This window comes from Gambusia affinis, linkage group LG14 (genome assembly GCF_019740435.1).
Source record: "Gambusia affinis linkage group LG14, SWU_Gaff_1.0, whole genome shotgun sequence".
NCBI classification, from domain to species: Eukaryota; Metazoa; Chordata; class Actinopteri; order Cyprinodontiformes; family Poeciliidae; genus Gambusia; species Gambusia affinis.
In genome coordinates, this window is record NC_057881.1 from 25,715,609 (window position 1) to 25,816,578 (window position 100,970).

Here is a 100,970-nt window from a genome sequence, read left to right on the forward strand (position 1 = left end):
CCAACAGAGCCGTGTTTGCTGTAGTCTATTGATATCGACAGAATCGTTATCTGCGATGAGACAGCGAAGCCGTTCAAACCCTTTATCTAGCAATCACACGACATTTAAATGTTTGAGCATATATTATTTAGCTCTGTATGCTGTTTGTCTGCTTGGTCAATGAAACGTTATCCACATCTTCCCAGTAGATCATTAACGCCACTCCTCAATGCAAATACTCATAGACGTCAAGTGAATTGGTTGATGCCGACTCAAAAAAAAGTCTCTGAACAGCAGATATAAAGTGCAAATCTTGTAATTTAATGTTACTGTGCCTCTAAAAACATGAATGCAGGAAGTAGCATGAAGCAAAATGTGACAATTTAAACAAATGTATAACCTCCACTTATCCATAAGACCTAAAGGTTTTCATACGGTGACAGAATTTAACATCATCTGCTACAGATTAAATATTCTTTGTCATTGTGTTGCTGAATTTAAAAATGATGCCTTTATCCACTTCCATGAAACATCCCCCTGTGGCAGCGTGTGATTGGTGGACAAAGCTCTAAGGTTTTGCACCCAGCAAGACATTTCAACCTGTTTGGATTTGTTAATGTCTCTGATTAAACTATCCACTGGTGATGTCCAGTAATCTCTCTGGCCTCATTGCACTTTAGCACAATCGGTCCAATATGTGTCAAAGGAACCGTTTGTCCCAACAAGGCAGTTCTGGTGAGCGTTCCCTCACACTGGCTATAAAGTGCTTTAACGATACAGCGGCTCCTCTCTTGACAAACGGGGTGTGGATCTATGCAGGCACAGGTCATAACACCATCAATGTCTGTTTTTTGTGAGAATGACAAATTCCCTGGCAGATTTAGATTTAAAACTAAATTTATCCAATCAAGAAGTTTGTTTCAGGTTTGGAAATTAAATGAGGATGTATAAATTCTGTTGTTGTTTTTTTTTTTAATATTCAAACACACCAAACCAGGAAGTCCAGGGGCATGGTAAACCTATCACAGGTTTGATTTAGGAACTCTTTGCTTTTAGACGCTTTTTAATGCAAGTCAGAAAAACTACATCATTCCCTATTGTAACTCTATATTTGGTCATAAATGAATGAGTCTTATTTGTAAAGTATCTTCAGATTAATTTTTTCTATATAGTACCTTTTAAAAATAATCTGACTTTTCCAACATTTTGTTTTAGAACAACCACAAACTTTATCTCACTTCACTGAAATCTTGTGACCAACACAAAATCACTTTCTAAAAATAAGTCTTTTTTTTCCTACTGACTTTACACATGTAGACACCGAAAAACACTTCAAGCTCAGTCAGATCGGATAAAGAACATTAAATTTAAATTTTTGGCACAGACGCCGAATAGACGCCCTTTGACTGACACTTTGAAGCCAACCTGTTTCTAAAATATTTTATTTAGCCTCATTGTCCTGTTTCCTTTGTTGCATTCCCTGCATTTAGTTCCATCCACTTCCATGTCTGACCAGCTTTCAGGTGTGGGGATGCTTAATAAAAAACATCCCCACAGCATGATTCTCTCACTGCCGTGTTTCGCCATGGGGTTGATGAAATCTGGGGGGGTGCCAATTCTTTTTCAAAACTTTCCAGTTTGGGTAATAGAAATAGCTTCACTTCACTTCAGTATGAAAGCTCCAACTTAAACCAACAGGAATAAAACCAAAAGTAAATGTGAGAATTTTTTTCGTCATGTGTATCTATATTTTAATATATAGAAGTAATTTTAATATAAATTAACCCCATCTGTTAATAAACGCCAGATGAATTCCCCTGAATCCAGTCAGAATCCAACTTCAGAGTGAAAAGCCAGGCGTTTGTGTCTGAACATGAAACGATCTTTGATGGACCTCCACTGGGTTTTTGCTCTCGGCAAAGATGAGAAAAGAAATCTTCTCTTTCAAGCAGAAAGCCAGAAGAGAAATGGGGAAAACTCATAAAAGTGTTTGTTGCAAACTGTACAATAGGCTGTGCTGTGAAGGGCTTCATTGTGTTTTTGCCGGTTTGTTTTATTTCTATGATTTTTAGGCCTGTATTTCCCATTTCCTGTATTGGACCGCATTGATTTGTTCTTCCTTTGTTTTTTCTGCCCTCTTCTTCTGTAATTTAGGTCTTTATTGGCCAAGTTTGTGCACACAATCAAGGAATTTGTTTCGGTTTTACTTTGCTCTCAATGTGAAGATATTTTAAATATAGATATATACATTTGGTCTGGGAGAAGGGGATGTTTTAAAATATAAATTTGGTACTTACAGTGTTATTAAGGAAGATAAGGTTTAATTAGTGCAAAATGCGTACTGTTGATACCCAGCAGAATAATCAGTGACTAATAGTAATTTTGACTGGTGAGTGTTCATCAGAGAGACAGTCTGGTAGAAGAAACTTCTCTGTGAAATCAGGCATTCTCATTTGCTCAGATACTCTTACCTGATGATGGCAAGCTACTGGACTGTAGCCACAGCTGTCCTGGGGCCGGCTGGCATATCACACGGGCCAGCAAGGCGGGTGAAGGACACAACAGTGGCAGGCAGACGGGAATCGAACCAGGTGAAGTACGTTGTCACAGGAAGTACAGTCTCTGCTGGGCCTCCTTCCAAACAGGAGGATATGTGTGAGGATAATCTCAGTTCTGAGAAAATGGTGGATCTCCACAGTGGGTTATGCTCCAGATGGTTCGGACCTCACCAATGGACAGGCCAATCAAACTTCTTGTCTTTGTACAGACTCATCACCGGACTGGATCAGACCAACGACAGTGCTGCCAATTTGCATACAGGGAGAAAATGAGTGTGGCGGGAACATGACCCTGGGGGATGCCGGCGGTGATTGGTGCTTGTGGGGACAAAGAAGGGTGTCATTGTGAGCTGGTTGCAGAACGTCTGTGACGATGGCGTTGAAGGCCGAGCTGAAGTCCAGTTTAAGATTTTTATTTGTCTGCATCAATTTTGAAGGCCTTGCCTAAATAAAATTTGCGGCTTATGAAATGAGTTACATTTACCAATTTGTTGACCAACAAAGGGAATGTGAATTTAACATTAATAAAGCCAGACGCCCTCAGGCTGGTCATTTCTAACACAATGAAAGGAAACCAGAACGAGGAGATGAGGAGACAAACTGAATGAATAAGTAATAAGACTTTTGTCTTGATAGTGGGACACCTGCTGATTCATGAATCTACCGAGGCTGGAGCATCAGCCTCGGTAGATTCATGAGTGAATGAAAAATAACACTAATATAAAATTAAACAATACAGAGATCTTAAAGGGCCAGTACTATAAAATGCACATGGTGCCATTTTATAGCACAACCAAGTCACTATATTACCTTCAGTTGTTATAAAAATGCTGTATTTATCAAATATGACTTAAAAAAAATTTCACTTGAAGTTGGGCCTCTATCTCTAAGAAACTCCAGCTCTTTCTGAAACTCTGCCTTTGGGAAGTCATCACAACATCGCTCCTCTATTAACCCTTTGACAAAGTTTTTACTAGAGTTGAACTGAGAAGAAGTTTGTATAATGAGCTCAGCAGAGATGTTTGCCAATTGCTAGAGATGTTTGCCAATTGCTGCTGGCTAGTCGAAAGGAGCTGAGTACCTATTAAGGGAGTTGTGAGGGAGGAAGCATTAGGTCAGTCCAGACACAGATGAATGGCTGCAAGAAGAGATTAAAGGATCATTCAAACATGCATGAACGGATCAAAGCAACAATCCAGGAATGTTTTATGAGGGAATAACATTATAACATGACGCCAAGCTAACACAAGTTGATTTTACATAATACTGTCCCTTTAAAAACATATCAAACATCACATCAATGCCTTTTTCTGAAAAAGTCTGTCCCAGTTTTCTCAGTCACATTGCGTGGGAAATCATCAATACTACTATACAAAACGTCCCCAGAACTACACCAGACCCTGCATTAAATAAAATCAATAATAATGTTCATATTTGAAGCATGGACAATCTGCCATACTTATCTCAGTACCTTCAGGAATTAAGAAATTCCCCAGAATAAATTGGGTAAGTGCAAAGACTATCCATGTGTTTCTCTGTAAATACTTTTTTTCTGGATGGAGCATATAATGTCATATCTAAAATTTACAATTTATTGTTCTATTCTATTTCATTCAGATTTTTTTCCAAATTTACCCAGTTGGATCTTTTCTTCCCCCCAGTAAACGGGGGAAAAAAAACTATTTCTAGACATCGGCAGACAGTATTTGTGCAGAGATTTCCAGGATCCGCAGTCAGTCCTGTTTTTGCTGGGAGGAAACACGGGATGGACGGATGGGTAATTTGTGCTGGTGAGCACAGTGCCCCGAACAGAACAGAGGTCAACGAGCTCCTCCATGGTTCCATCTTACATCTGTCACTTTGCATGCTTGTCAGTCCACTGTCTGCTGTAACAGTTGGCTCAGATTTGTATGTGTGTGTGTGTCTCCGAGACTTCTCTGATGACAGATTAGGCAGAGTTAGCGGACAGCCAAGACAAAACTTGAGGTTTAAGAGCCATATTGTTTCTATCATGGGTTGATATTTTTTTTTCTGTATCTTTTCCCCTCCTCACATGATTCACATTCAATCACAATCTTTCCCACGATGCTGTGCTACAGCGAGGTTGCCATGACTCCCTGACAGAACGGGACGGAGACAAAGATGTCATGATTCAATTTCTCTGTGGAAGAAATTAATCCAAGGACATCCTATGATACGATGGCCACATGCCCCATAGCTGCTGCGTTGACACAGTGTCATCCACGCTCATCTCGCCCAACTTTATTAGAAGTTTTCACCCTAAAAAAAAAAAAAAACTCATCAGTGTCGCCTCGGCGAACATGAGCCAAACGGTGACTAAACATGTCGGCTCAATCTGCCTCGCCTGAAAAGCAGACATCGTTCTCTAAGTTTAGCCTCCTTTTCAAAATTATTTTTGTTACTTCAGTAGTTCATGGTAAATTAAAGGGATAGATCAATATTTTTTAATTATATTTTTCAAAGGAAGTTCTGTTATAAGGTAATAAGCAACCTCTATTGGATAGATCTCAGCATTTTCATGTAGCATACATCAAGGTTAGCTTGGCCTGGATGCTAAAGCTACAACCAGCATAGGACCAAAATAAAAATTACAGTAACACAAGTGACAATTTCTGATCTCTATTTTAAGATGCTTTCAACAATAATCACAGTTGAATTGGGCTGTTGTTAGCTCAGAAAGTGATTAGCCTTTACACAGGAAACAGATAGAAGGCCGTGTCACATCAACAATCTTCCTGTGTGAAACCTGTCCTGGAAACAGAAAATGATAAACTGTTTGCAACCAGAGAAATACATAAAAATGAATAACATTAATAACATTTTTTTCATCTTTTGTATTTTTGGACTTCTTACCTTTTACATCATGTTGCACAGCAAGTGGCCAATGATCTCAGCGGATTGACTTGTGTGACATGAAAGGATGAGGGCGTGATGTGGGAACAAATTCAGTTTACATGTTTCTAATGACAATTTATTAAGCAAAAGAATCGTATGTTAAAACGAATTAAACTTGATACAGAAGTACAACTTCATATCATTTATATCAGTTGTGCTCTGGACAAGTTTTCTGATGTGTGCTGTCAGTAGGGAGTTAGCATTTTGGACATGTTAAACCTACTGGCGAACTTTTGAGATAGACGTGCTTTGTCTGGGACTAAACTTCTCCACAGATTCATATTAAAATGAATGCTGGTGTTCAGAGGTGGTTTTGCATGAACGGTGCCTCTGCAGGCCCCTCCTACTGCTTCCAAAAACCAATTCGAATGCAGGAAATAATCAAAGGTTCTGGGGCAAGATAGCCATTTGGTCAGTCATACTCAAACTGTGGTCTACGGACCACTTGGTGGTCCATGGGCGCCCTCTAGTGAGGCACTGCATGTAAACAACAGTTTGTGTGCCATGACAAGTGACATGCTACAGTTAGCTTATCAAAAGATTGTATTTAAAAATAATAAAGGATAAGTGGCTGAAGACCGTGTCACTAAAAGAAAAGCTAGAAGATACCAGTGGAAAGTTTCTCAGGGTGAGTTGCAGAGCTTTTTTTTTTTCCTAACGCTATTATGACCTAGATCTGCGCGCCAGATCTAGGTTGATCCACATTCCCGTAGATCTAATGTAGATCTAGATCTGTGGCTGTACTGAATCCAATATGAAGGTGAAGAAGCGCTGCGCCCCACGCTGGCTAACTGCATCTTAACACCTAAAGTAAAATTATTTATGTTGGGCTACCTACTGGCTGAATTTTTTTTTTTTGATTTATGCCAATGCAACTGAAGTCTATTTTTCTTTTATTATTAAATTACAAATAACCCAGCACTTGAAGTAAAGAACGTTTTTGATATCCATGTGTTTTCAATCATTGGAAATTTTCAGGCAAGGGCGTAGGAACGAGTCTGTCATTGCGGGGGACGCAAATCGGAAACCTGACAGATCAGTAAACAGCTTAAGCAGAAATGTCAAACAATTGTGCCATCAACACGTCAGAAATGCACGTGCCCCCCGGTTCCTACCTTATGCTTTCAGGATCTGTAAATAACTCAAAACATCCCAAATAGACTTGTTCATGGTGTTATTGTGGCCAGTCACATTTACAAAACTCCACCGCTCTTTTAGGAGAAACAAAGACAATGAGTTAAGAGACTAATCTCTTTGTTTCAGGTTGTACATATTAAGATGTTGTGTTATTGCGGGGGTAATTTCAAGTTATTTGGTCCGAGTGTTTGTTAAATGGGGTAAGTGGTCATCGACCTGAAAAAGTTTGAGAAACGCTGATTTAGACGTACGTTAATTGATCACGTCTTGGCCTCAAACTAGCTTGAGAGCTAAACAACCGTCATTGTGAGACATAAGGATGATTTTAACACCTTACTTTTAGATCCCGCTGAGATAAATCTGTCTGTATGTTTCAGTCTTCTGCTCTGTTTGTGGTGTGAAAACAGCCATGGCAAAGGCAACAGAAAATGAACAAAGGGCATTAACAGCATTTCTCTTCCAGCGGTGTAGCTGGGAGTGAAATCAGAATAAAAATTACGATCTAGACGTTAAATGTTTTTCTTCAAATCGAGTTTAAAAGTTGTGAGGATCTCGATACGTTCGTCTTTTGACAGCTTTGTTATCCCATAAGCAAAGGGGCTTTTTGGTTGAGGGAAAAGCATTCAAAAGAAAAGTCCAGGCTTTGTGTTGGAGACGGTTCGTTTTGGAAAAAACTGAAAAACAAGACAAAATCAATATCTGTCTCCATTTCTGAAGCAACCCCTCCCTTAACTCCTCTATCTCTCTCCTCACATGTAGTTGCCAAAACCTCTGAACATCTGCCCCAGTCGCTCTTTTCTCTCTCCCCCACCCTCCACAACCCCTTCTTGAGAAATGACCCATCGCCACCATCCGGGCTAAATTGGACATGAAAGGCATCTTCAAGAACGGCGGCTGCTATTGGAGCTCATTTTCATCCGCTGACGTCATGACAGCCATCGCGTCGACGTCAAGTCAGGCTGACGTCAGCTGCCAGCTCTGACCCGTGCAACCGGGGTTGCTGAAATCTACCCACGCATCAAAATCTGAGGTTAAAAGTCAGAGAAACATTTTTAGATGTTTTTCATCCGTGTGCAGCTGGGGAAATATTGAGTTCCCAAATGTAAACAGCAGTACACGCCATAAATAAAGATGAATCAGATCATAATCCCTAACTCTCTTGTACTTTTGTTTTTAAATTTAGGTAGTTGGAGTACATTTGAGTGAAAAACTACATAAACTTAGATAGTAAAAAAAAAAACACCAGAAAATTTCAATTAGGACTAGAAAGGGAGGAAATCTTTTTCCAATATATAAATAGACTATAATGAGCATGTAGTAACCAGCATCTTTATTTTTCAAGCTTCTTATTTTCAGTTTATAAAAGAAAAACTGACTTTAGACCCGAGTTAAATTAACCACAATTTACATATCCACATCTTGGGTTTTAAATGATAAATTTGAGGCTTTCTTAAGGGTTAAATGATTATACGGGAAAGAGTTATTATGTTTGAAAGTCCAGGCTTAGATGTAAAAAAGTTATCTTTAAGTTGCAGAGAAACCACAGAGTTTAGTTGTTTATTTTCATGTTAATATTCGACAAATCTGCTAATTTGAAATAGTCAGACTCAAATGAACTGGTTTGTTTTCTGTAATCTGTCAGGATCTGAGGCAAAATCAGTGAATTTTCAACATGATTGAGGTCAGGACTGTAAGGTACGCTTTTCAGGAAGAATAATGTAGCCTGTTCAGGAAGTTTTCAGTATGTGGTACACTGTCACCATCAAAACAAAGAAAACAGGTTAAAATGACAATTTCAACAGTGCATTCATTAAAGTATTCAATTCATGGGAATTATAAATTAACCTTAACCTGAACATTTTGTTATGCCTAAACTCGTGCTGTCATTGTAAGCTGCTCATAAGGTAGGTGGCGTCTCAAAATGGCTGGTTTTAAGATGCCACCTAAATGGGGGTTTCTTTGGACTTACCCACGGGAATCTTTCGACGCCATGTTGAATAACCTTTAAAAGCAAGCTTAATGTCCGACGTCCGCGCGCTTCGCTACACAACGCACCACCTCAAGCCGCCTGTTTTAAAAAGTTTAAGAAAGCTGCAAACACAAGTTAGCTGCCTACCTGAAAGATGACTTAAAGCCATAGTGTATAACTAAAAAAATGTTTTATTACTGTAAAACGAGTTTTAAATTATATGACTGACATTTGTATGTTTAGCTTTTGGAAACGTGATTTTCGCAGATAATCGAATACTAGCTTAAAATCACAGCGGTTTTAGCTTAGCAAATATCGCGACACTTCATGTTGTCGATATTTGAATGCGTTCATTTGTGTTACGTCTAATATACAGTAGTTTTTAGAGCTTTACAGTACAAAGAAGTGAAGTAAGCGTTTTTATTTTTAATAAAATAAAATAAACGGTGACTCAGGGTGAATGTTATGGTGCTCAGATGATTTTGGCAGAGGATAGTGAAACCGTCTGCATCTCCGCGGCTCCTTCTGAGCCGGCTACAGCTAATTAGTTCCTCTGAGATCCGCCTACAGTCGCTCACACACATACGGGATGAGGATATCTTTGCATAAACCTCCACACAAAGGACGTCCCATCCATCTGTCGGGGACTCGTACGTGCCGGCGTTCCTGCTCCCGCTGTCCCATCTCTAAACTCTAGAGGTTAAAGTTGGACCGACGTGCTGCTGTGTTTGGTCGGTGTCGCTGTGATTCTGAAAGCCCACAGTGTGAACATCCACTTCTTTAATTGCCTCCAACTCGCTGATAGTTCTATCTGTATGAAGATTGAAGGAGTGCTTTTTGTGATGTGATCTCCCTCACGTTTATAAATGCAGCACATTTCACAGCACGGGTCGTTCACTCGCGGCCTGATTAAAATCACTGCGCCACATTCATACTGTATTTTGTAGTAGAAAATCCATTACAAAAATAAAAAAAGGCAGCACAGACAGGAAGTTGCAGATGGAGTTCAAAGTGTAGCACTGCTGACATCAAGTTGCGGAGTGGCAAAATTACAACCAACTGAAGTAGGAGGTCTGGCAACTGACGTTCCTAACTACAATTGTTTTATTTGAAGTGATTTAAAATAGTCTGTTGGAAAATATGCCATGTGCATTGTTGGTTAATTGCAAATTTGAACCAGAATGCATTTTTGATGGGATTTCCACACCAGCAAAAGCAGGAGACTCCACAAAGCGGATGTTGCTCAATTCACAAGTAGCCTGAATTAAGCAAAAAGCAACTTGCAGGTTTTGTGCAGCAGAAGCAGTAATTACTAGAGTCAGCTGGCCAACCAAACAACAACCGATGCTGAAAACGTGACCATGTCAGAGGTCACGGCGAGGCAGGAAGAGCCTCCATTTATACCCACAGCACACATAACTGGATGCAGCAGGTGTGCTCAGTCATTGAGAGCAGGCTTCGTTCATCCTGCGACATGATTCGTGTAAATAGCACTTTGCCTCAAAATGTTGAAAGTACGCAAGAGAAAGAAAGGCAATGGGCATTTCGGTTACAGTGGTTAATGTTTTAGGGAAGACTCGATCACAACGGAAAATTGAAGCATTTATAAAGTATTTAAAGGACAGATGAGAGAATTTAATATATTTATCTGTCTTTATTAAATAAGGGTATTGAAGATACGGTGAGTAAAACTTGTGGTTACACCTCAGTCCATACACAAAGATTATAAACTGCCAATACATTCCATAGAAGAAGAAGAAGAAGAAGCAATTTGTCTGAATTTGATGGTTAAATAACTTTAAAAACAATCCTTGTTGTTGAATTCTTGTCTATTTATTTAATATTTCAGCAATGTAACAGGTTTATGAAATAAAAATATGGCTTAGTTTGTTGACATACTTAAGATATGATTAATTACAGACCATTAACTTAAGAATTTCAATCTAGTTGCCACTAATTTTGTAGTATCAAGTGTTTGTCTACAGCAGAATATATTTAAATAACTATTTCTTTAATAAAGGTGAAATGTAGCAATACAAATGTCTATTTCATGTCTGCTAAGGAAAAGTATTTTTCATATGATTGACGTGTATCAAAACAAAACAAGTACTGCTTTCTATTTGTGTACACTTTAATAAATAGCACACTTGTAGGATGAAATGATTGTATAGAATAGTTCAGAAAGATTGTCCTATTTGTTTTTAATTTCTTTAAAATCCTAACATCTGATTCAAAATGCTCCAATCGCAGCTCCAGGAAGTAGATAAACCTTAAGATTCCCTGACGGCAGAAAGAGGGAACCACCAAATGCTTTATTTTGCGTCGTCCACTAGGGGGAGACAGCAGCACGACACAAGATTCACTCGTGGAGTTTCACATGTGAATCCAAGGAAACTTGGATTAAACGATGTTTTCTCAAACACGTCAGTATTTACCGGGTCATTGTGATGATTGTCCTGCTGTTTTTTTTTTTTTTTTTTTTTTTTTCTAAAAGTAAATAGTTTAAGAATTGTTGAAAAAATGATACCTTGTTTTGTTCTACACAATACAGTGATTTAGAAAAGGTATCGATGCACCTTTAGCTCTTCCACATTTAGTCACATTACAGCCACAAACCTCAAACTGTTTGACATTTTATCTGGAAGACCAGCACAGGGCGAAAGGTGTGTTCAGGGTGAAGGCAAAAGCTAAATCTTTGTTTCCACAAAAAAAAAAATTGACAGATTTCCCACTTGAGCCGTGGATCTCTGCAGCTCCTCCAGATGTAACTTCGGCCTCTCGCCTATAAGCCACATGCATGCTCGGTATGAAACTAAAGAGACACAACTCAAGCAGTTGTCCACTGTTGATATAGGCTGAATGCTGGAAGTCAATGTCAATAATGTCTAATGGGTTTCCTTAGAAGTTTTTAATTTGGATAATTAAGTTTATATGTTATCTGATAGCTAACATCAAGTGGAATGTGTAAGCAGAAAGTGTGATTGAAGTATTTGTTAAGTGCCTCAGGATGATGTTATGAATTGGCACTATACAAATAAACTGAATTGATTTAAATTATACATCTGGTCTAATTACCAGTTAAGGGACATTTAAAGGTCTATTTAATGGTATCACCATCTTATACAGAGGCACAAGTTTGTATTTGTAGGTAGGATTTTTTTTTCTTACTTCACATGCCAAAACATAGTAAGTCATTAAGGATTGTGGTTGAAAAATAACATGAAGAAGTTGTAGTGTTGTGAATACTGTTGGGAGATACTGAATGTAGATTGTGATATTTCCGTATCGTCAACCATTACTTCAGCAAAGGTCAGGGCATTAGCCCATTTTAACTGCTCCACTAATCTTTGTGGTGTGTTTCGACTCTTCTGGAGGTCGGGGTAAAGCAAACAATTACCCAAAATTAGGATGGAGGTGTGCACCGTACCCTCCCTCCACCCCCTCACTGAAACCAGGGACTGTCCAAACCAGTTTGAACAAACGCAGGGAGTGTTTTTCCTGCCTCGAGCAGGTTTAGTCAGTCATTGGGATTTTGTTTTGTCCACTCAAGAAACGGGAGGAAAGGAGGAACGTAGGCGGACATAACTCGAGCCGCTTAGGAGAAAAGACAGAAACCGGATTTAAAGTCAAAGAAATGCAACTTTATTTAGGAGTAAACAAAAAAAACAAAACAAGAGAAAATAACCAAAAGAACTGCATAGGAAATGTTTAAAGTCCACAGAGTGAGCGGTAAGGTGGCCATTATAATATAGTCTCCTGTGCGTTACCTAGACTCAAGGCCTGGCTTTTGAGCTTCTGTCCCAATCTGTGTGTGTGAGTGTGTGTGTGGTGAGAGGTTAAACTGGAACACACACACACACACACAGAGCAGGCTTTGGATCAGCAAGAATCCGCCTTGGTCGTCTAAATTCAGCTGGCCACGCCGACTCGCCCTGCCTCTTGGACTGAGAGAGGATACATTCAGTGGATTTCTGCTTAGATATTGCAGATGCAGCGCACAAACACGGAGCTCACTACGCACCCAAGCAGGCTCTGGGAGAGCAGGACATGAAGGGGAAAAAATATATTATAAAAAGAAAAACAAACCGTCTGGGCAGCTCATTTTGGCTGATGTCTGAGCTTCGTTTAGAAACAAACACAACTATTTGTTTCGCAACAACCAGACGGCCCCTTCCACTGCGTCCTGTAGCTCTCCCAGGGGCCCCGGCGCAGGCAGAGAGCGTCAACAAGAACCCATTTATCCCTTTTCTTCACAAGATACATTCTAAAAGGGCCTACGAGTCGAGTGGTGTGAAGCATTTGTACTTTTTGTCAGAGAAAAGAAAGATGACAAGGAAAAAAAAACAATAATCAGAGGAAACTAATCAAACTAATAATTTTTTTTTAGCAGATTGAGAAATAATTTCTTTCATAATGTTTAAATGGACACACAAAAAGAAAAACAAATCAGACTAGTTCATAAGAGGGAAGAAGTCACTACATTATCACTACGGGACTTTTTTTTTTTTTTATGAGACACCTGCAGCACGAGGCTGCTGGGAACAACCTGAGTTTTGTTTTAAATTTTTTTTTCCTGTCTAAATTTTTCCTAAGCCATTTTTTCCCCCCATTCTTTTTTTTTTCTTTTTTTTTTTTAGATTATACAATCATTTAAAACAAAAAGGGAGGTCTTTGACCTTGCATGTTTCGTCTGGTGCGGCTTTGCGATTCTTCCTTCCCTGGAGAAGTTTTAAGAGGCCAGAGAGAAATAAAAAAAAAAAAATCAGAAATTTGCAGCCCTTACATTTAAAATTGAGCGCAGTTCATTACAGCTCCAGCAGGGGGTGCAATCAACTGACCACGTTTGTTTACGAAGGGGAGATGAATGCTGTTTTTTTTTGAGGGTGACAACTGGAATTAAAAAGGGGAGATATGTTATTCATTTTGTAAATATTTACTGCCTTTTTAAATTAATTATAGGCTGTTTGACCACAAATTAATGTAAATAATGTAAGGATCAAAACTCTCAAGCCTCTCGGGGACAGAAGGGCCGCTAGCTGAACAGGTTGCGCACTGCAGAGCCTCAAACCAACAGGAAATACAATCGCAAAGGTCAAAAGTTAATTCCAACCAACAAGCTTTTTAACACACATATACACATCTTTGGGTATACATTTTGTTTGGAAAAACAAAAAACAAAACAAACATCCCAACAATCAGCTACCCACCCTATCTGAGCCTTTCAACACCTATCTGGGTGACATCAGTATAATACAAGAACTTTTAAAGCATGCAATGAAACGAAATACAAATAAAGGATTAAAATACATTTTTCCTCTTTAAGAGTGAAGACCTAAGGATCTTAAAGATAGAATTCTGCAATCTTAACTTTAAAAAAAAGTGTAAAAGAAAAACAAAACAAAAAAACAACCTGATGCAACATTGAGTGAACATCTCAGAGTAATACTGAAAAGCAAAAAAAAAAGAAATAGAAAAAAAAATCTCATATGTTGAGGATAGGCGTTGTGTTCAAAGCAGCAATATTTTTGCAGACTCAAGCTGGCTCATCCTCCTGCCTGGTTTAAAGGGATATTTTGCTTCAGTGTCAACATGTCTGAAAATGTAGCGACCAGGCGTGGGCTTGTTGAGGTTAATACACAGAGGTTCATATTTTCTGTTATACCATGATCAGCAGTCCTGTCAAGCGGCAGACTGTGGGCTGGCTAACGGAGCAGATAGCCTGACCAGTTAAACTGCTCACTGCCATTTGTTGTGTTACCAAGACAATGCAACTATAAAAGTGATTTTTAAATATATAAATGTGTTTTTCTGCTTAAACAACAACAAAAAATTTACGCTACACACATGTTCTTTTTTTATTTTGGGTAAATATCTTAATACCATGGTATTTGTACTGAAGATGATCATAGTATGCCTAGTGATGACTAGTAAGTAGTCATCACAACTCCCTCAAAGCCCAGTTAGCTTCAAGGAGTCGGTCTATTAGCAATCTTTGGAATAAAACCAGAAATATCCCTTTAAATGATGAGCCAACCTGCCCTCACACATTAGGCGTAATCCGAGGAGATGATTTGGAGATTACAGACTCATTTCAACCAACATCAAGCATCCTAAAAATCCACACTGATAAGATTGGTAAATTGTGCTGAAATCTGAGGTAATTCATGTGCGTTTAATGGCCCGCACTTTTGAGCTGTTACTTCTTTACGAAAGACCAGTTTTTGCCTCTAACCCCGCGTCCCGCGGCAACACAGGGACATCTTCCACATGGAAACCTGTATGTTCAACGTCAGTGTGAGGTAAAAGTAAATGGGGCCCAGGGATAGGGTTGGGTTAGAGTTAACCCAGTGCATCCAAACCAGAGGAGGAGGATTTATCCTCCGTTGTTAAACCTTTTGATATAATGGTCCAGTGACACTTCCTCTACAACATCGCAGCCCAAATGCCAATCCTGTTTTGGCACAAAACTCTCACAGGTCGTTTTTGGCACAATGCTCGCATCGGAACGATTCGTTTTGTTGCTGATAAAAAATAAAAAAGAACAAAAAAGAAAAAAAGAAAAAAAAAGAAAGGCAATAGTTTAACCAGGCAGGTTACAGTAGATCAGGCAGACACGAAAGCTGTTTTTATACAAATTCTGTTTCAACGCTAAACAGTACAATGATCTTTGGTCCTTGTGCTGAACGGTCAAACAAGGAGGTATTGGTGAGGTAAAACAAAATCCTTCAAGAAAGAGTAAAAACTGAGGTATTCAGAAGGAATAATAAATTGAGGTATCCAAAACTTTTAAATGCACCGTAACCATGAGGAACGAAACTTGAGGTATTTGGAAAGTTGAGGTATACGAGAAACAAAGTGAGAACATTGAGGTAAAAGTTATCCGACACCAAATCTCCCAAGTTGTATCAACAAATCGTCAATTCAGTAGCGAGAGTCAGTCTGAGGAGTTTTTATTTTTGTTTGTTTCAACGAGAAACTAGCTTACAGAACCTGATATTGTCGAGTGCTTCCAGGGAAACAACAACCAAGAGGCGAAGGGATTGGTTGCACCTTAAAGAAACTGTATCAATCAGCAGGGACTGGGGTTAGTTAATAGAAAGAAGACTAATCTGAGATGGTACTCTGAGTCTAATCGTGATAAAACTATGGCATTGTTGAATGAGCTTAGGCAATAAATGTAAGGGTTTTTCTTTGGTGCGGGGTATTCTCCGTTTTGGGCACCTCTGCGAGACAGAAACTTTCTACATTTGCTCCCATAGCCAGAGCCTTCGGGAGAGGAAGTACTTGGCAACCAGGACCTAAGCACTCCGTTTCTCCAAAGCCTAATGTAAGACAGTGCGATGAACTAAACTCCACGAGTTGCAAGAACGTTAGACTTTTCAAACAAGAGTTATTTAAAGAAAAGTTTTAAGGGGGATTTCAAGATCCGTTAAACGCCACATTTATAGCTGGCCTTTGTGCAGAGATTCTAACTTTGGTTGACTCTAGTAGTTGGTCTGTAGACCTCCATCTTTAGAGGAATCCGTCTACTAACGCTCAATCTGAAGGCGTTCTTTTTGTTTGACTTAGATCTAAGGATAAATAAATAGGGTAGGGCTTTGTGATGATGCCCTCTCATTGGGCTGCTCTGGATCTTTGGCCCTCGGAGCCAAAGGCCGTGGCTTTAAACCACAATCTAAATCCATGTCATTGATATATTATATTAGGCCTGTAATCTGTTGTCATTAATGTCCTCAGGACGGCCATAACAGGCGTCTACTTCTGAAGGCTTTTTGTCAAACAGCATGCCTCATTTAAAAAGTAGCTTTCACTTCTATAATTACATTTCTACGATAATGCGAAGGAACACGTTGAGATCTCTACGGATTCAACTCTTAAATCTTTCTGTGGGTCTTTCCGTTCGGAGAAGACCATGCTTTCTTTGCATATTCGTTTTTCTTTCTTCGGCGGAAACGCGACATCGTCCCTGTCTTGCGATATATGTTTAGGGATCATGATCGAAAGATATCTCATTTCAGGGATCATTTTAGAGCTGATTTTCATTTAAAAAAAATTTCTACTTCTACTCTTTAAGAAATTTATTAAATCAGCATTAGTCAGTAAAGCTAGGAGAGCCTGAAAAAAGAACCAATCGTTCGGACCAGTTTTTACAATGACCTGAGCTAATTTTGATTCCATTGAGTTTGGCATTGCTTCTCACAGTCTTGCTCGGCATTTGTGAAATTACAAACTTCACTGAGCTAAATAGAGAAAAGGGTCAATCTACTTGTCTAAGACGGGAGGGGAAAAAAAAAACAACAACTAAATAGTCTAAAAACAGGGAAGGACACTACTTGACCCTCGTCTTCTTCTCTGAGCCGAGCCGACTGATGAGAATCAACCATGCACCCTCTACAGCGGTCTGAGTATTGTCTCAGCAACAACATTCAGGAGGTTCACGCTTACTCACTGAAAATGCACAGAGAGAATTCAATGAATCCTGTGCAAATATCAACCCAAGAATCTACTTTTATGTCTCTTAAATAAAGTATAGAGGTAGACGTTTCTTCTTTGTAAAACTTCACGGACTAAAACCTCTGCTCAGTGAGTATGAGTACATTCATAAAGAGCTAAATGAGGTAGGTATGGAGCAGAAGGTACGATATTTCAAGAAGTGAAAGAATTCCCTGAGATGGATCTTAAAGAAGGGCACACAGAGAGGACTGAGAGCAACTATGAGTCCATTTGGATAGGTCCCCATTGTATAAAGTAGACATATGTTTGGGTGAGTAGTAGTGAATGTGAAAAAAGTCCTTTTAGCCTAATCTCAGTCCTCTCTGAACAGCCCCGCCTTTTTGTTGATTGATTCTCTCCTCTCCATTTCCTTCATTGTGGAAAGTTACTGCAAAAAGAGCAAACAGAGGGAGAGAATGCAAAAAAAAAAAGAGAAGAAAAAAAATTGATTTTTTTCTTTTAGAACTTGAGAATGCGGTTGTTTCCAAAGTCAACGACCACGATGACTCCGTCGGGCATCACGGCCACCCCAGAGGGGCGGTCCATCTGTCCGTAGCCACTCCCCTGAGTGCCAAATTTGCATAAAAAGTTTCCGTTGGGCTCGAACACTTGGATCCTGTGGTTGCGGGAGTCGGCCACGATGATGCGGTTCTCTTGGTCCACGGCGACGCCCTGGGGGCGCAGAAACTGCCCGTTCCCCGTGCCCTCCGAGCCCAAGAAGCGAGCCGACTGGCAGTCCGGCCGGATGACCAGGAGCCGGTGGTTGTTGAAGTCGGTCACGACGAGGTGGTCTTCGTGGTTAAAGGCGACCCCTCTGGGGGAGTCGAAGTGTTTCCATAGAGCCCCTTCGAAGCCGTACTTGTTGAGGAAAGAACCGTCGGGGGCAAAGAGCTGCACGCGGTGGTTTCTGGTGTCCGAGACCAAGATTTTACCCTCCGAGTTGACGGCCACGTCCCAGGGATAGTTGAACTGCCCGTTCTTGGTGCCCTTTTCCCCAAACTTCAGCAGGAACTGGCCCTCAAATGTAAACACCTGCCAGGCAGAGATCATGAATTAAATCCATGTGGGTTTACATGTAGAGAGGAGGAAGCACTACAGTTCCCTGTACAGCCATAAACTTGATGGGTTGTGAAAGACCAACACAAAGTGAAAAGATGAGAACGTTGAGGGGATACAAAATAGCTGTCCAAACATTTATGGCCCTGCATGGAAATGGAAAATGTTACAGATGTTTTTCACGCCAATTTTGCGGAACCCGGCCAACATACCTGCACACGGTGATTGTCCTTATCAGCCACAATGATCCGTCTCTGACTGTCACAGGCAACCCCGGCTGGACGATCAAACTGACCAGGCCGAGAACCCAAGGAGCCAAATTTATGGTGGAAGGCACCGCAAGGCTTGAAGATCTGTTGACAGAAACTCTTTTTTACCGACTGGATTTCAACAGTCTGGCATTAGGATTTTCAAAAGACAACCAGTTACAAACAGTTGACCTGAAAGTTACTAGACTGCTAAGTTCAAGAGTTACGTCCCCGCTGAACCCTGGAGAGCCAAAGTAAATAGAAGCTTTCTCAAAAAAATGCATCTCATGTTTAACAACGGTGAACTAGAGTTTAGATCTGACCTAAAAATCCAACCTGACCCCAGAACCTAGGTATTGTGTCTGAGCCTGACCCAACTCAACTAATTAACTTTAATTATAGGCCAGAACCCAAAGTAAACCAGACATTACTGCTTTCGTTTTCTAAGTTAGCAGTGTAACTTCTTCCGTTTTTAGCTTTTGTTTAACGTCTTTCTTGTTGTAACCGCAGGGTGAGTGAAGGGCAAATCTTCTGGGATGTGTGATTGATGGGATGTGTGATTGATGGGATCTCAGCTGCTGTTTGACTGGAGATGACGAAGCCGCTGCGCTTGTTACGGTCTGAACAACTTCTGCACCTTACTTGTCTTTCCCCAGTAGATCTCCATTTAGACTAAGTAGATTAACACAACTTTACATCTTGGGTTCTCGTTTGGCTTTCTTTGTGCTGCAAGTATTGCAGGTTTACGAAACGCATGACAGAAACCCGAGCCGGCTCAGGTCATAAATCTAGACGCCACACCAAAGCTGCTAAGCATAAAAACATCAGTGTAGCCCTGACATGTTTAGTGTAACTGTAAAGAGAAAAATCCAGCAGACGGCTCTACCTGTATGCGGTTGTTGCTGCGATCCGCCACCACAACATATCCTTCCTTGTCCACGCTGACGCCCCAGGGGCGACACAGCTGGCCGTCTCCCTCCCCCTCACATCCGAAGGACGACACCTGGGAGCCGAGGGACCCGTAGCTCCGTCCGGACTTGACTATCACCTTGAAGGGGCTGCCCTGGATGTGCTGGTTGCACACCAACACAGACACCAGGTGCTCCCCCTCCGTTTTCGGCAGGTAGCTGACGGTGTAGGATCCGTTCTGGTGATCCGTCACCTCCACCGCGGACGGAGAGCCGTCTGCGACAGACATCACCATCGCCGACACCGGGTCACCGCCGGACAAGCGCGGCTCGCCGTCGTGATCGTATCCAATGACGGTGAAGGACACGGGCTTCCCGCGCAATACGTTTTTCAGACCTTCGCCGTGGGCTTTGGTGACGGGGGCAAAGGCGCTGCTGCTGATCAGGCCCATGGATTGGATGGCTATGTACAAAGCCTGTTTGAGCAAATTCACATATGAAAAGCAAGCAAACAGCACCATGTGTTCAACTAGACTAATAAAGCTTGTGATTACTGCAGAGTGAGAGATATAGAGTCAGTCCCAACCTGGTCTGGAGGCGTGAACATAAAGCGGTCGTCCTCTTGCGGCTGCAGCAGCCCCCTGAGAGTCTTGAGTTCATGGATCTGGGTCAGCATTCTCTCCCTGGCCAGCAGCACATCCAGGTGGTGGCCCTCATCCAGTATCTGGCTCACAGCAGCAATAGTACTATCCAGCTTGGTCAGACTCTGGTGGAGTTTCTCCACCTGCAGGTACAGAGACTTGGCCTTCACCTGACGGATCTTCTCCACCTGGGAACAGAGGGTAGGGTTAGAGATGAGAGAACAGGAGGAACATCTCGGCGTCTGCCGTCACTGAGTTCTGCGTAAAGGTATTTTGAGACTCAAAGTGGTAAACAAAGACATTCTTAGACCAGATTCCTACAAATCTTCCAATTCAAAAAGGAGCAAAGTTTCATTTTGCTCCACAGCGCCCCCCTAAGCAGCTAGTTTGAATTACAGCTTTGAAACACAAGAAACTAAAGAGACTTTTAGATGCTTCCTATGAATCAAACAGGATGCTTTGCCTTTTTAATTGTTTCTGCAAGTTGAAGACTTTTAAATTGAAATTTTAAATCAGCTTAATTTACGCAGCATATTTTAGCAACAAACCAGTTCAAAGTACTTTCTATGAAAAACATAAAGAAGTAAACAATTATAAAACAAAAATAAATATTACATTTTGTCAAATTCCACCAAAATCATCGAGCAAATTCTCAACAAATTCTGGGATTTTTGCACTGATTTAAAGGAACTCTGTTTCGGCTGTTGTGCAGTTTTCTGGAATTTTGTTTCAGATTAAAGGAGCATAAAAGAAAAGCTTCCCATACAAGCTTATACACAGAAGGAAATTACTTACAGAGGCCAAATGTGACATTGAAGTTTATTTATCACTCTTATTTTTATTCAACCAACTCCCTGGACAAAATAAAAATGCCCCAATGAAAATCCAAACATGCAGTTGTAACATTCAAAAACAGAATGAAGAGAAACAATAACAAAGGAAACGTAGTTTCATAGATTCTATCAAACAGCAACTATATTTAAAAGTTTATCTGTGCTGCACCAAAGGAAATCGCCAATAACTTGTTAAACATGCAAACAATACATTTTACTAAACATTTTTAAAAAGTAAAATTAACTGCAGAGTATCAAACATGGCTTTGTCATTACAAGCAGCTTCCAACAGCGCTGGCCTCTAGGGGGCAGCAATGAGCAAATCTTACTTCATTTGTAAAGAAGGAAACCCAAAGATTTTGCAAAAGCAAATATTAGTCCCCATAGTTATTGTGCAACTGTGTGGCAATATCAGACATTTTTAGATTTGTTTTTCTTACAGATGAACTTTAAGTGAAAAAAGGTTTTCTTTTTAAATATTGTCAATTAACAAGACAGAAATATCTACTTTTTATTAAAAAGCTCTTATAGGGATTTTGTTATGCATTATTTGTGTGAGAAAATAAAACAGGAAACAAACTTTTAAATGTCACAGAGCACCTCATTAAAAGGAAGGAAAAAGCTGCATTTTTGATTCTTTAGGAAGCCAGAGCATAAAGGCCTAAAAAGGGTGGAGGCTGGTAAAACCTGAGCCTCGCGGACCGGCCTCTCACTTAACATCAACTGACAAAAAAAAAGTTCAACACAATGGACTGACTGGCTCTTTGTTTCTTTCTGTCCCCTCCCTTTCCAAAGAGGCCAAAAGATCTAAAACATCAATTTGCATCTGTGAGACTAGAGTTACATTTTATAGATAGTGAGGACAAAGCCTGGAGTTGGGCTTTGTGACAGATACGCAGCTAGTTTTAGTTCCTGGGCTGAAGAGCAGATGGAGGAGACGAGTGAGCCGGTGTTGGTTTCAGAGAAACAAAGCACAGACGGAAAAAGCCAGACGCAGCTCTTGATATTCTGCCATGTTTTAAAGCACCACTTAAATGTTACAACTTCCCAGGTCAGTAAACGTCTCTTCTACACACTCCCAGATGAAGACACAGCCACATAAAGTATGTCAAGTTCTGTCGATAGGAAAGCTGCTGCTGCAGTTTCACAGTCATGAATTCATGTCAGGTTAAGTGTTGATGCCGATCCACAGAGAGGAATATCAGTCAACTTGACACCAAGCATGACAATCACAGAAACCGCTAAAATCAGCAACCATATTTGCAAGGTTCTGTACGACTCGGGTTGTTCAGTTGCTGAGGTGATTCCAAAAACGGAGCCGCACAGGGTCTGCAAATGAAGTCCAATGTGACCGGAAATGACGGGGAAAGAACTGGATAAAGTCACGCCTGTGGGGAGAACCAAAGGTCCGCTTTGGAAACCCCAGGAGGAAGAGTATACGGTCTCTTTACTGAGATGTTACCCAAAGCACAGGAGTTTTCTCAAGCTGCATGCTACTCAGAGGAAATGTATTGCCCCTCCCCAACCTGCTGCTACATACTTCCTACATTGAAACATTTTGCCTATTCTTACTAGAAAACAGAAGTTGGCCGTTTGGAAATATTTCCAGCATGAAAACACCCATCACTAATATGAGCTTGTTACTGCGCATAAACCATAGAGAGCAGAACAGTGAAAAAAAAAAAGAAAAAAAAAGAGAAATGTTACACCACATGTTTAAAAAACTGCTGCTAAATTAGTTAAGTGTTCGATCACAAAGTTACTCTCAGCAGTTACAAAATCAAAAATATGTCAACAACACGAGAACTGTTGAGATTTTCTCATTTTTAAAACAGTAGAAATAAACGCTAGCCTTCCAGATTAAATATGCTTTTGTTTTAACCACAATACTGCAAACTTGTTTTTACTTACGGTCATCGTTCTGTCAGAATCTCAGTGAACAAATAATGGTTAAAAGTCCATTCGGTTGTAGCTGAATTCTGCCACAAAGCCTGTTTAAACACCAAATCAATCCACTTTTGGTTCCACTAAACGCCTGACAGAAATCTATGGGAGATTGTTATATTGGTAGGAAAATGGATTGTAAGGACTTTAGCTGGTCGTGGATGAGTAGGTTGATCTTATAGTGTGGTCAAGTGGGATTAAAGAGGAAACATGGTCGTTTAAAATGATCCCTGAGAGACACGGCTCTCTCTGACAGAGGGGCGTGAAGGCAAGACGATGCAACGTCACAATTCACAACTAAATGACTCTGGTTTCTCCAATATTAACAAAAATCATTTTAAAAATTGCTGCTGGATAATCAGCCATGTTGGCAGACCGTTTTTATGAACTGATATTCCACGAGGTTGTAAAAGTACAATTTAAAAAAAAAAGTAAATATAATTTTTTTTTCTATCATAACTTAAACGTTACAGTGAGATTTCTTTAGTAATCATACCAACCCACCTGAAACAGTTGGATGGACAAAGTGGAGGAAACGTGAAATTCACAACATGAAGAGATTTACATGCATCCTAAAACAATCAATAACTGATCAAGTTGTTGGATCAACATTTCCCTTTATAACATTAAGGCTTGTAGTTCTAATCATAAACCAAATAAAGTCCCAGAATAACCAGACTTTTCCAGTTGTGTAAGGCAAGAATACTAAACCTCCCCTACAAGTTGCTGAGCACTGCCAGTCAGCTAGATGAAAGAGCGCCATTACACTTCGACTCAGAGAGAGAGAAACAATTAGTCACAAAATGCAGTCCATATGTGAAAAATAAGGTGAATTAACAGCTTGTAGGACTTGTGGTTGAAAGAGCAGAAAACAATCATTCTGAACAATGAACACTTGGACATGATCAACACCACTGGGCTGGTCAGGCCCATATTCTGCCTGCTCCCTTTAGGCCTTTTGTTTAACTCGAAACTGTTGCATCTTTGTTACAGCGGGTTGTTGTGAGGGGCAGAGCCTGAACGAGGACATGATCACGTCTTTCATCTGATGCAGCAGGAGCAGCAGCGGTCAGAGCCGAACAAGCGGCCGAGTGAAACCCAGAGGAAACATGGCCGCCGCCGCTGCAGCGTTGGACACTACGGCTTCTGTGTCATCACACAGCGCTGAAAGGAGAGGCTGACAACATGAGGGGGGAATCCCCTCTGTGTCTTCATGACGCAATCTGCCTTGTTAAGTCAAATTACATCCTAAGCAATAAGAATATGTTTCAAAGCTTCAGATGAATTTCTTTAGAAATGGGAAATGTGCCGATACTGGTTTGTAATGTCAAATAAAATGTGATCATTCCATTTTTATGTAGTTTGTTGAATAACGTCTTACATTTGTAAAAAAAAAAAAAAAAAAAAAATGGGCTACAATCACAATTTAGTAAATACATTTTTGTTACATTATCTGATGTTATTTTACTGTGGTTATCAAACATTACCAGTAAAATCCTGCATGTTAAAGGCAAAATGCATACAAGAAAATCCAGCCAATATAAAACAGTATAAGAAAAAAAATCTCACTGACTTTTTTTATTTTTATAGAAAAATTCTATATCACAAAGTTTCTCTAGTAAACTAAATCAAAATACACTGTTGGATTATCGTTCTTTCATGATAGCTACACAGAAAACAAGAGGCGATGTCTCACTGTGTGGGTTAGAGAAGTCATACATCATCTCAAAACTAAAAAAGTGATAACATAATTACTTGTATACAGTCTTAGCATCGTATATTAGCAGTTAGCATGCTATGCCTAGCATAGTGCATTTCCCATTGGGTTACCCCAAATGACATTTCCTAAAACCGGCCAACATTTCTTGCTTTTTTTATTTTTTCCTAATCCAGCCGACATGTTCCATAACAAATCTGGAGCTAAAAATTAGAAAAAGAAACTTCTCTATGTGTTCTGGCTCCGGTTATGTGCTTAAGAGTAACTTCTCCTGGTAACAGCCAATGAAAACTGTGTTCTTCCTAGAAGATCCTTACAAGTTTGAAAGCTGACTTGAGAGTTTGACACCTTCCTCCCACCACCAGTCGTCTTCATCAGGATCGACTCGCACACTGAAGCAGCGTTCGTTAAAACCTGGTAATGGCCGACATTGTGAATTTACCAACACAGTTTCCTCTACATGTAACTGATTGTGAGCTGCCACGCCTTCAGAATGAAGTTTTCTTTTCTTTATATATATATATACACGTTAAAACAACGTAAAGCAAATCAGAGCTTGAAATAACTTTACACTTTAATTTATTTTAAAAAGCTGGCCACTGTGCACTGCGCTGCTCTCAGGAGTGAAGAAAAACTAACGACAGTTTGAAGCAGAAGAGGGAGAGAAAAAGCAAAAGTTACATAAGGAAGGTGAAGTTGAATGCATTTTTAGTTCCAACCTGTGAAAACGACACTGATCTTATCGCATGTTACATCTGAACCATAGCGACGCATTTAATAAAAAATAAAAAAATGCACAAATAATTGAAAAAAAAAAAAAAATTAAGCAAATGTCACTCTGGACAAATCGAACCTGAACAATGGTATCATTCAACCCACAAAAAACATTTGTAATTTTCAGCAGAGCTGCTGACCGGCTGGTTGCTCCTCAGCTGAACGCCTCACGCATTGTTTCTTTTTAAACAACCATTAACATGCAAAATTGAGCTGGAGTCTCCCTCCTGGGTTTTTTTTTTTTTCACTCTTCGATTAAAAACTCGGAGCAATCTTGTGTATTTGTGAAAGCCTACAAGCCTTTAACTTGGAGCGCGAAGAAGAACGTTCACCTCTTTGTGCAAACTGGACAGATTGGGGGAATTTAAGGAGCCAGAAAGCCACTTCAAAAAAGGAAAAACAGAGAACATATGGCTTATTCCTGACATGAGGCAGAAGGCTATGAACTGTTTCAATAAGATTCCCTCCTGCCGTGTGGAAGAAGCCTCCCGACGCTGCAGCTCGGTCCAGACCTCCCCCCCCCGTCTCCATCACCGTCACATTCGATTAGCTGCAGCCCCTCCTGAAGCTCCCCATATGGTCATCCTTAACAATGAAATTTCACACACAAAGCTGACTCATTTAGCCAACCCCCCCCATCACCCCCAACCCACAGGAAGAAATTTATACATTTAACGAGATCATTTCCTGTTTCACCACCACGCATGCTCTCCGTCAGCCCATTTTGAGAAAAGGCCGAGAAATCCTGAAGATTTAAGGTGAGGAGGAGTCGATGCAACTTTCACTCAGGAGATGATGCAAAGGAAAAACATGGAGCCAATAAATAAATGTTAAACGTGTAATATTAAAGATTTATATCGGTTAATCTTTTTCCAGAGAGCGGATTGTTCCTCACAGCTTTTAGTGTCAACTAGGAGTTTTCCACACTTTAAGATTTAACGTTTCTGGGGTTTCCAGTCTTTTTTTTTTTTTCTTTAAAAAAGGTAAAAGATTTTTACTGTTAATGTAAAAGTAAATATTTTTCTACAGATATTATTAAACCAGACAGATAGCCGGTTTTCAGTTAATGCAAAAAACTGACAAAATCAGAAAAAAAATAACAACATTTGACTGAAATAAATAAAAACGTAACGAGGAAAATCTAAAGCTACTTGCAACTAAATTGTGTATTCATAAAAACTAACATATTGAAATTATAAATATAATATCTTCTGTTTTTGTGTTTATGAATCTACTTATTGTCCTTTTGAACTTTTGTGAAATTGATTTTATTCCCACACAAGCAGCTTACGCCTGTTTAGGAAAAATATGGAACTCCAAAATCCTCCTGCTAGGAGAGGATTATGAGAGAAACCTTAAATTATTGTTTAATAATAATAATTCAATAGCATCTTCTGTTGAGTATTAATCACCCAATATGTGGACATAATCACAACACAATATTTGGACCTTTTTGAATTCTGAACCTAACAATTAACCAAAGTGTAAAAAAAACTAAAACTATTAGAAACTAAAAACAATATTCAACTAATAAAAACCAGGAATCAGAATTTAAAATCTAATTAAAGCTAACTGAATTACACAAAAAGTCACAACAAAATAAAACTAAATTATAATAAAAAAAACTCTAAGCTATTCTAACCCTGAGGTGGGTGAATGATCAGCATGGTTAGCATTGTAGAATCCACCCTCTATTATCATTTAGATGTATAAAAAGTAACGAGTAATGAGTCTTTTTCTATCTTAAGCTGCTTGGAGTGCTCACTGGGCAAAAACAATGATTAAATCACTGGTTTTACCAAGTCAGAACTGGAACAGGATTATGGTGGGTGAGGCTTCATTCCCAGATCCAGAGTCAAACGGCGGCTCACCTTCCACAGGAGCTCACACTCCCTCTCCTCCAGGGCTTTCTTGTGTCTCAGAACGAGAGCCTTCACTTCGGTCTGCACCACCTTCGCCTTGATCTCCACCTGTTCCGCCATGGCTTGGACTTTTTCCATGCTTAGCTGAAATGTAGTAATTAAAAAAAAAAAAAAAAACAATTGAAAAATGCAATGAAACAAGCAAAAAAAAAATGCCATAACAGGGTAGAGACTTGAAGGTGCATGAAAATGAAAAGACAATCAATAAATTGAAACCGAGACACAGGAAATGCTTATTGGTTTATCTGTTATTTTACACAAAGTATAGATGATCCCCCAAACAGGAAACAAAGCATCAGGAAACATTAATAGAAAAAAAAAAACGTTTTCCTGGCAAGTGAATGGATGAACACCTGCTCATTGTTTTTGCTTCATTCCTTTATAACAATCGCTGGTTGGAGGCAGAGAAAAAGGAAACATGGGTTAGGAATGGGGAGTTCCTTCACTCACGCATAAAATGATTAACATCCTGCTGTTTGGGAAAATTTCAACTCTTTCTAGAGAAGGAATTTTATTTTAGAAACGCAAGAAAACGTAATTAGTAGAGGCAGTGTTGTTTAACGTGAGCTGTGCCGCATGATGTAAAAACCTTAATGAACATATCCAAAAGAGAAGCATAAATGTTCCAAAATGAAAGATTAAAAAGAGCAAAAACAACAACAGAAAAATATGAATTAATCATAAAAATAATAAAAGACATTTCCTGCTTTAAAAATCCAAATGAGTTTTAAGCTAGCTGTTAGCTTTAGCTTTAGCCTCTGCGACAAACTAATCTGGATTAGACTAAATGAAAATCCCAGAGAATTTATCCTCCATGTAAGAAATGAACTGTTCAAAGCAAAAATCCTGAACATGAGTGCAAATATCAAAAATTATAAAGATAAAACAAATCTTTATTTAAAACCTTGTCAAAGTGTTCAGAAGGGAAAAAAACATTTCTTGCTTCTCTTAGAAAAACTGAAGATAATTTTTCATTTTTTAACCAAAGTGAATTTTTCATCTTTCTATAAATGGACATTTTTTTCCTGTGCTTGTCATTTGCAAGTCTATTTCAATGACATGCTGGCGAAGAGTCGAAATAAAGAAGCAACTGGAAAAAATAAGATGAAAGGTCCACAAAGCTGCCTAAAAATGCCAGAAGGCAACATCCTGAGTGCGGAATATTTTCCACCAGTTTCAGGAACGTCTGAAGAGGATGAGACGTTAGAAAGCCTGAGAAGAACAAATAAAGAAGTAGCTAAAAATGCGATTTTCTCTACTGTGATTAAATACTGTTTCACAAGAATTTTAAAGATGGAATTTGTGTGAAATTAGGATTAAAAACCTATCATTGTTTTGTTTTTGTTTTTTGTTTTTTTTTGTTCCTATTGCAAAAGTGAACAAATAATTTAAAACTTTACAGAATATTTTAATGAGGCAGGAATTTAAAAAGGAAATGATTTTGTTGTACCAACCTGGATACTGTTCGGTCTTATTTTACAGGCCGATATTAAATAATCAAACTTTAAAAGACAGGCGCCCCTTTTATTACTACCTGATGCAATAAAAAAAAAAGCCGGGCCGTAGCATTTACAACGCACAATTTGGCCTAAATGAGGAATATTCTCTTTGTCTCCTTCTGCCCACTGAGTTTTATCAGGGCCCTTTTCCTCTGGCATCTCCTGGGAGGTCACGAGGTGAGCTGGACCTCACAGGCTCCAAGGGGAGGTGGGATAAGGCTTCCTTTGTCATATCTGCCACTGAGATCAAAGGTCACCTAAACCTCTACAGGTCGTGATCCGCAATCCCTGTCTTAAGACGCACACGGCCCACCCCCATCGCACCCCGGCAGGAACAAAGGCGGCCCGGCGGGCGCTTTCTTTTCTCTGGCCGTGTCGCGCGATGCGGCCGGCAAAAGGAACAACTAAATCAGGCAGGAAGGGAAGGAATTAACGGGGAAGCTAATATCGCTCGAGACAGGAGTCTTTAGGAACTTTTTTTTTTTTTTTTAACTCTCTGCAATCCGCCGTTTGTTTCTCTAGGTCATTCTAGAACCTTTACAAAATAATTACTTTTCACATTTTATAACGCTACAAATATACGTCTTGGCGTATTTAATGTAGATGTTCAACGAAAGCTTCCAAAATTGTTTACGAGTGAACTTTGAAAAGTGTGACACGCATCGTTTCCTGCAGCATTTTCGTCCTTTTCTCTCTTCCATTTATCCGATACTCCTTCCAGTCTTTGTGTCGCCATCAACGCTCCCAAAGGAGCACAGCTTGGCGTACAAAGACAGCCGAACTAACAGATAATAAAAGTTAAAAAAAAAACACAGCAGAAGCAGAGAGTTTTGACCAACTAGGAGGTCACAAGTCCCGGGTCAAAGGTCAGGGGAGATAATGGGTGTAGAGTGGACGGAAATTTCCTACCTCAGGGGACAGAAGCGTATGCCTGTGTTTACATATTATCTGGCGTCAGCGTTTAGTCCCGCAGTGACCTGGATAGAAGTGGACAAACACGCCGAGCGGCTCCAGGTGCTGCTGGATGGTGGGCGGTGCGTCTCCTGGCTCACATCCTGCATCTTTATAAAACACAACCTCACTGAAGTGGTCACCATTTATTTTTCTTTACAAATGGAGCCTCGATGTTAAGCGAGTTTTCCTACACGTGGCCTGAAACAGCCGTATCTGGAATCACAGAAGAATCCAACAAACACCCGCAGTGACATAAGCACTAAGATACGAAGTTTGACCCGACCAGACGAGGGGTCAGGCTGAGAAAATGGATAGGTGGGGCACATGCTCCGTGTGCTGGAGATAATGCATGTCCGAATGTCATATGACCTCGGTGGAAAAGCTCGTGTTTCATGTTTTGGGGCGAGTATTTACCAAGGTCACAACTCTGCCCCACCTTCCAGGCAAATTAGATAACGGCCGCGTTTCTGACCTGCCCTGATAACTGCAGGTTTCAAAGCTGCTTTTCTGACTCGTTCCTTTGCCTCAGAAATTGTTGATTTAGACTTTACATTATGCTATAAATAACACTATCTGCAAGGAGTAGACTATCAAAAATTATTTAGAGTTGAAGTCGTGTCTGAATGTTAAGTTATGCAGAAAATTTCTATCAAGAATTTTTTTTTAAACCAGAGAAACTGGTGACCGGCACCAGACAATTTTCTGCTTAGGCATGGATTCTGCCCATTGGAAACCTTGCAAATCCTTTCTGTCCATGTCAGCCAGCTTATTCGGTTGGTTAATGTTTTAGGAAACAAAACAAACATTACATTTTATTCTTTTAACAAACATTTGTTTATGGGGGAATGGAAACTCTTCCGATTTTTCTGCCAAAAACTCTAATTTGGTTGTGTTGGTCAATCTGGCTCCAGCAGCCCATTCAAGCTGAGGCTAAAGCCAACTCTCCATTGTCAAGTCTCACTCTAGCCGGTTCATGTTTGGTTCGGTTCTAGCCAAGTTGGCAGTGCGTTGCTGACCATGTGGGCGGGAACATGAGGGTCCAGCAGCTGTAATTGACGCTCCAAAGTCAATTAGCTCAAGCTAACTTTGGCGTCAAGTCTCTAAGAAATCTCTCGGTATATTTGGTCAACTGGTGCATACAGCGTTCAGTTGACGCTGTATGCACCAGTTGAACAAGTACTGCCTTCGCTTATCTTGTTCATGGACCAATCAACAAATCCAGTCTGCTCCCAATTAAATTGCTAAGACCAGTTTGTACTGTCCCAGAGGTGGCTCCAAAGAACAGAGAAGAACAAGACAGAAACCACAAATGGAGACAAATTTGTCTTAGTTAGGGTTTGAAAGGGTGATGTAGGAAGACCGTTCCTCTCCACTCGCAAATTCTGGGACAAATTCTCTGATAAAACTCAAAAACCGGTCGGTCAAGGTCGTCAAAGTCTTATCTTAACATCTGTCTGCATTAAGATGGCCTCCAATAATACTCGTTTTTCCAGTGAAGGAGATGCTACACCTCATCATCACAGCCATGCAGGACATTGAAGGGTTTACCAGGCATGTTCAAAAGCGAAAACAGAATCTGACTACCCTACCATTGTACTTTCATTTTAAATTCTCAGTTTTTTCCTATTCCCGTGTTGGGATTACTTAAAAATTCAATGTTTCATTTTATTCCTCTAGGTAAAGACATTATCATGTACTGAAAATATGAACATTTCTAAATTTGGGATATATATATAAAAAAAGTTTTTTATTACTATGAAGCAATTTTGCACAAAGCTTTGATAAGAATCAGTGTCAGATCTGAGCACCATCAGCCCTGGATAATACTCCTCCCTGAAAATACTATTATTATTTTCACACATTGGTACATAAAAAAATCTGTTATATACAAAGACTGGAATTAAAAAAAGTTCCATTTTTGGAATTTGTAAAGATTTTTATACAAATGATAAAATTAAGTTCATATACATTATTTGTATTGCAATATTTTAAAAATGCTGTTGTGTACGTTGGCCCTGAGGTGCAAACCACCACAACATTAACGAAAACAGTTGGAGACCTGAGAAATCGTTGAATGGACAACAAGCTTTTGAAATAGAAATTATCGCTTGAACTGGTAGCCCCGTTGTTGCGATACGTTAGAGCGTCCGCCATTTTGAAAGTGGCTTATCTACCGGCAAGCTAACACAAGTAAATGGACTGAACTTTGTAAAGTGTCTTTCTGCAAAGTATTTCAAGTTAATAAATGCCACTGACACAATCTCTCACACATTATTATATATAGGAATGAAAAAAAAGTGATGTGATTATTTAATTGTTTTGGGGCACAATAATTACATTAAAAGCTTGTCGTCAAATCAGCGATCTCTCAAGTCTCCAACTGGGACGTACCCTTTCTGTTTTGTTAACGTTGTAAGGGTTTCGTTAACGATGTAAGGGTTTCGTTAACGTTGTAAGGGTTTCGTTAACGATGTAAGGGTTTCGTTAAGGGTTTCGTTAACGTTGTAAGGGTTTCGTTAACGTTGTAGTGGTTTCGTTAACGTTGTAGTGGTTTCGTTAACGTTGTAGTGGTTTCGTTAACGTTGTAGTGGTTTCGTTAACGTTGTAGTGGTTTCGTTAACGTTGTAAGGGTTTCGTTCACGTTGTAAGGGTTTCGTTAACGTTGTAAGGGTTTCGTTAACGTTGTAAGGGTTTCGTTAACGTTGTAAGGGTTTCGTTAACGTTGTAAGGGTTTCGTTAACGTTGTAAGGGTTTCGTTAACGTTGTAAGGGTTTCGTTAACGTTGTAGTGGTTTCGTTAACGTTGTAGTGGTTTCGTTAACGTTGTAGTGGCTTGCACCTCAAGGCCACCGTAGTTAAGTCAAAGGGAGCACAAAATGAATGGACCTTTCCAAAGGTTGTGCTCTAACGGGGAAAGTTTCAGATATTATTTGATTTCAGCCAGTAGTTGACAACAATCCAAATTTCTTTGGTGACAGATCCTGGTCTAATTGTGCATCTCAAAAACGTCAGACTGATTCCTAGTTTAAACAATCAGGCATCCTGTTAAAATATGTGGAAGGAAGAACAACGGTAATGCAATTACTATAGCTGCATGTTTTAAATGTGAAGCACGATTACTAATCCGATTTTATGTACCTGTTCACAAACAGGCATTTCATTATTATTTAAAAAAACATTTGCATTAAGAAATCTAAAAAAAAAAAAACTTGCCACCGAACTTTTTCTGCTCACTTTGAATAATTGATTGTAGTTTCAATGCTTTTCCCTTCCCAAGTATTTTCAGACTCTTGCTTCCTAATCGCCTTTAAAAAATGTTAGACCTCAACAGTTTTTTGATTTTCTAGTTGAAGTCATGACGTAAATGTCACCAGACGCAGATAAAAAAAAAAAAAAGAAGAAAAGCATGTTATCACGTTAAAGTCAAACCCTTGGAGATAAACGGCTGGTGCCTTCAAACTACAGCAGCTGTCAGCAGTGTGAAGAGCAGTGAGAAAATATAAAGTCCTTCTAAAACTGGAAACTTTTCCAAAAACATTCAGAAAAAACAAAAGAAAATGCCGCTCCCCTTCTAAATAGAGCTGCTTCACATATACACATTTCATACTTCTGTTTCAACTAATGACAAAATGCCAAACGTTTAGCCTGCTGGTACCAGACTCGACCCATTTCCAGCTTTTCAGTGAAAAGGAAAAACATGACCGCCCTCCACCCCCTTCTCACACGTTCAGATAAAACCGGAACGTAAAGAAAGTTCAAGAAGGTGCAACCTAAACTATAATCATGTAAATGAAGAGGCCTAATTAGTATGCGCGTATGTGTGAGAGCGTTGGGTGGAGTGAGATGTGGGTGGGTGAAGGAGTGAAAAGGGGAAGGGCAAGTGTTCCACTTCTTTAAAAGAAGTGGGTATTTTTCCTTTCTCTGAAATCTTTTAAATACCTCACCTACCCTCCCCCAGTGCCCCCTGTGAGACTCCTCCCCATCCTCCCCCTCTGACCCCGAGCCCTGCCCCCGCCGGAATCCAACTCATGCGACCCCACCCCCGTTTTAAGGGCCAGCTGGACACCTCTAACCCCGGGGCTCCCGGTACTGGTCACTCTCTCAGATATCCAAGCCGAGCGGCTCTGATGTCCGGGCGCGCTAGCTGCTAGCTGCTGCTGTGATTTTTAAAGGCGCAGCTGCTCCCCTCAGGTCCTACTTAGTGCTTGGAGGAGATGGATGAGGGCAGCTCTGGGAGCTTTACTCTTGTATGGGAGACCTCTCCTTTGTTCGCAATCTGTTTGGCCTATTTTATTACAGTGGAGTGATTTTAGTGACACCATTACTGCTATTAATTTGACTATGTTCTAAATAAATGCGCGCACGCTGCCGCTCCTGTCTGGTGTCGCACCCTGTCCACGTCATTTTAAACTACCCATGTAAATCTACATTTTCACAGAAAATATTTCACTTTTTCTGACAGCTCTGGGCAATATGGACTAAAAGTTTTATCACAATATTCTGTTGTAAAATTGTGATAATACTAAAAGTGATAAGCACTATTTATTTCTTCTTTCGTAGGTAACATGACTTACTGGCACAGCAGTCATAGCCCCACAAACACAAATATTGCTCTTGAAAAAAACGTGTTCCAAGTATCTTTAGGACACCAATCACACGTCATAAAAATATGTCATAAAGAAGTGGGACCTGGACACAGCAACTGCATTTAATCACAGTTTAAAATCTATTGGTATTTTTTTTATTATACACTTTCAATGGGGAAAAAAAATAGTGAGGAAAATAGAAAATGTAACCGTTTGGTTTCTTTTTTAAACATCATGAATCAAAATTTCTATCCTGAGGAATTTCTCATGATAAATAATAACCGATACGCCGTCCTGGAGTTTCCTCTGGGGTGGCTAAACAAGCAAGACACAGCGGTGAGGAAATGCCGTTTGTTTTCAGTCTGACACGAATAAATAGAAACTACTCTAGCAATAAGCGTTAAACACCGTAACGTGTTGGGAGAAGACCCAACACGCCCTCACCTGGACAGCCTGTCGACCCTGCTGAGCGTCCGCCAGCAGCTGGATGGTGATGGCCCTGCAGTCCTGCACGGCGTCCTGCAGGTAGACGAAGGTGTGGCCCATGTGACGGCCCACGCTGCACTCCCTGCAGATGGGCACCGAGCAGGTTTCGCAGAAGAACAGGAACACCTGCACAGAAACGATCGCAGGGCGGATTAGCTTCCACATTTGGGAAAGCGTGAGCTGAACGAGAGTCTGTGGGGAAACGTTTGAGCCCCAATCGGAAATGTTTATGCAGCGGAAGAACCTGCTGATTTTATTTTAAAGATTACATGCTACTGTCGCATGGGTTTTTATCTACATCTGGATGCACTCATTACATTCAAGTTGCCTTGATGATTAATAGATTAAACTAACAAAAGGTACTGGGAAACTACATTTAAAGAATTAGTTTTGATACAAAAATTAAGAACACAAGGGGAAAAAAAAAAGACATCAGAAAAATAAAAGGTTGTAATCTGAGAAAGTGATATGAGAATGAAGTCCATACAAGAAGTCGTAAATATTTGAGGCATCTTAATACTCAACAAAATGTCGCAGTACATCAAAAAACGTAATACGGGACAAAAAGTCAGAACAGAATAAAGTAAAAATACAAGAACAATGTATGATAAAGTCAAAATAATAGGATGAAGTCATAATAAAGTCATTATGAGAATAAAGTCGTATGACAAACCAATACCAGAAAGGCTATGATTCAGGAATAAGGTATTTATTAACAGAATAAAGATAAAAAAATATTATTAGGGCATCTACTCAATAAAAGTAGCTGCTGTACTTTATGACATCAATCACGTATTACCTTCTGTAATAATATGAGAAGTCGTAAAACAATACAGTTGAGATAAAACCAGAATAAAGTTGCAATACTAGAATGCAGAAGTAATTTTATGAGACCTCCTCAGTGAAAATGTTTAAATTGACACAGTTTTTTGGCTTGTTTTCCACACAGACGCTCTTCTGTTTAAAACTCAGGTGTTTAAACGATACAAAACAAACCCGGAACCACGACAAACTAAACACCCTGGTGGCGCGTCGTCCTCTCCCCTCCCGCCTCCCCCACTAACATAAAAGCTAATTAAAAAGAGAAGGGCCATGAATGCTAACACAAGACATCCATATGCATGCGTTGCCAGGGAGCCTGGCGTGCTCAGCAGCCCCGGAGATCGTTTCTCATTCAAAACACAGTCGGAGGAGGAAAACGGGAGCCAAAGGCAGATCAATATCCAACATATGAGGGCGTAAAAAAAGACTCCATTTGAGTTATACAGGTATTTCCAAATAATAATAAAAAATATATAAATGTACATGTTTGATGTTGAAACCATTTCCATGTGCAATTACAAATGTTGAATGTATTCCAATTCACTTTTTAATGGTGACTGAGGTTTATCATTCATTATGTCTTGAGCCAACAACAAACTGTCTTACAACCGATTCCCTGTGTGTGTGTGTGTGTGCGTGTGTGTGTGTGTGTGTGTGAGAACTACACACATCAACCATGTCTGCCTCTAATCACTTGTTGACATTGTCAGAGCTACCGTTTCAAAGCAAACATGGTGGAGGAACTCTGAAATTAGACACATTGTCTGCTTCATTTTCAGCTAAATAGGTATTTGTGGAAACATTTGGACGGATGAGTGATTGATTATCTCTGTGGCTGTGTGTGTTAATGGGCAGAGTTTATGCAGCCGACCGGATCAATTCTACGTCAGCTGGTTGTAATCATCCAAACGCAGCAGATTTCAATCAGACAAACATTTCTGGCTTTCCTCTCTCAAGCGAAGTGTTTCGCGGGAGCAGATTGTTTCCACTTGGGGAAACACTCAGGGTTGAATTTTTATTTCTCATTAGGTTTTTTTAATTTATAAATTCATGCGCAACACTTTTGTTTTGTTCGTTCTTGGCTGGAGTGGGCGCTTTTTACGTACGTTTCACTTTGAAGCAGAAATCCGGTATTGTATTGTCGTAATGTTTATTTTATTTTAAACAAATGTCATTTAAAAAAAGCTTTTCAGAGAAAACATTTAACTTGATTGTTCAATTTATCTAAAAATTGCCCAACTTCATGATGTCAAGTCAGACATACTTTGATCAAGCTTTTTTTTTTTGCGACAATTTCATTGAGTCGTTATCTTTCGATAATAAAAACAATCAGCAGATTTTTATACGTCATTTATATTATTTTAGTACGTCACTAAACGCATTTTGTCACAATAAGTTCCACTTTTTGGAATTTAGATGAAAATCAAACCAAAATGAACGAATATGATTTGTATTTAGAAATTATTTCAATAAATTCCGGAAAAAACAAATTTTTTATTTATTTTTTTTACTCGTTTTAATTTTCTACAAGGAAAAAAGCCGATTCGATTCATTTTAAGAGCCTTGTTGTAAAGAGATTTTACTTCAGAGTCGGAAAAGCTTTTATAATTAATTGGTCCCGGCTTAAAAACAGAACAAAAAGTCAGAATCCATGCAGGCTTTTTACAGAATAAACTAAATAAAAAAGCTCTTTCAAAAGGCTGACCAAAATTTCCCAGAGGAAACAAACATGTGATTTAACCTTTGCTGTTAAAACTAAGCCTTGCTGTAAACCCCCCACTGCCTGAACGCCGATTGGTTGCAATAGGAAGTTAATTAAATATGCACCGTGCGTCACGTCCCAAAGAGACTCGGCATCAATGGCCTCCAATAGCAGCAGAGCGGAGAGGACGGAGAGGGGCCTGCAATCAATCCATCAATATTGGCGGTTCCCTTGGGGAGCGGTCTAATCTAATGAGTCACACACACAGAGACACACCTCCCCCTTCATTTCACTTCCTCCTCCTCCTCCTCTCTGCCTTCAGCTTAACCTCCTCTTTGGATCCTTCCTTGCCGCCTCCCCGGCCTCCGCGCCGCCCCGTCACTCGGCCTTCCTGCTTTCCCGACCAGGACCGGCCCGGTTCAGTTCGGTTCGTCCCGTCCCTCCCCCGCTGACATCTCCTGAATTCCAGAGGAGAGGGAGACGGCGCGCGCACACACACACACACACACACACAAAAGGCTGGAATGCTGCTGGGTCGGGGTGGAGGAAGACGGTGACGGGTGGAGGAAGAGGAGGCTCAGGGGGACAAACGCTGATCGAATCGGTTATTAAACGATCAACCAGCAACGATGATGATAAATCGTCCCAGAAATTATTGCGATAAACAATAATATTGTTGTTTTGAGACAATATTGAACCAATAGCGATGGTTTATCGACGCCCAATCAAACATTAACAAAAAAACATTCTCTACAGAATGTTTCACCCTGAAACAGGAAACATTTCACATGGCCAAAATAAAACAATATTAATATGGTTTCTAAAATCTTGCATTGGTGTAGACGGGAGAAACGGGCAGAAGTGCAAATTGTTTTCTACTGCGTGTCAAACGTGTGCAGCGTTTCTCAAAACGCCGGATTAAAAAGGCCAATATTATAATGGGATCATCTCCTTTACAGCTGTTGCCCAAATGAAAATTATTGAGCTTTATAATGCTTATTGATTTATTGCTTATTGTGACAAGATTAACTATTTACTCTATTCATTATCTGATTAGTATTTATTTTTGTTTTTCCAGTTTTACATCTAGAAAACTAGACAAATCTGAAAATTTCAACCCTGTTTTGACTTTTTATTTATTCTGCTCATTTCCTGGGTATGTGATAATAATTCAGTATTTTTCTACTCCTGCATCTAGGAAACGGACAAATCTGAAATTTTTCGACCCCGTTTTATAGCTCCAAATATTGTTGCCATGCTTAATGACAGTAACTTTCCAACAAAAGCCCAGGAGGACCACGGAGAGAAGTGGAGTTCTGCTTTTACAAACAGCTGCAGGCCCTCGTCAACGCAGCGTCCAGCCTGGCTGTCATCAGCAGCCTCCTCCAGGTGAAGCAGCGCTCCCCTCTCTCCGCCGGAGATTACATAATACACGGGCATCTTGGAAAACAGCTCAATATTATCGATCCACACAGAATACAGGCTCTTCTCGCAGGGCTTCATGGAAAGGTTCTTTTTTTTTTTTTTCTCCTATTCCTCTTCTCTTTGCATCTAAAAAAAAGAAGATGGTTAAAAAAAATTTCTCTCTCTTTTTTTTTTTTTTTTTTGCTATTGAATGCTGAGATGGAAGTGTCACGGAAAATCACAGTGCGCACGTGACTCAGAAATGGAAAAACACCCCCCGCCCCCGTCAAAAACAACAAAAACCCAGAGTGGAGGTGGGCGTGGTGCCGAGCCGTAAATTCCTCAGGAACCACCCTGCGAACGAGGCTTTGAGGCAGAAACGGCTCCTCCAGTCATTTAGAGCAATTGCAGCAGGGAAGCAATCAACAATTTGGAGTGTAATGTGGGGCTGAAGTCACAAATCCTGCGCAGACGTTTTTAGTGCTGGGAGAGGGGAAGCAGGTTGTGGCGTTCGGTCAGCGTGCCGGAGGCTTCTTTCTTCTGCTCTCCATTCACTTGGGTGGCATCTTTTAAAGTCGATTTCGTTCGGCTCTCGCAACATGAAATGTTTTAGTTGGAAGGGTGGGGAAAAAGTGTAAAAGCTTTCTCTAAGTGGCAGTGTGCAGCAACAGCTGGGGAGGGGCAGAACTGCAGCGAGTTAAACGCCGCCGTTTCCTCAGTAACGCATTACTGGAAACAAATAGTGTGTTTAAAAATAATTTCCTCATCAAGTCACGATGCGAGACTTATTTCTGCAAAACATACCTCATAACGGGTGTTTTAATCCTTCATCTTATAAATGATTAAAATACGGTTTCAATGTATTAATTAATCCAAGACTTCTTCAGTGTCTGTTCTTAATTATATTTTATATGAGGTGTTGGCGATATGGACTCTGTTTTATCACAATGTCTTGTGATAATCACGACAAAAGTTCCAATAGGAACCATTTACTTAAGGTTTTTTACGTAATTGTATGGCTGGCTATTATAACCCTACAAACTAATACTGCTTTTAAAATACATTCCCATCTGCAATGCGCTCATTTAGGACAAAATGAAGTCTGATTTGTATCACGAAACAGCACACGATAACTTACATTGATTGGTATTCATTGATGTGAACTAACAGTGTAAAAAAAATAACAAATCTAACAACGCAGACAGTTTTGGGAGGGTTAAAAGATCCATAACTGGAATTTATCATGGCAACAATAAATCAGGATTCTTGTGAGAAATTTATTACAATAAATGATGCGATAAACGTCCACCCTCATTTTAGAAATGTTTCGAGTAAAAAACTGTCACAGTGCAAATATTCAAGAAGGAAAAAAAAAAATTTAAAAATCACAAACAATCTTGTGTGTATATGAATTAGGTTTTAAATATGTTTTTATAGTTAAATGTTTACATTTTTAAAAACTTAACGTTGGGCTGAATCTGCATGGTTTTCGGAGAAATCATGGACAGAACCGTTTTACCTTTTCATTTCTCGTTTGATTTAAGCTTGAAGTTATGCCCCAAATTAAACGATTTACACTAATCATTAAACTACAGCTATAATTGTCATTTGTTTTATCCTTATTTATTTATTTTTTAAACCAAACGTGGTTCCTTCACCACCTGCTGCAGCACTGAAACGTGGAATTTGGAGAGTAAAGTCTTGATGCTTGCGAGCGGCCGGCCTTTGTGTCCGCACAGCAGTTGCATCAGCTCCGTTTCTAATTCCCATCCTCCCCTTCAGCTGCACTGAGAACTGGGGGAGAGGGCACCGGCTCCACTAGCCATTAGCACGGCCCCGTGCTGCATGCGCTGGCTGCGTGAACAGCCGACACAGGCGGCGGCGGCGGCGGGGGAGGGGCTCCGAGGCCTGGGGGGCTGTGTAATGTCACACTGCAGCGCCAGAAAAACCAGAATGGCTCTGCAAAAAGTCTGAATTTTCCCTCCAATAAAGAGAAAAAACAAGTCTGACGAGGTCTGATGGAGTCATCTGAACATTTACTGCACCTCCTGCCTTATTTTAGGTCGTCTGCAACGAGTTTTAATGTGCATTTGCAGTGCTTCAAAAAAAAAATATATATATACAAAATGCAAAAAAATTCAATGAAAATGACTAAGTCGCAACATCTTTTTAAATCTAAGCTATAAAAACCCCAAATCTATCCCCCAGCAGCTTGTACCCTCATCTCCAGCTGGATGCCGGCGTCTCGGCTCTGTGCAAGTGACGGGGATGTGACCGAGAAACACGTCAGCCTTTCCTTTGGCTAGCAACCGCTGCGTCCACTTATCAGCGGACGCAGCGCTGAGAGACCGAAGCCATTATTCCTAGCAGACTGTAAACATGTTTATGGCCGCCGTAAAACTGGCCCCTTTAACATAGGGGGGTGTGCAGGGTTTAACCTGCTGTTCACGAGCGACTTCAAATGCTGCAGCGACTGCAGCAGGTTTCAAACATTTTAAACGTCTTGTCTGTGACAATGCTCTGGAGTATCTATCTTGTACAATTCTTCAAGAATTGCAACGCGCTCAATTTGTTTTTCTTAATGCATGCTTAATTTCCTTGAAGGAATTGTACTTTTATCGTATCGCTAATTGTGATAATTTTCTTATAGGAATTTTGACTCGTTGTCCTCACAATAAATTCCAATTAGTAACGTTTAAGAACTCCTTAAAACTGTCCTTTTTGTCGGGACCATCAGTTTTACTGTTGTCGCCAGCGTTTGTTCAATAAAAGCCTCAATAAATAATACATTTGAAAATACAGTTACCGTTTACACACTTAGTTTGAATTAAACAATTAAATACCACGAGAATAATAGTACAACCTAAAAAATAAGCACACACATCTAAAATGCAAGACCAAGTTAAGTAGAAATAAAACCAAAATCTTGAAATCAGCTTCTTTTGTCTCAGAAACAGCTGAAACAAGAAACATCTGAAAAGTTAAATAAACCTAAAGAGGACATTCCTGGGGGCCGGTGTCAGCTGTGAGCATGTCAGGCAGCTGCACTCAAACAAGTTGACGAAAACAGAAACTTTGCTTGAAGCGAGCAGAAATGCAGAAATGCAGGAAAAACCTCGAGAACTAAAGTCAGTCATCAGCTGGAACCGTTTTCCAGATATTATGCAGCCTTGGGATAAAACTAAATGTCATTTCTTTTTCGATCATCTTACTTTCAGACACATTCAGACATGAACTGGTTGTAGATTTTTAGGACAGACTTTTACTGAAAATCCAACTAAGCGGTCCTACTAAAGAATGAGGGTCAAGTATTTAACAGAAGCAGAACTGACACCTGGACAAAGACACTTAAATATCTTCTTCAGACACGATTTAACTCCCCTTCTCTCTGGGTCCGTTTCTCCGTCTCGGCCTTGTGGCTCCGCCCCTGCCGAGGCAAACCCCTCTGGCCCATTGCCACGAATACAACACTCAGGCCTCCTCCTGTCGATGTTTTGAAACTCGGCCAGCCACGGCGCGGGGGGAGCGAGAGCGGGGCTGGGATGGGTGGGGTGAGAAGGGCGGTGGCTGTAAGCCGACGCGCTGATTGGGCCGGACGGCAGCGGGGAAAGAAAACAAACCAGAGTCAGCTGGCCTCCTCATGCAGAGAGCATGCTACTGGGACCGGGGCGGGGTGGGGGTGGATGAAGGAAAAGGAAGGGGCCTCAGCAACAAGGAGGAGGAAGAGCTGGGGAGGGGAGAGGAGCCTGGGAGGGTAATAACAGCCTGATTCATGAAAGAATCGATAAATCGGAGGAGCTGTGTGAATGAAATGTGGAGGCGCTGAGAGGTAACAAATGCCCACGTGTGCAAACACAATGAAGCTATTCTTAGTCGCAGAGCATTTCCCTGACACCGTAAACAACCCGACCCGCTCCAGAAGGCCCAGAAAACCCGTCAGTGTTGATGGGATTACCACACACCACCATCACCGTAATAATACCATTAAACTAAACCACAGCCTTATCAAAATTATTTTTTCCTGTTAACTTTTCACCCTCAATTCCAGATTTTGAGCAGGTTTCCATTTATTTTTAAGCCTTCAAAAGCAAACTACACTGTATTTAATAATTCTGAATTAATGAAATGGTAATCAGCACCATTAAAGCTACATTTGACATAGTTTATAAATTAATCTGCATTTTATTGTTTTCAGTTGTATTTTTTTGTTGCTGTTGATTTTTTTTTTTTTCAAATTGAAGGTGAAGATCAATCGTTTATCCTTTTAAGCTTTATTTACTTGGATGAACCACAGCAAGTTTTCACAGGGTTCCCAGTGAAAGTGTGGATTAAATTTGCAGAAAGCTGTTTTTATTGTTAAGATTTAGAGATTTGCACTACTTTTTTAAAAAAAACAAAGACTAGCATTTCAGCCGCTCTCTGCTCCGGTCTCCCCAACTAACATGGTCTTTGTCATTGTTAGGATTATAATCCAGCATGTATTAAAACATTTCTGGGAGGTGGGATGGTGAAATGTGGCAAAATAATTTTTTAACCAACTGTGTTGTTGATTGTGTCATTTTGTGATTGTTGGAGCGAAAATCCAAAGACATTTGATTTGAAAGCAGAACCAGCTAGGAAAAGAAATACTTGGCAAACTGGAACATTTTTCACATCTGGAATGATGAAAATAATCTTCTCAGCAAAGTCTCATTTTAGCTTTTCATCAATGACACAAATGGATGAAACCGGTCTAGATGTGCGTTGGGTAAACTGTACCTGGAAGCTGTGTGGTGACCACAATGCAGGGTCAAAAGTTTTAAAGTGTTAACAGCACAATTCTGTTGAGTGAGGTCAAATAATGGCCAATTAAAATCCCATTTGGGCCCAACCGCTGAGTAGGAAGTAGCGCAGGTTCCGGCTTCTGAACAACTTCTAAATCTCGTTGTCAAAGAGAATGTGATAAATGCCTTCCTTTGTATCCATAAAATTTATATGGGCAAAAAAAAGGCCTCGAATAGACATCAAAGACTTCGACGCGCTTGTGCACGCTTCCATTTGGCCCAAATGAAACACACAGGAAACAAGGAACGCTCTCTAATTACTGGGCACATGGTGCACATTAAAACCCTGGAAGTCCAACTTCATATAATCGAAATCTGCTGCCACACACGCAAAAAAAAAAAAAAAAAAAAAAAAAAAATCCTCTTCAGAGGATAACTACCTACAGATGGGAGATGCAACTGCCGCCACACACTCCCTGAGATACTTACAGCAGTGACAAAGTGTAACAGCGAGCCCCTTTAACTGCAACAGCTGCTAAATCATGCTGAGGAGGTTTTCTGTATCTATAATGTTCTTTGTCTTTGACAGAAAACAGACAGACCGGGCTGATGAGAAAGGCAGGAGTGGACAGAGGAAATACCCAGCATGCGAGTGAGAGAAAGAAAAAGGGAGAAGGGAAAAGAGAACCCAGGAGGTATAAACTCAGGTTACAGGAATTCCTCTAGACTTGTATCAGCGTCGGTGTTGGGTTAGGTTTCCTTACAAACATTCTCCACCGGTGACCTCCGCAGAAGGGGAGTGAGGCCGAGCAAGCAAATGTTTCCAGCGATACCCTTTGACAAAAGAACTAGATAACTGGAGCAGTAAAAAACACGCAAATAAAAAGTAGAAATGTGGAGCAACGCACGTCAACATTCTTGGTTCTCCCCCAGAGAGTCCGACGTCTTAAGTTGAAGCTACATAAACTGGGCCCTTCATGAGACACAAAGGCATTAGAAGGCCATCAAACTGATTAGTTCAACTTCACCTAATCCTTAAAAGCGCTACACATTTTCGGCAGCCATTGCCCAGCAACAGGCTCCACATCCCATAAAGACGGGTTGTGAAGCCGTGCACGCAACTACGATGAGAACAATTTAATCTAAAGCGCGGAGTGACATTTTGCGGGATTAACATATCATTAGGTGTCTCTCAGATGGAGCCGGTGTGTGCTTTGTATGCTGGAGCGTGACATCACAGCAAGCAGAGGGCGCTCTTTGATGTAATCCAATTTTCCATTTCAACTTCTCACTCAGCGTGGGATGCGCTGACTGTTTGTGGTCCATATGAGGAGAGGGTTGGCATTTATGTCGCTTCGGTGGACCGCTATATTAGCTTGTGTGTCCACATACCTTGCTTTTTATTACGCTGGAAAATGGCCCAATAAGTTCTATCTTCAACACGAAACAATCTCCTGTAATGGAGATTTCTTGCCTATGACTGGACAATAATACACCTCACACTCCAAACAGTGCATTGTACAAGAGCTTAATATCATCCTTTACAAACAAGAATCTCTAAAGCGAGGCATGTTTGGGCTTGACCAGAGTTGGATTGACCAGACTCAGCGGGCAGGAGTTGCTTAACGGAGCACAATGGAGGTATATCTATTGACGCATCTGTTAATCAGCTTCTCCATAATTAATGGTCTTACTTGCCTGGACGGCCATGTCATGTTTGCAATTGTGCCACACTCTAATGTCGGATGGCAGATTGGGATATTGTTCCATAACCTTACCCTATTTAAAACTGTTTCACAGCTTTAGTCCAGACTTGTCTGCTGTCTTCTTTGGTCTTCATAATGTTACTTGTTCTCTAATGCGCCTTCTCCATTGTCAAGTCTCTCTTGCCGGTTAATGTCTGGTGTGGTACTAGCCAAGTTGGGTGCATCTCCATTAACACTGTGTTTTTCATAATGTGGACACGACGATGGGCAGAAATGTAGCAACATGAGCACTCAGGAGCTGTGGTCAACACAAATGATTTTACTTGCAGATATACCCTTGGGCTGACTTTTTCTCCAATATTTCTCAGTATTCATTGCGGTTTGATCCATCCAGTTGATGCTGCAAGCACTTTTCTGCCACAGTTGATAAGGTTTGGACCTCAAGGTTGGACCATGGAATTGTGAGTTTGCAGCTCATCATCTCGCCAAATAGTAGAGTCTTGTCGTGGCTTGTAAATGGGGGTTGAAATGTTGTTGTTCCACGAGTTTGCAAGTACCGGCTGGTGCCGTAAAGCTACAGACCAATCAATGAATGCCGTCTGCGCCGGTACCCAGCTAGGCCTGGCTTGTATCATCCCCGAAATGGATCCAAAAAAACGGGGAAGAATTGCACAGGATCTGCAAATGGAGACGAATCTGGTCGGGGGTGACATGGGAAGAACTGGTGGAAAAGGGGCCTTTGAGGCCCTCAGAGAACAGCTACTGAAACTGAACTACACAATGGGGGGTATTGGTTTGCTAACTTTAAAAACTCAAGTTTCATAAGCATGCTTCAAATAACATTTGAGTATTTCAAAAGACTAACTAATTCTGTCCTAGGATTCATATTTGCGTGTAGAAGCATTTTCCTTAAAAGAGACAAGAAACCATAAGAAGCCTTCCTCGCGGCCTGCTATGGTGACATAGAGGATAGCGCGACCCACATTTAGAGGCCTTGAATCCTCAACGCGGCCATCGCAGGTTCAATTCCCGGACCCTACGACATTTGCCGCATGTCTTCCCCCTTTCCTGTCAGCCTACTGTCATATAAGGGACACTAGAGCCCAGAAAAGACACCCTGGAGGGGAAAAAAAAAAAAAAAGAAGACTTCCTCTGTGAACAAATTACGTGAACTTCAATTGGAGAGACTACAGATCAGATGGCTACAAAGCGACTAAAACAGAAGTATATATTCCTCCACAGACAATGACTGGAACTGAAAGTGCCCCAAAAGCAGAGGAAAATAAATTGAAAAGTACAAGGCTTGGGCTTAACTCAGTTTGCTTCATCAAAAATAGAAACAAAAACTTGTGAAACTTCCACCCTTCTCTTCTGGTAATTCACACGCGCCAAATAAAAGCAGCTGAGCATGTGCACCCTCCCTTCTTCACACAAAGACTGTGGATTAAGGTGTGAAATCAAAAAGATGGAGTGGAAGGTTTGTAGCCGAGATGGTGTGTAGGTGTGAAGTGGTTAGGGCCACGGATAAATGAAGCAGGTGTCTCACCATTTATGTCATGATGCAGTCAAAATACCCTCCAGTCTAGGCAGCCTTGTGAAACAGAGCATGAAGAAAACAACATTATGTCATGTTTCTGTTGCTTGTAAGCATCTTTTTTCAAAACTAGCCTTCAAATTATCGCAGAATAAGCCAAATTATGCCTTTTAATTAAATTGTGCAATGTTACCATAAAGACAGCATGACAGTAACATTAGCCGCCTGTGTGTTGGATATTATGTTGTCGTAATAGGCGTTTATTACAACGCTTATTTTGCAATAATGCAATCAACTTCTAGCTACCATTTTTCATTTGGAAGTTGTCCGACAGAAACATAACATTTTATTATGATATTCTGTGATAATGATAAAGGTGACGATTACAAAAACTTTAAGTAAGTACTTCCATTTTGAAATACATTTTTTTTAGGAAACCGGCATCTTGAAATAGCCTCTTTTTTTGTGACCGCAGTGTGTGGTAACAACTGCTCACTGTAAATGCATTTTGTTATATTTAATTATTTATTGACCTTTATTAGTTTTCCAAGAAAAAAAAATTGCCAAATGAACAATTCTGACAGTACTTTACATTATGGGAGGATTCAGATTACATTCATAGAAATTTATTATTGTCATGATAAATCAATTTTTTTTTTCCAAGATAATCACAAAATAAATTTTCATTCTCATTTGTAAGAGTTTATGTTGCCAAATAACATTTGGCAAGTATAAACGAAAGAACGCTTTTTGTTCTTATAGCACTTTCTTGCAACGTTCAAGTGTTTTGATGATAACCAGAACCACATTACATTTATTCACTTAAACAAGTTATTTGAATAATGTTCCGTTTAACATGTCGCAGTGATTCTTGGAGTGAAAACATCAAAGTAGATTTCAACAGAGTAGCACCTATCGATGTATGGATCTGTCAAGACTTGGCACATTAAGAAAAATAAAAAAGATGAGCAAACTCGATTTGACCATTTCAGGAGCAACATGAGGTAGATTAGAGAGGTGTTTTATTCTTGTCTTGAAACCAGGGATTAAAATGCCTTTTCAAGTCAACACCTTCAATAAAATGAGAAACCTCACAAAAAGAATAGTGACCCATCTGCACACTGATGAGAAAGAGGGCAAACTTGCCTTTAATCAGCACCTAAAGAAGAACTGAACTGTGCAAACATAAAACTGATCTTTCCATCAGAGGGTCAAAATAAATTGGAGATTGTGACGATGATGGACATGGAGATGGTTGACGGACAATGGCCTTGTTTTCTCAGTGCACACAGGTAGAGAAAGACAAGCCCTCTCCTGTGTCACTCCCTCCCCCAGGGCTAAGAACAGTGAGTGAGTGAGTGAGTGGGAAATGAGGCCCTTACTGGAAAACTGAACCTACCTATTTACTGGCAGTGGACTGGTGGTGTAAATGGGAGGGGAAGAACAGAAAAAGAGGCCAGCAAGGAAAAAAAAAAAACAACAACAAAAAAACAAATTAGTAAACTGGTAATCCAAACTGTCCGTTCTTGTTGCAAGTTGACTCACCGTTGTACAAAAAGAAGTTCAAGTTTATCCACTTACTCTTTTACCAGATTTTTAACCTCATTGAACTGGGTATTGGAAAAAGTCAACAAGATGCAGAAAGAAAAAATTCTTTAAAAACGTTAGTATTTAAAAAATACTAATGGCTGCATCTTCAATACAGCTTGGAGACTGGTCATTTTAAATATTACACAGTATTTATATGGCTTGATAGAATCCACCCAAAAGTGAAATTAAAGGCAGAGGCCGTGTAAATTTGGTGCGTACTGGCGAGTCAACTGGGAATATTTCTAATAATAATAAAAATTCTGTAGACCGAGGCTGCCTACCTACCAGTAGGGGGCGACAACCAAAACATCAAACTGAAAAGCCAAAATAATTTTCAGGCCACGTCACTTTACCCCTTTACATTTTCTAAACGGCAGAGTTGATTGCAATGGGACGTTCTGGACCTACCACATTTAAATTCATAGCCACTGTGGGAGTTATCCATACCCATTTTGAAAGCCAATTATTACTTATGATGTAAAGATGTGAGGCTATCAATCAACAGGCAGAATAATTTGATCAGAGAACAGAGAAAAACTGATACGCAATGATAAATAGATCATTGACAACTCGTTGATTCGGAGGTATGAGAATTAAGAAGGGGCAAAAAAATGGCAAAGTGTGAATGGATCTGGAACCAAACCCATCCAAAAGGTATTCAAAGCAATTTTTCAAACACTTACATTTTCCTGAGAATCAAAATTTGGAAAAATGTAATGACAGGACACAGCTGGGACTACACAAGCGTGAAGCGCTAGTCAACAGCAGAGTTGAGCAGATTTTAACAGAATCATTAATCCTCATACTGACATAATAAACACAGAATTTGTTCAAACCTTCAAGACAGAATGTAGAGAGACGACACCAACCCATCAAGTTACTCACTTTGAGACACAAAGGAATTTATTCAGAGGCGAAACGGCAAGTAGATTAGGTGGGCAGTGCAACTGAAGCTAATTGCACTGGCCATCGGGCGGAATGGGTCACCCGACAGTACCTCGACGCTGGACTCATGCGACATGGTCAGCTTAGGGGGATGATTAATGAATAAACTGTCTAGCAACAAGGTTCTTGATAAGACATTGGCATGGCTTCCATTTGCATGTAATAAACCCATTTTGGGTTAGCTGCAAACTTCATTATTATAGGTGGCCATAATGAACTATATTGTAAGCTTGTCTATTTAAAAGAAAGCAAAACAAAATTAAAATGCAAATGATAGTTGCAGTAATCTCTGCTGCTACAATTTAAAAAGGAGGTTTCGTCATTGTGCATACAACAATGGACCCCAGGCTTCACACAGGCACCACTTCTGCACTTCAAAAGCCGTGTGATCCAACGATGTTAAGATTACTCTGGATCGGACATTGTTTTCATTTCTACCCAAAACCTTCTATGGTACGTTGATGAAATCAAACATTTTCTTGGTCCGGTTTCAATTATTTCTCCTTTTTGCCACAAGTCGAGTCCTTCCTTTTAATAGGGCTTGGGAAGGTCACAAAAACAACAATCATTTTCGCCATGCAGTTTCAAATTGATAAAATTTACAAGCTCTAATAGAGGACAACCCGGAGATAAAAGAGAAAGTTCAACAGAAAACATTGGAAACACTTCATCAATCAGAACTGCTTTAGCCCTCCCCTGACCCAATGGTTCAATGTAATCTCTAAAGTGCTGCCTCCCTATTAGGGCTCTTATGAGGCTTCTGGGGACAGGGGGGAGAGAAGGGGGGCAATAGAGCAAGTTTTCATGATGCCAAACCTTCATGAACCTACTCAAGTCATACAGCACATGTAACTTCATGGTGGGCTGCACCAGTAGAGTTTGTGAGTTCCTGTTAACAATGAATGGCATCCTGCTGGGTCGGCAGTGTTTAATTGCAGACCCAGGCAGTGAGAGACACATGCCTCCGTAACTTAATAGATTGTAACCAAAGTCTGTTATTGGCAATGTAAAAAATGTTAACACAGCGTTGACTTTTTTTCCATCAGATTAACTGACTTAATTGGGTGCACATACATCATAAATCCATGCCATTAAATCAGGGCTCCAACACATTTTTCATGTCTAGATCATCCACTTTTCCCAACCAGACAGAATTTTAAAAAAAACAACAAAAAAAAACAATTAGAAGTTTAAAAGATATTTTTCTGCAAATAATTGCAAAATTGTTACCAGTAACGAGTTACTGACGTCGGACCACTTTTTTCAGTAACGAGTAATCCAACACGTTTTCAAATCCAGTAGTTGGACTACAGTTAGTTATCAAAACCACTTTGCGTTGCTGTGCGATACGGTTTTCTTTTGTAATTTTATTTAATTTCCTCCGTGCGTCTTGGGGAGCGATCTCCGTTTCTATGCGACAGCATCAGCAGCGACAGAAACATAAACAATGGAGGGAGATGCGCATTTTGTTGCTGGAAAAACAGGAACTATTGAGCTTCTGTCGCCAAGCCCGATTATTATAAGCAGCTTTGGGCTCGTTTTCTTTCTAAAGTCGCTAGCATGTTTAATGAGTCGCGGGTTGGGCTTGTTTTTGAACGTCAAGTTGCTTATTTGGTCTTGGAAATAAACAAACATAAACCCCAGAATGTGTCTGACCTCCAGTTAGTTTTCGTCAGGCTCTCCCTGAACATCTTTTCCCGGATGATCCGTCCCGCTGCGTCTTTGTTAATGTCAAGTTAATATATTAGCTGTGAATGACGTCCAGCTTCACATTGTGCTACAACAAACTGCAAACATCGAGACTAAGATGAACAGCGCAATAAACGTGAAAACAGCAGAGAATGAACGAGTCTGTAAAGTTGTGCAACTAAACGCCATTAATTATTAATATTGATATAAATGTCACAAATCTGTGCAGCCATCTGAGTTGTGGAGCTGCAGGAGTTGAGCTCTGACAGCAAACGCAGGGCCGTAACGCAGAACCTGGAGGCTGGGGCAGGGTGGGCGGGGGGGACTCTAAAATCCCTCTTAGAGTTTAGTGGAGAATAGTGGAGCACAAAAACACAAACAAATTACTAAAGTTTTTTTGTACTGTCGTAAACATTAAACAGTCTCCCCTTCAGTTCAACCTTATAAGTGGAGACACACTGTTATAAAATAACTTACAATTAAGTTTTGGTAAAGATCAATGTGATTTTCACAGCGTTGTTGTTAGCAGCTGCTGAAAGTAACTAAAAAAGTTACTTTAAATGTAACCTAGTTAGATTAACAATTACTTGATTTGGAAAGTAACTAAGTTACTTTTTCAAGGAGTAATCAAAAACCCAATTAAAGTTACTTTTTCAAAGTAACTATGCCATCACTGATCAGGAGAGAGACAACTAGCAGTGAACCGATCGCAGTATTCTGGCCGTTCACTGATTTTTAAGAATCCTGCCGGTTCCAATTTTGAGTGATATTGAATTACTATTTTTTTGTCCAAGAAGTTGCTAAACGTAGCGACAAAGTTTATTAACCACGCACATCCATATCTCCGTCTCACAGATGGATAGATGAAAAAATAAATGGAAGATTTACCAGTAGATGTAACATTTAGACAAGGAAATAAGAATAAAAGTATGAAAATACTTTTTTTTGTGCTCCGTTCTCTATAATTAAGCTGCATATAATGTACCACAACAATGTCCGTAGAACATTGTTGTTCTACGGACAACAATGTAGAAAAACAGTTGAAATTTTCAGATTGTTGTGATGCTAATACAATGTGTGCTAGCATTGTACATAGATCCCCTTTCTATGCTATCAAACACCAAAGTCTCACACTAAAAGTCCAAGTTGTACAACAATATTTCTACCACTAGTGTAATCAGATGCAAACTATCAATGCTGCTAACAGTTTGTAGCTGCAACTGTAGCTACCTCTCCCATTGTTGGCAGCCATGTTGGATATTGAACTTCAGGTTGTTTGGAGAGCTCAAAGTTGGAATTCAGAAACATAACACAATGTTGTAGTTATTTCAATCAGGAAGTCAGAAACTCAGATTTTTAAGTAGAAATAGACCTTAAAAAAATAGGAATCAGATTACCTACTTTCTTATTCTGCAAAGGAACCACTTAACATAAAAGGATCATTAGATGCCAAGAATCCCAAAGCCTTCTTATAAATGTTTTGCTATTCTTCATAAGCACATGACAGAAATAAAAACAAGCTGGTTTCCTCCTCACATAAACACATGGTAGCTTGCTTCACCCCAGAACATATGATGCAAAAAACCCTCTCTGATTTCCCCTCAACTTGTCCTTATTTTCATTATAAGAAAAATATATATCCTTACCCAAGACAGGATCTTTAAACATCTCAGAAATATGTGTTGTGCAGCTTCTGCTGAAGCCTCTCTCCGTCTCTCTGCCCAGAATGGATGGTGTGGTACAGATTAACCAGACTCTAGATGCGTCTACGCCTAGAAGTGTTTGTATGGATGCAGTGTGTGTGTGGGTGGGTGTGTGCGCGCGTGTGTGTGTGTCAATATCCAGCTCAACAAACATGCATGCTCCTCTCCAGGGAACTAGGTGAAGAGCCTCTCAGCTCCCTTTGAACCTAAGGCCATATGGCTCACAGTATGGGTTCTTTGCTCACGCTCAGAACCGCAGAAGGGACTAACACGAGTGAGTTTGCAACAGGTCCGTTTATGTCAATAATACACATCTTGTTACACATCTGAAGAAACCGGTACCACTCACCTCGCTGTCGTGGTGCTGGCAGAAGCTCATCCGGTCCTGGAACAGGGACAGCAGCGCAAAGTTGTTCTGCAAGGACTGGGCGAGGGACACGGACACCCCCGGCTGGCCCGTGCCGCTGCTGTTGGAGTTGACCCGGCTCAGGTGGAGGCTCTCTCCCAGGCGCTCGATGAAGTGGTCTTTGGTCAGCCGCACCCGCTGGTGAGCTCGCACGCAGTTGTCACAGAGGTACTCCTGGCAGTCGAGGCAGTGGGACGTGGCCGGGTTCTCCTCGTCGCAGGAGCTGCACTGAGGCTCCCCCATGTGCTGCGCGTGCAGCAGACCCCCGTGTGACGGGTGGAACCCGGACGAGCCCCCGATCAGGCCCCCGAGGTGATGGTGACCGTTCTTATTCTGGATCTGATCTTCCGAGCTCACCACCACATCCAACAAGTTGCTGAAGAGGAAGTTGGAGGAAGGCAGGGAGTCTACTCCGGCCTCAGAGATGGAGACCTTGTGGTCACAGGTGGGGCAACGTAGCTTCAGCGGGTCGCTGGGGCTGCGCTGCCCCTCCAAACACTGCCTGCAGAAGGTGTGCAGGCAGGGCAGGACATGGAGCCTCTTGGTGGCGTGGTTAGAGGAGCCAGAGGTGTGTGAAGAGGAGGACGAGGTAGAGGAGCTGGAGGAGATGGGAGCAGAGGAGCCGCACAGCTCCTTGCAGAGCGGACAGGTCTGCAGGTCAGAATCGGGGAAAGAAGCCATCTGCAGCAGAAACACAGCTCAGCTCACAACACATGCAGGGAAAAATGAGTTTGAGGTATTCATCAGAGGACTCGTCAGCCAGTTAAACTGAAGAAACTGTGGCATTTGAGGTAGATTCTTGAGGTACTTAGTCAGTTCCACTGTGCTGACTAACAAGTTTTGAATTTGCTTTAAATAGTTCAATTAGAGACAAAAAAACGGGGGGGCGGGGTAATCAACTTTCACAATTAGACAGTTCTTTAGATTATATATATAAAACTTCAGCTCCTTTCTCAGAAAAAAAAAAACGAATGAGCAAAATTTCTAAGAGTCCAGTTTTCCAATGAAAATAAGATGACACGACGCCAAGGACAATGTTGGTGCATGAAAAGTGTCCCTGTTGTTGAATTAACCCTAAAACTGGATGGGTGTTGAAGTCCAGGAAGCTAAATCTCTCCTCCCCCACCGACCAGGCAACATGACTTCAGGGCCACTCAGCAGCTCCTAGACTACAGCCACAGAACCCACGCCGCTCCCGTGTTTCATGCTGCCCACTGTATGGAAAACCAGTTAAACCAGCTTGGCCTGGCCTCCACCATTAGAGGTCCGTCCAGAAGGCGTCACGCGCGGCCGACGGTCGTTCGGTATTCTCAGCGCGAGCCTCGGAGACAGAGCACGTGAATTATTCATCAAAGCAGAGAGGTCGCAGCGTGCACCGGGTCACCGTCATATCAAAGAACAGCCACGGCGGCTCTCCCGAACAGCCGAAAACATGAGGCAGGACCCGCCGTCTAGCCCCCGGAGCCACCGCTGTGTGAATGCGGCTCTCCGTTCCCGTCCAGTCCGTCGGCGAGTACCCCCCCGTCTGGCACTGTGCGTGGAGGAATGCGCAAGGTTTCGCCCCCTCAACAAGACAGCAGCTAGAGAGAGAAAGAGAGAGAAAAACGGAGTAGCTAGCTCCGACGGCCCTCTAGTTACCTCGTTTTCTCGCTTGTTGTTGTTGTTGTTTGCAACGAGGCGAATACACACACGTAAAACATAGCGTATGCCCTCTCATGGGCGCGTGTTGCACGGGCTGCAGCTCCTCCAGCCGCTTTTATCTCACTGAGGGAAAAAATGGACTCACTTCCGTCCTGAGAGAGGACACAGAAGAGGGGTGTGTGCCACAAGCTCGCTCCCGACGGTCAGAGGGGGGTGTGCCGCATGCTCGCTCCCGACGGCCATGGGAGGGGGTCACGTTGGAAGACGTGCGTACGTGCACGGTTTTGTTGATAAAGTTGGAGGAAATGGTGAAGGACAATGGTCCTCTGTGTGGTCCCGCTTTGCCTGCCTGTCTGTAAAAAATACGAGCGAATTGATTCAATTTAGTTCATGTTGTTATTTCTGTTATTATTACTGTGAGTTAGACAAAACAAACACGGTGCGGACTCAAATGTCCAATTTTATTTCGTTCAACGAATAACTGAATTAAAATTACTGCTTTGTTGACGTTCACGGGTTAAAATCGTAGTGTGGAGTATTGAGTCTAGCATGTTAAATTAATTAACTATTTAACTCGTTTCACCCATTGGATTAAAAAAATGTTGTAAAAATATGTTTCTATTACTAAGCAAACTGTTTGGCTGGACACTTACAACTGAAAGTCTAAGTCAATGCTTGCAGGCGTCTAACAATCTGACATCAATCTGAAGAAAAATGCACACATACCTAAGAGCAAATTTGAGTCCAAATAACTAAACATACATATTTGTGGTCGGTGGGAGGAAGCTGGAGTATATGGGGAGAATCCATACTTGCACAGGGAGAAAATGCAAACTAAAAAATAAAATTAAACCCAAGACTACAGTAGAAACAACTGCATTCCAACCTGAAATGGGATTATTCTTGCAATCAGTGTTTCCAGATTTATCTACATTTAAGACCCTGTTTGTTTGCTCCTTTTACTTTGTCAACACCCCCGCTCCCTGCCCGCCCAGAGGAAAATCCCTAAATCACATTCTGGTTGGGCTACAACTGACTACCAGAGAAAAAAAAAAGGTCTTCTGAAAAGGATTAGCAGTTGTGAGGCAACTTTCCGTCTGTGCTTTTCCTAACAGTGACCGTAGAAACTAAACCTGGTCGAGTGCGGCGAGAAAGATGAATATCATCCACTTTAAGACCTACAAGTGGATGTTACAAAAAATTTTTTATCCAATTTGTTCTGTGGTGGTTTGTTTGTTTGCAGGTACATGGAAAACCAAGCTATGATTTGTCGTGTTATATTAGTGACCCTGTCAACTTTAAGCGGTCATGTTAAGAAGGAACACACCTCCATAACAACCCCAGAGAGATGTTTGAGAACAGGTTTGTCTCAGAAAGATACATTCACTTTAATATTTCTGGAGGCTGAGAATCACTTGCTTCGTTCCAGCATCTGCTGGCTTTAGATAAATCCTGGCCATGTTAAAAATAAACTCGTGGGGTAAATCTAATTCTGCTGTTTGCGCTTCAATGGAATGCTCCAGTTTTTCTCCCAACCATCTTGGATTTCCAAAGGATGCCATTTCATTAGCCATCATCTCATATTTTCCCCCCCCCCGTCATCGATCTCTTCGTCCTACGGTTCTAAAAGCGACATTGTGCTGTAGAATTCATTTGCCAGCAATATTATGCTCTCCTAATGCAACATAAATGCAACAACAACAAAAAAAAAAAGGACTCAGCCACTGAATTTTGCAAAAACCTCAAACACCAAGAGAAGATAGCATAAAGTACCTATTTTCTACTAAAGATTCACTTTCTAGAACCAGGATTTGCCTAAATTAGGGCTGTGAGTCTTTTGGAGTATCTCTATATGTTTTTTACTTCTAGAAATTAAAATGTTTGTCCATTATTCTTTAGCTCAAGCTAAGTAAGCATCAGTTTTCAAGTCTCGCAACCAATTCTCAGTTGGATTCAGATCTGGACTTTAACTGAGCCATTCTAGGACATGCACCGATCGAAGCTCCTTCCTTCCATCATAGCTCAACCGTTACGGTCATCGTCTGCCTGAAGGCCAACCTTCATTCCTTCTTTCTTGCAACGTAACCCATCTTTCCATCAACCCCGGTGAACAATAAGAACCCCACAGCCTGATGCTGCCGCTGCCATGAGCATGGTGTGGTCAGGGTGAACCAGTTTTCTGTCGCTCTTTCCAAAAGAATAAACTTTTGGAGCGTATGAGAGTTGTCCATCGGAAGGCATTCAAAGAGCAGTTGTATTCATACTGAAGCTAAACTGAAAGAAGCTGTTTGAATACAAACGCAGGGCACCCTATCTGCTACTTTGTGTTGTTGAATCACAAAAAAAATCAAATTAAACACACTTGACTTTCATTGGTAAACCTCACTTTTTGGAATGTCTTTTTAGACAAGAGCCGTCGTACAGATTCACACCACAAAACTGTGAAAAATTGGCAATTAAAAGACTTTCAAGTGCAAACTTGTAGGAATCAAAGTGGCCCCAGTTTGTTAAGTTAGAATATGTTTTAATGAGCGAGATAATATGAGGCATTCAGCAAACTGAACAGTAAGCTGGGTGAAAAGAGGATGAAGGAGCTAAAAATACCAGGCGGCTCATGCCTTTCTACACAAAATACACACACACACACACACACTTCCGACACGAATCTGTGCTGCTGCTTGTGTGACACTCCAAGAAACCAAGCATTATCCACTTACATGAAGCAAACAAAAACATCTGTACTGCGGTGACACATCCAGGGATGTTGCTGCGAGAGAGGAGCAAAGAGAGAGGAGGGCAGGACATGATGAAGACGGCACTGCTTGGAGACAGAAATCTGAAAACCCACAAACAGTTCAGTGTTATTGTGATTATCTCTGCCCCCTGATGACACTCACGGAGGCGCCGGTTCTGCCGCCGGCACGTAATCTGTCTGAATGGCTCCTTAAGAATGTTGGTATTCGGTAAGACTTTGAGCAGCATGTGAAGGTCTGCAGGGCTCATTTCTATTTATTTACTGTAGATGAGCTGTCATCTTGGAGCTCATGACTGCCTCACTCGGGAGGATATTTGTAGGAAGTGTGAAATCACTCCCAATAAGACCAGTTTGCCTGTGGTGAGGGGATTTACCAGTTTCTACAGCGATGTGGTGGTAGCTGTAGGCTTACTGGTGATGAAATCAATCAGGTGCTGAGAAATCAGACAGAGAAACTCAATTTTTCCCTCTGCGGGCAGCTCTGTACTGCCCCCTGGCGGTTATGAATTCCTATATAACTAAGAGCGGCAGCTGTCAATGCACTCTTTCAATAAAGCAAATGGGCAAATTTGACATTTTCAACCTTAATTATTGACATAACGTATTTAGTAGACCCAAATACCAGTAACCTAGCTGGTTTCCTGTTGGGTTATGATTAATATTAATTAAAATATGAGTAATGTTACAAATATATATATATATATATATATATATATATATATATATATATATTGCATTGCGGCTCTGGGAATCTCAAGTCTTTTGCATTTCTTGCGCATTTTATTCTAAAGTTAATTATTTAGTTCAATTCATCGACCATAACCAGCGTCCCTGGTTGTAGTTGGTGTGGTGTATCCCCACGACATGATGCTGCCACCTCCATGTTCCACTGTAGTGAACATGGAGGTTGACACCAAACTAATAGTTTCCAGCTACACAAAGTTTTGTAATGCTGTGTGTGTGTGTGAGTGTGTTTTGGCTAAAACTGTGTATGTAGTCTCAGCCTACGTACAAAACTAGGCTAAAACGTTCAGTTTTGGTCCAACTGGACCAAAGTTCCTTCTTTCAACAGACTGAGCATCTGCTGGTCCTTTAGAGCTTTTTCCGACCGTTGCACTTCCTGTCCAGCCTGTTCGTTCAGTCGGTCAGGTCTCGGCAGGTTGACAGTTGTGAATTTTTGTTGTTTTTTAAGTCTCTTGGGTCCACTGAAAAATGTAAAATACAAAAGTTAATGAGTTTGATGGCAGATATGTTAACAACTTAACAGCAGGCATGCTATCTTATTGTATGAAACCTGCAAAAATAAAAATAAAAAATAAACGGAGGGAGAGGAAAGAGGTGAAGAAGGATAAGTAGGAAAGCAGGAAGGAGGGAGAAAGAAGCAAGGACATAATTAAGAGAAAGAAGCTAGAAAAAATGAAAGGAGGGGGAAATGAAGAGGATTACACTCCAAATGAGGGGATGGGCAACAAAGTCTGGATATCAGAATATTTTCCATACTTTTCCTGCACTGGCAATCATGGAAATCAAACTCCACATTCAGCAGATTACTGATTTACTCACATTAAATTACAAACAGGTGCAGTCTGTCTAACATTTAACTTCTGAAGTCAATCAGATGAATTGGGTTTCACATCGAAATATCATAGGCGCTGAATACACCGTGAAGAAAATTGTTTTGATCCGTTTTAAAGAAACCATTGAAGTTTTGTGCTCATAAAGTGACAAAAGGTATCAATGCTTTGGCAAGGCACCATAGTTCAACTCAAACTTTTACACCTGAAAGGGTAAATTCTGTTTCAGTTTAATAAAAATATGAGGAACTCCATCTTTATCAAAACAAAACAATACATCTTGTCGTATTGTCAAAAGCTAAACGCACCACAGGATTTGTTTACTTGTGGAACTTAAAAACACAAATAGTCTCTGGTGTGAACTCACCTGTGAGGTCACGGGGAAGGAATTTTGACCCACTCGTCTTTATTAGTTTGACGCTGATGGCATTCTTTCAAAACAGCTTCTGTTTTTTTCCCCCAAGCATTTCAGTCAGGCTGAGGTCAAAACTTTAGATGAGTTATCACAAGTCGGTCCATGTTTAGACATTCAGATGCAACGTGATGTACAGAGGAGTCCTGGTTTACAGAGGGAGTGATGACAAACCATCCCTCTTCCACTACCATGTTGTTAAACGATGCTTGTGTTGACGTGATGTTTGTTTTCAAAGTAACAATCTTCTTTATACATAAAAAAAGAAGAAGTTACATTTTTATCTTTAGAGTTCATGCCTTGTTCAGATGCAATTCTGTAAACTTAAGCCAGACTTTCTCTGGACAAATGTACCCACCAAGCCTCACCTCTTCGGTTATGACCTTTAACGTGCCTAGGCGTGTAAAGTCTGACATGTGGCTTTTCAGTCTGACACTGGGTTCAAACCTACTTTCAGGAGAACTGCTGAGCATATTTTCCTCAGACATACCTCACATCCTGCGTCATTAACAGAGGTCAAGACCCAACAGTTCAACTTTAACAAGCGGAGCTATATTCAGGTCAGCAAGGTTAGGATTATCCATTTTGATCATTTCATGTGAAAAATGTTTTCTAGAAATTAGGGCTGTCAACGTTAACGCATGCCATTCTGTAAAATGCTACGTCAATATCACAAAATGCACATCAAACGCATTACCTATTATGGCCCAAGACTCTCTCCCGCGGAGGGTTACTTTTTTTTTTTTAAGTTAACAGCAGCGCGTTACGCGGTTGTACTACGTTCAACAATGCAGAACCGCAAAAACGAGTCAAAAGATGAGCCAGGAGAGTCAAACTGATGAACTGAAAAGCCGCAAAATTATCTTTTAAAATAAATAATAATGAAAATAAATAAATAAATAATAAATAAAACACCGCGGTTAGCGCTAGCTACACAAACATCGACGTGGTCGTCGTCCTCGTTTCCTCTGCCGCATCTCTTCCCTCCTTCAGATTACTGTCACAGTACACTATTGCTAAAAATTATTTAAAAAAAATAAAAACTAAAAGAAACCGCGATTCACGTTTGGATACAACCAAAGTAGCATAGCCTGCTTATTGTAACGGTGAAGTATCCTTCCGCCGAAGCGCCACCAGTTTATGGTTAACGTCTCTAAAATTACGTTTGAAACAAATTACTCCTTTTAAATATTCCTGAATATGAAAACCTGAAATGTTTCAGAGAATGAAACATTTTTAAACAATTTTACAGTTCAATCTTGCATATTTAAGCATGATTAATTATAGCGCTAGTCAGTGTGATTAACGTGACTACATTATCGCTTGACAGCACCACTATAAATACACACACCCACACAAAGAAGTAAACTTTTAATAAAAAACTTAATTCAAAGAAATCGTAAATTACAGGTCCTGAACAAGCAACAGTTTTGATTGTAACAAACAATACAGCAACATAATGTGGTCATATAAATACATATTTAATTATTTTATATACAGATAACACTGTAACACCCACTCCACCCTCCCCCCCCCACAAAAAATTACATGCGATTGTTCCCTGCAAGAAATAAATTCTAAGTTACTCCCTTAAAACTCTGAGTGAAAGCCAACAAAACTACCTCAGGAAAATAAAGAGCTTTAAATAAACATGAACATAAAAAGTTTGATCAACTGGCATCAGTCTTTGGTTGTGATTTCCTGCGACTGAGTTGCCACGCGTGTAAAGAAGAAAAGAAATGTAGAACTAGAACAGAAACACGCTGTTCTACCTGATTTCATTGATGTTTCTCGGAGAATTCACGGACGCAAGAAGACGTCACAATAGTTACCGACGTCAGTTGGGGTTGACACTTCTGGGTCGTTGCGTCCACATCTCGCTGGCCCACAAGTGATTGTGGCGGAGCCAGCGGCGCGCGGAGGGAACGTCCAGCCTGAACAGCTGCTCCTGGGAGGAGTTGACCGCTGTGTAGCGGACAGTGAGTTTGGGCTGGGGAAGACAAGCTGCGGAGAGAAGCCGGTTACCTGCCGAGATGTAGTCCCCCTCGCAGGTTTGAGTCCTGCAAGAGAGGCCATGCAGAGCATGGCATTTAAAAATAAAACTCTTTCACATTTTGTCAACTCCAATTAAGAAAAACTTCAAAGTATTCGATTTTTAGCGGCGCGCCAATTGCAGTTTTTTTGGCCGATCAAGCACCTTCTTAAAACATCGATGTACCTTTTTAGAGTGATGCTCAGGGAAGAAGTGGCGGTGTCTGGAAGAGGAAGAATGGCTGACGCATTGAAGGAAACAAACATCTCCAAGGCGAGAGCGAGCTCCACCTCGCCGAGCTGACAGGGTACGACCAGCGCCATCAAACCAGGGGCAGCCGATACGTCAGGGTAGTAGCCCGCACTCAGGGAATCTGGGGGATTAACACGGACACTCTGAGGTTTTAAACAGCTAATGAGGAGGTTTTTACGGGACACTAATCCAGTGATATTTACGTTTGAAGACTTCCCGCGCCCGCAGCCACAAGTTTTGCCTGCCCAGTTTCTCGAGCAGCGTCTGCAGCAGTGAGTGATCGACAGCCAGCTGTTTACTCAGCATGAAGTCCAGCAGGTCTGACGCTACAGGTAGAATCTGCCTCTCCACACACACTTGAAGGTGAGACGTAAACAGAGGACTGTACCTGGAGATGTCTATAAGGTCTGGAGGTAGGAGGGGGAAGGAAATGTCTGAAAACATCAGCAAGATCAAATCCAGAGACTAGGAAATTTTAAAAAACGCTCACACACACACGCACACGCACACACACACCGCTTGGTTCCTTAACTCCTGGCAGATTACAGAGGACCTCCAAGGTGTCCCGGTGAGAGGTTTTCCCAGCCAGACGCCTCAGCAGATTAGTCCTGGCCTCCAGATCAGTGGGCTCGCATGGCCACAAACCCGAACTCATGAACCAGTTGTGTTCTGCAGGGACGAATTCCCAAACATAACTACAAGAACATCTCAAATTAGAATGTCATAAAAAGGTTTCATGTATGTCAGTTATTTAATTCAAAATGGGAACTCTTGTTACAACAATGTAGTCCTTTTTCTCCAGGTACGACTCAGCCAAGTCTCTGGTTCTGGAGTCACCTAAACTCTTGAAAAGACTTTGCTTTACAGTCTGTTTTTGTAAACTTTCCATTACTATGCTAGACCCCTTTTTGTTGGGATCGGCAACCCGCGGCACTTTAGCGCCTCCCTAGTGGCTCTCTGGAGCTTTTTCAAAAATGTTTGAAAATGGAAAAAGATGGGGGTGGCAAAGATATTATTTTATATTATATTCATATTATTAATATGACACAATTATTCTTAACGCTTTCCAATGCTATAAAAATGTGCAGAATAAATATTAAATTTCAACATTTCTGTCTACGAAGATTTGCGGTATAGCCTGTGACGTCTCTTCCAGCTGGGGCAGGTGGCTGTTGTAAACACATCGACGGTTTGTGTGGTGGTGAGCCACAGAGAGCAAAGAGAAAAAATAGCCGAGGAGAGATTCTACAATTCTTGGACCGAATCATTTGCATTCATTGCCAATGCGGAAGGATTACCTGAATGTTTGCTCTGTAGCGAGAAGTTGTCAAATAACAAAAAGACTGTAGAGCGCACCTTACTGTAAGCCACACCTACAATAAAAAAAACAAACGAAAGAAACCTGTAACGTACATATAAAAGCCGCACCGGGCTGTAAGCCGCATGGTTCAAAGCGAAGGGGAAAAGCAGTGGCTTATAGTCCGAAAAATACGGAAATGTGTAAAGACATTTCCAGGGAAGGCGCTGCATTAGCCGCCACGTCAAGATTAAAGTTACATCTTACAAGGCCGATGTTGAGAAGCTGCCCAGTGATGTCCGTAAACAGAAGTCACATTAAACACACAATCCTGCCATAGGCACATATATTTAGTCACAAAGTTGTTGTTTGTTTTAAAATTATTTGTGAATTTTGTCAGTATATATACTTAGTGATATTATTGTGTGTAACATCTTCAGGTCCCAGGATGGTTGTGTCAAAAGAGAAGAAGATGCTGCTATGTTTTACAGTTGCACTGACTTGCTTGGCATTTGCACAGAAATCAAACTTAAACTGTATTAATTTAATACTTTATCTCTTCAAAAGACAACTGCTTTATATTATATGCAGGTTGGGTTTTGTTGCACTCCGCTTGTTGCCCAGATAAGGGGCAGATTCCGTTTGGTTGTTGGTTTGATCCCACACTTAACGTGATTATTTACAAGGAGGGTTTGTTGTTATGCAAACTGCATTTGGGGGCAGATTTTCCAAGTTCCAAAAGGAAACAAAATGACCCTTTCCCTGTCGATCTTCATAATAAAAAGGACATCAAAAATCAGATTTTTTTATTGTATTTCTTTAATTTTATCAATGCAACAAAACATAAAACATTAATATTGAAACGGAAGGTAAACTTAAAGCACCATCGTACAACAGAGTCACGTGGTGAGTCATTCCTTCCAGGACGCACTGCAGGGTAAATAAACATTTAATCAGGAATGCTAATTATGTATACAGTTAGTCGTTTTGATAATAGGCTAATATAAACACTTAAAGCCTGTTTTGCCTTTATTATAAGCCTTATACAAGGCTTTTAATTTTTTGCGGCTCCAGACAGATTTTGGTCTTTTTTTGGTCCAATATGGATCTTTCAACATTTTGGGTTTCCGACCCAAAATGGTTTCCGACATCTTTTTTTTAATCAGTTCTAAGCCAGAAACAATTATTCGCCATCAAGTGATTATTGAAATAATCTTCACCTAATTTTGTAATCAATTAATTAATTGTTCACTGGAACAATTAATTACTTATACTCAATTCACTCAAATGATTGAGTGTAAAGTAAAAAACATGCTGTGTTTTTGTACTTTAGGCAATACAATGTTTATTTTTGTATATTTTTTTCCCCACCTTTTAATGTGTTTCTAGTATTGTGTAAAAAAGTTTATGTGGTTAAATAAAAATATGCCAAATGTGCTCATGTTTGTATCCAATTAATCGATTAATCATCAGCAGAATCGATTACTGAAGTTGCACCCCCAGTGCTAACCTACTTTTCTTTTTATATTTAGCCAACTCTAAGCTGATTTGCCATAGAGAGGCACCTTAAGCTACAACTGTCTGAGATCTGATGAGAGTCCGGTCAGGCAGCGTTACCTCGGAGTGTGTTTAGCGCTCCCTCCACACTCCCACTCAGGAGGAAGAGCTCCGTTGCCACAGTGATCAGGCAGCAGCGCGATGCTCCGTCCTCGTTCCCAAATAAGCTCTTCAGTGTTGTGTAGTCGACTTTTAAGGCGGACATCACCTCCACCACTCTGCGGCCCTGCATATGTGGACATCGTTAACCGAACGAAAGAAAGCCGGAGAAACGCAGGAGGGAAACGGAGCGGCTCGTTACCTTAATCCAGTGGCGATTTTTGTGGTATCTCAACATCAAAGACACTCCGATTCTGCCCACAAAAGTCTTCACCAGATTCTCCTTGCTTTCGTTTTGGCGCACTAATTAAAAAAAAGAAAGAATTGCAATCATTACGGTGCCTAGAAAATGTATCCATTTTCTGCAACAAATGTTGGGATTATATCCATTATCCAACTGGAGCTGCGTTTCCATTGACCATATAACTAAGCAATTTGGGATTTTGAAAATAAGTTTGTGAAAGGGAAACATGCCAATTTCGGAAAAAAGAAAAAAAAAGTTTTGCCAATAGGATGAGGTGGTTTTCTGGCTGTATTGCAATTGGTTTATTTTTCAAAACTGCAATGGAAACACATGATCAACAACCGGATGTTGCCACTGGCACAAACCACGAAGAAGACGACAACAGGAAGTAGTTGCAGTATTAAGTTGTTTTTTTTTTCATAACTTATCGTGTGAAGAAACTTATTCACATGTGATTTTAATTGAGATTCTTATCCAATAGAAACACCACAAATTGCTAAATTTTGTTTTTGCTACTTTAGCGGTGTTACGGCCCTGGGCCTAACAATTGGGGGCTCGTTCAAACTGTTGTGAGTTGTGTTTGGTTCGGTAAGTTTGACTTTTGTCTTGTCCTTTGACTTAATTATGATGTTTGAGCGCTTGTTTTGCGTTGGCTTTTTAGCTCGTTAGCGTCACGCTGAGACGCCATTTCTGTGCTTTTACTTGGTGACGGTGGAAGCCCGTGACGTAATTGTCCTTATTTGGACTTGTGCGCTCTTGGGGGATATGCAGGTGGTTCGTTTAGCATGCAGTGCTTTGTTTGTAATTTTTGGAGCGGGATGCTTGTTCCGTGGCTGTGATTTTTAGCGATATAGGTAAGTGTCAAGTTTTTAATATGCACTAGTGAAACGATTTTGGGCGGGTGTCCCCTTGCAGGTTTTGGCGGCGTTTCCCAACAGGGGTTTCATCGCATTGTTTCCTAGTGTGGAGGTACGGCGGGTAGAGCTTCCCTATCCCCTTTCCCTTCATCGGCTCGGGAGCATTCCGTGGTTTCGAGGGGGTGACAGCCTGCTGATTGCCCTTATCGTTCCACTGGTTTTTAAATGCATAAAAACCCATCGCTACGCCTCCCGAAGACTAGGGATGAGTTTGGAAGTTTCTTCGCTAGGCAGTTAGCGGGGACACACTGCGGGTCGTCGTTTTGAGCTTTTATTGTGCATTAAATTGTCACTTGTCCGTCGTTATAAACTTGAGGCTTTTAATGGTTAAATAATGTCTTGTAGATTAAGAGTAATTCTAATGATGGCAGAGCATTATGATGATCACTTGTGTCACATAGGAATGTGATCGTCACTTTTAGAAATTTTAAATTTGTTTGAGGCTGGTGTGTGTAGGCCTTGTCTAAACTCATCTCGTGTCAGTAGTTTGTCTGGTGGGCAGCAAACGGACTAGTTCAGTGGAAGGAAAAACTGTGCTTCGAGTCTGGTTGTGAAATGACTGTTCTGGTGGAGGAGTTGGCCCACGTTTTGTTAGAATCCTTTAAGAGTGTGGTAGTGGACCATGCTGGGATTGTTGTGGGTGTGGCTCTCGTTTTGTTTGGTCATTTGTGATGAGGAGAATCCTGAACACTTGGTTAAGCAGTGACGTGACCTTTTGGTGTTGTGGAGATGTCTGCTCACTTTGGTTTGACACTCTTTTGGTGTTGCTGGCTGTGAGACAGCAGTAACTTTGAGTATGGTGCTGGACCATGCTAAGGGTGATGTGGGTATCAATCTCCATATTGTCGGTCACGTTTGCTTACCTGACTTGTGTAGCAATGTTTTGTGGTAGTGGACCACTTGTTGCTGTGACCTTTTGTGTTGGGTAATACCAGTTCAGATCTGGTTGGATTGCTGGTTATTGCTTTGGCGAGTGGTAACTGGGTGAATCCATTTTTGATTTGGCTGTGAACCTGTGGTAGGTCACTTGTGTGTCAGGTTTGTGTTCAGTAGTGGTTTTTTCCTCTTGAGGGTGTTGAAGCGGTAAGAACATGTCCTGTTTCAGCTGCTGCACTATTCTTTACCAGTCTTCATAACCAGTAACCAACATGATGGGCACAGCGACTTATGGCTGTGGGACATGGAGGCTGACGATGTGACGGCTGTCATCCTGAACTCAAAATTTTGGTAATGTACTACCAGCCCAAACATTTTTAAATTAATATTTGTTTTGAGTTATTAAAGGTTCCCCTTTGGGGCCCTTTTCTTAAGGGTGGGGGTGTTACGGCCCTGGGCCTTATGGGCTGAGTCAGGTGCCTTGTTGTCGGTCTTTGTGCTCCTCCCCTTTACAGGTGCTGCTGATTTGTTCATTTGGAGCACAGATCATTTAAACCTGGCCGTCTCCACCTTCTGGGTCGCCTTCGGCGTCCACTCTGCCACTTGTTGTGTTTTGGTGCCAGGCCTCAGCTCCCCTCCTTCTGCACATTTGAGTTTGTCTTTGTTTTTGCACTTCAACACTTCCATATGCACTCATACACCACATCCAAGCATTTGCATTACACCACTGATACCGACATTCACAATCCATTGTTGTTTTTGTTAATAAATATTCTTTGTTAAGCACTTCAACCACTGCATGGTCTCCCGTTTTTGTTATGACCTTGAGCCAGACGTAACAGCGGAATAGCGACAAAGTTCTGAGCAGATTTGTAACGGAGTTGAAGGTAGTGAAGCAGAAGGAAAATTTTCTATGATGACAGAAAAAAAAAAAAAACTGTGCATTCAAAAATAAAAAGGAAGAGTACCAAGTACTTAACACATTAATGAGAAAGTTCACCTGTCTCAGCGAAAGCAGCGTAAGGCAGCAAGACCTTGTCTTTGCTCTCAGACAGAAGCGCTATAGCAATGCGACCGCTGATGCGCTCCACCTGGTTTGGGTGTTGGCTGGACTGGCAGATGGACCTGTACACCTCTCCCATCCGTTTCCAGTCTTCCTGCTTGGCACAAAGCTGACAAAATGGATGATAAGAATAAATATAATAAGAAACAGTGTAATCCTTAGGGATAACCCAAAAATCAAACAGAACTAACCTCTATTTCAACAATCCCATGAACTAAATTCAGATACTCAGGACTCTGCGTGCAGGCAGACGAGCTAAACGAGTTAAATCACAAGTTTTTACGTTACTATAGAAACGATTAGGAGCTAAAATCAGGAGTAAAACCCAAAGTGTTACCAACTTGTGGTTTCCACCCAAAGCGAGGTGCGAGTTGTGATGAGCCGCCTGCTGAAACATGGGGCTGTGTTTGACGTTGTCTATGCAGTCCAAGCTCAGCTCCAAACCGACGCCGGCCATCTGTTGTCAAACAAAACAACAACAGAAATTTCCCCCATCCACATAAAAAACAAAACAAAAACAAAACCAAAAAAAAAGACTCGACAGCAAACCCGAGGATGAACGAACTGAGACACCTTGAATGTGAGCTGCATCAGTTCGGGCACGAAGCTCATGAGATCCTTGTCCCTCACGTAGTTAAAGAGAGCCAGCAGGAACTCGTGGCCCGGCTGGAGGAGGACAGGAGAGGGTTAAATCACGCAATGTCCCCGCCCCCGTCTCCTAGGCAACACGCTGGATTATGTTACATACGTGACTGCTGCACTGACCACTATGTTGTGGGCCAAGCTGACGCGGAGGACTGAGAAGACGTTGGACATCATGCCGGCTTTCAGCAGAGCCCAGAGGAGCGTGAGGAGGGCCGGCATGGAGAAATACGCCCCCGGTGGGCTGTTCTGGTAGTACCCGGTAAACACAGCGCCTGCAGGGGGCAGGTGGAAAAAAAAATACATGCTTCTGAACTCCACTGAACATTGCAGTGTTTTTTTTTTTTTTGTCTCATTATAAACATAAATTTCAGTGTATTTTAATTGAGATTTTCTCTGATAGATCTTAAGAAAGCAGTTGAAAACCAAAACACTGCTTTCAGAATGCTTTACAAATAAAATCTAAAAAGTCTGGGTAGGTGTGAACCTGCAATCGAATTCTGATGTGCACAAAAAAAAAAAAAAAAAAAGGACATCCTGTCCGCCTAAAAAACGAAGTCTCTGTTCGACTGAAGGGAACTCTGGCGCGGTTCGAATACGTATGTGAACACCAAGGGGACCAGAGACTCCCTCAAGAGCAGGAAGCGGACTATGATGCAGGGCATTCTGGGTAAGTATAACCAAAACAAATGTGAGTTTAGTGGTAGTGACATAAATGACTTGTGATCTTTTACCAGAAACAGAAAAAAAATAATTTTGCAATCACTAAAATTTGCCGCCACTACATCTTTGTTTACATTTTGCGAAGAAGGAAGGCGCACTGTTTCTTCTTCAGAGGTTTTCATGCTGTTTTTTTCTTCAGTGGTTCTTGGTACAGCGCCATCACTGGTGAGGAGGTGAACAGGTTTTTCAAACCATTTAGTTAATTTGTCATAGTGTGATGTGACAGTGAACCACACCAACTGAAAACGTACGAAATGTCGCAATTTTGTTTCCCGATCAAACAGAGTCTACTGGAACTAGCAAGTGTGAAAACATCCTGAAAGATTTCTTTGAGCAGGCCTCTTTTTATTTAATGCCAAACGGTCAAATCAACTTTGACCCGATTGTCAGTCGTTTCTGGAAAAAGAATATAAAAAAAGCATCCCGAAACATAATGGAAATGATGCATTTAGGTGACATTAAAGTGTTTTGTATCCAGGTGAAAAGGTTCAGCTGTGTCTCATACATCACCTACAGTATACTGACATTGATTTTCCTGCTTTTTATTCCATACAGCCCAAATTTGCTGATATGTGAAGCTTCTCTGCAGCTACTAGGTTTACAGTTATGCAAAAAAAAAAAAAAAAAAAAAAAAAACCCACAAAAACTTAAAATTTTCTGGCGATCAGTTGAACATGACAATGTGAGACGTTCAATCTCAAAACAATTGTGTTGTTTTTCTAACTTAATGATGCCATTCACTCTGACCTGTCTGCTGAAACATTTGATCTTCATGATTCTGTTTGTTCACCAATTCTTTTTTAATAAACCTCTGTTGCTTTTACTGAGATTAAGCTACACAGAAGTAGACCCATAAGATGTCTTGTGAAGACAATTTGGTGCTCTGGATTTTATTTAGGAGTATCAGACTCAATTATTCACTGCATCTTCTTGGTCTTCTTTTATTTAGGGGCTTCCTGGAAAAAAGGAAATCCTTTTGCACAGCACTTGAACAGCTGTTTGAGGCAAAGCGAAAACTTGCATTGGAAGGATACTGACCAGCTTTCTGGAGGCACGCTGGATTTTTGGCAAACTTCGTCACCATGTCAACACAGAACTAGAAAGAGAGAGCGAGAAAAAAAAAGGAATCATTCACAGTCTCTGAAAATGTGCAACGACACCAACAGCACAGCAGAGGGTGATATACCTCTTGTGATCAACAAACATCTAAACAGGGATGCAAACCTAGCAGCCTTTAAGCATGGAAATAATTTTTTTTATGGTAAACATATGATGGATTCTTTCTCAGATGAAGTGATAAACGGTCTCTAGAGAGATCCAGTGGATTCCTGCTTTGGTACAAAGCGTCTGAGCTGAGAACGAACGCGTTTCGCCGGGCGTACCTTCTCGTCCCCCTCCGCCGGTAGATGCTGGAAGCGACACATTTTGAAGCCACAGGACAGCGATTCACTGAAGTACTGTCTGCAGTACTGAGGATTAGAAGATTTGCTCCATTACACAGAGGAGTCCATCACAAGAAACAGCAAAACAGTCATTTAGTTAGCTGAATGAGTTGCACTATTGTTTGCTGCTTTTGCTTGTTTTGTTTTTTTAACGCATATTATCCAAAAGCCATTAGGTTTGAAGCATAAAAATGAAAATGTGCTAATTCATATAAGATCAAATTGTGTTTTGTTAGATGGATCATTTTAAACCAAATAAAGAAATACACTGTTGTAGAATTCACTTATTTAAGTGTTAAAAATAAAGTTAAAGCAGCTATTTTTTTTCCAATACAGAAATACTCACTTCATTTGATTTCTGACGCCTTAAATCTGTCAGGTTAGCCGGGGCTTTTATACACCGTCCTGCGGAAGGAGCAGAAGAGCCAGATGTGAGGAGTTCACTATCGGCAAACCTGGACCTGACCTTTCTATTAGCAACTCAAATTAACACACACACACATTTAAATACTTTAAATAAACAAATAAAAAGTCATCAGTGAAAAAAGAAAGATCACATTTGATCTTCTTATTCCCACTTACCTAGTCTTGAGGTCACATGTGGATGGATGAGACGACCAAAATTACTGAACAAACACACAGAGATGAGATTAACACTAATTTATCTGTGTTGAAAGAGTTCAGCATGTGAATTGTGTGAAGGAATACCTTTCCAGGGATCCATCCATTTTAATGCTGTTTCTGTCAGATCGTCCCTGGTTGAAAACATGCAACATAGATAACCTTCTACAGTGACAAAGTACTCGTATATATTTAAATGTGTCACATTTTGTCACATTAAAACGTCAAAAACCTCAATGGATTTTTTTCTTTTTCTAGGAATTTTATGCGATAGCTGTGCCAATCCAAACCTATGCCAACAATCATTTTCACATCACAAATCAGACTTTTCTAGAAGAGCAGCAAGATGGAAGCCACATGAAATCCTGCGTGAAGTTAGTCAGAAAAAAACATGGCAGACGTGGAAGAAGGTGGTGTGGTTGGATGAAACCAAAACGTTAATTATGTATTCTAGCATAAACAAATATAGAGTACAGTACAGACCAAAAGTTTGACACACTTTCTAATTAGAAATTGGTGTGTAGTGTATGTATGCCAAAAAAATTTAAGATGGTGGTAAATCATGTAGTGGTGCACTTTTCTTAAACAGGGACGCAGGTTAAAATCGATGGGAAGATGGATGGAGGATAAACATAAATAAAAACAAAAAACAGTCAGGCACTGCAAAAATAAATAAATAAATAAATGCTCTTCACTCAATCTGACAGTAATTTAGTTATTTTGTAAGGAAAATTGGAAAAAATGTTTGTCACTGGGTCTTCAAAGCTGGTCGAGACAAATTATTAACCCGTAGGAATAAATATAAAATATTAAAAACAGAGCTAACTTCAGTTATGCTCTGTTTTGATCTGCCGCATTCAATCAACAATAAAATGCATCGTCTGTGGTTACAATGTGACAAAATGTTAGGAAATAAAATTAAAGGAGAGTAAATACGTTTTAAAAGCCACAAAATCGGTAATATTACGTTCATTTAATACCGAGAAATTTTGACCAAAAAACTGAACAGCAGTGATCAACTTCAATTCAGTTTAAATTGATTAAACAACTCTTCGTAGTGAAATCTGCATGATAAATCAATGATAAGGTGTAACTTTATACTGATGTAAAGCATTATGTCCTTTATCTCTGCCCACATGGAGAACATTTATCCACTAGGGCGCGTTCTCAAACCTTTCTGATGTTTTTCAATAAAATGCTCAAAATTAAAAACTCCAGAGAAATAAGGAGCTCTGTATGAGACGCAATAAAGAGCAAGAGGACTCCCTCCAGGTACGTTACCAGATGTTCGCTTTGAGCGTATGGATTTTGATTTTTGGTAGTCATGTTGCTACACCGAGGTCTCCATGGTCTGCTTTCCATCTCCTCTGTAACATATTAGTTTGTCCATGAAATAGAATAGAAAAACATTCAAAAATGCCCACATAAAACAACATAAAACGCATCCAGAATTCCTACCTGCAATTTCAGTACAGTCATCATGAAAATCGACTGTAACTGGTGTCACTCTGCAACACAAATACCTTTCATTTAGTACAGGGAGAAACCACTTGTAGCCTATATGATGTAGAAACACAGGAGTCCTTACTTTTGATCAAACACTGATGATGACTTAGTGGTCTTGGATGAAAGCTTTATTGGCGGGATTGGTTTCTTTTTAGGAGCCGCGGTGTCCCTGATGGGGCCCAGGTTCAGCAGGCTCTTCTCTGGCAGATTTTCAAACAGTTCCGGATCCTCCTTCACAACATCGACGAGCAAGATATCCTGTTCATAAGCTGTGAACTCGTCCAAAACGTCAGACTCCTGTTCTTTGGTCCCCTCTGCTTCTCTTTGGTCGTCTTCCGTGTTGGAAGAGCTCAATTCCTCTTCTGTAGAAGAGCATTGCTCTTCTTCGTCTTCTTCCTCTGTGTGTTCCTCACAGAAGCTGCTGGGAGACGAGCTGCCTTCGGTTGGGACATTCGAACCAACCGTTGCCTGTACTTTAGGACCAAAGGGACCTTGCTTGAAACTTCTTTTACCATCCTCAACGTTTTTCTCAGAGTCATCTAAAGTTTCCTTTACACCCTCATCGCCATCCACTTCAGTGTTGCTGGGAGAAGACAACAATTTGAAAGCGGTGATGTCAGTCGGAGTACTGGGACTTGTAGCGCCTTCCATTTCTTTGCTGGAGTGTTCAGAAGAAATACTGGAGGTCTCGGTGTTGCCATTGGCCACTTGTGCCAGGTAAAAATCTGTTGGTGTTTCATCTTTGTTCATAACCTCCTCCTTATCTTCCAATCTTTCCAGGTTTTCGAATGAGGTACACCCTAAAATGTGCCTATATGGAGAGGTGATGGGGGAGAGCTCTGGGGGAAGCAGAAACCCATCGGCGTCAAAGTCCACATAGTTTTGTCTGGGGACGTTGCACAAATGTTTTGGCTTGAACGGACTTGCGTCGTATGGTTCCAGCCTGGGTGGGCTCTTCATTGGGAGACATTCGTCGTTGTTGTTCTGGTCACAACTGAAGTCGATGGAGGATACAAGACTCTGGCAGGAGTTGTTTGGAAGTGCAAAGGATACAGGACCGAATGAGGAGAGTTGGGGTTCCTCAACCGTTTTCCCCGCATTGTTTTGGATTTTCCTTGATAGGAACGTTGAAGGGAGCGGAGAAAACATTGTGGCAGAAAGGCCGCTTGATGATGGTTCTGATAAATTAGACAAAGCAGAGGATTCTTCCCAGTCACAAAGACTGAGCACTGAGTGGGTGGTAGTAGTCGAGGTGGAGCCGTTTGTTTCAAGGCGGTTCAACAGAAAAGTTGATCCAGCTCCAACGTCTGGCTCCATACCAAGCTGACCTGGGCCTGAAGATGGAACGGAACGACAATGAAGATGGGCTACAGATTTTCCAAACTGCACAGATTGTTGCGCTGTCCTCAGGTTTGTCATGTTGTGGTTTTCTCCTGTGGATGAACTAGGCAGGTTTGAATTCTTTGTCACAGAGTCAATGGGGCTACTTTGGGATGAACCCGTCTCTGAACAGGCTGTGGCAGAAGCACCAACTTTACACCTCGGCTGACTATTTGGAAAAGGCCAGGACTTGTAAGTTCGCGCACACGAACTACGTAGTTCCCTAAAATAAGGCCTTACTCTCTGGCAAGTGAAAAACTCTGGTACGTCCACGTTCACCTCATCATTCTCACTGAACAGCACTGGTGATATTTGAAATACATTATATTCAGTAGGACTGAAAATATTCTGATCAGGTCCACTGATTACTACGTTTTCTTTCGAGGCCGTGCTACAAACTCTGCTGCACTCAACTCCGTCCCCAAGCTTCATTCTTTTGACTCTGTGAATCTCCAAAGCAATCGGGTCAGATCCAAGTCCAGCATCAACCAGCTGATATTGATCCAACACACAAGTCCTGATCTCGTCTTCTTCTGTGTGTTTGCTTTTTAAGAGAGAAGCAGGAGTAGTGGTGTCTACATCCGTCCAGCCATTGTAGAAATGCTTTGAAGGCGTCTTTGAGAACTCTGATGCTGTGCCTTCTTGCGGGTGTTTGTGTTGTTCTGTCAGACTTTCAGCCTGACAGATGCTGTTTCCACTCTGCACACTGGGACTGCTGGTGCTATTTTTAGCCTCACCACCTTGCTCACTGTTATGCCCTATACAACTGGGCCAAATTCGAAATCCAGCCCTCATGTCCCGCTTGAAGCAATGCATCTTCTTGTTCTTGAGATCATCTGGTAAAATGTAACCGCAATTATGACTGCATATATCGTACGTTGCTGCAATGTCGCAAAGTGTTACTTTGGGGTACTCATTAATCCACACGACGATCTTCTCCACCGTCTCAACGGCTCTTTTCCCGCCGTAGACCTTAACCATAGCGGGAGACGGCCCGGAATCCGGGGTAGAGTTTTTAGGCTTTTGCTTACCCAAGGTCCTCTGCCGGGGGGAAATGTATTTACATTCCCCGCACGCAATGCAGAGGGAGGCTCCAACTGATCTTCTTAAGTACCCTTCTGAACCAGCAAGTTCAGATGGGTTCACAAGTGTATCCTGAACAAATTCTGAAAGTGAAAGATATCAAATAAAGCCAATGAGAAAGGCAGTAATTATATGAACACCAAGACACTTTTAATAACTAAGAAGTTTAGTTAATTTTTTTCTCTTTTTCTTTTTGCTATTTTAACCACAAGTTTCATAATTCTCTACACTTTTTTGCCCCATTATGTAAAATACTAACATGAAATATTTAGACAATGGGATCATGAATAAACTGGAAATTAAAAAAATATCTTTTTTTTTTTTTTACACACTTCAATCACACAGAAAAGCCTCGGGTCTTCTGGACGAAACTTATTTGACAAAAGAAGGTGAGGTTTTCAAACCTAAGGTACACTTTACTGAAAGTCAGGCATTGTGGCAATAGTAGGGCTATCGCTCCAGCTGTGGTAACGATGAATTGCATAAAGAAGGTTGAATAATCAAAGAGGAAAACTATCAATTTCTTTCAACTTCCGCTCAAATCAGAAGCTAAACGTACCACATTTGGGGATTTCAACTGGACAATGATACCAAATGATAATCAAACAAGGTTTTGCAAATCTCAAGTCCTGAACTCAAACCTCTTAAAAATGTATGGACTGAATGAATGTAGCGACTGTGCTAAAGAAACAACCAATTTAATTCTATTACTGCTTCTCAGAAGAAAAGTGGTCAAGTATCCAGCTAACCTAATGGCAGAACCTACGATGTTTGCAATTGTTAAGGGACACAAAATACAAGCGCCAAAATAAATTCATTTTAAACTCATGCTAACAATGGGTGGATGTAAACGTCTGACCAGAACTGGGTAACTTTCCTACTGCAGCTCAAAAGCACTACATGGCAAATCCTGTAATGTTTTTCAATGGGAGCAGTAAGGAACGTGTTCAAGAGGAATTATAAGAATTAATTTCACTCTAAAAACTCAGAGAGAACAAATATTTAGCAAACTAACTGTTCCGCTTAAGTTTTCAAATCGAAATCTCTCCCAACAGGAAGCGGATGTGATAGTAGAACATGGCAGCTTCCCGGTCATAAAACGTCTTGACTGCCACGATCATCGTGTTTATCAGGTTTTATTTAGAGACATATTTTTACATGATCCTTGACGTTTAGTACAATCGCCTCCTGCATGGCATCTTCTAATATTTGATACTGTACGGTTGAAAATATTGAAAGTTTTGCCCCTCTGTTAGCATTAGCATATCACACGTTACATAAAAGCATGCATAAACAGCTGGTTAAATCTATAAACTGCCTGATAAAAAGTTAGATGGGTTGTGCATTTCAATAAAAACACCTCAATGGAGCTAGCTAACGCTAGACCTACGGTTCTCCTTACTTGCTAGACTGCTCGGTTCTGACGGTGTTCCTGCAGACATTTGTCCCCCGACAGCAGCAGCGGAGCCCGGATTGCCTTCCGCGGCCTCGGCCTTCCCCGAACCCTGTCCATCCCTGCCTTCAATGCTACCAAACACGTCTCTATCCCCCCTTGCGGTGAAACTGTGCCCTTCATGAATGAAAAAATTACCCAAATCCTGTTCTCCCGTTGCCTTACAAACAGCCAGTTTTACAGGAGAGGGCATTTTGGTTGTTTTCAGATGGTGGGCGACTTCAGCACAACTGCGCTCGGCTGTCCGAGTCGGCGCAAACGCACCACATCAACCTAACCCTGCAGACCGTGGTCTCGTTTCTACTGTTGGGTTTTCTCTCGTCATACTTGCCTTTAGTGTTTGGCCCGCTCCGTTTACTCTTCATGCTGTCCCCTGTGCACGACTGAAGGTCATTTCTCCACTTGGCTTTCTGTGCAACATCGTAGTTCCCCTTCAGTTTTCCTTTAAAGTTATCCTTGAGAGTATCGTTTTGTTTCTCCAAGCTCTTTGGTTCTGGGACAGTTTGGTTCGATTCTTTTCGGTCCCCAGAGACAGAGGCGGTCTCTTCCACTGACAAAGGCTTTGAAAGTACATTTTGACGTTGTTTTGAGGAGTCGGGTGATATGCGAATGGCTGCCTTCGGGGTTTTTCGCCTCCGTGGAGCTAGTTTGAGACCAACGACGTCTTTTAGGGCGAGTCGGTTCAGTTTCACCCTGTTAGAAGACGGAAACATGCTAACCAATAAAACCGTGACTAAACACACGTTTTTAAAACGTGTTCAATAAAAAGTTGTTTATAATAAATGCTTGTTCTGGTCCTACTCCAATATTGTCGCTAGTCATGGAAGTCCGTACTTCTCAGTTTGAATTAATATTCAAGGTGAGCTCAAATGTATCGCCCAACCACACTGCGCATGCGTAACAAGTCTCATTGGAAGTCTGACAAACCAAAAGCTTCGCCGTTTTTTCACCTACCTGCCTGTCCAGAATGAAATTATTCCTGTACTAGGCTCCTACAATATTAAGCCTATTTATTGGTTTTTTCTTTAGAATATATTTATTGGGATATTTTAATTTTTTTAAAAATTATTAATGGTCTTATGAGAGCTTTTATCAAACAAAGCCCACCGGTCAATACATAATTGGTTAAATACTTAATCGCGTATTAAGGTAATATTGGGGGGTGCGGCTTTATAAATACCCTTAGACATTCCAAGAATTTCATACACGTTTAAACGTGAAAATAATTAGAATATTTACACATATGTTAAAGCTATATGTGAATATTTATGTATCCATTAAATAATTACTTTTGTTACACAGATTGAGTTTATATAAACAGACCAAAACAGTCATTTACAAATTAAATGGCACAAAAATCCAATTTCAAATTCAAGCAGCGACATCATTTGTTGGCGTCTTTAGCCACCAACAAATGATGGTGGCTAAAGACACGGAAACAACAACATGGAGGTTTGGTATTTCATTCAACCACAACTTTAGTTTGACTTTCTACAAAAAGAAACAATCACAGGCATTTAACACCTAACCATGGGTCCATTTGTGTCCGCCTTTGACAACTGATGACTTAAACTAATTTGATGTCATCTACAAATAGTCTACTCTGGAAGGAAATGTGATTATATGAGAAAGGAAAACCCTGAGTTATTGTGGTGTCATGTCATTAGCAGTGTTTCTCAATTCCTGTCCTCAGGCCCCCCTGCCCTGCATGTTTTAGGTGTTTCCCTTCTGCCACACACCTGGATTGAATATGTGGGTCATTAACAGGCTTCTGCAGCACTTGATGGTCATGCAATCATTTGAATCAGCTGCTCTGGAATAGAGGTACATCTAAAACATGCAGAGCAGGGGGGCCTGAGGACTGGAATTGAGAGGCGCTGCGTTAGAGGTACCTGTCATTTTTCAAAAATAGTCGATCAGCCCGAATGGGATCAGAAGTAAGAAAAATCGGTTGTTTTACAAAGTTTGCAGCAAATAACATCCATTTATAGTAGGTAAGACATGAGATCAGGGTTTTTTATGATTATTTATTGCCACAATTCCTCAAAATACGTCACTACAAATAAAAGTAAGCCGAGAATTGGTTTGTACAAAAAGCACAAAGTGTGATTTTTTTTAAAAATTTATCAGTTATAAGCACTTAGACACCCACAAGTTTTGAAATACATATGTATTTATTTACTTTGGACATATTTACTTTGCTACCCAGATTGAGCGTTTACAATTCTAAGATGGGTATAAATAAAATAAAAGTTAAAATAAGAAGAAATCTACTTGATTTACAAATGTGGAAAAGAAAGCAGCAGTGACTTTGGATGATGTATAGAAGGAGAAAGTGAGAGATTAATGGGGTGCGAGGGGCGAGGGTTAGACCCTGGTGTTGGGAAGTAGCCGGTCCCTGGACTACGGCGGCCTGATTCACAACACCAGCTGTCCCGCCCCACCGAGTCTGCAGATGGCGCTCTGATGGTGGAAGTGTCTCTCCACTGGGAGGCAGGCAAGTGGTTCCACCTCGCTGCCACCCCCCCTCCCCCCAGGGGTATAGAGTCAGCTCTGCCTCTTCATCTCGCTGCTATCTTCGCTTCATCTGTGGCAGCTGTGAGAAGAAAAAAAAAAAAAAAAAAAGAACATGCAAATGAGAATCCGAGGAAACCATTCAAGGTGAGCAGAAACAGGCAGACGTGAAGGAACTTTCTCCTTCCTCCTGTGATGTACACATCAACAATCCAGACATGAGACGTTCTGGGGGTTCGTGCCCTACCTCTCCACACCTGCCAGGCGTTGGACCACCCACAGCCCCCCGCTTCAGTAAGAACATGATAATAATAATAAAAAAAAATCCTTTATGTAAATTTCATAATCACACCAGGGCAATGAGGAATGTGTGTGTGTGTGTGTGTACAGTGAAGAGGGATATAAGCTTTTACTTAGCATATGAAATGAGTTGGGATTAGAACGAGATAAAGAGCGCGGTGAAGAGCAGAGGGAGCGCTACGAGAGGAGAGCGGTCACTCATAATTTTGCTTCTCTGAAGCTCTTTAAATCTTCCTGACTGCTCTCTCAGAGCCGCACACGAGGCTCAACTGAGCGATAAAAGAACAGCAGCAGATTCACCAATTATTCCGTGCTTCACATTGAAATGTAGACTTTTTCAGCATGATAAAAACGGGATTTACGAGCAAGGGAGGGAGGAGGAAATACCCTATAAATGTGACGAACCAATCCCAGAAATCATTAAATGTTCTCATTTTAGCTGCTTAACCAGGCCTAATTTCCAAAATAAGCAAATATTTATTCTTGTTCTGGGGCAGACTGACAGAGACACATCGATCAATGGCTATTAAACATAAACAGGGAATACTAGGTCCACCCGTTCGGAGTTCTGCTGACTTTTACGCCCTTAACAGTGTGCTTACGTTGCTGGATTTCTGGCTTTTTAAAGACGGTGTCAAGGCTGAAAAGCCACAGAATGAACGGGCTGCAATACTTTGGCGGCAGGAAGATAAAAAAAACAAATTAGATAGTTCAGGGGGTTTGAACTCAGGTCATTATTTTACCTACTGCAGGCAACTCCCTCAGCGTCTTCATTTAATATAAATCCTGATTAGCTGGTCGTGGTCCTTGAAGCTAACAGCTAGCCCAACAGGGACCAAGACCCAAGCGGATTTCCAAACTCCAATCTGAGAAACCTTATAGCAGACTATGAAAAAAAACAAAGCAAAAAACCCAAACTGTTTTATAAACCTTCAAACTGTCATGATTGCCAAAGAATGTGTACACAGGAATGCAAGGTGAGCAGATTGCAGTGATCTTCCTGCGTTGAACAGAGCATTTAAATTGTTTCCATTGACTGTTTAATATAAAAGTAGCCATCAGTACAATTGTGTTTGCTGAATTATTTTTGTCTTACTTTCTCGTCTTGCAGTGAATCTGACCAGAAAAGCTCTTGTTGTGTTTCACGCGGGAAGATTACTGGTGGTGCACTTCCTCCAACTTCAATTTCCTATTTCTAACAACCTAATTAGTCACTCATCACCAACATTGCAAACAAGAAGACAATTAAGGGGAAAGTATAGATTTTTAGGGTGTCGTTCTGCAAACTATCAGTGGTAATAGTTGACTGCTAAAAATACGATTCAATAGCGCTGAGTTTACAAAAAAATAAATCAATTCAAGAAACATCTAGTCAAACAGCTGAGACAATCCAAACTCAGCTATCGTATAATATTCTTGGATCTAAAGCGATATTAGTGGATTTCCACAGTCTACACTCTTAAAAAATACAAAAACCAAGTGAGGTTGATGCTGTTGACTGCATCAGTAAACTACAACAGTTTTCTTACAGAGTGAAGTTAATCTCTCAAATTTTCAAAAAGCTGTATCTTACCCAACTTGACAGAGGCAACATTTCTGGGCTTTTCCTGGTTTATCCTTTTGTTAGAAAATGATTTAGCTAATCTGACACCCAGCTGATCAGGTGGACTGACAGAGCCAGCAGTCTGAGTCAGTTTGGCTACTGTGGCAAGGAAACAAACAGTTTAGCTGAGAAGGAGGGCGACAAAAATAAACAACAGCAGAATATCTTGACATTTACCATGTTATGCTGTAGCTATAAGTCTGAGTCTGAGATAGTTAAAATTAGCTCAAACGAGGGGCTGCTTCACCGGCTCTAAGCCTCTCGCTGCTCTGAGGATTTGTACAAATAAACCTGCTTTACTCACTTTTCAACAAAATTTCTCCATCTGCCTACAATACCAAAAACAACTTCACAGAAACTCACCGTCCCTTTAAAGGTTTGTAAAAAGTCATTCGCATCAAGCAGGCTGACTTTTTTTCCCAAGCTGGACTTGGTTTAAAGATGGCGGAAGTCCGCTTTGGATTCGATTCCTCTCAAACTAGCAGTTAGCTTCAGCCTCCGCAACCAACTAATTAAGGAGAAGAGTTTTGTACTGCAGGTAAGAGATTAACCTTATAGGCTTTCTACCAGAATCTTGCTGTCCAATTAAGTGTTTCAATGAACAAAAAGGAATGAGATGGAGAGTAAAAATGTGTGAAATGTGTGTTTAGGAACATGGAGCAGAGCAGTTTTAAATCTCACTCATTTCTTCATGCGTGGTGGTCCTCTGATGAAAGAGAAATCTTCTGGGCTTTACAGAAAAAACAACAACAACAAAAAAAAAACTACTTGGCATAAAAGTACAATTGCCCTTTCTGCAGATAATTTAAGATTTGCAGCTAGAAATGCCACCACTGACCAGCCAGCGTTAGCTTGGGCATGCTGCTTTAATGGGTGTGTGTACAATCATTTTATGCAAATCGATTGAGGATGTGTGCAACGCGCTCCGAGCAATACAAGACGCTGCATTAGTGCTTTTCATCTGCGTTAATTAAAAACGCCTCACTTTTAGTTGATTTCTTTAATTGTTAACAAGGGAACAAAGGCGCGTTTGTGTGGTTGACGAGAAAAAACTCCGGCGACGTTTTAAACGTGGAAGAAAAGATTCCAGTTGACGTGCAAAAACTGGGAGCGAATCGACGGCGAGCGGTACGTGGAAAGATAGGCGTCTAAATTTGTCTTCACATGTGTGCCTTTGTCTCGTGCTGGACTGGTGTGAAGCTGACAGGGAACGGGAGCAGCAGCTGAATTCCTTTAAATAGCCTCGCCTGCCTCATCATATGGTTGCTATGGCAGCCAGCCCCTCATTTCAAGATAACGTCCACATGCTCAGAGAGAGAGAGAGAGAAAGACCCCCTCCACCTGAAAGCTATAGATCTACGCTGCTGCTGGGCGGAAAAAAGAATAAAAAAGGTTTGCTGAAGAGATGCAGCCGCTTAAACGGCATATATGAATTCAGCACATGAGCGTCGGCATATACTGTGTGAGAAAAATCGATATTGGAGCGATGCATGATCAATCTCTTTCTTTTTAAGGATTCAAAGAAAAAAAAAAGTGTTGGGATTTAAATAAAGGGGCTTTTGTGGCAGTTGAAAAGGGAAATAGGAAAATGTCAAGGAGGTAGGATGGGAATCATTTTTAAAGAGAACCAGATGACTGAACAGCTGGTAAAGGAATGGGGTGACACTGGGAGAAATGAGGAGCGCAAAAGATGATGAGAGCCGCTCTTATCAGGAATTATTTTTCTACTTTATTTTGCTTTTTAAACCTAGTCAAAGTAGGTGTCACCTTTTCATCGATACCCCACTTTTTTAAAATGTTATTTTAAGCATAGCAGCTCTTTAAAAACCACCTCTATCGCTTTTCATCCCTGCCATTCCCAACCCCCACCCTTTGTCTGGCTTCCCAGCCTCTGTCTTCAGTTTGATCCGACCTCTCAATTAGCCATAAGTTTAGCTGAGGGTCAAGCAGGACGCAACCGCTGCAGGATGGCAAGACGTCTCCAGCGCCTGAATTGCTCCCTGAAGTCCACTCTGGTGACTTCGCAGACGTTTCATCTGGGAAGCCAGAGGATGGCGGCCGATTTTCATATCGACTGCATCAAAAATCCCAAATTTATGAGCTTGTTGAATTTCACAAAGTTAAAGACAGTGGAAACTTTCCCACCGATGTTTGTAGAGTGACGATATAAATCACTTCTCGGTGATATAATGTGAATTTCTGCTGCAGGATTTCACTAAATATGTTTCTAAGGGGAGAAAGCCGCTTTTTCTTTTTGCTAGTTTGTTTTATTCAGGTTGTTGACATCACAAGAGATACAAGAACCAAACTAATTCAAGAGATAGTTTCTGAAATATTCCTACAGAACGCACATGGACGCTTTTGAATGTGAATAGAAATATGAGCGCAAAGAGAAAATAAGTTACATTTTATGGACGTTTTATCAGTTAGAAAACACCTCATGTGATGTCACCAGATGTGTGTAACCATGGCAGCTCGTCTTCATTTAACTTCACTAAATTACTTTATATCAAAAACTAATAGAAAGACAGATCAGTTCTTCTTTCTGCTGTAAGTGTTTGGCTGATTTTACAAAAAAGTACAAAAATAGAACAAAATACAGAAGGCAAATTTAAGAGTAAGATTTTTTGAAAATCAATATGTGTTAATGAATATATTCATTAACTGGTCAGCAATTTGTACTGATAGTTTTGATCTAGATGAAATCCATGTCATATTCATACAATTTGTTTCAGATTTGTTGGAGTGAAACTACCTAGAAATGTCCTCTGTTGCATTCAGGTGAAAGAAAATTAAAGCCCTCTAGGAAAAAAAACTCAAAACTTAAGATATATTCATGAATGTTTTCACACAAAACTGCAACACATTTGTATTTGTTATTTTTCAGGAATTTATTTTTGATGTTTTCTAAAACGCCCAAACTGCATCCAGCCGCTCACATTGAGCGTTTGTTTGTTTTTGCTTTTTTTCTCTGCAGCGAACAGAGTCTGCCGAGAAGGAAACGGAAGAAGTCGGTAAAAATGGCACCCTTCAATTTCCTCTTAAAACACAGAGGCATGCTGATTGCGTTTGAGCGAGATGGGCGCGTCTCAGCGTCTCCTAATGCGTCTGTAAATCGAGTTGGAAGATGACGACGCCTGTTGTCTGTGCTGTGGGATGGGAGCCAGGAAGGCAGAAAGATATGGAGGACGCGCCGCCCTGTCGATGCTACAGACCACAGCCTGGGTCAAACCTTTGCAGACCGCCACAATAATAATAATAATAATTGTAATTCCGTAAATTTTTTGACATACTTTTTACCTCTATACACAGACGCCATCTCCATTTTTCCCCCCCGCAGGTTTACGTATAAATCAGATAACCGATTGTGTTTATGCAAATAACCTGCCTTCCGAACGTCGGCGGTTTATTTTGGGCTTAAATATTATCTCTGGAAACATACTGAGGGGCTGCGAGGTGCTATTGTGCATAAATAGAAGCAACTGTGTCCATTATTAAGGAGATGCTGCGGTCAGGTCTGAGAGCAGCAGCGATAAAGATGCTGGCTGAGCATTTGCCAAGCATCCGTTTCCTTTTTTACACTGCTCTGAAAGGCCTTTTTTCCCCCTCCCAATCACTGGTACACACACGCAGACACACACCAGGAGTGATGTACTCATGTTTCCTTTCTACTCTGGAGTGCACATCTATTTGATTCCAATTTAACTGGTTAAGAAAACTGGATTAGTCCTTTACCCTGACATTTCTGACTGAGTCGTCCCCCCCCGCCCCATCTTTCTCTCCTTAAACTGTTGTTGGTATGACACTAAATACCAGGAGTTTATGTAAATGAAACCATGTGGTTGCGCAAAATTAATTCCTTTTTGATTATTATCCGACAGGAAAACCAAGAAAACAGACAGGTCAGTGTTTTCTTAAATGCAGCAGCTGCTTCTAAGTTATCTTTTTTGAACGGTTTGCATCGAGCTGCCCTGAGCTGCCGTATTCACACGGATGAAGTTAATGACTCCATTATGCTGGAATAGTTTTGACATTAAAAGAGACAATTATCCACACGCCGAGGTATCTCACAGTCGCTTACACGCTGCAACACACACATTAATGCACACATCCAGGGGCACGCCCTGCTGCCTGCAGCCCAGTGTTCCTCGTTGCCACGTCGACTGGGTCTGACCGCACCGCTGCTCGACAAACACATTAGGCATAGAGGATGAGATTTTTTTTTTCTGCATGTATAAATGTGTAGATCATACACACTTTTTGCACACACATATACATATATATATATATATATATATATATATCGTCTCCATTACACGCCGACAGACGCGCTCCACGCCCACTCAGATGCGATAAGGCCTGGGCACTGGTACTCATTTAGTTCAGCTTTGTCTTTTTTTTTTTTTTTTACTGTGAGTCCCAGATGAACTGCAGGGGAAAAAAAAAAAAAAAAACGGGCGAAGCGCTCGCGGTGTTATTAGCAGAGCCGCACGGCTTTAACTTAATCCAGTGATGCTTCATAATCTGCGCTCGGCGGACGTGTGCGTAGGCTAATGGGAGCGGTGGGAAGACCGGGTGTGGAAATGAAAGAATGTTCCTTATCGTGCATGAAAGTGTCACGATATATTTGAGAAGATCGCCACCTTTAGAAGCATCGCATTAGACGACTGACATGAGGAAACTGATGTGGAATGATTTACTTGGATTTGGGGTTGAACTAGTCCACGTCCTGCTTCACCATTGATGCAGCTTACAGTCTCGTTCATGAGATGCTAGAGAAAAGAAACCTGGCAGCTCCTCCCGCACACGTTGCTGCACACTTCCAATCAGGTGGCTGAAAGGTTAATCACACTTTCCCCCTCGTTTATAGGCTAATGCGAGCTTGGAGCTACTCTAATGAGCAGCGTTGCCAAAAAGTAAGCAAGAAAACAAGATAAAAAATGATATTGATAACATTACTAGATCAATAATAATATGTTTTATAGCTAACGTTTTGTTCCATCATTTCAACCCAGTTACACTTTTTTGTGCTTCAAGTCTGTAAAATCCATGAAACGGTGCTACTTTTACTCAAGGTTATGACACAGAGAAATTATCTAGATTAAAAGCATGAAAAGATTACAGAATAAATAATCTGAAAGTGAATATCCTATAAAATTTTAAAGGACCATACAGGAAACGGCACATTGTCACACTTGACTGAAATTTTTTTTTTTTACAAACGAGGCTTCTTTTCCTTCTATTTCCTCTTGCTGTAATCTTTTTTTGTTTCCTGGCTTTAAGTTTAAATGCAGATCTATAAATTTACAAGTTGCAGCCAGATGCTTGCAGATGGTTCTGGCACTGAGGCGTGCCAAACGAGCACTAACCCTGATGACTCCTGCAGGTTGCCAGTTCCGACCGGTGCTGGCCTCGCTTCGCCGGGGTGGATGGAGGGATGGATTGGTAGATTGCAAGATAGCTGGCTGGGCGGATGGTCAGGTGCTTGGCTGGTGGGGCACAGAGAGCTGTAACGAAACAACAAGGTCAGCGGTTTGGCAAAACGCATTCGGCATACGTCGATGCTGGGCAGGGGAAATAAAAAAATGTAAGAAAAAACACAAACAAAAAAACACGCTGTTCCCGAAAGATGCAAAACCGTAAAGTACCACTGGCTTTTGAAAGCAGAGTTTTATTTGAAAGAGTAAAAAGAAGTATAATCCCCAACTCTACCCAAATGTTACAGTAAGGCAGTTTGACATAATACCTCCTACAGTCTAGGTATACCGAGGAGGGTAATTACAGTAAGGATTAGTGGAGATCTCCGGCAGCAGAGGCTTCCTGTGACACAAAGCAGTCACTGAAAAAGCAAACGCAGAATTACAATCAGATTTAGGAAAAGCACACACAGACCCACACACACGCACACGCACACACACACACACACACACACACACACACACACACACACACACACAAACAGGCTGATGATGTACGCAGACACATGCAGCCATACGTGCACACGCCTTCCAGACCTACACACTCGTCGGCCATCACAGACAGGCTCGGCAGCCATTTTGCAAGGGTGCTCTGGAATGCTCAATTAGGGTAATTGTTGAGCTACACGTTCGTTTCCTGCAATTCTGCTCCCTATGTAACCGAAAAGTGCTACTTCACCGACTATACTGGTCAAGTCGCAGACACTAAAAAGGTCTGGAAAAAAGGAAAGTCCTGAACTGTGTGTTGGGTTTGTTTCTGCTGAGGCCCCATCGGTGTAAACCAGGACATGCATGATGGCGAGTCGTTGTGCAGCGGTGTGCGAACTCTACATGTATGTGCGGATGCTGCATGGCTCGTCTGAAGGTACGCGGCCGTGACGGTGGGCACACACGAGGAGGAGGGTCCACGGTGTGGGGGAGAAATGGATTTTGTTGTAAATAGGAAGAGAAAGATGAAAAAGGACAGTGAAGGAAAATGTGAAGCTTGTTCTTGATCTCACGATTCGACAAATAATATTTGCAAATAACGATAAAGATCAGCGAACGCTTCTGGTTCCGGCTTATTCTGCCCGGTACCGATTTGCGACTAGATTCTGTTTTTGACCAATTCCACATTTTTCCCTCAGCAGAGGCAAGATAATTTGATAAAGTTAGTAGTTTAAAGTCAACAGAAAGTGAAGGAATTGTTTCGATGAAAAAAAAAAAAGATACAATGTGTGGTTTTTGATTAAAATCAAAGTGCATGCTGGTGCTTGACGCATTTATAGACTAAAACTCGAGCTAAACGTAGACGAAGGACAGGCAAAAGGAAGGTAAATCACAGCATCATCTGCGTAGAGTTTCATGATACATCTGCTGGAGAATCAGCAGCTGATTAGTCCGAACACTGTTTTATGATTTTGAACATTAAATGCTGATGTGTCTCTTCGAGTGTTCGACCTGTGAGCTTGCACACATCAGGAGTCTGAGCTCAGTTCTCCACCCATGTCTCAGCCACACTGCTCACTGGTAAACGCCCCAAAAGAGAGAGAGAGGAAGAGACAGAGAGAGAGAAAAGAAAAGTAGAATAAATGCTTCTTACATAAGAAAATCTTTTTTTTTTTTTTTTTTAAAGAAAGTCTGAATTGAAAGAAGTGTCAGTTTTATTATTTTGTCACACACTAAAAGCTCATTTCTCGTCTTTAGTCGCTGACTTACCATTTCTAACATTACTAGGATTGGAGCCCCTTTTTGCAAAGATCTGCAATCACATGGCCAGTTTCTAACAAAGGCCACCTAAGGATAAGAACACAAGTATTACAGTAGCGAGCACAAAGAGGGGATTGATCGGTTCGTGTCATATGGACGGGCTTGAACCGGTCCCACGGCTCTGCGGTCGCTGGAGATTCGTGGGGGGAGGGGGGGATGGGGAGCGGGATGGGAAGATGACCGTGGCTGTGTGAAGTGGGACAGGTTGAATCCGAGCGTCGGCTGTGGGGTGGGAAACGGACCGGTGCAATGCGCACACGATCGGCCGGTGACAGACCGAGATGATCGGGATTCCTGTGCATACATGTGTTTTACTGTTCTACATACAGAGCCCCCCCGCCCCCCCTTTTCCTAATACTACTCCCCCCGCCCTCCACCTCCCCATCGCTCTCACGCACCCACCCACCCCCACAGAATATGACACGAGACTGCATGTATGATCCAGCGACTCCTTTGTCTGGGTTCATCGGTCAGTAATGGCTAACAGTTTGACACGTTAAGCTTCTCCTCCTTTTAATGCCTTAAAGTGAACCCCCTCACACACACGTACGCACACACACGCCGTCATGTGCATGGCAGATGACCCTGCCTTTGACACTTGTGCTTCACCATCACCCTCTATCTCTACCGTACGTTACAGTAGTGTCATGACCGCCGCCACCTCAGACGTCGTTGTCCTCAGAACGCACCCACCGCCCCAACCCCTCCGACTGGGCGATCAGCCGCTGTGACCGTGCTCTTTCATCGTCATGAGTCAGGAGAGTTCGACAGGAATCGCTGGCGAAGTGTGTGGAGACGGAGGAAGGTCCATCCTCACTCTAGTGAGTTTTTTCTTTCCTCGCCTCGATCGTATGCGCATGATGAAACTGAACTTTCGCATCTGATGCCGGAGTCGCGAGCGGTGCCGAGGCGCCAGACGGAGGGGACCCTTTGTCTCCCACCACCGTCACACTGGGTGGGATGGCGTACATACACATGCATACACGTGCACGCACACACACACACACAAGCGCACGCGTAGGCTGTACATTGATGGCTGCAAACCCACACATATACGGAAGATGCTGCACACAATCACTTTCAGGAAAATGTTCAGAAGATGTCAAAGAAAAAAGTGACAATAGGCTGCTGTCATGTCAACCTCCATCTGTGTGTCAAAGTAGTGCCTGCGAGAGAGTGCGTGCATGTCCTCAGACTCACCTGATGGCACCCTCGGTTGTCGTGGTGATGCAGCCTCATCTGGGGCTGTGGAGCTGTGACACCTGATGTCCCACCTCCCCCTTTCATTCTCGCTCTCTGCGCCGTAGTATGGGATCAGTAGCTACACCCTAGCACTGACAGGAGAGGGGCGGGTGTGGGGGGGAGGCGGGTAGGAGGGGTTCTTATGCAGCCTGTCGGATCGTACCACCGGCCCCTCCTAGCAGAGGGGACCCCGGGGGGTAGGAAGCCCGGCCGCAGCCTGTGGAGCCGACTCCGAACCGCCCCGCTGTCTCCCGTCGGATGGTCTCTCCCTCCTCCCGCCGCTCTGATTGGTCGTTCCGCTTCCTCCTTCATCAAAATGTAAAATTCCAAGACAGAGAGAGTAGTGCATCGTTTGTGTGTGCGTGTGAAAAAAAAAAAGTGTCTAAAAGAAAGGCCAAATACAAGAGGAGGGGGGGAAAAAATGTGTGTGTATGATGCAGACTTGGTTGACTGCAGGCAGTAGCACATGCGTGTGTTTGTGGAAGCCTTCATGTTAACATGCGTGTGTTTGTGGCTTTGCATCAGGGAGACAATATACAGAATGCTATTGTCTGCGTGGGCGTGTGATAGAGGTAGCTGAGGGAGAGACACAAGACAAAGAGAGGCTGAGGGACAGGAAGACATTTCACTCTATATATATATATATATATGTGTGTGTGCGTGTGTGTGTGTGTGTGTGTGTGTGTGATTGAGAGGAAGAAACAGAAAGCAATGTGTAGGGCCTGAGAGCTGTCATCATTAGTCTCTCTGCGGTGGCTGGTGTTGAGCTGCAAAAGGGCTTGTCAGTCAGTTTCTGTCACAACATTTCATAGGAACACACACACACACACACGCACACACACGCACACAATCCCAGAGGGGATCATGTCAAGATGGGGGCCAGGCTGCTCTGACAAACCGATCTGAGCCCCCCCTCCAACCCTCGACTCCCTCCTGGTAACCTTTAACCCCTCTTTGCTGACATTCATGCCAGTGGTGACACATTCCGGATCAACCGTGTGATTCCGGTTTTCCTAACCGAGGGGAAGAGGCGTTGTGAAGGCGGCTGAAATCCTGCAGCCGAAAGTTTGTGCGTGTGTAAGGAGGATGCGGACAAGAGCGAACGTCCGCTTACCGCCGAGTCTCCTCCCCAGAGAACGAGGCAATGCAATACTGCTGACTCACTGTAAGCGCGCCGGGCCTCAACGCCACACAGAGTTCTGATCCAGGTTCCGAGTCCATCAAATCTCATAGAACAAGACGGGATCGGCGACAACTGACATCTGCATGGCGGACATTTATCTAAACATTCAATGGTTTTCCAGAATTAGCATTTTTTTAACATCCAGTTTATGACGTTTTAGCAACAATTCATGACAGACGTTTCTACAGAAATCAGAGTTTATATAAAACTAAAGGAAGAATGACAGATGGACAGATAGACTGGTCAGACTTCATGATGGATAAATACATGGACAGACAAACAGACCTAAGGATGAAAGCAATTATGAAACAGAAAAAAGAAATGGAATAAGGATTCAAGTGGTTTTATGTACATGTGGACAGACTGACAAAGCGTCTAGATGAAGTGCAAAAAAGTTTGAAAATACATTTTTGGATTGTGTGGTAGATGGATACACGGACAGAAAGATGCAAAGGACAAATGGACTAGAAGATGGTCCACAAGTAAGAAACAAACGGATAAATGGACAAACTGATATAAATCAATGAAAGGGTGGACAAACAGATGGATGAACCGGTATAGACGGATGGACTAACGAGGGGTGAATTAAGAGATGTGAAATACTTTAGTCTGGCAATAGGGATTTTTCTTGCCATACATTGTTATTCAGATGTAGAGAAATACGTCCCTTTCTTTTTCAGATGGAACAGGAACCTCGAACACAGCAGACCCCAACAAGCATTTCCCTCCCGTCCAACCGTTTTCTCCACTCAGCGGACTTTTATCTGCACACATAAAACTCAGACCTTCCCTTTTCCCTTGCTTTTCTCCGTCTCTCCCCTGCTGCCGATTTAATTACCTTCTATATTTATCGGAGCTCAAGATGCTATTTTGGTTTTGAGACTCTTGTCACTGATATCGGGAGGCTACATTATTCAGAGTGAGAGCACCGGGGGCCGTCACACTCGGAACAAGAGCACTGTTGTTAACCCTGTAGAGGAGGACGGAGGATGTGTCACACGTAATGCCAGTGTGTAAGTCGTCGGGCAGAGTAAACGTATTTCCTGTAACAGTGTGTGGGAAGCGACGATTTATTTCAGAAGGTGTGGTCCTTCTTCTGTCTCCATTTTGTGACTGCTTCATCTCAACTCTCGGCTTCAGAACATCAAAGGAGAGACGGCTATCTTAAAAACAGACACACGCGCACAAACGCATAAAAACCACAGACGAAAAACAAACAACAAAAGGAAAAAAAAAACAGAAGTGCATCTATCCTTGTGCACCGGCTGCTCGTGTGTGCGCACACAAAGCGGCGGACACAGTATAGATCGCTGTCCTCCATTTTTGGTTGTGATTTATGGCTGCTCTTCAGTAGAGGCCACAGTCATCTGGGAGATGATGGCCATATTGATCTGATAAACAGTTTCATTTACTGCCAAAGCCTGCCATTCATACACACACACACACACGCCTGCACACACACACACACACACACACGCAGAGGAAAAGCAAAGACACATAGATTCACAGCAGGAATAACCCAGCTTTCTGCTTCATCAATTCCCCACCTCCTCCACGTCTGCTTCTCTCTTTCTCTGCTCTTTCTTTTCTCCTCCCCCCAGGCCACCTCACCCTCCCCTCCCCTCCAAGCGTGCTTCAACTCTTTTTCTTCAGCCTCCGTTCTCGCCGTTTCCAGCGTCTGCTGCCAGTCACCTGGTTCGGTACCAACGCCACTCCCTCTGCAGCCTGGCCTCGTTCGTCTTACAAGCTCCACTACGCTGAACTTTTCCCCCTTTTTGTCGCGTTGCCACCACAAACTTCGACACACATCTTTGGGATTTTATGCAATAAAGCAGCACGAAGTCACACCTAAATGTGGCATGCAATGAAGATCGTAGATACGCTTTCAGACATTTTTTAAAAGTGAAATTATTAACTGTGGAGAAGATTTATTTTAGCCTCCCCTTTTGCTCAGGTCAACCTAAATAAAATAACGAAACACCAGAAATCACCTCCTTTTTAAAAAATGTCTGCTGGTGTGTAAGCTTCAATTTATCATCAAAAAATGGGAAGAGTTTCGTACGCCTGCAAACCAAGCAACAAACATGTCAAATGGGCCAAAATTGTCAAGTCAAAATAATTGTAGGCCAAAATATATATATATAGAAAAAAATAAAAATCAAGAAAATAAAGTAGATGTTTTTCTTGTAGGACCACAAGCTTAAAGATTTAGCATGTTTGCTGTATTATACTAAAGGAAAACAGTTTTTAAATTTTGGGGAGCTCAAATAAATACATTTATTCTTAGTCTAACAGCTGGATTTGGGTCACTTTCTATAAAACTCTAGCTATAGTTACCAGAGTCTAATAAAAGCTGCTTTGTGTTGGCTTTTCAGTAAAAGTCTGGATAAATGTGGTTCTACTTCCTATAAAAGCTCGATTATAAAAACATAAATAGTTTGTGTTGTACTTAAGTTTTCATTGAATTTTTCTTTTATATATAATTTCATCCCAATTAGAGATGAAAAGTCTCCGTCTATAGGAACTGTGCTGGAAGAGAGAAATTTGTATCATTATTGAATGATAGTTTGGGGGCTGAACGAAATCAGTGTGAGGGCCACAAATGGCCCCCAAACCGCATTTTGGGCATCACAGACTTAAAGTGGCAGGACAGCTAAGAAACTCCTTTATTAAAGGGGATGTGCTCGTAGTTCCAGACCTTTGACCAGATGTGGACATTTGTTGAAATTCCTAGTTCAAATCCCATTCATAAAACAAATAAATCATTAGATATGAATACTTTGAGTTGCCTGAGTGTCAAAACAAACATCCGAGACTCAAATAAAATGAATGTTAACATTACGTTATCCCCTTAAATCAGACGTAATCATCAACCAGCTCCAGTCTGTTTCCAGCATGAACTGGATGTAAACCATTTACATCCTGTTCAAAAGAAAAAGCGAAGCTTCTCAGCTCATCTTGCAGCCGAGGTACAAGATGTTCAATAATATAGGCGACTGTTTGCTCTGCGGCGTCTGTGAGCCCTCCAAGCTTCACCAGCATCCTGGAACGTTATTAGCTGTTCTACGCTTAGCTCTGCAGGGATGTCTGTGTGCCCTCATTTATGCTGGCTGTGCCACTGCTTTAAGAGCAAAACCGGAGCGCTGCTCATCTCTATGCTCTTCGGCTCTTGTTTCACGCCCGATCCAAACGAGGAGAGTGACCAAGCATCTGCTTTAATGAGACTGTTGGTCAAATCAGGTCCGTTTGATCTGCAGAATCTATGCAGCAGGTCCCATTTACACAGAGACATACGCTTAGTTCATGTGATAAAAGAGGAATATAATCCACATAAATGATAAAAAAACATTACGGTTTGTTTATATTTTGATGCAAATAAAAAAAATTGTTTATGCAATTGTGCGCGCCTGTATGTACAATGTCTAGCAAAACCATGAAAACCTCCTGAACTTTGTCCTGTCAGAGCCATGAACTTCAGTGCATTTTATCAGGCTTTTATTTGAAGTTGAAACTTCAACTCCATTTTATTTTCTCATAGATATAAAGTCTATAATGTGCGGCATACATTTAGATTCCTGTGAATCAACACTTTGTCTAATAATTATTTTTGCTGAAATTACAGAAGCAAGAGTTATTTTTTTCCCCCTCTACCAAGTTTGATCATTTGGAGACTGAAATCTTCAAGCAGAAATGTTAAATTTTCAGGTCATCATGCTCTGGGGCTGTTTTTCTTCGTGAACCAGAAACAGTGTTACATTTAAGCCAGATAGTTTTTGTTCTCTGACCAGATCAGGTTTGCCATGTCCGCAGGTTGGTTTTTGGCAACCTGCTAACTTTTTTATCTCTGAAACACGAGGGGAAAAAAAAAAAAATCATATTCCATACATTTTGTTTCTTCCATTTACTTCACACTTATGCACAACTTTGTGTTGGTCTGCCAAGTAGAAGTTTGTTTTATAAATATGAAAATATTCAAGAGGTGCAAATTAATAAATTAGTACTTTAACACATTAATATTGATTAATTAGTAAATAATAGATTTTAAAACATAAAAATTTTAATGCAATTAATCACTTTTTATCTTTACTTAAACGTTTTGGCCCTCTGTATTTGTGTGTTTCTGAGATACTCGTAAATTTAACTGAAATTTGCCACATCAGGGTTTCACTTTTGCTCCAAAGAAATCGTCTGATTGGACGCTGGAAAAAGACAACGTTTGTGTTCAGGTCGTGCTAAAAGGAGTTAGCCCATCGCCAAAAACATTAAAACCTAAAACAAACACTTTGATGCTGAAAACATGTTGCAGCTCCACAGACGTCCCCGACGCTAATGTCAATATTCACAGTTCAAATTTCTAAAGAAATATTTTAATGAATTATTTCCATGAATGATCAGTGGTTGAAAGCTGAATTGGCAAATTAGCACCAAATACCAAATTAAAAACAATAAACATCCTTGTTGTTGAGCTCATATTTAATAATTTATCAGGAAGAGTTTCTCAATTTAAAATTTATAGTTAGTTATGGTTACTTCTAGTTTGATTAAGGTGCGATTAACTAGAGTGAATATTTGCTTTTCAAGGTGATATAACTTCTCCAGCCATTGATAATTGTTACATCTGTCCAGTAACAGTCCAAACTGTGGTCAGCATTAAATTAAGTGAAGGCTAATTCATTATACCTCCAATTTCTTCCTCTAAGCTGAGATGTCAGGGATTATTCCCATGTTAGACGGACAGTTTTTCCAGAGTTTCACGGCGATGTAATAGATGTGATGGGTCAAGCCGTTTTAATTAGTCCTTCTGGAAAGGCTAAATTTAGCAATAGAGTTTGTCTGTGTGATGACAGCTCAAATATTCACGCACAGGCTTTCGCACTTGAAGAAGAATTAAATTACCACCAGTATTTGTTTTCTCGTGATTTTTTTTTTTTTTTTGAAATGCAAATAGGAATTTGCCAACATACTTTGAATTTCAATCAGGCATATTAGTTTGAGACCCATCTCCTCAAACACTTTGTGTCCTGCTGTGTGTATATGCATCATTTGTTAGATAACGCCAAAGAAAGAGAATTTGGGGTGAAAAAAAAAAAAAAAGTAAAAATACACAACTACGAGTGCACAAGTTACTCTTTCTTTCTCTCTCTCTCTCTCACACACACACACACACACACACACACACGCCCACACGCCCACACACACACATGCACACATGCACACACACTAGGAGGCTTTCAGTTTCTAAATCAATCCCACATCCGTAGCTAATGCAGTGCTGGGCCCTCTTCAGGAAGCATTAGGCCTATTAGTCAAAGTGCGTACATTCCTGTATGTGTGTGTGTCTGAGCGCGTGCAGAAGCCGCACATTCAGCAGTAGCCCATCTCAGTGGATCCTGTGGGTCAGCAGGTGCAACAGGGAATGAGGGACCTTCTTATAGTGTGTATGTGAGCGCGGGTGAACGCTCCCTCCCCTCGGCATCCTCTGGGCTCTTTATTGCTCTAAAATTATCCTCCATTTACTGGAAGACACTGGGCAGATTGAGGAAAAGAGAAATATGGACACTCCAGTTTGAATGTTTTCCTGGATCACTTTACTGGTGCAGAACAAAGGCAGAAGCAGGCGCTTTGCTTTGTCAAATAATCTAATTTATGTGGCACCGATAAGCTGGGAAGTCGGTTACTTGGAAAGGGTGGCGATGGCTCGTTTTCTCACATGGGGACGCTTTAGCTCGATGCAGTAACACTAAACATCTGGAGTGTTCATGAGATATGAGCACCACAGCGCCAATCACGGTTGCTAAGCAGTTACAGTGACACAGCTGGGTGCTTAGCTACGACATACAACACTCTGCTACTATGGAGCGGTACGTGGAGACGAAGATGCTGTCATTAGTCAACCGGGTCTGGCTGGGCGTCAAAAAGAAGTCTTTCAAAACTGAAAGTGAAATTACTCCTCAGAGCTCAAAACCAAGCAAAAAAAACTTTTATCTTATACTCTAACCGGCCACTTTATTAGGTTCAACTTCCTGCAGTCAGAGATGTAGAATCAGTCAACATTTATGGAAGAAACTTGATGCACTTAGGCGTCCAGATGACTAAGCCAATTTCAAACTGAGCATCAGAATGGTGAATAATGGGGATTTAAGTGACTTAATGTTGCATGGTTGTTGGTGCCAGCTGGTCTGAGTATTTCTGAAACTGCTGATCTGAGACTTTCACGCATTTCCAACTTTTGGGTTTACAGATGACAGAAAAAAAAAAAAGGAGAGAGAATCCATTGGTCGGAGGTGAATTTCCAGACTGGTTGGGAATCATGAAAAGCAACAAAGGTTCAAATACTCACTCATTACCAGCAAGGTATGCAGAACATTCTGCATGTATGATGCAGCTTGAGATGAGATACACCAGAGGAAAGCCACAGTCAGAGGCATTTCTGTCAACAGAGAACAGGAACAACTTGAATTCACACAAGTTCCCCGATGATAACAAAACGTCAGCTGTGGTATCAACTTCAGCCATTCAGGTTCAGAATTTGCTGCACATGAATCCATAACTGCATCTCGTCTTATTAATACCTTAAGAGTGAGGGTGGGAGTCCAACAGTTCCTGTAGTACCAGTTGATGCGGACCACGCCCGTTGCTTTATGACCCCAGTATACCCACCTACTGATGGACACGTCCAACAGGATGCAGCACAAATCAACTGGATGACCAACAAAGTCACCATATTTCAATCATATAGGGGAACTTTTCAGAGATGGTGGACTGAGGGATTTGCAGCCCATAAATCTGCAGTAACATCATGATGCTACCATGACAGTATGGACCAGAACCTGTGAGAAATGTCTGACACCTTCTTATGGTTTATGCCGTAAAGAATGAAGGAAGTTCAAGCGGTCCAAGGAAAGTGTATCTAATATAGTGGCCGCTGAATATTAGTCTAACCAAAGCCCCATTCTTAATCATTAAAGAAGAGTTGATCAACGTGTCTTAATCAGGCCAAGTCCATCTTTAGCTAGTAGCCCTTTGGGAATCAAATTATGACTTGTTACAAACACTTTTTAAATATTTCAAACTATCTTACAATATCTACTTCTGGTATGTTTAATAGATCTGACCAGAGAAATGGGAACAAATTGTATCTTTGTTTAAGGCTGCAATCAAATAAAATAGGTTCTTTGTTAAGTTGCCTTTCAAGTCTTAAAGCAGGCCGAGTTCAGAGAAACCTTTATTTCTTTGTAACAAGGCAGCTGATCGTTTTGCCCTTTTGACATTTGCTCTTTTTGAAGCAGACGTTTTGTTCATATACGATAAGAAGTCACCTGTTCGGACGAATTCGTACACAGTACACCAATTCATTCACAGTTTGACAATTAATAACTGATCATTTTTCTCCAATTTGACCAGATTAGAGAATGGAAATGTGTTTGACTCCATCAAATAACCAGCAGGAGATTGTACAGTTTTGTGTTTTATTTGACTCTCTTAAACAGAGTCAGAATCAAATCAATTTAAATGTAAACTAATATAAGGTTCTCTAAAATCCACAGTTAAATTTCACAGGATTTGAACATCTTTTAAAATTGTTTTATACTTTATTATTCTTTAAGATTAGTTAAGGAGAAATTAAGCTGGTGCTGAAATGATGCTTTTAAAATATTACATTTACTTATGATCTGTACCAATTGTGTTTTCGCTTTCTGAACTCCTATTTTAATTAAATCATCTATTAATTTTAATGCTTGGCTTTTATCAAGGTATGAAATTGAAGGAGGTTTAGGATGAAAAGGTAATGTCTGCATGTAAACAGGGCAAAGTTCATTTAGTCCTGGTTTAAACAACAAAAAAGAGCATTTCTTTCAAAAAGTAGTTAGTAATTCACTAATAAAAATTTATTTCACGTATAAATACTGTCCAGTTCCTTAGAACTAACATTATATATTAAAAACAGATAAATTACTTAAAATTTCCTGGTACTATATATTGCACATTTAAGAAAGAAACATTATTTTAAGGCTGTTTGGCTGGAGAGAAAACAGATAAGATAGTTATGCCACAAACCCAGAACTGTACGTCCTAAAAGCAATAATGAACTCTGGACACCGATGCAATACTTGTCATTATGTCCAATAAATATCAACTCACTTTGGATGTATAGACTATTTAAGGAAAAACCTGCAGGAAACTTTTAAAGTACATGTCTGAAGGTCAATCCTCCGTATCAAACGTTGGACGGAAAGCAGTCTGGCCCCACACCACTTCCTCTACAAATGCACTCTTCCAAATCACATGAAAATTGTCACGGAGAGTTTGAGTAATCCTGCAGACAAAAAAAAAAGATGTACACATGTAGGTGAGCAGACGGAAAGAGCACTGAAAGCATGTGTAATATATAGGAGGAATCCAGGTATCCCCACTTGGAACGAATGCATCTAGCAGCAGTATCTAAACCGACAGGCACAAGCCAGGGAAGACAATGCAGCAGCAATTGTTAAACGTTGTGCTTACATAATGAATTGCAATTAACCCAGATTTTCCTCAGCACAGCCCCCCACTCCACCCCAACTCTCTATCCAAGTGGCCAACTACACACTGATAAGCAGAGTTTTAATGCATGCTCCCTGAAATATTACAATATCGCATCCAAGCAGTGTGCAGTCGCCTTATTTCATGAGCTAATATTGCAACAGTGACCGCGGTTTGATAAATCATGCAGCTCTACTATGGACTAAACTGACTGGGTGTTTCAGTTGCAGCCGGCTTGATGCCGGTTTATTATTTGAAGAAAAGCACATACACTACTAATTAATGTAAGTGTCAGTCATCTAAGCACAAACTAATGGCTTCTTCCTATACATTTGTATCAGGCTGCCTCTGCAGATGGACAGATACCGGCAGTATAATTAGTGGGTTTGCTCCCTTCGATTAGTAGATGACCACTGTAAAAGTGGCTGGTAACATTTCCAGAGAAGAGTATTAAAATTCTAATAGAATTAAAGCACAAATGAAGCTAATTCCTCCCATGTTTCCCCATAAAAGCACCATTACTGCACTCACTGTAAAAAGGTTTCTAATCGACTCCTCAGGAGGAAGTAGTTCTTCAGAACGGTGGTCAGTGAATTATGCAGGACTACCTGGTCACTCCTCACTTGATCTCAACCTCCGTCCTGCTGAATATCCCTTTAAGACCTTCACATCAGGAGGTGGATCAAGTGTCTACAAATCAATACCATCCATTCATGCACTCGCATGATCACGCATCGTCATGTAAACGTGCACATTAACAGTCCGTTCGAGTAATGGCTCTGTGAAATACATTTTGTCCTCTGGTTCTTCGGTCCAAATTAAAATGTGGCAACATTAGAAAACAAAATTCTGATAATCCCTGTATTATCTAACTGTATCACAACCATACAGTTTTCCCAAAAAAGAAGAAATCTTTCACAACAGTACCACAAAATATTGTGATAAAACTTTAAATCCATATTACTTCCATCTCTCTCCCTACAATAACGTTAAATGTCGAGTTAAAGGGCATTTATGCAAAGCTCTGAATAACAAAATGTACTCTTTGTAAATTCTTTGCCTAGTTAAGAAATGCGTTTTATCTTCAAGGGACGTTAAAGGCGAGATTAAGATTAAGATTAAGAGACAAGCAGAACCACATGATGTCAAGCTTGGAGAACAGAGCAGCAGAAATGCTGTCCAGACAGAGCTCTGCATCGTAGGGCGGAAGTGAAACAGATAGAGGTTATTATATTTATGTCTATTAATTGATTCAGCAGTCAAACTGCTCTTAAATTGTAAAAACTTTCATGATCATGTCAGATCATGACCAATTCAGCACAAATTACGTTTTGTTTAAAAAAAAAAACCCACGTAAATCAAGTTATATCTTCATTTATACAATTACTAAAAAAAAATAAAAAAATTCATTCATGGCAGACGGGGATCACCAATATAAATAATAACCCAATAAAAGAAACATTAGGCACTCAGATCAGTCAGACATGGCAGCTACGATGACCTGTGGGAAAACGAGGAAGAAGAGAGTCGTTGGAGGAGAGGGAGAGGAAGAAACTAGCGGAGAAAGCGAGACGGTGAGCCTGGACATTATAAATCATGTCTGCTGTTGGCGCCGGCCACGTATCCTAGCAACCAGACAGACCCCCTCCGCCTCTCCTCCATCCTCTCTCCGTCTTCCACTAACAGCCTGGCCACTCTGATTACCCATACTGCACCGGGCCATGCCCTAAAAACTCCTGACAGAGTTTGGTTTGAGCTTACAGCTTGATGACAGATCGAGGCGGAGTTAGCGCTGAGCAAATCTAGCAGGAACTGACCCCAGATCAGTGAGCTGGGAGCAGGTAACAGACACCAGTCAGGATCTCTCCCTCTATACTGGTACACTTAGATGAAAAATATATATCTTATTTCAATGTAATGCAGCACT

At 41.1% G+C, this 100,970-nt stretch overlaps 2 protein-coding genes and 1 long non-coding RNA gene across 5 annotated transcripts; all 3 read right to left on the reverse strand.

Moving 5' to 3' along the window:
- Nucleotides 1-12,197: 12,197 nt before the first annotated feature.
- Nucleotides 12,198-58,415, reverse strand: trim71 (tripartite motif containing 71, E3 ubiquitin protein ligase). 2 transcript variants are annotated; one of them, XM_044139089.1, is made up of 10 exons: nt 58,292-58,415; nt 57,242-57,291; nt 54,670-54,877; nt 52,827-53,564; nt 34,578-34,745; nt 27,045-27,179; nt 19,851-20,093; nt 19,243-19,740; nt 18,321-18,461; nt 12,198-18,084 (listed from the first exon to the last, which is right to left on the reverse strand). In XM_044139089.1, the coding sequence occupies exons 2-10, from the start codon at nt 57,277-57,279 to the stop codon at nt 17,512-17,514; spliced, it is 2,742 nt and encodes a 913-aa protein (XP_043995024.1). In that variant the 5' UTR covers nt 57,280-57,291; nt 58,292-58,415; the 3' UTR covers nt 12,198-17,511. The 2 variants fall into 2 exon arrangements, with proteins under 2 accessions (XP_043995024.1, XP_043995026.1); XM_044139091.1 differs by lacking the exons at nt 54,670-54,877; nt 57,242-57,291; nt 58,292-58,415 and adding an exon at nt 54,522-54,659.
- A 2,267-nt stretch (nt 58,416-60,682) lies between these two features.
- Nucleotides 60,683-77,348, reverse strand: topaz1 (testis and ovary specific TOPAZ 1). 2 transcript variants are annotated; one of them, XM_044139101.1, is made up of 20 exons: nt 76,784-77,348; nt 72,619-75,082; nt 72,489-72,538; nt 72,312-72,397; nt 71,118-71,164; nt 70,992-71,035; nt 70,756-70,814; nt 70,350-70,436; nt 70,006-70,063; nt 68,368-68,519; nt 68,176-68,268; nt 67,944-68,059; nt 67,794-67,857; nt 67,540-67,711; nt 64,705-64,805; nt 64,464-64,629; nt 62,066-62,218; nt 61,753-61,956; nt 61,484-61,670; nt 60,683-61,325 (listed from the first exon to the last, which is right to left on the reverse strand). In XM_044139101.1, exons 1-20 carry the CDS (start codon nt 77,163-77,165, stop codon nt 61,103-61,105), a joined length of 4,908 nt encoding a protein of 1,635 aa, XP_043995036.1. In that variant the 5' UTR covers nt 77,166-77,348; the 3' UTR covers nt 60,683-61,102. The 2 variants fall into 2 exon arrangements, with proteins under 2 accessions (XP_043995036.1, XP_043995037.1); XM_044139102.1 differs by lacking the exon at nt 76,784-77,348 and adding an exon at nt 76,402-76,693.
- Nucleotides 77,349-78,465: 1,117 nt separating this feature from the next.
- LOC122843948 lies at nt 78,466-89,638 on the reverse strand. The gene is made up of 3 exons (XR_006372802.1): nt 89,296-89,638; nt 86,239-86,376; nt 78,466-79,048 (listed from the first exon to the last, which is right to left on the reverse strand). It is a non-coding gene; the product is annotated as an uncharacterized LOC122843948 (long non-coding RNA).
- Nucleotides 89,639-100,970: the final 11,332 nt, after the last annotated feature.

Coding starts and splice junctions, on each gene's coding strand:
- topaz1 (XM_044139101.1), bottom strand. CDS start 77,165: ATGTTTCCGTCTTCTAACAGGGTGAAACTGAACCGACTCGCCCTAAAA. Junction 64,630..64,704: donor AAAATCGCCACTGGATTAAG/GTAACGAGCCGC, acceptor CCACATATGCAG/GGCCGCAGAGTGGTGGAGGT. Junction 61,957..62,065: donor AGGAGTTAAGGAACCAAGCG/GTGTGTGTGTGC, acceptor TCCTACCTCCAG/ACCTTATAGACATCTCCAGG.
- trim71 (XM_044139089.1), bottom strand. CDS start 57,279: ATGTGTCACCGCAGTACAGATGTTTTTGTTTGCTTCAT. Junction 27,180..34,577: donor AGGGTCGACAGGCTGTCCAG/GTGAGGGCGTGT, acceptor ACTACATTTCAG/CTAAGCATGGAAAAAGTCCA. Junction 18,085..18,320: donor AGGACAATCACCGTGTGCAG/GTATGTTGGCCG, acceptor TCTGCCTGGCAG/GTGTTTACATTTGAGGGCCA.